Genomic DNA, 144,179 nt, shown 5'->3' with positions numbered 1-144,179 from the left:
TGGAATTCTTATTTCACAATGAAGAAAACACTAAGCTATTTATACTTACAAATTTATTTTTATCCTTTTTGTCTTCATCTCCTATTTCATTGGAAGTGATGACCATCCTGCTTATTAAGCATTAACTTCTCTATCTTTCCTCTGGATCGCTTTGCTTTGGCCTCCTCATGAACTTTCCTCTAAAAATTATTCCCTGAATCCCACAGCTTCATCATCTCCCTACACATAGAAACACCTTAAATTGTTTTCTAGCCTGACTTCTAGAACAACATTCTCCTGATACCCCTTTTCCCTTCTCAGTTTCCTATGTAAACATGTCTTCTTCCACTCACCTTTTAAATGTTGACATGCTTTACTTTGGGATTTTTTTTCTCCGTACATTACTCTTGACTGAAATCATAGCCCAGGCATCACTATCTCCTTTGTACACTCAAGCCTGTATCTCCAGTCTGTTCTAAGGCCCACATACAGACCATCCACTAGACAGTGCTTGGATGTTCCACAAACTACTCAGAATCAGTATGCCCAGAATTGAATTCTTCCCTAGCTCAGTGAAAGACAACAGCTTGTACCTGGCTACCCAAGTCCAGGAGGCATTTTTGATTCTTCCCTCTCCCTTATCCCCACTACTGCATCCTGTCGGCCATTGGCTATTGACTTGAGTGGCGTCCAGTCTTTGTACCTACAGAACCTGACTCAGTGTCAGTGCTTGGGTCTCAGCCCTCATTGCTTCCTGCCTGGCTCTCCTTCATGGCACTCTCACTGGCTACCCACCCTTTCTTCTTGCCCTACTTTGAATCCACTGGCCACATAGTACCAGAGTGATCTTTGTGAAATGTCTGATTAAAACCCCTTAATGTGTGGGATTACGTGGAGGACAGAATTGGTTGTAGTTATTCCAGCTGACAGAGGAACTAGCTGGAGGTGGGTGGGGTGAGCCTTTCCCACCAGGTCGGGGTCATATCTGCCAAGAGTAGGGAGCTTACAGCTAAGCCTTTAGGGCCTTGCCAGTCTCAAAGACGTGAAGGCAGCATTTAGAATTTCAGGCCCCACTAAATTTCAGTCTCAAAGAAGTGAAGGCAGTATTTAGAATTTCAGGCCCCACTAAATTTGTCCCAGAGAAAAATCTTCCTTGACCACCCTTAATTAGAGTTTAGTCCCCTGCCTCTCTGCCCCTAGAATAAATCTGAACATTTGCCACCCTGCCTAGGGTATTAAATTCTTTGTAAAAGAAGATGGGTACACACACACATACACACACACACCACGCAAACATAGAAACAAAAAAAGCACAACTAACACTATTGCAATTTACTGTTTATTTGCCTGCTTTCCTGACTGGAGTGGTCTGTATTTCTTGAGTGAAGGAACTCAGTCTTTCATTTCCTAAACCCATCTCTATGCCTCACTGATGGAAGGAACTTAGCAAACATTTATTGAATAAGTTAATGAATATTTATTATGTACTGATTTGTAGAATGTACCTTAACTTCTGCATGAAAATGTATTTAGAATACATTTTAAAAATTTTTTTTAAAGATTTTATTTACTTATTTATTTATTTATTTATTTTATTTGACAGAGATCACAAGTAGGCAAAGAGGCAGGCAGAGAGAGTGGGGGAAGCAGGTTCCCCGCCAAGCAGGGAGCCCGATGCGGGGCTCGATCCCAGGACACTGGGATCATGACCTGAGCCGAAGGCAGAGGCTTTAACCCACTGACACACCCAGGTGCCCCTAGAATACATTTTTAAAGTAAAAATTCCAAACACTGGTTTTACCAAGGAATGGGGGATTTGCAACCTAGCTCTGTGCCTGTTTTTGCTAGAGGCCCCACAGAGGCTGCCCGGGGGATGGGGGTGTGCAGAAGAAAAGCATCAGCCACAGGACCACGAAAGAGCCATAGTCTAGGTAGCTCTGGGTCCCCCAGAAATACTTGGGGAAGAGTTTTCAGGGAGCTGGATACTTTAGGCCAGACATTGGACTCACTGAAATAGTAGAATTTGTGTTATCACTATTACTGTGACCTCATTTGCTTTACTCCTGGCCCCCCGAATGGTGAGGACTGGGGAAATTTAAATTAACATGCCTTTCTAACATCATCAAGAGAGTGAAGAAATCAGCTTCGGAGCAGAGGTGGTTTAAAGTCCTTTTTTAAAAATATGGATCCTACCTGCTCTTTGACTGCATTCAGCCCTTCTACTCATTTGACCACTCGTTGCTCTTCAGTCCGTTAGCCTGAACCAGCCTGAACCAGCCCTCACGTTGCACCAGGCCGTCCCTAGAATATGGTCAACTAGTGGGAACCACCATCGTTGTACAGAACCACTCAGCGAAACCTAACCCCACATCACACCTGGAATCAACCTCCAGTTCCCGACCTTACGGGATCATTTCTCTTCATCTGCCCAAGCTCTAGCCAGCCAAATACAGCATGTACTGCCGAGCCTTCTCCTCTCATTTGCCCTTCAAACCCCAGAACTTTCTGTGTGTACCCCTTCGTGCCATTTATGCCCCATTTATTACCCTTTCTCCAAATACACTCAGAAATTAAGCATTTGATTAATTACAAGACAATCTTTATATATCCCCACGTGAGGTATTTGGAAGAAGAGCAAGGTTCTTTACCCTCTGGAAGGTAGGTAGCATGTGGGAGCAGCTGTGAATCAGGTTTCACTCAAACCACTAATGAAAGCAAATGGCTATAAACCACATGTGGGAAGAAATGGGAAATGGCTGAAGCTTAGAATGGTAAGCAGTTGCTAATCAGGAAGAGTGAATATTTTCATCTTGTGATTGAACTTCTTTGCTTAAGTAGAATTTAAGCTTCTTGAGGTGAGGGATTAAAACCCAACACAGTGCTGTAGAGGACAGGCATTCACATATTTGAGGAGTGAAGGATTATAATGGTGGGTTAGGTTTTCCTGCCTGTAAACTTTGCTATATCAAGTTCTATTTATAGCGCCATTTATATTTAGATGAATATATATTTTTAAACTTTTTCATTTTTTCCATAGAAACAATTTTTTTTTCTTTACATAACTATTTTTGATATGCCCTATCTAGAATAAGAGAAAACAAGGACTCAGAAAGCAGAGTATCCCTTTCATTACAATTTCTTTTTATTTTACATAACCTTTTAAAACTAGATTCAGATAACTGCCTGTCTCTACTATCAAAGGAGTAGAGTGCTGTACCTTACAACAGGCAAAAAAGGCTTTTAGAAAATAAAATATTTTAAATTGATCCATTATAATTTTTCAATTTTCTTGAGTACATTGGAAAGTAGGAAAAAAGACAGGAGGAGAGGAAAATGGTACTTCAAATAACCCGACCGTAATAGCCTTAGTTAGGTTTAGTATACTATTTATATATTTTCTCCAGACGGGTACAAAGGAGGTTCAAGTGCTCTGTGTGCATGCTTTTCCATACCATACACACACACACACACACACACACACCCATTATATTTAATTCATATTATTTATAATATATAACATTTATATATTATCTATGTAATATATAAATAATTCACATTATTTATATTTATATATATATTATGTATATATATATGTAATTATTTAACTCTCAGTAATCCTGGATAGTGTTTATATATATACATATATATATATATATACACACACATATTACTTATATTTTTTCTCCAGACAGGTGTACAAAGGAGGTCAAGTGCTCTGTGTGCCTGCTTTTCCATACCTTGAAATATATGTATGTGTGTGTGTATTTAACTCCCAATAATCCTGACTAGTGTTTATCTAAACTCTTTGAAGCATATAAAGTCCCAGTTATGCAATATAACCCGGGGCAACAGCAAACAAGGTGGAAGCCCATTTTCCAGAAATAATACTTGTTTATTAAGCATTATTAAAAAATAATGCTGTATCCCAAGTATTATAAACACACACACACAATGTATAGTATGTATATATATTTAATTTGAAGTTTAAACTGTATTGCAGAAAAACCACAGAGATATGTAAATATATTGATACATTAACTGTAAATTGCAGATTTAGCATTTGGATCAGGTATGAAAAAATTGGCTTTATATATTGTCAGAGCTCAGCTCTGGGTACCTGCCATCTTGCTTCAAAGATAATCTCACTTTGGATGGTTAAGAGGAAAAAACATGGAATTTTAAAGAAAATAAAAGTAAAACTGATCAATTAAAACAATTTGTTTTCTTTATTATTTTATTTGAATGGAGCAAGCATCTGAACTTCTAAACCTTAATTAATTTTAGCTTGAAAGCCTTTAATAGCCTAATTCTTAAACTTATATTCTAAATATAGAAAGTACATAACACAGGTAAGTATTAATTTTTAAATGTCAATTCAACTTAGTAGGCAAAAAGCAATTGATGTGCTTCAGTAATAACTTCCACTTGTTTTTAACTTGTTTTATTAAAGCTTGCAATTCTATTTAATTGGCATGTAATTTAATTGCCACATAAGTTATTTAATTATATGCTATAAATGGAAAATGTTGTTTATAGGCAATCACATCTCTTTTGTTAGAATCTAGAATACTAGATCTCCCTCAATCTTGTGTTTATATTATTCCTTCATGCTAATTATTTGCATTGCATGATTGAGTTATATCACATATTAAATTGATTTTGCTATTGTTTATAATGGGATGTGTATGTGTGTGTTTGTATTTTTTATTCTATTTCAGTAATTCAGAGAGCCAAAATTTAACCTACTTTATTAATGAAAACAAAGGCCCAGAAGTTTCCTTCTTTATGGAAAGTACAATGTTCCCCTATCCATCCCACTCAGCACACCCTACCCTCCACTCTTGCCCAGATCTAACACATTACTTTGAAGGTTTACCTTAGGTGTTACTTCTCTTTGGAAGGCTGTTCTGACCCCACTAATAGGTTAGATGGTTTTTCTCTGAGTTCCTTTAGCAGAATAACTAATAGAGTTAGACAGACCTAGACCTGGTCTAGTGTGACAACCTTGGGCTTTCATAAGCTTCCAGTTTCATGGTTCTAAATCAGAGATAATAGTTACCTTACTAGTTGCTCTAAAAAATATAATAGATGCATCTTCCTATGCCTTTGCATAATGTTGGCACATAAAAAGCCTGCAAGAAACTTAGCTCTCTTCCATTAAGTACTTGGTAAATATTTGTTGAATGAATGGGTGGATTACAGTTACCTGGTTTTTTCCCCCAGCTTTATTGAAATATAACTGACAATAATTATCAGTTAACTTATCTGACTCCCACGGTTCTGTTTATCCGGGGATCCAAGGTTGGTCTTTTTTCTCATGAAAGGTAGAGAACAGCACCTGCCACATAGTACATGGTTGGTAAATTGATTGAAAGCCTCCAGCTTGCCCATCTGACTAAAAACCCAATAAATACTTTCAATAAACATTATTCATTTAACATATTTGTTAAGCACCTACTCTGAACCAGGCACCGTTCCTCTCCCTGGCTATCCATCAGTGACAGCCTGTGGTTTCATAGCATTTGGATGTTAGTGGAGGGAGGCAGTGATAAACAGGTTAAGTACATGGACTGTTGAGTGATGATAAGAGCTATACAGACAACTAATGCAGAGTAAAGGGCAAGAGAATGTCGAGAGCAGGTGCTATTTTATGTAGTGTGGTCACGGAAACCTTCGTAGAAAGGAGGGACCTAAAGGAAATGAGGGAGTTAGTGGTGCAGATAGATATCTGGACACAGAGCTTTCCGGGCAGAGGGAGTAGTAGATGCAAAAGCCTTGAGGAAGGAACATCCTTGGTGTGTTTCCGAAAGACCGAGGTGCTCTGATGGGGTGGGATGAGGGAGTGCGAGGGTAACAGAGGTTAACACCAGAAGGTAACAGGGAGCCTTGCAGATCAGTGGAAATGTTTAGATTAAATCCGAGTTAGATGGGGAAAAAAGTATCCATTAGCATTTGGATACAGAAGGAAAAATGCTCTGCTACCCAAAGCAGAGAGTGGTTTATACAGGGAGTAAGTGCATACCCTTGTCTGACAGTGGATACCACGTATTCCTTAGATTTATTCTGACAGCAGGGGAAATCCTGGCCTCTTCTGCATTATATTTAATTTCAATTTATAATTATAGCCATTCATCTAAAAATTTCAAACCTTCCTTTGAAAGCACATTATGGTGATCCAGATTTCCCAAGGCCCTGGGTGTGTTTTTTATGGGAGTATTTAAGCACTGTTGATACAAATTGGTGTCTCTGGGCCCTTGTTTCCAAATTGCATTCATTAAATGTTTTCAGGTGCGATCAATATTTTTTGAAAGTCTCCAAATTTAGTTTGTAAAATTGCATGCTTGGATGGTGGAGCAATTATCCTCTCATATGTTGAGAAATATTTTTAACTCTTTCCTAAGACCACATACGAAGAGAAAGAAGACATCTACATTGAAAGACGGGGCTGTCTCTCTTTGTTCAAGGAAAAGAAATATTCTTTTTATTTTGAGCCGTATAAGCATAAAATATAATCCTTCTTTTTTTTCAGAGTCCACATTTAAATGTGCTCTCATATTGGCCGATGATACCCTTTCATAAAACACTTTGTAAGACACCCACCCACATTCCCTGCCCAGTTCAGGTTCTCTTCCATTTTTACAGCTTCCTACTTGACCAAACTTCAACGAGTCTTCCTCCCTCCCTCCACTCTGGATCCAGGCTGATTTTTCTTGTGGAAAACTCTGATCTTATCACCGTCATGCTTACATCTTCCAGTGGGTCCCTGCAGCCTGGATCATGGAACCCACACTTCTAAGCTTCCAAAGCCTTTGTGGGTTGGGGCCCTGTGTGGTCTCCAGCCACAGCTCTCTCCATGCTCTGTCTTCTCTAGGTGCCTGAAATAACTTCTGGTCAGTAATCACACACTCTCAGCCTCAGAGCCTTGCACACATGCTGTTCCCTTCCTTTCCCGTGTGCGACACTTTCCCCGCTGCATCATGCCCACTTCCTACCTTGTTGCCCACAAAAACTGCTCATCCTTCAAGACTTCAGCATCCCCGCCTCTGGGAGGCTGTCCTTGATCCACGAGGGTGGGTTGGCTCCGTGGACCCCCCCCCCCGCCCCGCGAAGCCTCTTAGATGAGTACCCAGCCAAATCTAGGTGCTCACATCCTTGATTGTAATCTCCATAGATGGGTGTGAAGATAAAGAGATTTCTTTCCCAGGAGGCGGTTAGATTGTTAAATGGAAGAATCAGACCTTCCCCTGTCAGTAGCTCCGGGACCTGTGGCAGAGCCTGGGGCAACACCAGGTACTCTCTCAAAGGATGGGTTTGTTGGAATAAAAGCTATCTGGAGGACCCTTGTCTGAATTCGTTTTTTGCTGCTGTTGACGAAATGCAGTTTGTTCCTTGCCAGAAGGTGTCACACTAACTCTACGTTTTCAGCACTGTTTTTGGCTTTCCAGCTTTGCTCTAACATATTAATTGGGTTGTTATGGGAAGGATATGATAATTTAGGCACTGTTTACAGAATAAAACTGATTTAACCTTCAGTTTTTCTGTGAACCTTTTTTTTTTTTTTCCCAAACCCGGTGTTCCAACTGAAATTGCCAAAGTAAAGAGGAAGACTTCAAATTTAAAAAATGATTAGAGTGAAATAAAAATTCAAGATAGGGCATCAAGTGAAGAACACAGGGAAAATGCGAAGCACAAAATCAACACCTCGGAATGGTAATGGCCCAGTAATAGCTACAGCTACACAACTGTTTCTTTCCGTCCCAAGCAAAACGCGAAGTGTGTTTGGTATTTGAGCAGAAGTGCTGAAAGGAAAAACAAGGCCCAGAATGAAATGTGCCTTGTTTGTAGGGTTTCTTTAACTTGGAAGAGCTCAAGATCCTGAGTAACGAACTCTTAATCATGGATCCATGAACATTATGCGTGCAACAATTTTACATATGGAACCGGAGGAGACAGAGAATCAAACAGGAAAGGAAACGTGAGGAGATGATAAATGCTCCTGGAAGGTATGAAGACATAAGTGAAGGGAGACTTTTTTTTAAGAAAAATAAGAAAGTGTCCCAGTCCACATCACTGAATACTTGTAGCTCAGAGCAATAAAGGAGGCAGAGAGTCCTTGGAATCAGAAGATCCGGGTTATGGACTCGAAAATGTACTAGCTGTGTGACCTAGGGCCACATAGATCTGACCTCTCAGGCCATCTGTGTTTCCAAACGTAAAATAAAGCTTATCTCCAGTGTTGGGAGCATCCAATAAGATAACCCACATGAACATGATTCATGTTCTTTAAAATGCTACATTAAGGGGCGCCTGGGTGGCTCAGTGGGTTAAAGCCTCTGCCTTCGGCTCAGGTCGTGGTCCTGGGGTCCTGGGATCGAGCCCCACATCGGGCTCTCTGCCTAGCGGGGAGTCAGCTTCCCCCTCTCTCTCTCTCTGCCTGCCTCTCTGTCTACTTGTAATCTATGTCAAATAAATAAATAAAATCTTTAAAAAAAATAAAATAAAATGCTACATTAACATAAAGCAGTCTTACAGGAGAAAAGTGAAGGTACCGTGTATTGAGCGTGTTTCCCTGTGACAGGTGAGTGCTGGGCACTTCACATACACACGCCTTCCATTTCTTCCAGCAGGGCGAGACTCTCTCCCAGTCAATGACCTGCAGCCACAGCCCCCTCCTGCCTGGTCCCCTTTCTTTCTTGGCCCTGTCACCGTGGTCCAATAAATACACGGTGATCATGGATATTGTTACCTGTCCTGAATCATTGAAGGATCTTCACTGGGGGTGCGCTTTTTTAGAACTAGTGACTTGTGGTGGTGCTGAGTTAGAATTAGTGCTTCTAAGAAATCTCTGCCTGTGTTTGCCAACAAATGCCTGGTGGGAAGCTTTCTTTTGAAATAAAAAGACATAAAAGAATTTGCCGAAAGATCAAGAAAACATGCCTTTTAGACCTTACGAGTGACTAAATGAGACTGTTTTTCCTGCAAAGATTTCTTCTATTACAGGGTAAAACCAAATTTGGAAGATAACACTTTGATACAGCAGGAATAACCTTGCCCTAGACATGCTCTCAATAAATGTTTACCAAATAAATTAAGATTAGTCCCTATACCTGACAATATTAGCAATCTATAGTTCTAAGGTTATTTGTTTCAATACATGAACAGAATTGTAACCTGTTTAGTATTTTGTGATTTTCATTCCAGAAATAATTGGATTTGGACAGGCAAAATAGGTTTTCTTGCATGTACATATTTTTGGATGCATTGGAGTCAAGAGGATTATTATTCTAATGAACATCATGTGGCCTGGGTAAAGAAGAAGTAGCAAAAATAAAATAAAACAGTGAAAGAGTAAGGAAATTCCAAGATCTTACTCAGCTTAAGGTGTAGAAAGTGAACCCTATAGCAGTATGTGTCCTCAATTTGATCCTTTCATTTGTCCTTAGCCTTTATATAGGTTATATTTGAGGTGTTTGCTGCTAAAAGAAACTGAATAATGCAAGAAATTAAACTTTCATCCTAAAAAATTTGTAGGAGTTTGGATCAGTATCACACAAACAGTGTTGGACTATTAGCAATCTATGCAATGGCTTATAACTCCCATAGATTTTCCTGTGCACTTCTGCAAAATTTCATTATTTCCGTGACTGTTGAACTGAAACTATTGCCAGTTACTAAAAAGGTAGGGCAAATATTATGTCAATTGCTGATTAGTAGCTCTACTCCTTGACAAGTTTACCAGTGTTGCTATTTGATGTTTTCTGCAGAGTGGAATTAATGTTCTTCCAGGAGGCAATGATAATGAACTAAATTTCACATGCACAGAGGAGACTGGACAGCAGGGCTGTCTTGCACTTTGGTCTTTATCTGTAATCAGATGCTTTATCTCCAAGAATCCTGTCTGTCAAGTTCCCCCAAATAAAGTGGATTTATTAACACAGGTTGTTACTTCTCGTTCTGATAATGAGCTGCACTACTGGTGGTTGCTCAAAGAACCACAGAAAAGCGGAGCAGAGGACCTGTCATTAGATACCGGACTACATAGGCAGTGGGAATCGGATATGGCTTTTAACTCCATGCCATTGATGGTAATTTTTGGTTGCTTGCCTGATTTGCCTGGGGCAACTAAAAACATCACCTTCACTTTATTCAGGCTAATTGTCAGCCTGTACAGTGGGGCCAAATTTGAGAAATGATTGACAGCAGGGTATATGTCCTCAGGTAGAGAGATGACCTTCCAGTTCATAGTCATTACCACTCAGTCACTCAGGGCTGGCCTGCCCTCAAAGACATTAGTGGAGGCTGGCCATCTGATGAGACTAGAAAGCTCTGGGAGGAGCAGCAGCCCTTCCCCAAGCAGGTGTTCACTATTCTCATTGCATCATTGACCATTCCTGTGCGGGAAAAGCTGCATGGCTTAGGGCCTATCGGTGACGTTGTCTGACACCCATTTGTGTGCGGGGAGGAGGTTGGTTCGGGCTGGAGGCCATCTGGCCTGATTTGGCCAGCCGTTTCATCATGCCCTTCTCCCCGTTGATGGATTTCTCTGCATAGCACAGTGTGTCAAGCATTAGCTAATAAGTAGAAAACAGTGTGTAAACTCTGATGTTGCTTCTCACATTTCTCCTCTAAGAGAATCATGAAGGCTGCCTGTCTATGACTTGTCTGTAATTTTAGGAAACACACATGATGATAAATTATGTTGCTATATATTACATCCTATATTACATCCTATATATCACAACCTATAGATTATAATCCATCACCTTTGCAATACAACCACATCTCAAACTCTGTTCTTTGTCCATGTGTTCTTTTTAAGCACATTTCCCACACAGTAAAACAATCATTCTGTGCCTGTCACTTTCTTTGGGGCTTCTTGTGCTCCGTTGTTTAACCAAATTCGTATCAGAACTAAAATCTCTATGAACAAGCTGTCAACAAGAGTTTCCCCCCAGTTTGAGGGGAAAAAATCAGAGGCATGAAAGCATTCATGAGGGTCTTCTTGTGGTCTTCCCATCTCTGTCTTTGATGAACTTCTAAGATCTCTGCTCCTCTCTACGAATGCCTCTCTTTCTTTAAAAATGATTTTCCTCTTTGGCTTTGAGAAGTTTTGTTTACCCTTTGGGAAAGATCTTCTCCCTTCTACAGGGGCTGGAGTTGCCTGAGGATCCAGTGGCCTTCCAAGTTCTGTGACGATGCCCAGAAAGGGATACCCAGGAACTCCGGCAGGACAGGGGGACAGCCTCTTCTCCTTCAGACCCTGCTGAACAACCTCATGTGGGGGCAGAAACCTTCATCCAGTCTCCCTTAGACGTTCCCACCAGCATAGTTGTCTCTACTTTCTTTATCTTCAGTTGCCCAGTAGATAGCTGCTGGCTCACGTGGGGACATAAATGCATGCACGGGTTTCCCACTGCCTTTCTGTGAAGGATCAGCCTTCCTGCAGCCAGAAGCTGGAAGCCAGTGGGCAGATTTCTAACCACAGATCATTTTGATATGGCAATTCTAGAAAGCATTTCTAGAAGACAACGAGAAGCTGAGCCTGCGAGCTGATGCCTTGTGAGACTGGACTATTGGACTATTAGACTCGCCATGCAGTCTCATCTGCATGGGCCTGAAACTCCCTAGCATCTTACATTTTTCTTTCTCCTTTTAAGTTTTTGACTCCTGGTTTAAAACCATAAGGTTGAATGAAGCATTCTAGATTGAACATCTCTCTCACAGTGGAGTTGGCAAAACTCATTAATGCACAGAGCAATGTTAGGTTTTTAATTTCTATTCTCACTCCCTTTTTATTTATTTTGATTTTTTTAAGATTTTATTTATTTATTTGAGAGAGAGAGAGAGAGAGCACGAGAAGGAGGAGAGGCAGAGGGAGAAGCAGACTCCCCGCTAAGCAGGTAGCCTGATGTGGGGCTCCATCCCAGAACCCTGGGATCATCACCTGAGCTGAAGGCAGATGCTTAACCTACTGAGCCCCCCAGGTACCCTTCAAACTCCTTTTAAAATTGGGTCATGAAGGAATAAAAAATAAAACAGATTCTTTACTATACCATATACTCTGTGGGGCTATTTGCTTAGCTACATAAGACCTGATAAGAGCTTTGAAATTTTCACATGTAAAGGTTGGATCAAGCACCTTATAAAAGGCCTTAGCCTCCTTTAGAGGGAAGGTAAAGAGGTTTCTTTCTTCCAGGGCTGGTGGAGGTTCATAGCAAATTGTCACAGTCTCTATCCTAGAAGAAGCCTTGTAATCCATTTAGCTCAATATAACTCTTGTGAAGATCTCTGAAACATGTGATTCCCCTTTTGATCATTTCTCGGGATAAGGAACTACCATCAAACATTACCCATTCTATTTTTGGACACCTTCTCTATAATATGGGTGTAAAGTATGCCCTTACTCATAGGGTTGTTGCCATAGAGTCTCTAATTGTTGCTTGTTTCTAGAAAGTTCTTTTATTGAGCCAAAAATCATCTTACAATTTCTCCTAATTATCTACCATGAAACTTCTCAGTCTCTTCTCTCTTCTGCCTCAAACCCTTTAAACATTTGATGGCACTGGTACTCTCCATATTTGTATTATGCTTAATTTAGTTATTTCAATGGTTTCTTCTATAAAATGTCTTCCAGTGTATTCCCTGTTTTAAGAAACTTATACTTGAAAATGGCAATTTTATTTTATTTTTTTTTACCTTCTGCAAATATGTTATCTCTCTTTTTTTTTAATGTTTCAAGTTTTTATTTAAATTCTAGTTAGTTAACATCTAGTGTCATACTATTAATTTCAGGAGTAGAATTTAGTGATTCATCACTTACATGCACCATACAACACCTGATGCTCATCACAAGTGCCCTCCCTACTACCCCATCACCCATTTAGCCCAACCCCCATGCCCATCTCCCCTCCAGCGATCCTCAGTTTGTTCTCTCTGGTTAAAAGTCTCTCTTATGGTTTGCCTCCCTTTCTTGTTCTTTTCTTTCCCCTGTGTTCATCTGTTTTGTTTCTTAAATTGCACATATGAGTGAAATCATGCGGTATGTGTTTCTGTGACTGACTTATTTCACTCAGCGTAATACTCTCTACCTCCATCCACGTTGTTGCAAATGGCAAGATTTTATTCTTCCTGATGGTCAAGTAAAATTCCATTGTGTATATATATATGTGTGTGTATATATATATACAGTTGACTGTAATGTCCGGGAGTAAATGAAACAGACTTTTTCTATCTTAGTTTCAGCAGAGGTTCCATAGGCAGAGACTAAAACAGTAGGTGTCAGTAGGGCTCCCAAGCTCCACAACTACAGGGGGCACCATTCACATCATGGTCTACATGAGCAGTATGGCCTGCAGTCTTGCATGACCCTGTGCGACTCTGCATGACAATCCTTCACGCTTCCCAGAGAGAAGTGCTGGACACGCACATATGTGTTAGCCCGTCACTTACTACCAGGGTGTGAGAAGGAAAATTCATTGCAAGAAGGAAGAAGCCAGTGCTGAGGATTTCATTGGTAAGTGTGTTGATTTCTCCCTGTTCCCACACCCACCTGTCATGGGTAAGAGGGAATGCTTTCCCCTTACCTTAAACCAGATGAGAAAGGCTTCTAGAGCACACCTTAGAGAGCTTTGACCTCGCTTCTGAATTTGGAAAAATTCAGTGAACAATATCTACCTTGAGTTATGACTCATGGAAACTCAGTGTTCCAGATGTGATCCTATCAAAGCAAAATATAGAAGAACTTGCACATCAGAGAATGTAAACCAGTATCACATTGATCTTTTTAGTTTGGAGATCACATTGATCTCGAAATTGCCTTATATTGAATTTCCAAGCAACCACCCAGGTATTTTTTCATCCAGACTGTAATTCAGTTAGATATCTTGATATTTTAGATATGCAAATGATTTTTTTGAGGTTAAATCAGAGCCAGCTTGCTACAGAGGCAGATCATTCAATGTGGATTTAGAATGCCTTGGTTTATATTTTTGTCTTCTGGGTTGGTGAACCCATTAATCTCTTTGAGCCTTGATTTTCTCATCTGTGCCATGAGAATACCGGTACCTCCTCACCTTCCCCACCCTCAGAATTATGAGAATTTAGTGAAGTAATGTGAATGTGTTGTTAGCGCTTCGGAAGGACTCCATAAATGGTTCCCTTCTGCTTTCCTGATGACACCCTCAATTTGTATCATTCCCAGACACCCTGCAGGGGACAGTATAACACAGGGGCTGAGAGCCATTGCTAAGGAGGCGTCACCACTTAACCAGCAGGTAACTCTAGGCAAATTACTTATATCCTTTGCTTAAGAAATTTTCTCTGTAAAAAGGGGGAAATAATAGTACTTGAGTATAAGATGAGACATGACTTTTAAATTATTTTAGCACAGAGCCTGGCACATGGCATGTATCCAGTAACTTTTAAAATTGTCATTACTGCTGTAACTCTAAGGGCTTCTTATTTTCTTTGATGTGTCCTCCAGAAATCTGAACAAAATTCTCTTTGAACCACCGTTGACCACTGTGCTTGCTCTGTGGACAACTGAGTGCCTTTAATTTAGACTGAAAATGACTGGTTCATGTCCAGGAGGGGGAAGTAGAGGGAGGAATGCCCACAGAATGGTTTTTGCTGGTGTCTCATTAATTTTGACCCACATTTTTTACTAAAATCTCTTGCCAACCCTCAGAGATGCATCCTCCCCAAAATTGAAGGGGTGCTGTGTCCCCCAAAGTGACAAGATTGCTTTGATTCAGTTACTTTTATTTCATTCATTAGCTCTTCCTTTTATTGAATTCATGAAAAAGTCATCTGTGTTTCTGCTGTGCTGCTTCCCAGAACCTCTCTGGACTATAGCAGATAACCTGGGTTATTAGGAGCTAAGTTGTAAAGAGGGAGAAGAAGGTTAATTTAGGCTTGTCCTGGCCAAAATTCGAGATTTGAGATATAGCGGTATTAACAGCATTTATATAACAAAGAGTTCCTTGTACACTTTTTTTTTAACTTTGTACTGGTCGAAATATTTATTGAAACAGAGTCACAAATCTATATGAAATGCAGTTTATTAATGTCATAGATAAAAAAATATTTTATTTGAAATTATTTTCCCAGATTATCCAAAGCTTTGAGTTTATGGCTTAACACCATAACATTTTTTAGATCTTTCTTTTTTTTTTTCTCATTGATTCATAAGCATCAATAGTGTCCTTATAAATTATCATAAGTGGACCAAAGCATACTGTAGATTGTACCCATGTACAAATGTATCAGAATGAAATGACCCATTATAAATTCTGATATAAAGGAAAAAAAGGAAAACTTACTTTTAATTAGCTTTGGTCATTCTGCCTGCTGTAAGTATATTATTTCTTCTAGACCTGTGGAAATCCTGAGAATAGCTTGCAAACCCATATTATTACCTTAATAGACCTTTAGGAGTAAGGAATCCCAGATAGGAATTGCCAGGTATGGCTTTAGCTAGGATCATTCAAACCAAATCATTTAGTAGGAAAGATGTTATGTGTATTGAAGAAAATGATGATTTATACTCTAAATGATTTATTACTTATTTGTTTCTTTAAGACGTTTATCTTAATTACTAATATACTAATAAGTTTTCACTTATGAGAAGTGAAATAACTACTTTTAGGGGAGGAAGCAAGAGCTCTGCATCAGAAAGATGTGGTTCCACTTACAAGTTGGTTGATGTTCATTGAGCTAGTAAACCTCTTTGAGGTTTGGTTTCACCATGTATAAAAAGATCAATAACACCTAACTTAAAAGATTGGTTTGAGGATGAGAGAGGACGTATGTGTAGAGAAGATAGTGACTGGCTTGGTGTAGGTAGTTCTTAAAGTGTAGTTTATTATGAAGGCGAACAAGTTACCATATTCTCAGTGCTTACTGAATACCAGGCCTCCCTCATTTTCTGATAAGAAAACAGGGATAAGCACCTATCAGTAGCTTTCCCAAAGTCACATAACTATTACATAGCTTATTAATCGCTATAGGCAAGCTCTGGTGTGATAGCCAACAACCCGCAGATCTCGGTGGCTTTAAATAGCAAAGGTTTGTTGCTCTTCTGTGTCCCTGTCCATCTGGGGTTTTGGGGGACTGGAGGGGCTCTCCTCCATGCTCTTTTCAGTTGGGAGGACAGGCTGAGGAAATGGTCTCCATCTGGAAGGTTGCTGGTTGCTGGGCCCAGGGGAAGAAAAAGAGAGAATCCAGCACAAGCTCTTAAAATATTCTACCCAGGAGGAACACATTATTTTCCACTCACATTTCATGAGCTAGATCAGGTCTTATGGTCCTGCCTAACTTCAAGATGATGGAGACATGCCAGCCTGTCCTGTATCCTGAAGTGGACAAGAACCAGACATTGGTGAATAGGAACACCTTCCGCAGGGACAGAATTCAATTCAAACCCAGATTCCCTACTTCAATATGAACAAAATAGGGGAGCTGGAACCTCTTACCTCTTCTTAAACCTGTTCTTTATAACATGGCCATACTGGTGCATCTAAAGAAAATGCTCACAATTTATAATGTCACCTAGGTGTGACGACTCAAGTCCGAGAGCAAGGACATGATGCCCATCAAAATGAAGGGGATTTATGGGTTTCCTACTTTTTGTGATTATGGATAACTGGAACTGTTATCCATTTAAGTACCATTTAAGACTTGGCCTCTTTCTTTGTCATTTATTTGCCTTTTAAGTCAGTAAAGCTGCATTTTCTCCTCGTCTTTCTGTCCCTGCTGGCTAATGCTTCTCTACATCATGGCGGACCTGGTGTTAACAACTTGGCCTCCCTTCCCCTCACCCTTTGGCTTACTGCTGAGGAAATAGCCTCAGTTGCTGTGTGTGACTACAAGGCACAAAAAAGGGACAAGGCCATGACCTTTTGTGCTTCTGTTTCCAGTGCAGTGGAACTTGGTCTCCAAAGAGCATTCACCCCTGCTCCCCCCATCTGAGCCCGACTGACCATTTAGCTCAGTATGGTATGTAACTCTGTGTAGACAGCCCTGCACACGTGCAGACAGTCATCCCTGCAATCACAATCTCTCCTCCTCAACCAAAATGTGGAATCTGAAGTGGCCTTTATTGAATGAGAGAAAAATATATTTATGTATTTATTTTTTTTAAAGGACACTTGAAAGAAGGGAGGAATCCCATAGTTCTAATCTTGAGTCAGCTATGGGGGCTGTGTTACTAAACTGTACATATCCCAAAGAATCGCCAAGTTTTTCCTTCCAAATGCATTTATACAGCTCAGGAGCTGTATTTTCACTGCATTAGGTTTTCCCGCAGTTGACTCGTGAACACTCTTTGTTTCCAGCTCCCACTGCAGTATGGTTTTCCTGTTTGCCTGTTCTTTGATGCTTCACCATACTTCCCTTTCCTTCGTAACAATAGGAAAAGTCTCATTAATTCAGAATTTGTGATCTCTCCAACAATGAGGGAACCTTTTTTTTTTTTTTTTTACTTCTGTGCTCTTAAGGAGAAATGTTGGCTTGAGCAATCATTGGTGAAGGCATACTCAACCATCTTTAAGGGAGCTTCTTTACATGAAACGAATATATTAATTACCAAAAAAATATCTTTATCTAGTCAATATTTCTTCAGGATCCCATCAGGTAGCACTTTCTTAATCTGGGTTACTGTATGAATTTGTAAGTAACAAAGATGTGTTTTTATTTTAAAAGAGTTACCATAATTAGATCATTTGTTCTATGAGTTTGACTATTACCTGCTGCCCATGGAAAGAATCCCAGTCTTCTGCTCAAAGCCATGAATGTACTTCTTACCTGAGTTTAAGAAGTGCAGTTTTGTTTATATGACCCAGTGCAAGGAGTCTAGCTGTAGAAAAGAGGAAAAGATCATTCATCAGTAGTTTGTGATGCCAGCATTCTGGAAGACCTCTGGAAGAAGCTCTCCTACTTCTGCAGAAAAGCCAAGTCCATTGTCATTTAAACCAAATGAAGCTGTAAAGTTTTTTAGAGATGGGTGCTCTTAAGGGCTTGAGAATGTGGAATGTTCCATTTGCTCTGTCGGAAAACAGATGTGCAGTAATAAATGAAATTCCTGCTCTTCAATTTCTTTTCTCCAGTCACATTACCGAGCTACTGTTCTTAGACAAAGTTGGGAGGAGAACAGTTGGTACAACTGAGAACAATTTTCCTTTGGGATCAGTGACCTTACCGTTATTACCCTCCCCATGTGTGGTCATGCTTCCTTGCCTCTGGGACGTGGGAAGGAATCGAGCAAAGTGTTTAAGAGTGCGGGTTCTGGAGTCACAGAGAATGGGATTTAAATCTCAGCTGGGACACTTGCCAGCTGGTATGTAACTTCTCTGAGCCCCGGCTTTCTCATCTGGAAAACAGGGATTAAAATAACACCTGCCTTATAGTTGTGAGGATTCAAGGAGTGCAGCACTGAGCATAGAGCCTGATAATGGTAAAGTCAATGGATATTCAATGATCTTAGAACAAGTGGAGCTGAAGTCGAGTTCTGTGTCCTCCAAGTATGCTCTCTGTTCTCTTGGCAAACAGTGATGGCAGCCATCTGTAGCTGCTTAAAACACCGGATCCAGTAAGCAAACCTTGTCTTCCATTGCATCAGGCCACTGTGATGGCTCTTCATGCCTGTGGTTTCAAGTGCATTTTTGGCTAATGGTGGACATAGATACGGAGAGCTCCTTAACATCTAACACATTCATTCATGCATGGATTAGGCTAAAGCCAGGGAAATCATTACTTATGACTCCTATTATGTCATCTTCTTCATGTATTTTTCTCCAACTGGAGTGCCCAGGAAAATATGGCTTACACTTCTTATATCACTTATTCAACAAATGTGCATTAAATATTCTGAAATTCATGGCAATTTGGCACTAAGGAAGAGAGCAGGAACTTAGTTTGGGGGTGGAGGAGAATAAGACACACATGCAGACAATACTGTGTATAAGAATATGTGGCATGATCCCTACAGACAATATACATCAGAAGGGGAGGTGACCCCCACAGCTGTGGCTTGACACACTTGAACCCTCTTCAAACCTTATTTCCTTGACAGAGCCATTAACTTCCTACCTTTTCTCCTTTTTATCCTCTTCCTTTATTCTATTCCAAATCACAGCCTCCATTAACTTTTGGGCTACAGAAAGGAGAAAGGGTCTGTAGATACTGAGTCAACGGTTGGCTTGAGAAGCGTAAGTGGGGAGGTGTTAGCTTGGGGAAGACATGCCTCTTCTCCCCAGGCTCCATCCACCTGGCAAACTCCTACACAGCTTTTAAGGCTTATGGTAAGAACTGTCTCCTCCCTGAGTTTTTCTTTTACTTCCCTAGAGAAACTTTTTTGGGGTAGGGATGGAGAATGTATTTATCACTAATATAATTACTTGAAAACAATAAAAATAATGAATATGCTTTATTTTTCTTGCATATTTCTTCATGATTATGCCTCCCCAATAGCCTTTATGTTTCTCTGTTTTCCTTCTCTTCTCCCCTATCAAGGCCAATCTTTTCCCTTTCCTGGTATAGAATACCTGGGAGAGGGTGGTGAGGAAGGATTGGGGTGTCAAGACTAGAGAGAATAAGAATGTGATTTGTGAGAAGTGATATTCACCATCACAAAGAGTGGGAACATGGCTGGAAGTGGTGGGGGACGAAGATAGGACAGGAGCATTAGTCAGAAGACCCTGTTACCGCACCTGCTGCATATTTCCATCATAGGACTTAGCACTTGTCATTCTTTGCCCACACGTCTGTCAAGCCGATAGCCTTCAAGCTTGAGGGCAGACAGGTGTTCTGGCCATCTTTGAGACCTTGGGTGTAGTAAATACCACTGGTTTCCCATGGCCACTTCATAAGTTCATTGACTGCAATTCAACTGATCTGTCTGCAGACTCAGTCCAGCTCACAAATAGGGTTGGAAGGATCTGGAGACATCTTGCCTGTCTGGGTTACTCAGAACTCTGAAATAGGGATATTCCTTTAAGTCTGTCACTCTATTTGTCGTACATGCCCTCTCAGCCTTTCCTATCCCTAACGCCATGCTTCACTAAGTGTCTCACTGGAATTAAACTATTTAGGGAAGCTTATTAGGGAAGGCTGGAAAACAATTCAGGTTTGAAGTTAAAGCCTTATACACAGGTGCTTTTCATTCTCCAGCTTCTCTGTGCTGTAGCTTTGCGTGCCCTAAGCTAATGTTGGAGGATGTGAGGTATCAGGGTGCTCTCTTATAAACCTAACCATCTGCACAATTTTGACCTGATGAAATGCTTACCTTACTTACTGTGGTTTTCTATGGGTAGATAAAAGAGAGGCATAGGATCATCAGGCATGTTTGTTACGTCTGGAAGGAAGTCTGGATGACTTCACCTTTATTTGTGGGAGAAAAATAAACCCATGGGAAGATGTATTCCTCCCAACCATTTGCCTATTCCTTCATTTGCTTATTGAGCACCTACTCTGTGAGAGGCACTGTGATAGGTGCTCGAGATGAAATGGTGAAAGATGTCCTATCTGTTCTCAGAGTCCGTAAAGGTCAATTACCTTTCTGATGGCAGTAACAACGTAAACTTTTGCTGTAATGGGCCAGAGAGTAAATATTTTCCTTGTTGTGGGCCATGAGTTCATGTTGTAATGACTCAGTTCTGCCTCTGGAGCACCAAAGAGGTCGTCGTAGATGATTCATGAACAAATGAATGTGGCCGTGCTCCAGTAAGACTTTATTTAAGGTTATGGAAATGTGAATTTCATGTAATCGTCATGTATCATAGAACACTATTATTCTTTTGATTTTTTCAAACCATTTACAAATAAAACAACTCTTCTCACCTTGTGGACTGTACAGAAACAGGTAGGGGCTGGGTTTAGCCCTTGAGTCATAGATTTCCCACCTCTGACCAAGGAGATGATCACTGGTAGTTTAGATCTGTGATTTCTTTTTTTTTTTTTTAATTATTTTTTTTTTTTTAAAGATTTTATTTATTCATTTGACAGAGAGAGAGATCACAATCAGGCAGGGAGGCAGGCAGAGAGAGAGGAGGAAGCAGGCCCTCCACGGAGCAGAGAGCCCGATGCGGGGCTCCATCCAGGACCCTGGGATCATGACCTGAGCCGAAGGCAGAGGCTTTAACCCACTGAGCCACCCAGGCGCCCCAGATCTGTGATTTCTAAGTCAAGCTCCTCTTCAACCAAAGTGGAGTTCTGCTTGTCTCCTGTCCCCAAACCCCAGCTCCAGAGGTCTTTCAACAAAACAAAAATCTTTTTATAAATGTATGGTACAACTGGGGACATCTGGGGACTTGTTTTCCTGCGAGAAAATGAAAATGACTCCAGTGACTATTTGGTCTCTGAAACAGTTTAGATTTTTTTTTTTTTCCCTTTTTTTCCCCTTTCCCTATCTCCATACTAGAAATTAACATAAAAATTCTTTCTGGCTAAATTCCCAATACATTTTCACAGTGAGCGTTTTCTGAAGTGAAAATTAGTAGCTTCCTTGCAGTTTTCATCAGGGATGTGAAATTGTGCAGCTCACATGGGTGGAGAACTCAAACCCCATTTATGAATTAATACATGCTGCTGAGAGTACCTTGCTATCTGCCGAGTGCCAGGGATTCTTTTCTACAAAATCCTGAGCATCTACATAGTGTATTTTAATTTCCTTTCTCATTCCTCCAGTGAGCGAATACCATTTTCTATTTGCACAAATGAATTAATATGTAACAACTAGTACCTGTATAAGATTATCTTATTTACACCATCCTTAGGGGTTGAGAGCACTTGGGCAAATTATAATGTCTTTCTCTAGTACCCCCTCCCTCCTGGCCAATTTTTATCCAGGTGAAATGTAGCAACAGGGAGCATGAAGGACACCATCCAACGGGAGCCACAGGCAGTGGGAGTAGACATCTGTGGGGGCAGATCTGGCTCAAGTCCCAGTTGTGGCTGCACAGTGATTAGGGACCTATAGAAATTCCTTGTTGAAGCATAAGATGACTTTCACATCTCCTATCTTTTTTCTTGGACAACCTCTGCCTTTCTCTTTCTCTAACCTTGGTTCCCCAAAACAGCCTTGAGTCCTCAGTCTCAGGATCTTGGCTGTTGAACTAGAACTCTATGTTCCCCCTGCTGGGATGGCTCTGATCTTTCAGGTCTGAAAGTTCTGATAGTGGAGGAAATTTGACTCCTGTGGCAACTCACAGGAATCATGGGAGAAGGAATGTTGTCATTGTTAAACAAAACAAAACAAAACAAAACAAAACCCACTTATGGGCTTTGGAATCAGACAGATTTGGATTTGAATCCTGTTTTTTTCCACTTAGGAGCTAAAGTAGAGTTCAAGCAAAATAATTAGCTCCTCTGTGTCTTAGTTTGGATAGCTGTGAAGTAGAGGAGAAAACCTTCCTCACAGAGTAGAGAGGAAGATTAAATGAGATAATGAACAGTTAGTAAGTTCCCACTAAATGCTGAGGAATGCACTGAGTAAGCGGTCTATAAAAATACTACCACTCTGACAAGATATTAAAGAAATCTGTTCCCTTCATTTATGCACCAAATGTTTGTTGAATTGCTGTTTGCTTCTGAGAAGACCGAGAAATAAAATCCATGTACCACACAAAACAGAGGAGCTCACATTCAAGTAGAAAAGGCAACCATCTGCCAGTAAGTGTAGTCATGCAGAGTGTGGGTGTAAAACAGAGGTATGTAGAGTGGGGCCCCCGATGTGGGAGACCTCAGTACACCGGGGGACATCCAAGAAGGAGGTGGGCAAGCTAAAGTTGAAAGATGCATAGAAGTTTGTCAAGTGGTCAAAGGAAGAACTATGTTCCATTCACAGATAGTGCGAGATCTGGTTTTGCTAGTTTAGGATAGTAGAGGGGGAGAAAATGGTCACAGTGGGGCTGAGGAGAGATGCAGGGGTCCAGGGATGAGGGACTTTGAATATCATGTGAAGGAAACTGACTCTGACATACCCAGTGGTTCTTTATGTGTGGGAGAGCAGAATGCTGTTAGTGAACTGATGTCCAGTCCCCCTGTAAGTGTGTTTGAGCTAGAGTAGAGATCCATGGAGGGCTCAGTCACCACAGATGTGTCCAACCTGTCCCTTACACACGAGGAACCTCAGGCCAGAGATCAAGTCCTCAAAAAACAACCTGACAAAGCAAAATAGGACTCGGGCTAGTGTCATCTAAGTTCAGTGCTTTAGGCTTCCTCCACACCAAGGACCTGTCATGTAAATCTAGGCTTTTTCACAGAAGGCCTGCCTTCTCTGTGTTGGATTCGAATACCGGCTCCATTCCAGCATCCTTCCCTGAGAAACTGCACCATCCCACCTTCTGGACTTCAGAACTATGGGCACTGCCTGCTGGGAGTGGGGACCTCAGTGGGAGCAAGGATGGCGATTTTTCCAAAGAGGAAATGAAGTTATTGCCATGCTTTCGAGATCTGAATCAAAATCAAAACCCAAAACAGATTGAGAAAGACCTCTTTCTTTCCTTTGAACTTGGAATCCAGGGACTGTTTTACAACTAGAAACCCATGCATCACAGTGGCAGCTCTGGACTTTGATTACCTAACCCAGACCTTGCTTCCTCAGGGCCTAGCAGGAAGCACACCAGCCTAAATAGGTGTGCGTGAGTGTGGGTGCGTGAGTGTGTGTGTGTGTGTGTGTGTGTGTGTTTCAGATTACAGGTGCCTGGGAAACGCGCGCCCAGGGCAACTGAGCAGGGGCCTGAGTTTCCTCCCACATTAGGACCCAGAAAAAGGGGCTGGAAGCTGAGCTTCACTTCCAGCTTCCCCAGGCTCGGTTCCAGCAGCGCTTGGGGCTCTCCAGAACCTCCGCGCTCGCCTTCCCTCCTCCCTTAGCAACCGCGAGGCTGTGGATACCGCCAGCGGGTGGGGGCCCGGGAGGCTACCGGGCAGCTCTGGGGCGGCGGCGGCCCAGCTCAGGTGCTCGGAGCTCGGGCGGCCGCAGTGCGGAGTCACCCGGCGAGCGCAAGTGTCGCTGCGCCAGCGAGCACGGGGCCCCGCGCACCCAACCTCCGCACCTGCCGCGGGGTCCAAAAGGGATCCTGCAAAAATGAGCCATTCTCACCCGGCTGGGTAAGTGACAACTGGAGCTTTTCCACCCCGCGGCAGGTGGCGGCTTCAGCCAGCGGCCCCTCCTCCTCCCTCCTGCAGCGGAGAAAGGGGCTAGAGGGGAAGCGAGAGGGAGGGCTGGGGAAGAAGAAACAAATAATAGGAATTCTGGGTTGCACTGAAGATGGCAGAAATCCCAGGCTTCCCATCTCCTCCCTCCCTTTCCTCGCTTCTTTCACCGACGTTCGCCTCTTTGAAATTTTCACCCTGGAAGGATTAAAAAATGGATGTGAAAAACGCATACATTAAGCAGGGACGTTATCTGGGATCAAAAAGATCCTGTGGTGTGGGACATGTGCGTTTGAATGCAAAAGTAGAGGTCACCAAAATATGCATTCGTTTGGAGATTTGGGACTGAGAGAGAAATTTTCACTGTGGCCTCTTGCAGAGAAATGAGGTGTGAGTTGATTTAATGTCGAGGGAGGTTTTACTGTGAAGGGGGCCCCTTATTTCAGTGTCATGGGGGAATCTTTGAAAGTATTTTGACCAGGGAAGGTGGTGTGATACTGGAGAGGAAGGAGAGAAGGAAGGAATTGTGCCCTCCTATGTTTACACATGATCTCCTGTTGCTTTGGGCAGGGTGACTCCTCTGAAGATGTATTTGGCAATTATTCAATCTATTCTAGAAAGTTAACACAGTCATTACTGGATGTTGTTTAAAAAAAAAAAAGTCTCTGTCCTTTTGTTGGAAGGGAGAATATCCAATTTCCTCCCGAATTAAACAATGTAATGCATATTAGATGGTTTTTTATTATGATACATCTAGTAAGCAGATAATATCCTAGTTGATCTTGCAACTAATTTGAAAATGTTTTCCTTTTTAATTGGATTTATTGCACATTTTCAAGAGCAGCAAATTAGTAGAGGACAACATATTTAAGATCATTTGGGGTTTGTGATGTCTAAAATGCCACATTAGTCGTTGTGTTTAGGATTGATAGTCAAACTTAAAGATTTTTATTTTTTAATGAATTCTCTGAGTGTAATGACATAAACAAAATGTTTGAAAAACTGGAGGTATACAAGGTGCCATGTTGGAAGTCAGTTTCAGAACTCTTTTGGAAAGCAGTGTAGCTACGACTAAACAAGCTTCTTCTCATTTTATCTCAAATTGAATTTAGTTTAGGTTCTTTCCACTTTGAGGCTGAACTCCTATGCAATTTTAGTTAGCCGTGGGTCATGTGGGATGTAAATGGCACTATTTTTCTGCAGCTGCTGTTTGCAGTATGTCCACATATGGGAAAATGAATGTGTCAGTCATGGTTGTCTTCCTATGTTTTTCAAGTTTTTGGCTAAGTTAGAATCTTATTAGACCATTTAATCATCCATTTTAAAATGTGGAAAAACCTGTAGCTGCTTATTAAATTGTGCATGATTAAGATTTCAGAAACTGAAGTGAAATTTTTCTGAAGCTCCATTAGTTCCAAGCACATTGGAAAAAAGGAAAATTTATCATCTAGGGAAAGAGTATGCTTCATGGTACTCTTCAAGAAAGATACTAAGATGGCAACACTAATTTTGCACTAAAATTATAAACTCCTGGAGAGTAGGCACCATGTCTTATTAATCTTTGTGCCCCCTTCACCTAGGACAATGTTCTGCATAAAGTAAAGCTCGGTTAATGTTTGTTGAATGAATGGTGTGTTCTGACACTGCCTTCAGCCTAGAGGTGGATGTATTCACAAAGGAAAAGCGTATTAGAGCTGAACATTTATACCATAAGCTGAACAAGTGTTTACCATGTGCCATGCTATAGAATAATGTTTTACATGAAATACCTCATTTAATTTCCCCACCCATTTCATGAGGCAGATTCTAGTCACCCTCATTCTCACAGGGAAGGGAACTGAGGTCTGAAAATTTTGAAAGGTCTCACAGGTAGGCAGGTGTCAGGGCTGGAAAGCAAAACCAGGCCATCCAGTTTCATTGCCTGTGCACTGAACAATTACACAACATTGCATCTCATGGCCAGTAGCTGAGATGTGTTGGAGCCCTAGATGCATAGAAATTCCTATCCAGATCAGACCAACATCTGACAAGTGATTCCTGTACATAACTATCTGGCATTTTGATATATAATTAGAAAATTATTTTGTAATAGTGGGTATATGTGTATTTTTTTGTTTTTAGTTCATCAAAAGTAAATGAAAACAATAAACATAAGAATAACAAAATCTAAATGCCTTAAAATTCATCCACGAACAAAATTATTCAAATTGCTGAAGTTTTTTGTCAATATAAGTAGTGATTCTTTTTCTTGACTATGCCACCATTTGGAAATAATAAAAGTTTCAGTAGCAAATAAAAGGTTTCATTAAAGCTGAGAAAGCTTTTCCATCATTGCTGAAGCAGTTTGTACTTATTACATTTTAAGAATAAATGGTAATGAAGTGCAGTGGTACAATAAAACAGAAATTTCAAATCCCTAAAATTCCACCAATCAGTAAGTGACGCCCTGATGATTTCTCTTGGTGCTTCCTTTGAGTGCCACTGCTTACTTAATTACAGCTTGAAACACTTGATGTAAAAATTGTAAAGGGCCTGTGCTGACTTGGTTCAGAAAGAGTTTGGAGTAAACAAAAGTGGTCTTAAAAACTTCTGCCAAAGATTATAATAGAGACTTTGAATCTGAGCTGCATTGTAATTTGGGGGAAGTCAACTATAAAACACCGCTCCTGGCACTGCCATCTCTAATGCAGTTGTTTCAGAGTGGAAAATTTCAGCTCATAGTCCCTCTAGTTCGCTAAATCTCACCCTGGGTTGCTATTGGTGTGTGTGTGCGTGTGTTTGTGGGTTGCGCACTAGTCCTGGAGGTGGAATGGGGATTTTATACCCCTCAGTCATGCATGAGGATAAAATGATACGGCAATTCTAACTCCTTCAAAGGATCGTCACTGAATCCACGTGAAGTTGATTCCCTGTGTGAAAGATAAGCTTGGCTCTAAGTAGAGATAGTCACACTTGTCTGTAAATTTGCTTTGAGGAATTGGAAGAATGGGGAGCATTATGGTTTATGACAAGATAAAAATGCAGAAGATGTATGCTTGGAAAGATTGCTCCAAGGTTTGGACACACTATTTTTTTTTATTTAGACTTATTAATGTATATCTTTTTAATGTAAACAAGTGTTTCTGTCCTGATGGAGTACAGATCTGCTTCCACTTATGACGGGGTTATGATCCAATAAACCCCTTGTAATATAAGTCCAAAACGCACTTAATTCACCAAACCTGCTGAATATCATAGCTTAGCCTTGCCTACCTTCAATGTACTCAGAGCACTTACATTAGCCTATATATTGGGGCAAAATCATCTCACACGAAGCCTATTGTATAATAAAGTGGTAAAAAGCTCATGCAATCTATTGAATGCTCTACTGAAGGTGAAAAACAGAATGGCTATCCGGGTACATACGGAATGGTTTAAGGGTATCAGTTGTGTATCCTTGTGACTGTATGGCTGACTGGGAGCTGCCACTGCCCAGCACCACCAGAGTGCATCATACCACATATCACAGGCCTAGGAAAAGATCAGAATTCAGAATGGTTTCTCCTGGGTGCTTATTGCTTTTGTACAGTTGTACTCAAAAAATTATAAGCCAAACCATTGTAAGTTGGGAACCATTGTATACGGAAGTATGGTATAGAAAGAATTAACACATCCCTAGTACTCGCTGGTAACTCACTCCTTCTTCATCAAAGACAGGGTGAAAACTGTTGGGAATGAAATTGTCAATTTTTAGGTAGTGGATATATATATCCAAAAGTGACAAAAAATCATAAGCCCACCATGTCATTTGCAATTGGAATGCCCATTGTAGTTTGTCTCTGCCTTTTTTTTGTTTGGTTAGTTCAACAGGGTACTTTTAAAAATTGTGATATAATTAACATATAACATAGTTTCAGGTGTATGATATAATAATTCAATATTTGTATGTCCCACAAAATGACCAACACAAATACTTATATGATTTCACTTCTATGTGAAGTCTAAAATAGCAACAACAAATGAACTAATAGATACAGAGACGGGGGAGGGGTGGAGGGAGGGTGGTGGTGATATGAGTGACGGGAGTCAAAAGGTACAATCTTCCAGTCGATAAATCATTACAGCTAATAATACTCTTTTTTTTTTTAATTTGAAAGTTGCTAAAAGAGTAGATCTTAAACATTCTTATACACACACACAATTTGTACCTATGTGTGGTGATGAATGCTGACTAGATTTAAAATTGTGGCGTCTCTGCCTTCTTACCAAAGTGTACTGCTTTGTATGGCTGTAGCAACTTTCTAGTCTCTTCGTTGCTCACCACTCACTCCTACTACCAAAATTATCTCTGTCACACAGGAAATCAGACTTGAAGTCATTAAATATTTGAATTCAAATTGGGTGGTTTCTACTCACCCTCTTGTTACATATTAACCATTTAACTTCAGAAATAAATTGTTTCTGATTAAAAGAGGTGAATTGAGTGTGTTCATTTGTGTTCATTTGTCTTGACTTCTCTGATCATCTGTTAGAGTCTGCTCTTTTTGTTATAGATGGGATGTCTTCTCTTACCCCTTTGCTTAACAAACCTGTGCACATACATAGGTGGAATTGGAAAGGGATTTGTTTGTACATCACTCAGTTCTTTGAATTCCTTCAGAGTTATAGGCCAAAAATCACATAGTGATCTATCGCCAAAAAGTGTTTTCAGGGATCTTTCAATGAGATCCTTCAATTGTGTTGAAAGCAAAGGGTTGGACTTTACTTGCGATCGTATGTGTTGCCCAGTCATGAAGACACTTGTGTTAACATCTGTGCAATTTAGGTTGCCCCTTTTATTTTCCAGGTATCCTCCTAAATTCAGTGCACCATGATAAAACACCGGGTGGTGAGAGGTGTGCCCTTCTTTTGTAAAAATAGGAAGATGATTATAAAAGGGAAGGGGGCTATGGATCATTATGATGTGGAAGAGCATTTTCAGTCAGATCAGTTTTAGGCTAGCACCGAAGAAACTAGAGGGTCTAGAAATTAATTCCTCTAAAACTACCCTTGCCCGGGTTCAATTAGGAAAGTCTTTAGGTATCCAAGGAATGTGCATATCCCAGTATGTACACCCCTTGTATAGAGAACAGGGTACTGTCAGATGCAATCTTCTGTAGCATCCCACATCCTTTCTCGCAATCTCTGCTGAAGAAAGGTATCTCTGCGAAAAGTGGAGACTTCCCCAACTTACTTTGATCATTAGTAACTACAAGAATTTTTCAGGGAGATGAGAAAATAAAACTTCTGTGACCCAATTTTCAAACCTAAAATCAGCCTCGAATAATCTGGGCCTGGGTGTTTATATATTTTCAAGAGATATATCATTGTTTATATATTTTTATATAATTTTTTATATAATTTTTTATAATTTTATATAAAATTTTATATAAATAAAAAAATTTTATATAAAAACATTTTATTTAATGTTTATATATTTTCAAGAGATATATCATTCCAGAGAATCATTTTCAATGAAAATTTCAGATTCTGGAAGATAGTACTGAAATAATCTTTTTAACTTTAATTAATAATTTTGGCACAAACTGAGAGAAGTAGTATGCAGACTGAATTATTGGCTCTTTCCTGCCAATGACTTACTCAGTTCCCCCCACAAATAGTTGAAAATAGTGTAGGCTTTGGAGTGATTCTATAAATGTCCATGGGTTTAAAGTAAACTATTAAATTAAGTGGTGGTAAAATTTGTAAAAGTGGAAAAAATATCTAGGATTCAAAATTCATAAAGATCTGCAAGCATCTTTGTCACCTTTTCCTAAACTTGAAGTCCCAAATGATATATTATAAATATGATTTATATTTTTTGAAAGGATGAGGGAAGAGGACCATCACTTGAGTCACAGTCAAAGTAAAACCCTTGGCACCTCAAACACAAATAAATATAGTGAACTGACAGACTTTTATGCTTTCAGATAAACTATTTAAGGTAAATGTATTTAATATAGTTACCTTATTAAATTAATTATTGGTTTGAATGATCAATTGCTGGTCCTGGTTGCACTGAATAAGACTTGGGCAATGCCCTCTAAGGTGACTTATTTGAGTGTATAGACACTGCATTTTGATTTTTCTTTAGTTCCTGGCTTCGGCCTACCTCCATGGTTCTGAAACTTATGCATACAAAGAATTACTGAGTGGTGCAGCATACACAAAACCATGAGTATCATACTTTATGGATTAAGCTCATGATTTTTAAGAATATTTTTGACAATATAATACATTTGCATCTTGTGCTAATTACAACCCAAACGTTAGGTAGGATTCCACTATACCTCTGGTTTCTAACCACTCAGAAGCCATTTTTTTAAATTTTATTTTTTATAAACATATATTTTTATCCCCAGGGGTACAGGTCTGTGAATCACCAGGTTTACACACTTCACAGCACTCACCATAGCACATACCCTCCCCAATGTCCATAACCCCACCCCCCCAACCCCCCTCCCCCCATCAACCCTCAGTTTGTTTTGTGCGATTGAGAGTCACTTATGGTTTGTCTCCCTCCCAATCCCATCTTGTTTCATTTACTCTTCTCCTACCCCCTTAACCCCCCATGTTGCATCTCCTCTCCCTCATATCAGCGAGATCATATGATAGTTGTCTTTCTCCGATTGACTTATTTCGCTAAGCATGATACCCTCTAGTTCCATCCACGTCGTCACAAATGGCAAGATTTCATTTCTTTTGATGGCTGCATAGTATTCCATTGTGTATATATACCACATCTTCTTTATCCATTCGTCTGTTGATGGACATCTAGGTTCTTTCCATAGTTTGGCTATTGTAGACATTGCTGCTATAAACATTCGGGTGCACGTGCCCCTTCAGATCACTACGTTTGTATCTTTAGGGTAAATACCCAGCAGTGCAATTGCTGGGTCATAGTGACCCTTACTCTTCTTGTCTACCAGTTTCTTTCGTATGGTTAACTCTTTTTTTGGTCTATGGGCAGATGACTGAGAGGTGTAATTTCTTTTTCTGCCCAGGGCTCTGGGGGATCTCTTTGGAGAGCTTCATTATCCTGTCCACATCCATCCAAACTACCTACATGGAGGTGGTGGGATAGAGAAGGTATCTGTCCCCCTTTTGGATGGATCATCAATGACGCTTTTCTGTTTGCCGTCACAGATAATTTGAAATCAAAGTGTGGGTTTCTTTGTACTCAAGAAGTACATTCCTTGTTTCTATCTAAATCCATGTTACATCGTTCAGTTGGTCATCTTTTTCACTGTGCTTGTGTTTTGGGCTGAATTGTAACCACACCCAAATTCATATTTGCTGTGCTAACTCCCAGTGCCTCAGATGTGACTGTATTATAAGATATGATCCTTAAGATGTAATTATGGTTAAATGAGGTCAATGGGGTCATTCATCTAATATGACTGGTGTCATTATAAGAAGGGGATGTTAGGACATAGACATACACACAAAAAGAAGACCACGTGAAGATAGAGAGGAAAAATGGCCATCTGCAAGCTCAAGGGACAGGCCTGGAACAGATTTTCCCTTATTGCTTTCAGAAGAGACCAACCCTGTTGAGACCTTGATCTTAGACATCTAGTCTCCAGAACTGTGCACAATAAACTGTTGTTTAAGCCCCAGTCTGTGATACTTCATTATGCAGCCCTCCAGCACTAATACAACCTGTTTGTCACTGCTGCAAACAGTGGTTCTGCAAAAGCTAAAGATGGCCTTTATGAGAAATGTAGTCATTGGAAATAAATGATTTAACAAAATGAGGCTCATGAAGAGTGGAGATTGGAAGCCAAAAGTTGAAAAGGGAGATAACACTCAAAGCAAACAGAAAATATGATTAAAGCGCTAGTGAGGAGAAGTAATTAAGATAATAAGTCAATGATCTCTACTGGTTAAGTATTGAACTTTTCTTTTTAGTCTGATTCGTAATCAAATTACTCCCCACCTCTCAGCATCTTACACTAGTTGGGCTGGAAAATTGTACATTTTAAGCTGGTGATCCATTTTTCTGTGACTGTTATTATTTTCTTATAATAATAATAAACATTTATAAATTAATGAAAATTCTTAGGGCAAAATATTGAAACAAGGGAAAAACAGCAGGGAACTAAACAGACAATATAAATTGCACATAGTAGTTATGAAACAGCATTAAAAACTAAGGATTTTAAATTGAATTGAATCATAGTGTTTTATGGTAGCAGTTAATCTGACATTCTCTATATGCCATGGATTGTAATATTTTATATTTGTGAATATTATGTGGCTCTCATATTAAGAAGTTGTCTTTCTTCATAGCTTGCTCCAAGATGTTTACAATAATATTGTTTCTGTTGTTTAGATTCAAATAAAAATAATCTGCTGTAAATTAGAATAATAGACTTGGAGGAGATCTCAATGAGTCTCCGGGTACTAGGGATACAAGTTGTTTTTATTTTCTTCCTTATACTTACCTGTATTTTGAAAAATTTTTACTTTGAGCAAAAAAGAAAAGAAAAAAGAAAAACTGCTTGACATCCTCCCATTGATAATCATAGTAGGGTTTTTTTGTCATTTTATTTTTTCTCCATTTTCCTATGTCTATCCTACTTTGAAAGCTATACGGACAAAGCTATATTGTTTGAAAGGCTGTTTCTAAGCCAGTACTATTTTTAAAGTTACACCAACAAGTAAGGAAGGGAATTCCCTCGTAGCATTCCAGTTGTCTTTATGTTTCCCTTGTAACTACAAATGTCTTGAGGGTGGAGACCATACCTCTCTACATATTTTGGTCCTCCATGTACTTCAGGACTATACCCTGTGCTTGGCTCAGTAATTGCTGACATAAGCAATCCCCTTGAAATCAGTAGCTTGGAATCTCTCAAACTACCAGCAAATGGCTCTTTCACCATAATTTGTAGGGATTTATATGAGGTTATCACTGTTAAATTTTTCTTTCCTACGAATTTTGCTTTCCTCTCAGTCAAACTTGACACTTAGAGCTTTGTCCAGGCAGGAATCTTCCAGAAGAGGAAATGGGCTTAGGGAGTGAATGAGGCTTAGCTGAGGCTGCATTCTGTGTAGAGCGGTATTGAAGTTCCAGTCCTCGGTGAAGAGATTAGCCCACAGAAGAAGAAAAGGGAAAGTCTGAAGTTTCAGGACGAAATGCAAGAGCGTGGGGAAGGCACCAGATCCCAAAGTCCTATTTCAGGCCGCAGAGGAGGTCAAGAAGCAAGTTGGGAGACAAGGTCCAAGGAAAGGTAGAAACGGTTTGGGGAGTGTGGACGGAAGGTTAGAGCATTTCAAAGGAAGCCACAAACAAGGACTTGAAGTCTCAGAAAGATTGGAACTGTCTGAAAGTCATCTGTTTTTTTGTGTCCTTCTAAGTGAAAAAGAATGATATTCCACAGAGAAAATCAATGTTTCATTAAAAAAAAATATGAGATGAACATGCTACAGTAGGAAGAAGAATATTGTTGGGGTCAGATAGACATAGGTTTGAATCTCAGTTGTGCCTTATGGGGACTTAGGAAAGTTAATTTCCCTGTGCCTCACTTTCCTTTTTCAAAAATTGGGCTAATAAATACCTTCCTTGCAGGAATATTGGCACATATTAGAGACTCAGTGAGTGACAGCTATTGTGTGTCTATTTTGATCTTCATGCAAAGCATATGTTGCTTAAGTCTTTTTTGTTTGTTTTTTTTCTTGTTTAATTTTTCCAGCTTTATGGAGATGTAATTGACAATATTATATAAGTTTAAGGTGCACAGTGTGAAGGTTTCATATATGTATGTTTTATGAAATGTTAGTTAACACATCGTTAAATCTTTAGCATCTAATTCTTAAAGTACATCAACTCAATGGTAACTTCCAAAATCCACCGAGCATTTAGTATAGATAAGCAATTTCCTAGGTTTTTAGTATTGACTCATTTAACGCTCTCAATGATTTTCAAAAACAGCACTCTTATTATTTCCATTTTCAGAGGAAAATAGAAGGCACGGGGAAGTTAAGTACCTTGCCCCTCTTTGCTAGTCTACTCAGTAGCTGATATGGTTAGATAGTTAAGATTCAAACTGAGGAAATTGGACTTGAGAGGTGAAACTCTCAGCTACCATACTCTGCCTCCTCAAGGATACTGGTGGTAGAATAATTTAGTCATGCTGTGTCCCTGCTTAAAACCCTCCATGGCTACTAGAAAACTGGCCAGTCCCAGGCCCATCTTACAGGCCACTCCTTTGACTTTTAAACAACTGTTCGTTTTATTAAGCCAAACTGCCCTCCCTGTACTTTCGCTCATCATTTGGGATGTTCCTGCCTTCTTAGCATCTTTCACAGGTCAACCGTTCACTTATCTGTCCACCATATGCTTTCTCTTCTTTAGGCTGAGCTCCTCAGGACTGTTGACAGGACCTTGTAGAACACAGTTCAGCTTAGTGGTTCAAGCAGAACAGTCCCTGATTAGAATGGTGGATCTGCCTTTAACTAGTTATGAGCTGCTCGGCTAAGCACTCTATTATTTTAGTTTACTCTTCCGTGAAGAGGGTGGATAATAGTACTTTGCAGGGTTGTTTTGAGAATTAAAGTACATCGCTCATGTTAGTAGAGTGTTTACTGTGTGCACTACAAAAATGTTAGTGATCTATAAATACTAGTGATGAAAATTATTGGTTCCTAGAACTTTCCCTCCTGTCACCTTTTCTCCAAACAGCATCCTTATCTCCCTTGGTTTGCACGCTATTTTTCCATTAATGCATATTTCTTTAAGTGTCCACAATTTATTTTTTTCTCTCCAAAGAATTGAAATTCTTAAGCCTCCAGAGAAGAGCTTAGAGGCTCAAACCTCTTCTTTTGGGAACTGTCCACCTTAGGGAGTTCCAGGCCTACTGACTTCCCATGAACTAGTTTCTTATTGCCTCATCTGTGAACACTGCAAAACTATCTCGCCAGTAGTCAGCACAGTTGGAGACTAGTTTTGTTTTTACTAGTCACTTCAAACCATCATATTAAGGCTATAAATAAAATAATATTATGGTTCTCATCTGTCTGCTTCATTGGAATAAGCTGAGAGAAATTGTAAATCAATATTTAGCATAATTGCTGAGATCTGGCAGGTTTGGATACAAATAAAAAGAATGAAGAATGTAATATAAAATCATTTACATAATATTAGTTCAATCACTCTCTATAAAGTGGCAGGCAGCTGAGACTCATGGTCTAATTTTTGTTGGCAAAGAATTTTCTTAAAAAGGTTGGGAAAATAATTGACCCTTATGTCAATTAGTCTTCTGGATTGGTCTTTCTTCAAGTTTCCTCAAAAGGTTTTTCTTTTTTTCCTGCCTCCCTAGGAAATTTTCTTTTAATGCAATTTTGTAGCATATGCAAAGGCATTTATTTGACAAAAACAAAACAACAAAACTAACATTGTCAGCATGATCATCCACACTGAGGGTTCTGAATTAAAAAAAAAAAAAAAAGCCAAAATATGTAAAGCATGCTTTTGAACCTCTTTTGGCATAAACTACTTTCAGTTATTATCCTGAAGCAGAAGACAGGTTACGATCCTTACACATGGATTTTTTTTTAAAGGTTGTATGTCAAGGAATTGGACCAATGTATTTTGTTTCCATGAACGGATTTATAATCTCATTCATTCAGCAAGTATTGAAGTGTTTACTGTAGATATGGCATCACCGTACAACTTGTGAGAGGGATGGATACATGGAGGGGTCTTATATGAGTCTAAAGGGAGTGATCAAACATGATGAAAGAAATTCTGGTGCGAGGTGGCAACACAAGGGCCCAAGGAAAGGGACAGCTACAATTCTATGGGAATTCCTGTGACATCCTGGCATCTTCTTTTTGAGTCTTTGGACGTGAGTTTACTGATGAGCTATGCCTCTTTTTATAACCTCAGTGTCCTGAATGTAAAATAGGAGAGTTGACTAGAACTCATGTGGTCATTTCTATAATCCCGTGGCTCCAGGTAAATACATTTCCAGACCAGTAAACTTAGATCATCCACTTCAGGAAGCAGTCACAGCATTTGACTTCATGGTGATAATTGCAAAAAGAAAATTGAATTCGCCAGGGTCATGCATCTTGTAAGGGGTAGAATTAAGAATTTGACCTCAAGCTTTCTAGCCCCAAGTCTCATCCTTTTTTTTTTTTTTAATCTCATAAAATTTATTTTGGGCTGAAGTATTTGATATAGATTTATTTGCCTTTAATAGCTACAGGAAAATCATTGCACCTATTAAGAGTTAAGGTGTCTGGTCTTAAATTTTCTCACTCTTAAATGACAGAGATGCAGTTTTCAGTGATGTGAAGCTACACAGTTTATTATTTTCTTTATTTGTCTGGTTATTTGTGCTGCTTTCAGTTATTTTGTTTGGAGAAGTTGTTCCCGTTTAGATTTTATTAACTTCTTTGCTAAGAATCTTGCTGAGATTGCAAAATCTTAGTTTTAGTTGGTTGGCTTGAGTGTGATGCGTTTCCTCATAGAGCTGCAATTCTGTAGATTCTTATAAATCTCTTTGATGGACAGTGAGAAAGTCAAACGGGTCAAGAGGTAGAGCTCTATTGCTTGTGAATTGTAGCAAAATGGCAATCAAACCACAATATCCTATGATTTGTTTAATTTGCTTTCCCAGTACAAAGACTTGATAAGTGAGTTGCAGAAACATTTTATCTGGTTGTCATTGCTAGAAGCCTGCCTTGGCAGAGGAGTTTTGATGTAGGCCCTCCTAGAACACTATCAAACTCTACAAATTGCAGATTTAGTGACCTCTGAAATGCAAAGCAGCTCTCGATTAGGCTCTTGTCTTTAGCAATAAAACTATGCTCATTCACCTAAGTCTTATTTGATTTTGTTGAGCATAAAATGATGTAATCAGTTCTTCCAGATTTGTAGGTGAGTTGAACCTTTCCGTTTGTGGCAATGTAAAGAAATATCTTGCATAAAATTTCTTGATTGAAATGCTGCTGAAAATGTCAATGTGTTTGCTAGAGTCCTCATGTTCTTTTTGTTGGGGATAGGAAATGGTTGAAGGAGTATATGAGCCCCTTTGGTCAAATATTGCATATAGAAGATGAATTTCTGGATAAAACTGTGTAAAGCATACTTCTGTATGTTGACTCATGTAATCAATCATTTTATTTAATAGCTCCTGTGATATATCTTGCTACTTATTTTTGAAATTAGTTAGTGGTGTGCTGGTAAACTGGCTTTTCAGAAAGAAAAAAGCCCAGATTTATAGTGTTTGTTAATTTCTGTGGTGTAAATACTCCCACGATAGCCAATTTCATGCTAACAATGGCTTGCAAAACTCCTGAAAATCTTAATGGTTATCTCATTAGAGCCAGTATGAGTCGGCCCAATACTCCACAGTTATTACTTTTAAAATATAGTTTCGTATGCTTTCTAATTGTTTTATGTGGAAAATCCTTCTCTCTAACCTCATTTTGAGGCTTTTAATGGTAGGGATCCTGCCATATTCTTTCCTCTTCCTCAGATTTAGTTATATATGTGCAGTAATTAAGCATACATAGTGACCTATTACATCAATATTAAGAAGATTCTTTCACATTTTAACATTACTAAAATCATTTGTGCTTACATCAATGGCATGCTAAAACGTAATTGGCAAAATTTTCTTCTTTCTTAGTGTTTCATATAATCATTATTTGAATTTCATGAAATATGTTAAGTGCTGATTAATTGATGTTTGACACAAGTGCAATTACATCCTATGGGCTAAACTGTCTTTTCACATATTACATTCACCTAAAGAAGTTATATCTCTATTGTTATCCTTATGAGAAAAATCTATTGTTTGAATATATTGACTCCTTAGTGTCCCTCCTGTTCTTTTGTCTTAGTGCTCATATTTGACACATCAAAATTTAGGCTCCAATTTATTTTGTACATCCTGGTATGGTGCCAAGAACTGTCTTCCTCCATCTGGGAAGTGTCCCTTTTGAAAGTGAGGATCACTGGCATGACTGGATGTGGTCATTGGACAGTGTATATATTATTGCCATAACATTCAGCATCTAGTGTTTCTGCTGCCTGGCATCTGGCATATAGGAAAAGCCCTGTGATAGGCAGAATAACGAATGCCCCTCAAAGAAGTCCATCCCTGTCTTAGTCTTCAGAACATGTGAAATTTACATGGCAAAGGGAAATTAAGTTTGCACATGGAATAAGGTTGCTAATCAGCTGACCCTAAAATAAAATGGGGGGAGCCTCTAGAATGTGGAAAATATCCTTCTTTAGAGATTCCAGAAGGAATGTAGTCCTGATGACACCTTGACTCTAGTCTAGTGAGACCCATTTTGAACTTTGGACCTCCAGAAGTATAAGGCAATAAATTCGTGTTAAGCTACTAAGTTGTGGTACTTTGGTACAGTAGCAGTAATAAACTAGTACAAGCTTCATTAATTCAGATAGGCAAAAATCACAATTTGATCTAAATAAAACTGGTTGTGTTGAAATTATTCTTTATATTCTCTCTGAACAAGTTTGCTAGGGAAATTTGTATCATAAAGCAGATTGCAGAAATATATATTAGAGAATAAGATAATTTAAAGATTTCAGAATATTGTTTTTATGCTAATGATATGGCTAATTACAAATGAAGTTATGTATTGATTTCATTTGTAAGTATTTTCATTTAAAATTTTTCTATTTCTGTACCAGGGAATTTATAGAATTACATTTTTCTGTGATGATTTCATGATTCTTATTTTTCTGTCATCATACTTAACATCCTGGTCCCCACCTTAGCAAGCCCTGGTGAGTGGTGTTCCACTGTGACTTGGCAAATATTATAAGGAACAAGTTTTAGGTTATGTGATCTTTAGCAAGTGACTTAAACTAAGGTTTGTTTTCCTAATCCACAAAAGACAAAAAAGACAATTATGCTTTCTGTTCTGGACCACATGCTTGTGTCCTCCTCCGATTCATATGCTAAAACCATAATCCCCAGTGCAATGGTATTTGGAGCTGGGGCTTTTGGGAGGTAGGTCATGAGGATGGAGCCCTCATGATGGGATTAGTGCCCCTGTAAGAAGAGGCGAGAAAGAGCTTGCCTTTCTGTCTGCTCCGTGCCACGTGAGAATATAAAGACCAGATGGCTGTTCACCATCCAGGAAGAGGGCCTCACCAGGAGCCTGACCTTGCTGGTGCATTGACCTCAGACTTCCAGCCCTCAGAACTGGCAAATAAATATCTGTTGGTTAAGTCACCCAGTTCATTTTGTGACAGAGTCTGAACAGACTCAGAAAATGGTTCCAAGAAGTGGAATGCTGCTATAACAAATACCTAAAAATGTGGAAGCAGGTTTGGAATTGGTAATGGAGTAGTGACTGGAAAAGTTTTGAGGAGCAAAAGGTTTTTTCCAGCTTTATTGAGCCATAATTGACATATAATATTGTGTAAGTCTAAGGTGTACAATGTGATGATTTGATAGATGTTGATATTGCAAAATGTTTACCACAGTAAGTTTCTTTAACACATTCATCATCTTGCATAATTACTTTTTAAAATATATAATTTCTAAGCAACTTCCAAGTATGTGATACAACATCGTTAACTGTATTCACCATGGTGTACATTAGATCCCCAGAACTTATGCATCTTGTAACTGGAAATTTGTACCCTCTCACCAATATCTCTTCATTCCTCTCACGTGCAATCCCTGGCAACCATCATTCAGTATTTCTGTTAGTTCATTTAAAAAATATCCACATACAAGTGAGATTGCACAGTATTTTTCTTTCTCTGACTTACCTAATTTAGTATAATGTCCTAAAATATATCCATGTTATTGCAAATGGCAGGATTTCCTTTCTTTAATGTGGAATAATAGTCCAGTGTGTGTGTGTGTGTGTGTGTGTGTGTGTGTGTATTCATTATATTTTCCTTATCCTTTTATACATCGATGGACACTTAGATTGTTTCCATGAGTTGGCTATTATGAATAATGCTGCAGTGAACTTGGGGGTGCAGATATCTTTTCAAGATCATGATTTCATTTCTTTTGGAAGTATTTCCAGAAATGGGATTGCTGGATCTTATGGGAATTCTATTTTTAATTTTTTGAGAAACCTCTATACAATTTTCCATAGTGTACCAATTTACACTCCCACCAATAATGTGCAAAGAAAGGGTCCCTCATCTCTCCCTTCTCACCAACACTTAAAATCTCTTATCTTTTGGAGAATAGCCATCTTAACAGATGTGAAGTGATTATCTCATTGTGGTTTTGATATCCATTTCCTTGATGATAAACTGAATATCACTTCACATACTTGTTGGCCATTTGTATTTTCCTTCTTTTTTTTTTTTTTTGGAAAAAATGTCTTTTCAGGTCTTCTCCTCATTTTTAACTGGATTATTGTTATAGTTATTATGCTTACTTTTGAGTTGTATGAGGTCCTTATATATTTTGGATATTAACTCTGTATCAGACATATGGTTTGCAAGTATTTTCTTGTGAAGGAATTTTCCTGTAATTCTGGTGAGAGCTCAAAAAATAAAAGGGAGCTGGAGAAAAAGCTTCCTTCATCTTAGAGAACACATAGATAATTGTGTACAGAATGTTAGTAGAAATATGGATGGTAAAGGCCATTCCAATGAGGTCTGAGTTGGAAATGAGAAACATGCTATTGGAAACTGGAGGAAAAGCGATCCTAGTTATAAAGTGGCGAAGAACTTGGCCGCAATCTTGTTCATGTTCTAGTGTCTTGTGGAAGGTAGAACAACCAAGGTATAGTAAGTCACTTGCTCCCAGCTACGGAGCCAGTAATGGTGAAGCCAGGATTGAACTGGAGCTGGAGTCTTGACCACTACGTCTGTCTTGACCACTACGTCTGTGGGGAGAGGCAGTGCTGGGAGAGGGCTTAGGTTCCAGATCACTGAGGCCAGAAGAAATTCTTCTATCACTGTGGTATGTGAAGAAGTGTTACTTTAGTCAGGCTTTTCTATGACTGGCTCACATTAAATGATAATCTTGTTTTAGAGATTTTCCATTTCAGGAAGATGGGAGAGCTGTACTAGCTTTCATTCCAACGGGCCTAAAAGAAATCACGTGAGACTGTGTATGTGGAAGGGCTTTGTAATCTGCTAATGGGATGGGAATATTATACTTCTTGCCCAATTTAGGGCACAGAATCTGACATGGAGACACTTAAATATGCATTGTCCATTTGTGAATGAATTGACCTACGACACAGGAGGAAATAAAGTATGCCCACGTGCTCTCACACACATACACACACACACACACACACACACACTGTATGTATACATATACTTCCCCCTTGTATACTAGATTGGGAACGCTGTGGGTACAGTGTCTGTGCCATCTCTGAATCACTGGTATCTTGTGGAATGCCCTGAAAATAGTCAGTGTTCAATAAATGCTTGTGATTAATAATATTATAGTGCTTGTCTTTTCAGATGGGGTTTTTATGGGATAGATTCTCTTTGGGGGCAGATGGAGGGATTGATAGGAACCACTGACTTTATTACTTCAGAGCTCCACTTATATATTCTACACAGTGGGAGGCAGGGGTTTCAGGGTTAAGTGTTGAAGGACTGCAGCTGGGAAGGCAGCACTCCCAGTGACTCAGCAGCCTGCTCCTCTAATCCCTACACCGCAGGAATGTGGGGTGTTTATCAGAGTGGAGGAAACAGGACCCGTCATAGAGACAGGGTTGCTCTGTTTCCTGGGGGACCATCTTCCCTGGTGCACTGAGCCAGATAGTGGGTTGCTCTACACCAGGTGATGAGAGGATGGGTAAGTAGGCTTGTCCATCAGATGAAGAAGCCAATGAGTTAGGCCTGTCTTGGTATTTAGCTGTGGGACTTGGCGTGAACAGCATGGCCTTTGAATGATATAGTCACAGTGGCCTGGTAATTGCTGTGATCAGCGCAGTTGTTGATCTTATGGACCACAGCAGGGAGGATCATGGGACAGGGTAGCACGACCAGAAGTCCAGCTTTGACCAGAGATGCAGAGAGTGACTTACAAAGGAAGTGGAGTGCTGCAGGTGCAACACAATCACCTCGGGTGAGGTGACCTCATCTGGCCCAGGGCTCTGCTGAGGGCAAGAGAGAAAAGAAAAGGGTGTGTGTGTTGGGGGAACAGTATCAGTGACTGGAGAGGACAAAGGCAGAAACATCAGAAAAGCTCTACTAATCGAACTTTGTGGCCGGGTCAGTAAAGCTCTTATAATTGAGCAAGTGCAAAGGGAAGCCACAAACCCATACCAAGCACACAGGAAGAGAAGCAGAGCCGAGAGGATTAGACAGACCATGGTTGTGGCTGAGACACAGGATTACTACCATCTCCCTGTGGAGGCTTCATGGTCTGAACAAGGGTGACATTTGCATGGATACAAAAGAAATGTTTGCTTTGACTGCTAATGTAGTCCCATCAGTCTCCTGGGACAGACTACCACAGACTGGGTGGCTTAAACAACAGAAACTTATTTCTCACAGTTCTAGAGGCTGGGACGTCCAAGATCTATGTGCCCGCAGATTCAGTGTCTTGTGAGAGCTGCTTCCTGGTTCAAACCCGGTTGTTTTCTTGCTGTCTCCTCATATGGTGAAAGTGTCAAGGGCGCTCTCTGGGGTCTTTTTTATAAGGGCACCAATCTCATTCATGAGGGCTCCACGCTCTGATCCTATTACTTTGGAAGCCCACCACCTCCTAATACCATCACACGGGGGTTTAGGATTTTAACATACGAATTTTAGAAGGAAGCAAACATTCAGTCCTTAACAACTGTTTTTCTAACTCTGTATATAATTCACTTTAGTACAATTTCTTGTTATCAAACAGTTTGTTATTCTAAAGTTTCAGTTTAAAAAAAAAATTAGGCACTGCTGAAAAAGAAATCAGTGACCCCAGATGGACCCAGCTAGTTATTTTTCAAATTTTCTGCCAAGGCCAGATATATGATAGTCATGGAAAGAGTTGTTTTACAAATAGCATCCCAACCAGGGACTTTCAATCTTTAAAGGTGAGAAAGCTGATGTGTTCAAAGGTTTCAACTCCACTGGACCTTTCGGTAAGACTGGAGGAATGTCATGGACACATACTCATTTAGTATGAGCCTGAGGGGGCAGAATTAGGATGAGATGTCGCCAAAGCTGGCTAAGCATTATTCTTAGGACCTAAATATTGAAAAAGTTACAAATTCTGAATTGAAAAAGGGGGATTCTTTTCAGCCAGTAGGGAAGTTAAAGTTCATGTTATCCTAACTTTTTGACCCTATTTCATTTAATCAGGGTTTTAGCACTCACAGCTATTCCAAAACTATTGATTTTTTTTTAAACTAGAGCCTGAAAAACAGACAAAAGACTATATATGATATCTGTCTAATAATTTATCTTAAGAATCTGTGAACTGTGGAATCATGATTGTTAGGACCGAGAGACACCTGCTCACCTTTCTGATAAGAGTTGCTGAAAAGATATTCTGAGATTCAGAAAGGGTAAGGGATACAGTGTTGACCTTTTGGAGACAGGAAACCTTTGATGAACTATAGGACACCAAGACAGTTCATTTAAAAGATGGTTTCAAAGCATTATCTGGGGCTGGTTTCGTATGTGCATTACAGAAGCCCTCAGGTTGTCTTTTTACATAAACCCCGTGAAATAATGGCTTCTCATGTGGCATCTTGGCTTCTGGGCTTTGTAACTGCTTTCAGTGTCTTTTGTGGACAAAATTAAACTTTCCTTACCATTTGACAGCATATAACTTTCCTAAGATGGGCGTTAAGGAGAAAAGAGGCAGGAAAAGGTCACCAATACCATTTCTATGTAATTAAGGCAGCTAAATAAAATTGTCACTAATGACATTTACTTGACTGTATCATATGCGTCCCTGCTGTGGCCTCCAAATAAGTTAAGGATTAAGTGCTCGCCACATGTACAGATTGTGAATCTTTGCTGCAGGTAATAGGGTATACATTTTTTTAAAGACAGCCTTATTTTAGGGATATGTCTAGGCTTGTGAATTCTCCCTCTTTGCCTCTTTCTCTCTACCTGTCTCTCTCTGTCTTCATCTCTCTCTCTATATATACATGTATGTACCTACACTCACATTTATGTATATGGATGAACACACGTGCCTACCTGGATACACACATGTAAATGTAGGTACGTTTGCTTTTGTAAGGTAATGATAATCAGTGGAGGGTAAGTTAAAACTTAGAAAAAATAACTTTAGGGGAGCCTGGATGGCTCAGTTGGTTAAGTGTCAGCCTTTGGCTCAGGTCACACGCCCAGTGTCCTGGGAGCGAGCCCCGCATCAGGCTCTGCTTAGTGGGAAGCCTGCTTCTCCCTCTCTCACTCTCTGTGCTTGTGTTCCCTCTCTCTCTCTCTCTGTCAATAAATAAATAAAGTCTTTAAAAAAAATAACATCAAACTTTGATTGTAGACTCAGAGTGACCACCTTCCAAGATATAAGATGTAATCAAGGAACAAATTTGTTTTCCTTTAGCTCTTAAAATAAAAGATCCTAAAAATCAAAAGTAATCTATGAATTTTGGGGGGGAGGGGAGGGAGTTCTGGATGTGGAATTCTTGAAATTGTGTGAGATATATAGACATAGCTGTAGATATAGATATGGAAGTTAAGACTTCCAGGCTGCTGAACTTAAACTTAGAAGTTTATACCAGTAGGAACGAGACCCAAACAAAATTGTGTTTTCCCCTATTGAACACATCATTATTTGGGTACACAATATATACTTCCAAAGGGATACTAAGAATAACACAAGATCCTGCCCTTCCAATCTTATGTGATATGTAGTATACCTCAAGGTTTTAGGGAGGGAGGGGTGGAAGGTAACACAGAACATCCAGTTTGCACTGGGGAATATTTGCTGGGAGAAGGCATGATTGTGAATCTCTGATCCTATCCACTAGCTAACAGGTCAGAGAGAGAGAAGCCTTGGCAGTAATGTCGGCATTGTGTCCTGAAGATATGGAAGAATATGTTGAGGAAGTACATTTAAGTTTGCTGCTGGAATTTAGGGTAGGGGCTGAAGAGTCCTTGGAAGAACTCTAGATTTCCCATCAGGCTTCCTCTGAGAAGACTTTCCTGACAACTGGAGTTGGTAGTCTCCTTTTCTGTGTCCCCATGAGTTTTGCATATTTCTATTGTTGGATTTTTCACACCCAATATAATTGTTCATGTCTGATTTCCATACTTGTCTGTAAAATAAACAATGTCAGGACTGTCTCTCAGTTCTTATCATAAAACCTGGAAAACTGTAAGTCCTCAATACCTGTTTATTGAACACATACATGAATGACTAGCTGTCTGGAGGAGTGAATGATTATGCACAGTTTGGGGATGAGAAAGTCAAGAATCGCTTGGCTATCAGGCAACACTTCAAAAACCGTAATGGTTTCATTTTTCTCTTCCAGATTGCTGGCAGCATATAATAGTCTTACCGATAAACACCTGACTGGATATTTCAACAACACAAGGATAAGGCGGCATCTCTTAAGATCAGGCCTGGTAAGATTTGGCTTACTTCCTACCTGCCCTCTTGTTTCATTAAATCCAGTAGTTCTCTCTCCCTTTTCTGGTTTCTTCTTTGAGCTAATTAGGGACAACATTCCCCTCACTCCTTCATTTTAGAAAAATTACTTCTTTCCAGAGCTCTGATTTATCTTTTTGAAGCTGTGTTTCAAAAGATAGGAAGAGCGGTCACAATGACCGCTAAGGCTACTTATAAATTATTGAGGAAAAACCCTAGGAGCTTCCAATAGCATATTTTACTTGTTTGTTTATTCATTCATTTATTCAACACATATTTATTGAACACATCGTATGAGCCAGGAACTATTAGGGATTAAGCATAGAGAATACTTTACTGTCTTCAGGAAAAGAAAATGTTATTTTTAATAATCACAGAATATCGTGTGGAAGACATGAACAGTTCAAAATTTCCCCTTGAATTTTAAAAACCTGTTTCCTTTCCTGGATGGTTTATTGGTAACTTTGGTGTCCTTCCTTAGCTCCAAAACTATCATTTCCACAAGATTTCCATTTCTCTAAATGTTCTTAATGTGAAAACCTTTAAAAAATACTATAATTGTCCATTGAAAGAAGTGGGTGTGGTTGTAGAAAGTGTGAGTAAGGATTTTAGCTGTTTACCTTCTTAAAACACAGTGAATTTCCTTAACCCTTGTTGCCATGGTGTTGAAAGGATATGCATTGTGTTTCTAATTGTTGTTATGTGCTTGGCACTCTGGCTGGGTAGGTCTCCAGAGAGCTTGCTTTTTGTCTCCCGGGGCTTTGTTATCTGACAGACCTGGCTGAAACCTGGCTCTGCCATTTACAAGTCAGAGACTCTGGAACAATTCAGGCAGCTCGCTTTCTTCACTCCAGCTTCCTCAGTTGTTAAATGAAGACAATGCTACCCAGCCCTCAGGATTGCTGTGGCAATAAGAGATGTGTCATAAGCAACTATTGTGGTCACTATTAACATTACTTCTTTGGATAACAATCTGCGAGCTTTATGTATAAATGGGAAGGACTTGGTATGTACTCATCAACACGTTAACGAGCATTTTTTGAACATTGGTTATGCACATGACAACTCACATAAGGAAGATTTCTCTAGTACGGTGGTTCGGATACAGTTCCTGACTCAGCAGTGTTCAGCATCATTTGGGAACCTGTTAGAAAATGCAAATTTTAGAGCCCCACCCCAGACCTATTGAGTCAGAAGCTGTGGGCTGAGGCCCACCAATCTGTTTTTCAACTTGTTTTCTGATTCTGATGCAGGCTTAAGTTTAAGAACTTCTGCCCTTGTAACGCCTTCCAATCTAGTTGGGGAAATCAGATCTCTCAGAGAGGAGAGGACGAGGACACCTGTTAAATGGGGGGCCACAGTACAACATGTTCTCAACATTTTTTCTCTGTTGGAAACAAATAGCATGATATCCCAGGGACAGACAACACATTTCAAAGACTATCTGAGTTATTTGTGATTGGAAACACTTTTTAGAACCATACCCCTTTCTTCCATTGGGGGGAAAAAAAGCTATATAAAAAAAGATCATCAGGATCCAGTCACTTGTAACACAGCTCTCCTTGGTCCCTGAGCTCCAATACATTGAACCAACAGTGTTATAAAGCTAGTTATCAAAATTAAGAAGTATGTGCCTTGGATTAGACCTGAAGGAGCAGAGCATAATTAAGTGGAAAGGGAGAAGATGAACAATCCAGAAAGGATAGCACCTTCTGTTTACAGAAGATACAGAAACATAATACCAAATAGGCCCTTAGGAAGGAGTAAGAGAAAAGAAAAACAAGTAAATAAAAAGCAGAAACTACGGCTTCTGGCATTTTCAATGATGCCAGTTGAAATCAGTCTGGAATATTTTATATCTGCAGCCCTGCATAATCTGAAAAAAATCTGAATCATGACAAATTAAATTACATTCTGGGTTGGAGAGTGGAAGGAGAAAAAGCAGTGTGAAAATAATGAAACCAATTATTTTTAAAACAAACTGATGAGCACCTCTGTAGCTTACATGTTTTGCCCTTCAGAGTCATTTCCTGTAAGATCATCAGTCCTGTGATCACTGCTCCTATTCATTGTTTCAAGGTGGCACCACACCTCCTCTTCCTAAATGTGTTAAAAAAAAAAAAAAGAAAGAAAGAAATGAAAGGAACACCTGGGTTCCATCAAGAAGACATTGTAACTCTAATGAAAACCTTGTTTTAAACGTCAAGTGCACCACCTGTGTGTGTTTTCTCAATGATGGGTATATGAGACTGATTTTTTTCTTTATGAAATATTCATTAAAAGTGAACATTTATCAACTATAGTGGTACTCTCTTATGCTTAGAAGACACTGCCGGGCGCCTGGGTGGCTCAGTGGGTTAAGCCGCTGCCTTCGGCTCGGGTCGTGATCTCAGGGTCCTGGGATCGAGTCCCGCGTTGGGCTCTCTGCTCAGCAGGGAGCCTGCTTCCCTCTCTCTCTCTCTCTCTGCCTGCCTCTCTGTCTACTTGTGATCTCTCTCTGTCAAATCAATAAATAAAATCTTTAAAAAAAAAGTGTTACAGCTCTTTTAGAATTTGTCTAGCAGGTTTTCCGGTCTTTACCGGAAGGCCCATAAAAAAAAAAAAAAAAAAAAAAATCTTTAAAAAAAAAAAAAAAAAAAAAGAAGACACTGCCACTCTCTCTGTCGCTCTCTCGCTCCCTTTTTGGTAACGAACAGTACATTTTCTGCTTTGTATTTCCATGTCTGTTTTATTTATTCATGTCAGATTACAAGAAGTGGAAGGATACTTTCTGAAAAAGAATACAAACTAAATATCATGAAGAAGGATCACCAAAAATATATCCGGGAGTGCCTAGCTCAGGCTATTTTCCATAAAGTTCTTGATATGGAGGTAAAGTAATTACATTTTCTTTATAATAGATACTTTCTAATATGACAATTAATAACACTCCTGTACCCAGAAGCAGAGGAATTCCTCCTGTATTTCATGGAAAAGGAATGGAACAAGGTTCCCTGAGAAATGCTCTTCTACTCTCTAGGTAGCAAGGTGCCAAGAGACTAAGTTTTTCTCCGTTTCAGTTAGGGAAAAATATGGACATCAGTATATATTTTGTGATATTTAATTTAACAAATGTAGATTTTTAATCCATAATGGCTACTCAAAAACATACCGGCCCTCACCATCTGTACCTCAATTTCCATTTGCTAAAAAAAAAAAAAAAAAGTGACATCTGTTTAAATATCAGTAATTCCACTGCCATGAATTATTTCAGATTTGTTATTCTTTTAAGGCTCTGAAGCTGAGCCGTATGCTAAATTTCAGGGAAGAAGCATTGAAACATCTGCTGTCCCTCCTACTTTAGGCCACATTGGTCAGCGTAGATTCATAAACTAAGCATCAACAACTTTTTTTTTTCAAGTCTGACATGGCATTTTTAGTAGGATATCTAACTAACTTGATAAATTATTTTAGCCTTGCTCCATGGAACTTATAGTTTCAAGCATCAACACCATTTTAATCTCCATGAAAAAGCACGCCACTTCTTGGCTTGGCCATGCAGCAGTAAATCAGAAAACTTGACTGGTGAAAGCCTTGACCTGTGAGTGCAGTAAACATTTATGAACAACTGTAGAATCACCAGTAAACCAATACTAAGTGTAGTGCCACTTAAAATATTTATTATTATGCTACCATTATATTGAGCAAGTGTTGCATTCAGATAAGATATGATCTGTTAATTTAGGAATTCATTTTATGTTTTATATCATGTGCATGAATTATGTGGGATCATTGTTTATGGTCCCCAAATTCACTTGCTTATAAGAGTATTAGTTGGAATTCTGCAACTAGTGTTAAAAGAATAGTACAGTAAATTAATCTATACCTAGTTTCAAATTTAACCAATAGATACCAAGTTCGGTATTAGCTTTGATCTTTGAAGTTTAGTTTTCCAAATTTTCATGTAATTGACACATCATAACTGTTAAATATGTTATTATATCAGAGTCTTCATACATTCTTAAAGTTTGGAATAGATACTTTAGAAAAGTGTTAATATGTAATATATAATTTTATAAAATGTAATATATAATTGTGATATATAATATATTAATATAATTAACAAATGGAATATGTGTCTCTAAATTGTCACATGTGTCTCACATTTAGTTTATGACGATGCTGTTTACTAATGCTGTTATATATTAATATTCATGTATTCATGCATACAAGAAACGTCAGCCATTAACTGTAGGCTTACCATGTGCCAGTATGAAGTTATGTGATGTAGCCGTGAGATGTAAAAACAAAAAAAATCCAAAGCCAAAAAAAAGCAAAAAACAAAATAAAAAACTATTGTGAAAAGTGATCACATGCTAGGAGAGAGGAAAAACCAACCGGGCTCCAGGAAGATGGGGATGATGACTTGCCTCTGTGAGAGTCAGAGGAGGCTGAACAGAGGTCCTGCTATTTGAACTGGACCTGGAAGGCTAAATGAGGCACCACAGGAAAGCCTGAGAAAGGCATTGGAGAGACTGAGGACCGCAGGCCTGAGGTAAGAGAAGAGAGGACACCGTGGCTGGGCAAGAAAGCTCACTGAGGCCAGACCACACAGTGGGCTGGTTGAAAGAGCAGCAGGAAGTGACACTCTTCAGTAGGCCAGGGCTGGTTTCTGGAGGGCCTTGAGTCCCCAGCGAGGTTTGGAGTGTAGGTGATGAGGCGATGAGATGTTTGTTCAGCAGGGGCATGACGTAAATGAGCAGAGCCGTGTTAGAAAGATGATGTTGCTAAAAATGTGGGAGATGGATTAATGAGCTGGAAAAGATTGGAGGTGGGAGGTCAATTAGGAAGCTGTTGCCGAAGGGTGAGGGCTAACAGCAGTCGTGGAGACGCTGCGGAGAGGCAGCTCTCCCAGATGAGAGGAGATGTGAACCGGAAGAAAGATGGACACTGACTGAACGGGGAGTGCTGGGGAGAAGGAGCCAGAGCACCGCTGGGGGGCGCTAGCGCGGCAGGTGGCGCGCGCGCTCGATGGAGCTCAGGGACTGCCGCGCGGGTGGAGGGGAGGCTGGGAGCTCAGGGACTGCAGCAGGGCTAGGAGGGAGCTTTGGCCTGGTGGAAAACCAGACCCCACAGAGAGCCGGCAGGCTCTCACAAGCTGCCGGAAGGGTGAAACCCAGAAGTGCTGGGGAAAAGAAGGAATTTGGTGTGACCGAGAAACAAAGACGTTGGTGGCCTTGGTGAAGACGGGTGAGGTTGAGAGAGAGGACTGCAGATTTGGGAATAAATGGACAACGGAAAATGGCTGGTAGTGAGTGTAATGAGGTGTGGTGATCAGAGGGTGAGAGAAGAAGGGTGAGGGAGAGAGGAAAGGGAAGTATCCGAAGAGGGCTGATGATACTCGCTAGGGAAAGATCGAGCCTGCATGGTCCCACGGGCTGCACTGCACGAGGGGATCAAGGACACAGAAAAAACACTTTTCAAATGCCCTCAAATGTGTCTGAATGGTTTCAAATAGTATTGTAAGCAGCTTACTTTTACATGAGGTTTATTTTTAAATTATATAATGAACATATTGCAGAAAGTTAGGAAAACTCAAGAATGGACACAAAGGAAAATAACTTCAGAGAATCCTTCCTCTCAGAGAGAACTGCTGTTGACATACATTTCCTTTTAGTCTCTGTTCACAGTTATGCATTAATAAAAACATGCTAAAAACGTGGGGCCAGAGTCTTATGAAAAGTGAATAAATAAGAGCAAAGAAACAGGAAGTTAGCGTCCAGCAGACTGAGCCCCAGATGACAGTTTCACCACTGACCAGATGTGTGACCTGGGAGCAAGCTCCTGGTCCTCTGCCTCCGTTTCTGCACTCATGCAATGAGACCGCTTAGCAATTAGCGCTGTTCAAGAAGAGATGACGCCCACAGGATGCCCCTTCCTGGCACCGGGGCAGCCACACAGTTTGAACTTGATCAATTAAATTGTATTTCTGTGCAATTCCATATTTTACATTTTTCCCTCATGACATGTATTTTCCATTTTTTCTTTACAAAATCTTTATGAATCTTATTTTAATGATTATGTTCTATCCCGTTATATGGATGTGCACCAGCGTTAACCATCCTCTTTAAGATTTATACTGCATCTGAATTTTTACTTTGAAGAAAAAATTCCCTTCCGGTAGCATCTTTGTGTATAACACAGATATGTTTTCTTTTAATTCCGATTTCCTCCTAGGTTTGGAAGTGAAATATGTCGGTTAAAGGGTAGGGACACTTTTCACTGCTTTATATTAGGAATCGGCTTTCCAAAGAGTTGTACCAATTTATATTCCCACTTGCACACTTACACAGGTGATTCTTCTCCATCTCAGTGACAAGGTGGGGGAGGAAGTAAGTGGGGAATACAGTCAGCTGGTGAGATTATTTTCCTCTAAAAAAAAAAAAAACAATTTTGCTGTGATTGACATGATTCTCTCCTCTCTTCTTTCCCTTGTGCTTAGCGTTATCATCAGCTTGAAATAAAAAGGAAACTGGAGACCTTAGCTAGGAAGGAGCGAATTCAGAGATTTAAGGTAAGGAGCAACATAATTCTTTTACTTCATAATATTATTTTATGATTTTAAAAGTCAGTGGCACCATTATTGATGCTTTTTGAGGCACTTTACTTTTGAGTACTCTTGGCTGAAGTCAGGTGATAGTTTCACCAAGACTCTATCTTGGCCCCCAAAAGAGGGGAAAAGCTCATGGCAAAATAGGGGCTTCTTCTGCAACTTTGTAAAGTACAAAGCTTTCAAAGCAATCACGGAAACACCCTTTTCAAGTTTGAAATTTTGTTTTTGTCTTTTCTTGATTGATATGTGACAGAGACCCAAGGATTTTTGTTTTGTGTCTGAAAAAACTGAAAATAGATGGTGATGTTGCCAATGTGAAGGAAAATGGCATTCTCAGAATTATACAGTGGCACATTTTCATGCACAGGTGACCCTTGAATACAGTAGGAAAGATCTACCTTGACAAACAAAAGCCTAAGATTTAGACGTTCTGTACAGGCATTTAAAAATTTCCTTATTTATTTTTATTTTTATTTTTATATTTGATATCCCTTCTTTGCAGTCAACTTATGAAGCATATACATTTGAATCAGGGGTTGAGAGGTTCAATTAAGCATGTCTGAAAGATTTCATTTGAGGTTGGCAGTTTTATTCAATTTCCTGAGCCATTTGAATGGTCAGGTAATTCTTCATTTTCTGTGTTGTGTCACAAATGTGGGGCCCAAGATACATTTCACAAACTAAGGAATATTTGTAAACCTTCTGGAGAATACGTTGCCACATATAAGGTGATAATTTTTCCCTCTTGCCTAATAGACGCAAATCTGCCTATTCCATCATGATTAAAAGAAAATCTTGTTACAAAAGTATTGTTAAATAACAGCAGATAGGTCATTTTTTCAAGATCAGAAAAGGTGGGGATGCCTGGGTGGCTCAGTGGGTTAAGTCTCTGCTCTCAGCTCAGGTCATGATCTCAGGGTCCTGGGATTGAGTCCCACATCGGGCTCTCTGCTCGACAGTGAGCCTGCTTCCCCTCTCTCTCTGCCTGCCTCTCTGCCTACTTGTGATCTCTGTCAAATAAACAAATAAAAATCTTAAAAAAAAAAAAAAGATCAGAAAAGTTGGTGTGTAGAGATTTGTGGTTAATTCAACTTTGCCAATATTATCCTATGTAAAAGGCTGAGCTATAAATTCTCTAACTTACTGCTGGAATGTTGATGGAGAAAAATGGTCTCTGGAAATAGTGACAAACGCTGCTGGAAGCTGTGTGGGATTCACTTTCACCCCGGTTGGTGGATGCGCTAACTAAGCATGTGAACATGTTACAACCCTGGCAGAAATTCCTGAGAGACACTCCAGTTCCTCCCTATATGATTTTTATTCATAACAATTTTCACTTTGTAGCTGCATTTGGTGAAAGACCTGTGGTTTAAGTTCCTCATATAATATGCAACCCTTTTGCTTGGGGCATGATTTCATTATTTTTTTAAGGTAGAAAAGTAATAGTTTCTGGTAGTCTTTACTGACCAAAGCTATGAGGAACACCGTGCTTCTTGTAGTGATCTGTTTAAAGTGGATTCCTAAATATTGTTGCTAAAATCCACTGTATCCATAGCTGTTTCTTTGGGTATAGCTGTTTCTTCCAATATAGCAGACTGAAATTCCTGCCTCTCATTATCACACCCAATGTACCACTACAGCTATGGAAACTTTTTCTGTCATGATACACCTCAGGAGGAACACTTTTGAAAGTAATGAGAAAGGACTTCTTTAGTAATACAGTATCTCTTAACCGTCAGGCAATAACCTAACCTTCATTGCTAATTATGCATCAATTTGTTCAATCACTTTCTTATTCTAGGGAGAAGCCACAAGATGGTCTATAGAAAATAACATGCCAGTCCTGTCTCCCCACCCCCCAGCTGGCCCGAAAACTAACCGTGGCCATGGTGTCCTGGTTGATGAAGGACATTCCAGTCCAGGAACACTGGTGAGTCATATTAAATACTCTATCATGTACCATTTTAACTAAATAATATATAATTTCTAATTACTCTCAGAAGGAATTCTCTCTGAGTGCTTTTCTGTATAATTCTGTGAATCCTACTGAATGCCAATGTGGTCTTCTATCTGTTCAACTGTCTTTATTGAATGCCTCACTTTTAATCAGTATCACCCTTGTCAAATCCATTTTGCTTGTTAGTGCTAGAGTAGTTTCTTTAAAGTGCAGATTACTTGTTACTTACATACCCACATGCCTTCACTGGCTCTGTGACATTTTTTAGAAAAACCCAGACTTTTTCACCTGACATTTAAGACCCTAAGCCATACGACCTCAATTTAGTCAACCCAATATTTCCCCTCATGATTACCCTTTAGCACTCTACAATGCAGCAAGATTGAACCACTAGTCATTCCACATATGTCCTGTGTTTTCTGACCTCTGGACTTTGTCCTTGCTGTTCCCTCCACTCTCACCTTACCTGACAAACTTATTTTATGCACACAAACTCAATCATACCGTATAGCCTGTTGGGCCAGATACTTATATTTGTGTTTCTTTTATCAAAAGCATGGGGAAATACTCTAACGTAAACATAGTTAAATGTGCGGAGATTCTATTTAAAGAAATTGCCCAAACCAACGTTTCATCCCAGTTTGATTCATTTATAATATAGAGATGGGATTAATTTGAAGGAAGGTGAGGTAGCTTGAAACAATATATAGGTACAGAAAAAGATTTGCAGAATATTTGCTGGAGGTTGATGGTTTAAGTTGTAAATGAATTGCTTGATCACATCTTTATTCTTGCTTTGTGTGGCCTAATATATTTCCTTGTTAACATGAACTTTTTTTGGATTGCACAATATTTAGGGAGAAATTGCAAAGTTTTCACAGATTGTTGAAGTAGGCTCATCTCGTATAGTGTTAAGCTTTGACATTTCTCAAAGGTAAATATGTTTTGACATTTCCCGATGAACAGCTCAAGTTATGAAAAGCAACCATTTTCCCTTTGTTGTTACCATATTTCCAAGCTTCATTTAAATGTAGATGTAGACGTACACAAATAATGATTTTTTTTTGGATGGCAAATTCACTAGGCTCTCAAAAGCTTAAACTGGTTGAAACAAAAGAAACAATCAAGTGCTGTTTTCTATCTTCCCACCTGTTTCAGAGAGGAAAAAACCCTTGAAAGGCTTTCTTTTCAATTTTCCAGCTGAACACCCTCAATAAGTAGTTTATGATACATCCAGGAGATCTTAATGTGGCAGGAGTGAGAAAGTAATTTTAAAATTACAGGAAACACTGACACCAGCACTTCAGAAGCCTTTCTGTCTGGTAAAGCACGATTCTTCACTTGGTCACCCCCTAGGGTGCTTCTGCACCGTAAGGGATACCTATTGTGATCTTGGAACTGTGGTTCCCATTTTACAGAAATTCAAATCTTCATTTTCTTTCTCTCAGCCTGGATACATATCCTTTAAATTTGACTCCTGACCAGCAAGTGCCTTGGAGATGGAGATAATAATCCTCTTGGGATATTGCTGTTGATTTTTCTTTTAACTTTCTTGAAAAAAGAAGGAAAACATCCAGTGAATAGTTATTTCACTTGGTCACTAATTGAACCTAAACCTTCAGAGTAGCAGATAGGCTTTTAGCTGCACCATGCCCATTAAAACTGTGGAAAGCCATTCAACTCATTCTGCACAAGCTTGGAAAATTCACCCCCAGAGATCGTCTAGTAAGAATTAGAAATGCTCAGCTAAGCTGGGTAATCACCAGGTAGTCAATTTCAATTCACATTCTGGTACAGTTTTGAAAATGTTAAGCTACAGTGCCATATTTATTCCAAGAAAATATATTGCAAACAGTTTAAAATATAGCAAATTTAAGGTGGCTTCTGATGTGAACTACAATACTTTGTAGCTCACAGCTGTTAGTTGAATGATGCAAATTTGTTTTTAGATATAAATGTAATCAGTTAAACATTTGACTGCCATATTCATCTAATTGAATGATATTTGTATGCAAATGTGGGAAATAAAATTTAGAGCACAGAAGCCAATAGATCATGTTCTAGTTTATAGTAAACTGCTTTCTTAAATTCCTATAGTAGATTTTCAGCATGCTTGTGTTCAGTTGAATTACTTGACAAGAGATAGTCTTAGGCATTATTTGTTTCACAGAGTTCAAAAGAATTCTTTTGGGTGATCTGATTCTCTTGTTCAAAAACCTCTAGTTGGATTTATCTTTGTGGGTTTTAAGACATTTTGCCTTTTGGCTCATGTACTCTCCTGTCTTGTTTCTTTAAATCAAATGTTGCCCCAGTCAATCCACTTGGCTTTCTGTATTGGTCACAAAATAGGTTTGTATGCAGAGACCCAAAATAACAATGACTTAAACATAAGGATGCCCTCCCCACCCTAACATGCTTAGGTGAATCTCAGCTGGTGTGCTCATCTCTACTCTATGAAGTCATCAAAAGCTCAGACTCCTAATTTGTCATTAATCTGCCAAACTTAGTGTGTTGCCTTCATTTACATAAGCCAAGATGGCAGATTGTTGTGTCAATAGTTCAGCCACAGGGAAGTGGGTAAAGGGAAAGTGATGGCACACTTCTTGTAAAGGCATGATCTGGAGGTTTCCTATATCTCTTCTGCTCACATCTTATTGACCGAAACTGAGGCATCTATCTGTACAGAGTTGCAAGAGATGCTAGGAAATGTAGTCTTTATTTATGATAGCCATGTTCCCTGATAAAAAATTCTGTTACTAGTGAGGAAAGAAAAACAGATCTTGGGGAATATTATTTCTGCTATCCTTCCCATGTCTGTCTCACAACTGGCTTTCTACCTACCTGGATACTCAAATTTATCATTTTTCTTCTCTGCTCACCCATTTTCTTCCCTTGCTTATACATTTGGATAAGATGCTTTTGTGAAAACTTGAATTTTTCCTAGCCTCGTTGGTTTATTCCAAATAACATTTAATTCTAAGTTCTGTTAGGTTTTAGATATTCTGTTATTGTTGTTAGTGTCTCTTTGGCAGTATTTGTGTAGTTTATTTGGCACTAATTGTCATATGTTGCCAATAGATGTTAAAAATTACTTCTCAATTTTCTCATACTGCATATAGTTGGAATCCAATGAATGTTGACTTAACATTTGGCGACATATGACATGCTTGTCAAGATGGCACTCAGATCAATTTTTGGTGGTAGGAGCTGCCCTCTCATCATTTTTTTATGGATTACACAATGCATTTCCAGAGTTGAATATTTGTTGTTCACTGCTCTTGACTCAGTGCATTAAGCATTGTTCATGAGTCATTTATACACCATCCTTCTAACCCAAATATATATGGATTATTCTTAACAGGTTTCCAACTTTTTTGTTGTAATAGAACAACAGGGCCCAGAGACTTGTTTTTTGTTTTTTGTTTTTTTCTTTTCGAAACATTGCTGATCTTTATACTAAACTTACAGTGTTCTGTCAGTGCCACAAACAGCATTTCTAATGCTCCATACTGGTCCTTTTGGTATTCTCTGCAGTACATTCTTGATTGGAAAATGCATCAGTCAGGGTCTCAGCAGGAAACAGATGGCTCACACAAATAGGGTAATTAGGAAGAGTTTAATAAAGAAACTACTTACAAAGATGTCAGCAGGGTTAAGGAAAACCCACTGGGGATGTTAAATATGTTGGGGTCAACACCCTGGGAAGCAGAGCACCTAGGCCAGAGAGGGAGAGGGAAGGACTGGGTCCCAGCACCAGCAGGCAGTCCTTATAAGCTAGGAGAGGATGGCCTGACAGGAGTTCTGGATCGGTAGAGAGATGCAGCTGGCCCATCACAGCCTTGGTGGGAATGGTTCAGGAGAGTTAAGACCTCAACCACTTGCCTCTTGTCTTCTGATCTCCTGCCAGTGCCTTCACTGGCCAAGTCCAACCAACATCCAGAGAGTAGTAGGTGTAGCCCATGAAGAAATGACTCCCAGATGGCAGAGCAGGGCAGAGAAGGCAGAGAAGAAGAGCAAATGGAAACTATCCAGCCTGGAAAACATCTCCATTTTCAGTGTTTTCCAATTGCCAGTTACTGGTTCTCATTTTTACTTTCCTGGCATTTCAAGGAAGAAGTTAAAAAAGTGATAATGCATTATAGTTAAGCATCACCTCTCTTCTTTTTGAATCATATTGTCTGTTTTTACTTCACCATTTTGAAGATGTAAAGAACTTACAGTAGTTTATGTTGAAAACATTTAAACGGAAATGAGTCCATTCCAATCATACTCCTTTAGATCTCAAAAATAGGAACATTATTCAAGGTAGCATTTGATTGAGCAAAACCATTTAATGCACTGAATAAATTAGGTATTGTCAGCAAGTTTACAAAACAAATTAAATATGGGAACCTAACAGAGAACATTTCCTTTGTCTAGAATACTCCATAATTGTGGCATTTAGTTATGTAGAGGACTTCCACGCCATATGTTTTAACAAATACTTTGGGTCATAAGGCTATGTATAATGGAAGGACATAATTAAAGTTTAATCTGTTGAGTAAAAAGGCACCATTAATTACTCTAGGCAATTTGTTGGGTTATTAATTGGTTCTGGAAACATGTCAAGATACTAATTTAAATGGAATTTTTTCCCCTAATTGTCTAGACAGCCCCTCGACCATACACTGCCCCAGGAAATATGCAGCCTCCAATTCGATTAAAGCCTCTTCCCAGTAATCCTGTGGTGGGAACTGTTCCAAAGATAACTTCGGGATCCAGATCCAAAACCTCATTGCTGGAAAATGAAGCTCCATTTCCCATTGGGGTAAATGTTACTTCTTCAAGAAATATCTTTTTATTCTTCATGGGAATATTAGATTATCACAAGTTTTAAGATGCAAGATTCAATTACTCAGTGAAATTTATATTATGCACTTATTAAGCATTTACTAGGTACTTCTGTTTAATTATATTTTACTCTAACTGGAAAGCCTATAATTTGTGTTATTAAGGAAAATGAGTAAGGAATAGATTTATAATAATTTAAGGTTGTCTCTCATTAATTTGAACAGTTGTATGAAAAACAAAGAGAAACTTCTTATATGACTTATATCAGAACAGTGTTATATCAGTGTTGACTGATTCTAAATTTTACATGCATGGAACCTAGAAAATGAAACTTTCCAAGAATAGGTTTGCATTTGCATGCTGACTTACTTTACCTTCAGTGTATGAAATTGCTTCAAGTTTGACTCTGGAGAAGGTTGGATATAGAAGAAAAAGTATGTCCTTCTTTAAAAAATGGTGAATTAATCACACATAGGAGCTTAACTTTGCTTCCTTTTCAAGGTTATGTCTCTGGTAACTTTAACTTATTTTAAGAGAGCACCAGAGGGAAACATGGTAAACATAAAATACAAGTTACTCAAACAGGGACGAATAATTAAGACATTCAGTAATGAGGGAGGGTATCGTTTGTATTTCTAACATGAAGAAGAAACACTTGCCAGCTTAAGAAGGAACCTGTGTCATGAGAACAATTGTCACTGTGTTCAAATGGGTGAATTTAGTTCCATTTCTTGTTAGGAAACCTAAGACATACGAGATTAAGATTTTTTTTTTTAATTAAGATATTTTTATCTAGAACTGCCAGATAACCTGGATACTAAGAAATTAATCCAGACAAATAAATGATCATGTTTCATTATAAAAGTATAATATAACTCTACAAATAATAACTAATATTTTATCCATTTAATATGCTTTTCAGGTTATGAAGCACTTTTTACAAACCTTATTTTAGTTAATTAAACAGTATTTTCTAGAAAGAAGGAAAAATTAAATCAAGAGTGGTAGTGCTTTGTTTAAGGAGTAGTTCTTAAGTCTAGGCAGAAGCTTTTGGGGTATAAGTCAGTTAGGCTGACACTCTAGGATCTGGGGTCCACATTGAAAGCCTGGAGATTTCCTGTTTCAGCAAGTGTCCAGGGACAGATATGTCCTGAGACATTGCCTCTAGTTAATAAGAGTAACACAGAACAAGCTCATCTGTCTTCCTATAGTAAAGCAAAATCCGCAGCCAAATCATAATCAAGGGCCTTTAATTCACCAGATATCAAATAATCAAAGCTGTAGAAGCAGTCCATTATCCTGCTATAGACAGACCTCCGTGAGACCCAGATCACAATGAGAGGGTTGCCTAGTGAGCATGGAATCAGAATGAGGGTATATAGGGGAATGGAATCAGGTTAAAATGGGTTGATGTACCTATCTCATCTTAGGAATGGGCTTGCCAAAGGTACCAGAAAACTCAAAGGTCTTTGGCTAACTCCCTGTGTCTTTCAGGGATAACTTTGCCATTAGAACTAGAAATATTTAAAATCCAATGGGTGGGATTTTCTCTCCCCTAGATAGTGCTTGGATGGGTACATTCCACATTTGTCAAGGTGATTTTATTATTTTTTCTAAGCTCCTATACTTTGATAGATTCTTTTTCCTATTAGATATGTAAATACTACTAATCAAGTAATATTCAAGTTCTGCCAGCTAGGGAGAGATTTTTTTTTTTTTTTCTCTTCAGCTGATTTTCCAGTTCTGCTCCAAGCCATTGGATGGATTTATTAGTTAAATCTGCATAGGGCCTTTTATTTTCCTGTTTGCAGGTTTTGGGTATGAGTAATTGAGGGACAGGCACTTAATGGTGACTTTCTTAGGCTGACAAGATTGAGTTTAATTCCATGTTAATTTAAACTAGCTAAACATACACTTTTCATTCAGTAAATATTTATTGGGCACTTACTATGGACTAGGTCCTGCTCTAGGCATTAGTGATATATCAATTATCAAGGCCTACAGAAGTCCTTAGCTTACTGGCGCTTATACTGCAATGCTGTCAGAAGACATGTTATTTTTCCATGGTGTTGATGATGAAGATGATTTAATGTAAATCAGACAAGAAATTTCTAAAGAAGTAGTAGTCTTTATGAGTGCTGAGTATGTAGTGAGTACCTACCAAATTCTTATTGTTTTCTTAAAACATAGAAGTTATGAATGTGGGAATTGTTGGAAGGGACAACAGACATAAGCAAGTTTCTAAGTATCAGGAGTGAAGGTCTTCAATTTAGGCAAAAGCAATCTGGTCAAAAACAGAGTGGGTTAAGATGCAATTGAGTGAAAATCGTGACTTAGTTCATAATGATTATCCTTACAATAAGAGTTTCTCATACACTATTGCTAAGTATAGAAATTAGTATAACTATTTGTTAAGGCAGTGTGCAAATATGTACCAATATTTTAAATGCTCAAGCATTTTTACATATAGGAATTTATTTTAGGAATATATAGATATGTGAAGAAGAATAGATTCAAGAATGCTCAGTATTATAGTATTTGTAATAGTGAATAATTGAAGATACCTAACAATTTAATAGGATGTTGTTTAAAAACATTATAGTTTATTAAAGTATGTTAAACAAAAAATATGAGGTAAACTTATTTTTACTAGCATGGAAAGATGTCCAAGACGCTGTGGGCTAAAAAAGCAAGGTAAGGAATGGCATGGTAATTTTTAAAAAAATTTATTACGCCATTTCCAAATAAGGCATACAACTGACCGATAACTACTTAGAAATAATAATTAAAAAAAAATCTCCAAGTCCCCAAAGTTCTGGATTCATTGATTTTATTCTTATTATTTTCACTTAATTTATATTTGTTGTTACAATATCAATGCACACCATCACAGAAAAATTGGAAAGTGTAAGAAGAGAAAAATGAGAACATAAATAGCTCCTGCAATATCACCTATTTTAACAATTCTAAATTCATTGTTGAATATCTATTTAAATCCCTCTCTGTTCACATAAATGTTGTTTTCGATCAAAATATAGCCTATATGTGCCCTTATTTATCTTGCTTTTACTTATTAGCAGTGAGAAATATTTGAAGAATGATTCCCATTTCTTAAAATAACTTTTCATTCTATTTAATAATCTCAAAGAATAAATTGGCTGAAAAGAAACGTACCAAATAAATCGGTATAAAATGGGTAAAAGTGATTAAAGATGACTTCAAGTTTGGAAAGCTACCTCAGAGGCACAAAAATGACCAATTTATGAAAATACCAAGATTCAAATATATTTGAAAAATGTGATATGATGATTGATTACACCTTTGGTGCTTTTTAAGTTTTGATTAATACAGAGATACATTTTTTTCAAATAATACAAAGATATGTAAGATGAAAAATGGTATCTCCCAATAATCCAAATCCCCAAAGGCAACCCTTAGTTCAAAGTCTTCCAGTCATCCCTGATTTTATCAAAATCCACATACAAATTCATTTAAAAGAATTGTGTGGTCACATCACATAGACCTTTTTATGTCAGGATGAATAGATTCATAGTATTCTTTTTTGAAGCCTGGTGAGAATCTATTACAAAGACAAAAAAAAAATTTAGTTAAATATTCTCCTTTCGATCGTTCAACTGAATTTGGGGTGTGTGTGTGTGTGTATGTATGTGTGTATCCTTTTACACATTTACATCAACATATTGTACAGTTATCTTGGTAGGGTTTATTCCTACAAGTTGAATATGTAGGAAAAAATAAGCTGAATAGAGTCTTTGGGTCAGAGTCCTCATTTGTTTCCTTGCCATTATATTATCAAGGAATATTATAACCCCTGGATGGGTGAAATCAATGTAAGAAAAGAACTAACACCCCATTGTTAAGTGAACTATCCAACCCTGCCTCAAAGTACAATTCTTCCACCTCCTTGATTTTAAATTGTTAAAGATTTAATGGATTTAATGGATTATTGAGGAAAAATCCCAAAGTACTATAACAATGTCATCACTGTGTATCTGACATAAAAATATACTTCAATAAGGTTAGGAAGTCATGAAAATTTAACTTGCTGTGGATACTACAAAATGGCATTTTTCAATTAAAAAAATGAAGTGTTTTGAGTTTGCCTATTATTATCAGTTGTATTTACATGCAATGTAAATCATACAGTCTTGTCTTTAATTTTGGGTTGCATTGGTCACTACTACTGTTTCACTGGTTGTTATGTCATGAAATGTGATTACAGGGCAAGAAGGCAGTGATGAAGTTCAAGAACTCCATGGACAATTCACAGGGAGTGAATCGCTATCAACTTCCAAACATTAACAATTACATGATGCCTATTCCTCCTCCACCTCCTCCCCCCAGTGGAAGAATCACGAGGGAAAATAGACTTGAATCATGGAGAAGGAGAAGATTCCGTCCAACCACTGCTCCAAATGGCTTAGATCCTCTCTTTACCAGGGTGAATATGTAATCAAGTTTTCTTTTATTAATTGAGCATAGATTACCTTGCGCTATTAAATTTCTAGATGTGCCATACAAATGAATCTAGTGAAATCAAATGCAAAATGCCTTTATATAAATATAATAATTTTATAAGTGTAATTCTAAGCCTGGATGAATCTGAAATCAAATATTTGAGTAGCTCAGTTCAGTAATTAATTTAGCACTATTAATAAAAATTCTACTAAACTTGTGGTCAAATTTAGTTTACACTGTGCCCATTTCTAAATTATTTATTTCCTTCAGTTTGCCCATTCAATCACAGGTTCTGAGAAGCATTTTGACATTTAACTTGTGAAAATTCAGGAACTTAAATATACCCCAAAACATAATATGCCATATAAAATATCTTATTAAAGTTCCTTTTAATGATTTTTGGGAAATTACTGTATAATATTTAGAAAATACTTTCTTTCAATGTTCTTTGAAAATATTGTAGCTTGTTGTACTCATTTTCTCAAAATGCCAAAGAAAATAGTCCTATGGCCAGTTAGACTTTATATAGATAGGGGCTAGTATGAAAGCAGAAGATCCCTTAGCTTTTATTGTGTAAAATAATAGTAATTTATAATTTATATATTTAATATATATAATTTATATACATATAATTTATATATATTTATAAAATATATAATTGATAGTATTTATAAAAATAATAGTAATAGTAATTAGGTGTAACTGTTAGGAAGTCTGAGTTTCACTGAGAATCAGGGAGTGTGGTATGGTTCCTGTAAACCTGCCTCACTCCTACCTGCCTTACTTCCTCCTTGTCCATATCTCTGCCCCAGCAGCTCTCCTCATCAGAGTCTGAATTTGGTTCCTTGACGGTTTTAAGAGCCTCTTCTGGAGAAGTCAGAGAGGGCAAGTCATGAGTGTTTCCTAGGAAAATGGGGCTCACCAGGGTCAGGGCATCTAGTCAGGTCTTGGTGTGGACCAGTGTGGCCATGGGACACCTGGCAGAGATATGATCAGGGGAATGGGTTTTCATAGCTGGTCACAGAGAGAACAGTGACTTCTCCAGCCTGTGGTCAGGGTGAGTGCCGCAGACAGGCACGAGAGCCAGCTTCCTCTGAGCACTCTGCCCCGAAGTTAGCAACACAGCATGGTGTCAGCTGGCATCCTGGCTTCGAAAGACCTTAACGTGTCTGTCTTTCTGAGTCACAAGGTTTTAGCCTGATTTGGCCTTTTGTTTTGTTTCCAAACTTCTATTCTGTTTGGGGAATGAGAGAACAGCTACACTAATGCTCTAATATTCTTATCTTTTTCTCTCCTATTTTCTATTTCTTAGTCCTTTTGTTCTACTTGCTGGAGATTTCTTCAGTTTTATCTTCCATACATTCTACTGAGTTTTTTCTTCTGGTGCCTTTTTTAAATTCTAAGAACTTCTTTTGTGTTCACCCAATGTTACTTTTCAAAAACATCTGGCTCTGTAGGATTTTGGTTCTTTGGTATTTGTGGAGACTTCTTTGTGGGCTAATATATGTTCAGTGTTTGTAAAGAAAATGAGCCTCTCAGTGTTGGGAGTAGAGTTCTACAAATGCCCAAAAGATAAGAAATGTTAATTATGTCATTCCTGTTTTCACATGCTTAGCATTCTTATTTATCTGCTTTCTCAGTTTCTGAGTTCTAGAGATAATTCATTCTCTGTAATCATAGATCTGTCTGTTTCTCCTTGTAATTATGTCAAATTCTGCTTTGTAAATGTTGAGACTACCTGGCTGTATGCTCTTAGCTTTAGGATTCCTCTATCTTACTATGAGGTGATTCTTTATGATTCTTTATGATTAAAAAAGGGATCCTCTTTATCACATTCCTTTTGGCCTTAAAATCTCCCTTGTCTCACAGTACTAATTTTCTTTAGATTAGCATTTAATATACAGTATTTAATAACATATATTATATATATATATATTCTTTTACTTTCAGCCTTTTAATGTCTTTGAATTTAAGCTTCAGCCTTTAAATGTATTTAGGTAGCATGTAATTTACACTTTAAATTCACTCATTTTATGGCTACCATCCTCAAAACATCCTCCAAATACTCTTAAAAGGAGGGGGGGGAGGAGGGAAAAGACAAAGAGATATGGCTTGCTGGTGATCCACCCCCTGTTCCCCTAGGAATGTGCAGAACATAATCTCTGCCTTCTGTGTTGTGTGTCTCTAGGGGATGGTCCATGGAACCAAATGACAAGGTGTGGTACATCCCACAGCCCAACAAGTCGCCAGTGTGCCCCGTTGCTTTGTTTCCTCTTGTTCCAGGACTGGCAGAACTTTTATACTTCTTTACAGAATCCATGTGACTTCTTAGATTTTGCTCTGAGGTTTTCCTCCACATATCCAGATTTTGTCCTCACACAGTATTGTTGGTTACCTGTTCTATACAGCAGCCTGTTAAAATGGGGATGGTCCTATAAATAGTATTTATTAATATAAAAATATAGGCTTTCAAATAAGAAACTACTTAACCATTATGGTTATCAATTTAAAAACAAAACAAAACAAAACAAAACAAAGTTGGTTTCTATTTTTTATGTGTTTTGTGTAATCGAGCTTCTCCAGGCATGAACGAGGCTGAGTTTCTTCTATATCTAGTCAAGACCCCGCCCCACCCCTCAAGAGCCCTGTGGAATTGCTGGTGCCTGATTGGTAGGGTTTCCTGCCCCTCAAATTTGACATGGTGAAGCCCGCTATTCCATTCAGGTACCTTGTATCTCATAAAGCAAGACCTTTTCCTCAATAAAAATCTCAAAATCTAGGCTCAAAACCTAGGCTTCCTTCTGTCTGCATGCCACATCAGTTAATTGCTAAATCTTCCAGATAGAGTATCCAATAAAAATATAATGCAAGTCACATATGCAACTTTAATTTTCTACTAACTACACTAAAAAATGTAAAAAGAAACCTGTGAAAGTAATTTTATTAACATACTTCGTTTCATCAAGTATAGTCAACATATATTGTCATTTCAACATGTAATCAGTGTAGTTTTAATGAGTATCAAACAATTTTTTTTTCATCCTACGTCTTTGAAATTCAGTAAACATTTATATTTATGTCACATCTCATTCAAATGAGCCTCCTTTCCAATACCTCCCAGCCAACAGGGTAAGCGGCTGCTGTCTCAGACTGCACAGCTCTAGCACGGGGACAGGGGCTCATGTGTCTGACAGTCCTTTTCCTTTCTCAGTGCTATATCCCCAGGTCAGGGGCTTGTTACCTCATTCTTTATAGGGCTGTTGCAGTCATCTATGGGCTTAACGTTCTGCCTTTAAACCGACAAATATCTCAATTTAGCTTTTATTGATTATGACAAGCACTGTGCTAGGTGCTGAGGTTACCAAGATGAGTAAAGCCAAATCCTTAGTCTCAGAAAGATTGCAGTTTAGCCAGGAGTCAGAAATATCTACAACTAACCATGACACATTGTGGTGAGTACACTCATGGTGGTATAAATAAAGCACAATGAAAACGCAGAGAAAGGAAATGCTAGCTTTGAGGAGATTGAAGAGTGCTTTGGAGAGAAGATGGCATTTGAAATGGGCTTTGAAAGATGAGTAGGAAGTTAGCAGATGGAATCGGGGAGCAGAGGGTCAAAGGAAGAAAGGGTAAACAAGAGCAAGCAAAGTCTATTGGCAGATTCTACGTAACGAAGTTAAATGAAGCTTGAGAGAAGAGCTCCCAACATGCTCCCCGCTGCTTAAGACCTTCACCGGCTCCTTTCCTAAAGAAAGCAGGTATATTCTGCCTGGTTCTTTTAAAATGTAGGTTTTATTATTATTCAGGTATGTTGAGACCTATAGATCAAGAGATGATTACCACTGAAAAAACAGTTTGTCACTTACATGTATATTGTAAGTGAGAGAGGGACATGCCATGTATATTGGTCAGGGTTCTATCCAGAATGTTTGACCACATGTGGGCATTGTGGCCCAGCTATGTTGAAAGATAAAATTATCCATCACACATGTCACACGGGGCCACTCAAGGCACCAGAGTTGGTCAGGAGACTGAAGAAGTGGGAGGGAAACGGTCAAGAGCTTTTGTTGTGGTTTCTGAGAGAAGGAACAGGAAAGACAAGGTAAGCAGGTTCAGGATTGAATAGTATGATAATTTTGGCAGGTGTTGGAGTGTGGAGGCTCTCCCTGAGTTGTCTGCTGCTTGATCCAGGGTGCTTAGGGCAAGGGAACATTGGCCCAGAGTTTAAAAGCCAGATAGCAGAGGTAGGGGCAGTGTGGATAAGCTCCCGACGGGTTAGTTTGTCCATGAAAGGCACTCTCCCAGGCAAGTCATTTACCATCTCTAGGAATTAGTTAGTCTGGGAGGTGTAGTCTCCCTCGCGGTCATTAAGGCCCCAGATGTCAAAACTTCACAGTACAAAGACATGCTTAGATATGGGCATTCAAGGGCTTTCAGATTTTGAGTCCTTTCCAGCTTTCCACTCCCATCTAAGGCAAACTCAACTACTCCCTGGACCCTCAGCTGGTTGGTCCACCGCTCCCACACCTCTGATCTGTGCGTTTTTCTATTTCTACTTTCGGCAGGCTATTCACTAACTTTTAAATCGTCTATATATTTTTTTCCTATTCAATTACCTTTGTTGGCTTTTAATACAATAAAATGTTTATATGCCATGTTGACAGCAATGGTTCTACCTTCTATTTAGTGAACTTTCACCGTGTGCTGGGAGTTTTGCTCCACGTGTTACATATATTTCCTCATTTAATACACACGATAAACTCCAGAAAGAGATAAAATAATGTCTCCATATTAAAGATGAGGAAACTGAGGCAAGTAAGGTTAACTAAAAATAGGCTGGCCAAGGCCACATAACTAGTTAGTGACAGACTAAATACACACGCTCAATAGACTGACACTTAGAGCCTGCATTTGTAATCCTCAAATCCAAATTATATGGAATTTATCTATAAATTTGTTTCTCTCAAATCCCTGGAGATATTAATCACAATCAGTCAGGTGTTTCCTCAATGCCAGATGCTCTCTCTCTGTGAATTGCCTGTGGGCACCTGAGCTAGAAGGATGTGTTCAAACTCACTTTTCCCAGCCTCTGTCAGAGGCTTTATGTTCTGCAGTGATTTCTGTACGTTGTAATAGGATCCCTTCTCTTCCTCTCTTCAAAAGGATTTTCTTACTTATGCCCCTTACTCTGTTCTTCTTAGTATCAATACTCATGTACTTTTATTATTTGTTACTTCTACTCCCAGATTATGAAGCTTGTTGAGGACAGACATTTGATTTTACTTATATTTAATCAAGTGTTTATTAGTACTGTGTTCACAGATATTATTGTATTATCCATACAAAAATTAAACTCTTAATTATACTGTTTATGTAAATATTATGGAAATAAATTATGCCTTCCAGACATAGATCCTTTTTCTTCAACAACCAATAGAGCCTAACAAATGTTAGTTTTGCTAGAGAGATGGCACATTTCTTTTGTTTGATTTTATTTTAAAATATTTTTTAAAAATTTCCATTTTAGTCAATGTATTATCTTGGTATTTTTTTACTTGATTTTCCTCACCAGTAGACTGATACTTGAGAATGAAAAAGGAAAGCATCAGCATGATTTTAATATAAGGTAATTCAATATATCTCATATAGGTTTGATTTATTTCAGGCACTTTCCTTTCAATAATGTTTTTGCTTAAAATTAACATTGCAGTTCAGTAACTACATTACTAGAAAGGACTTGAAAAATGGTTTAAATGTCAATTCAGCAGTCAAAATATCTTAGCAGCTGGCATTGCAGAATTAAACAATCGAAGGGAGAAAGAACCAAAGATGCTTCTGGAGGTCTGCAGCCCTTGGAGTTTAAGGGCAGACCTCATAAGCTTTTCAGACCTTAACAAAAGCAAAATGCAGCTGGATAATTTCTACCTCTTAGCTGACTTACTGAATATATTCTACTGCGGGAGATGAGGAAGGGAAGGTTCCTGGGTCCACTCATCATCCTCAAAACCTGGAGCTCCAATACCTCCAGGAGGATGGAGGCATTTGGGGACATGCCAGGAATAAGCATGAGACACGGGTTACAGGGTGGTCAGAAAAATGGGAAAGAGGAGAGTGAAAAGAGGAAGCATAGGAAAAGCCAAGGAAGGAGGAGGAGTGAACAAGGAAAAACCAGCATGAAAAAGAAGAGAAAGAGAGGAACCAAGTGACTAGAATAAGCAGTTTCTATTACAACCAGCTGCTTCCTGAAGCCTCAGGATGCGAACCCTGGAGCGCTCTTCCTCTGGTTTATTTCGGAATTTGCTCCCCCCGCGGCCTGAATCAGAGTCAGCATGGGGACTGCCCGCTGTTCCTTATACAGGCTTTGAATCAATCTTTGTCAGAGGTGTTGTTTAACAGGACACTGTGAATCAGTTTTCATGTTGTGGTACCTATAGAGTTCCTACCAATACGGAAAGCTTCTGATGTAGGGCGGGGTCAACTTACTGCAGCTTCTGTCTCAGCAAAGGACAGACTGTGGAATCCCTAATTGTTCCACATCTGTGTCCAGTCAGATCAATTTTACTAGGCCCTTGCTAGGTGTCAGCACTGGCGAGACACCGGGGCATAAAGATCAGTGAGACACCGCTCTCATCTACCGAGAGAGAGAGGAATACAAGGAATACAACCGTTTCAAGGCCATGTGACTCAGAGGGTTCCATGGGTCGGGAGATTAAAAACACCTGGGGAGTGCTTGGGGCACTCCAATTAGTGCAGGTGCTGGACCTCTAAATGTATCAGAAGAAATTGCAAAGAGTTGACAGATAGGAGGTGTTGAAAATATAAGACATTTTTTGTTAATTAAGGAAGGTTGAACCTTATCCCATGGATATTGGGGATTGTTGGAAGACCTTAAACAGGAGAGTCACATGATCTATTTAGTGATAATAGTTCACTCTGGGGAGATACGAGGCTAGAAGTAGGGAGACGAGCTAGTAGAGCGACTATCCATCCCGGCTTTCCTGAAACAGTTCAAATTTGTGGGTTTTTGTTTTTTTCTCCTAGCATAATTATTAATAATGTCTTTTTCACTACGTCTCCCGGTTTGGATGATAAATTCCATGGCCGCCCTACTAACTAGAGATTTAGTGCAGAGGTCTAGGTAAGACTCCGTGGCGCCCGGAGTTCATCAGGGCTTGGCTAAGTGGATGAAGAGGAATTACGGCCCAGCGCTATCAGTAAGAATAAGCCCTTTGACACCCTTTTAGTCTCTTTAATCCACCTCTCCTCCCCAACTCAGGCCTTAGCACAGATAAAAAAAAAAAAAAAAAAAATCCCAGTGACAATTTAGTATATTAATCGAATGGTAGGTGTTGCAAATACGTAATCGCTGGCCGGTTAACCACCCAATGAGCTTGCTATTTATTTGTCAGCTCAGATTGTGCTTGCCTGAGATATCTGAAAAGAAATGAGAAGGAAAGTCATAAGCAAGTGGTGCAGAAAGGAAGGAAGATAAGCCTTAGTCGTGCGTGGGCATGAGCCCCTGCTCCGGTTCCTGAAATGGAATTTTCATGGGAGGTTTTGATATTTGCTTGAGGATGGCAGAAAGGGCCGTGAAAGCTTGCTAAAGTTTCATCAGTCTGGGTCCTTTATAACCTTGGAATCTGGTAAGTATAGAGGCAATTTAGTCTACTGAAAGAAACAATTGTTCATTTCCTAGTGCATGTATTTAATCATGAGCTGTCACTCAGGCCTCCTGTTAGAATCCAGAAAAGGTTACATAGTGGCAATAATTGGGGAATATTTTTAAAAAGAAGGAAGTAACTAGACCCAAGAGAAAAGAGATGTTGCTGTCAGGTACACGCTTTAGAAGAAAAAAAAATGATTAAGAGTAAATGAAAAGGTGAAGGGCTGTCATTTCCTTTATTTTACTTTTAAACATTTCAGCTTCTCCTTTCTCATTTTGTACATCTGAGGCAGGCCTTTCCTCCACCCTCATCTCACTCTTACCTTGCATTTAGATAGAGCTTATCTCCCAGAAGTTCACAGGGCTACCTCCGCATCCATGCCACTTTGGAAAGTATTGCTTAACAAAAAGGAGGTGCTCTTATTTAATCCGTCCTATCATTAAATGTTCTAGTGGGAGCCGGATTTGCCGTAGGCCGGTGATGGTGGACTGGGCCCCAGAAATGCGTGTTACGGCTGCATAGCCGCCCAGGCAAGAGCAAACTCGGCATGGCTTTGCAACTTGGAGCCAGGCCTGCCATCATCCCTTTGCTTTCAACTGTGACTCAGGGAGATGTCTCTGCAAAGAATTATCCAGTTTGCTGATTTACCTTTATAGCTACTGATGTCCTTGAATTATTTTTGTTGATTACCTCTCTATTTGGGAGCTCTGTTTGCCATAGGCAAGACAGTTTACTTAAATTTTTAAAGGTTGGACTTCCTTCCCCAGTTACACTTTATAGTCTGTCATTTGCAGAATTTCATTTAATCAGATTTACTTCCTCTGGTTTTTTGCTTCAGAGAAATGGAATTGAATGAGAAAAAAAAAAATCCTCTGAAGTGGAAGGGGATGGGTTTGAAGATGGAAATATTTTAGTAGTTCCTTCAGAAATTTTTGTTGCAGCTTTGTTATTTGGAAAAAAATGCATGTTTCCGAGGCATCCATAATTCAGTGAAATCAAATGCAAATAATGGCTTTGAATTCACTGAAAGTTGGTCTCTTCACATTTTTCATTTAGTTGAAAATTGATTTTTAGAAAAGTGAAGTAGATTAAATGTATTGCCCGGCCTCTGTATAATTGTCAAGCTGACAGTATTCTTACTAGGCTCTCTTGAAAGTCTCTCAACCAGCATCCTTTTCTTCCTTTTCCTGCTTCTTTCCTCATCTTCCTCTTGGAGGTTAAACACTTTGCTCATGCACTATTGTGAAAATACTGCAGAATATAAATGAGGAGACCAGGCAGAAGACATTTCTTTTCATTTCTGGCGTATCAATTTATTGTTTATTTTATAAATAAATATGTGGACACCATAGAACGGGGTTTTGTTGTTGCTGTTGTTGTTGGGTTTACTGCTCGATATGAGAAATAATATTAATAATGCTGATTTTTCACTGAATGAATGTTTCCTGTAAAGATGAATAGTCCCAGGCATATAACACAGGTCTCTAATCCTCACAGTGACCCCAGAAGGAATCGAACATGTGTCATCCCTGTCTCACATAGAGGAAGTTTGGGGAAGGATACATTGTTATTGCTGAAGTGTAAAGATAAAGCACTCAATTGCAAAAACAGTTGCTAAATCACAAAATCAATTCAAATTAGAACAAATATGTCACCAATATTTAATTAATTTGATTTGAATTTTTATCTGAGAAAAAGCTGAAAGAACCAAGAGCAGTTTCCTCTTAGTGTCACTGATATTTTTGTTGTATGTAAAGTGCACACGCACACACACACACACACACACACACACACGTAGAATAAAAAGTGACAAACTTTGTCCAGATCTCTGGCATTTATACTAAAAATACAAAGCCAAAATGCATATAAATTGTTAGATTTCTTTGGTAACTGGCTTGACTTGTTGTACTTGACTTGCTGGGAAAATTGACATTTTATCAATGTTTTATTGCTAGAGAAGAGCCTTTTCTACTCCTCCTATTATTACCGTATCATTTCTCTCTGATTAGAAAGTAATTAATAAGCGCTCTTCTTTTGTTGATTCTAGGATTCAAGAAAGATTCATAAAACGCCACCACATAGTAATGCAGCTATTACAATGATCTATTTGGGGAAAACTGTGCACCTGTCTCATGATCACCCAGACTTCCGGGATGAAATAAAAGTTTATCAACAGCATTGTGGTGGGGAAAACCTTTGTGTCTACAAAGGCAAACTACTAGAAAAAGGTACACATAAAATATGAATTTTTTAAGTTGCTTTAAGTTGATGCTATAGATAAGCTATTGTTGATCTCCTACCAAAATGACTTCAATCACTCTATGAAATTATGCATATCCAGGGACTTATAAACCAGCTGCCTCAAAGTAAATCTAGATTTACTGCTCCATGATTGAAACCGAAGCAGCAATTACTCTTGCAGATTGTGGAAGAAGGAATTTGGAGTGATTTAACCTGGTAACAGATTAATTTTGGGATAGAGATATATGATCATTAAAATGTTGCACGAATAAACTGTCCCCCAAATTACAAGTTAACTATTTGGCCTGCCATAGTGAATTATATCATACATTATTCTAAGGGAAAAATACCAGATTGGCAATTTGTTCTTTAGAAAAATGTTGAGATAAAATCGCAAATCCAATATACTTCAGGGTGAATCACACCTAAATAACTTGGTGCAGAATTTGGCTAGATGGATTTTAGTACATTTCTGCCTTCGTTTGATCATAAATCCATGTTTCTTAGCAGAAGATAATTTTTATATGCAATATAGGGCTTCACTTATTGTAGTGAAGTGGTTTTCATCAGTATTTAGTTGTGTGGAATAGCAGTAGAAAGGACAAGTTGTTGCAGGATTATATTTGTTATTTCCTTGCTTAAGAAACTCTGTTTAGAATGTAATTGCATTTTTACTAAGTAAAAGCAATATTGATATTTGGGCAATCTTGATACAAGTTTAGGGAGTCTTAGGAGTTGGGGGCAAGAATGCAAATTGTTACTTTTGACTTTTCTGATCTCTTTCATCACTCAGAAATAGTGACTATTAATTCTAAAAATTTCAAGTACTTAAAAAGAAATTGGACAGATTTAGGGATTAAATATTTAAAATTTTCCAATATAAGAAAGAGTAAACATTTGAATGTTAGTTTTAACTTTATGAAGATTTATAAAACTTATTTATAAAAAATACTGCTCAATAATGCCAGACACTATTTTTCCCCATTTTGTGTACCTGGCTGAAATGTAATTTACCCCGCCATTTTGTCATAGCATTTGAGAGTTCATTTCTGCTGTATCGTAGATGAGGAAAATGAGAGAAGTCCAGGGGTACGATGGCTTCCTAAGTTCATATGCAAAGCTTGGGGTCTGGTCAAGAGCAGGTCCTAGACGGCTGAGTAGGTACAGGACCCTTGCTCAGTTAGCTATTCTTAGTGGCAAAAGGTTTCTTACATTTACCTAATATGAGAGTTATGAAACCCCTAATGATAGTGCCATAGACACACTTAATTTTTGAAAGTGTAACTTTCAGGAATTAATTTAGAAGAATTGCTGAAATTAGCTATAGTCTACAATCGGAATGAACATAATGAAACTTTTCCTGGGCCTGGGATCATGCTTTCTTCAAGACAATGCATATATGTCTATCTGCCTGCTGGAGAACATGGTCCATACAAATGAAACAAGAACAAGGCTTAGCTAGCTGAACGGTTTTCAAGGAGACCCCATATAATCTGAGGTAAAGTGCAAAACCAAAGAAAGAGCAAGGCAGAGTGTTCCTTGGCTGTGTTGTTTTGCATACCTGTTGGTCCTAGGACTGCTGTTGTGTCACTGGACAGACTTCAGTTAACAGGACAGAATGGGGAGTTAAATAATTGAATCCTCTTCACATAATAATTTTGTCTCAGCTTGCCCTTTCATTGCCAGGAAAGTAATTGTTGAAAATTGAAAAGTTGGGTGGCTCAGAGTTGACTTGCGGTTCAGCAATCTTAGCAATTTAGCTGGTCTGAAAAGAATCTGCCGTTTACAAATCAAAGCTGTGCACGATTCAGTGAAATGTGAATAGGTTTTTAGAAGATTTCTGTTTAAAAAAAAAAAAGGCGTTTAACGTTCTGCTTGGAGCAGTAAACTAATTAAAAGTATGGCATTTGTTAATTTGTCTGCTTTTGGATGAGAAATAACAATAAAATTAATTATTTAGGAATGTGGCAAGTGCATCTTTTATTCCCTTAGTAATTCACTGATGTCCTACAGTCTGATTGTAGACATCAAGCCACATATTGATGGTTTATTATGTACACCTAGGAAGTCACTGAGTATTTCTGCTTCTTGTAGAGAGTATAGTTCTCCGTGGGCATTTTTACTTACTATGTTCATTCTTTCAAACGAGGCAAACCTTAACCTCCTGGGTTCATGCAGATACAAAGAGCAACGTGCATCTTCTTTTCCCTGACCTTTGTAAAATCCCTTCCTTCTCTGCCCCATTTTCCTGTATTTTCATAACCTGATCCTTTGTGCGGATTTGCGCATTCCTCATTACTCCCTCACAAACCAACTGCTTCACTCTTCCCCACCCACCGTGTGTTATCTTGTCTTTTAGAGCGCTATTTCTTTGTCTGCAGTAGGACAAAGGATTTTAAATTCAAGATAGGATTTTAAATTCAAATTTTATCCATCTCTTAAGATTCTCATTGAGGCTATGAAGCTTTCTCAGCTGACTTCTGCTGTGGTTCATCGCTCTCTCAATGGCTGTGGCACTCAGTCTCCCCTGAAACCCCAAGCATTTCATTACCCTGTGACTTACAGTAACTGTTTTTTACTGATCTTTTGCTTGTTAAATATATTGAGTTTTTAGTTTTTAAAAATAGCTTTAGTATTTTGTATTTAGTAGTATAGTTTTTATTTTTTATTTTTTTATTATTTTTTTAATTTTTTTAGAATTTATTTATTTATTTGACAGAGAGAGAGGGATCACAAATAGGCAGAGAGGCAGGCAGAGAAAGAGGGGGAAGCAGGCTCCCCACTGGCTAGATCCCAGGACTCTGGGATCATGACCTGAGCCCAAGGCAGAGGCTTTAACCCACTGAGCCACCCAGGTCACCCTAGTTTTTAGTTTTTAAAAAATGACTTATTGACCTATAACTTATATTCCACAATTCACCCATTGTGAGTGTACAATGCACTGATCTTTAAGCATCTTAGAGGGTTATGCAGCCACTAGCACAAACCAGTTTTAGAATCTCTCTCACTTCAGAAAGTTCCCTTGTGCCCCCTGGAAGAAGAACCCTTTTTTTTTTTTTTTTTTTGTAGCCAGCCTCAGGCAGCCACTGCTCTGCTTCCAGTCTCTACAGATAGGTCTTTTCTGGACATTTCGCATAAATGAAATCATACAATAGGCAGCATTCGTGTCTTGCTTCCTTCCTGTAGCCTGATGTTTCAGAGAACCAGCTAGTCCCAGCATTCAGCAATGGTTGCTCTCGTCCTACAGCACGGAATGTATTCCACTCGCTCCATGCACGTTTGGGCTGTTTCTAATTTGGTACCATTGTAAGTCATGCTGTGATAAATACACAGATACAAGGTTTTGTGTAGACATCTGGTCATTTCTCTTGAGTGGATTCGATAGCTTTTTTCTCCCCCTGAATATGGGCCACACTTTCCTGCTTCTTACATACATGTCTTTTGATTTTGTTGTTGTTGTTGAAAACTGGACGTTTTCGATCATGTATTGCAGCAGCTGTGGAGTCTAGATTCTGACGTTTCCCTCTGGTAGGTTATTAGGTTATTGTTCTCCCTCTTTTTGTTCTTGTCTGTTTAGTAACTTCTCTGAAATCCTTGAAATCCATGCCCTCCCCGCTCCTTGGTAGACAGCCAGTGTATTATCTCTGCTCAGGTTTTATCTCTTTTTATTTTTTAGGCAGGCCTCCTTGGGTCGTCTCTGTGTTTTCATAGGTTATCGATCATCCAGTGATTTGTCAGAGGTCGTGTTCAAAGACTTTGACCCAGTACCAAGTCAGAAGACTTTGAATGAAGGACATCCACCACCACTGAGTACCTTGGATCTGTGTGTGGGGGTATTCGTTTCCTGGGGCTAATGTAATAAATCCCCAGAACAGGTGGCTTGAAACAACAGCAATTTAATTCTCTCAAGGCTCTGGAGGCCAGGCATCTAAAATCAGGTATCGTTAGCAGGGCCATCCTCCACCTAATAGCTCTAGGGGAGAATCTTCCCTTGCCTCATCCAACTCTGGGGATTCCCAGCAACCCCTGGCATTCCCTGGCTTGCAGCCCATTGTTCCCACCTCTGTGTCCTTTGTCCTCACGTGTCAATCTTTCCTGTGTGTCTCTGTGTGTCCTGTCCTCTTCTTGTAAGGTCATCCTCACTGAATTTGTTTGACAAAACAAATCCAGGATGATTTCATCTTGATCTTTCACTAGTTGTATCTGCAAAGACCCTATTTCCGGATAAGGTCACATTCTGAGGTTCTGGGTGGTCATGGATTTTTAGAGAGCAATATTTAACCCAATGCAACAGGTTCAGGAGTTCATCCAAAGTTCAGGCAGTTTTCAAGTCTGCTTTAACTTTTATTTTCCACCAGGCTTTCTTGTGTTTTCTCTGTTTGTGGGTGCAAGCTCCTGGTAGGCGAGCAATGTGTGAATAAGTTGGGCCTACTCCAATCCATGCCACTTCCCATTAGCTGGGGATGTGTGGAGAGCCTATCTGTGTGTCTGTAATTGCCTTATGGCCTGTATCTCCCTGTTAAGTTTCTGGCTAGTCCACTGGCCTGCTGCTTGCCCTAATTACAAGGACAGTCTCAGCTAGCAGGATCTCTGACCTTCCACATTAGCTTGCCTCCAAGACTGTTCCTTGTTACTGGTAGTGCCCCTGGCCAAGGCTTTTTTGTTTTCTGCTCCACATGAAGTCAGCTCCCACTGAACAGGGAAGCTGCTGGTTATTTATGGCCTGCCCTTCCCTTTTAGAACTCCGCTGGTGAAATGCTGGCGGGGGGAGGGGGATGGGAGTAGCCCCAGGCAAGAATGTCTCAGATTCCCTCTGTTCTTATGAAAAGTTCAGTAATTTTTGATGAAAACTGCTATTCAGTTTGTTTTAAGTTTTTGGTCCATTTTTAGAGACAAAATTTTAGGGGAGAGGATGTGGGGACCTCACTCCAGAAATCTGTCATATTATTTTTGTCTCTCCTACTAAATTATAACTTCTTGAGTCAGGACACCATATTTGATCTTTTTTTCAGTATTTTAGTTCCTCTTTAGTGCCTGAAACACTGCAAGCGACTGTCAGTCAACAATGAATAATCGCATTTTATAAATAATGTAGAATGTCTTCTAACACTGTACAGTGTATAATCCGTAGGGCTGCTCAGTGAAGCAGGTAGAAGGGATTGCTCCCTCCACCCAACTCCTCCACCCACTCCCATGGCCATCCTCATTTTATAGATGAGAATTCTGAAATGCAACTGTTCAATGACTTACCAAGGGACACTCAACTTACAAGTGAAGAACTAGGACACGGACTCAAATCTTCTGACTTCTGGTCTATATATGCTTTCCATTAATCCATGCAAACATCATTAAGTCAGGGTTGGAAAGTGTCACTTAATTTTAAAATGTAAAATTAAAAAAGAAATAACAAGGGAAGAAAAGCAGAGGGTGTCAATTCTTGTTCAATAAGTTTGAAAAAAAAGAGAAAGAAACGGAATAATCGGGGAGGCACTCTCTAGCCACATGACTACATGATGGAAGCGAGAAGTCCACTTCCTGGGCCCGTTCTCAGTTTCCTTAGCTGCACACCCTTCCTGGGCTGGGACCTCAGGTACTTTGCAGGTGTGATGCTGCAGCAGAGTAGATCATAGGACGTAAATGTCCCTTTCAAGTTTCTGGAAACAAAGCAGTCAAACTTGCTTTGTAGTCAATACTTAGGAGCCCATATATCATTAAGACAAGTGGATTTTTGTAGGTGTTGTATCTTAGTTTCCCCAGATGCTAACTTTTCAAAATTCTCTTCCCTTGCGTATTTAATTGTATATCATAACACTAACATATAAATGATGGAATTAGCTTTCCGGTAATTCTATTCTTTAGTACAAGTTGCAACTGATTTAGACAGTTTTGGGGGGCAGAGTGTGGTATGCACATAACATTTGTAGATGACTATGAAACAGGTTAAATAATAATTCATTAATTAGTTCTTGGGGGGGTTTCTATGCCATTGTCCTGCGACCTGGGGGAACAAAGATGAGTCAGACTAGTTCCAACTCTCATGGATTTCACAAACATGCAGGACAGTAGACATCTACATCTGGGTTCTCACAGTGGGGTCCCTGGACCAGAAGATCAAGCATCACTTGGCAACTTAATAGAAATGCAAATTCTTGGGCTCTAGTGAATCAGAAACTCTCGGGGGAAGCCCAGCAGACTGTGTTACAATAAGCCTCTCAGGGTATTCTGATGCACACTAAAGTTTGAGAAGCCCTGGTACAGCCATATTTTTCAACAATTATAATAACAGCAACAAGAAAGGTATACAGAGCAGAGAGATGAAGTGATCAATTCCATCACTAGTGCAAGTGGAAAAGTCCAGGGAGAACTGTTTTGTAGGAAGTGACATTAGAAGTGTCAGGAAAAGGAGGTTTCTGAGTCGCTCTGTAGCATAGGGTTTTCTTAGACCTGGAATTTGGGATCTCTAGGGTGAGATCTTTCCAAAGTGCATTATAAAGATGTGGGATGATACAAGTTATTAACTACAATCTACCTACCAATAAGTTAAGAACCACAAGCAGTGGTTCTTAACTTATTGGTAGGACTTTTGGGTGGGTGGGGGAACGAGGAGACCCAAATCCAGGCAGAACTGAGAATGGATTTGAGATGGAATAATTCTACCTCATCCATATATGTATTAGGCTGGTTCAAGTCATAGTTAAAGACACACATTTATTTAAATGCATTACTGAGCTCACAGTAGCCTTTTGCCATATACATTATCAGTAGCTAAATAGCAAGATGGAATCTAGAGAGATATTTGGACTCCAACACTGACTCTCCTCTTTCCGTATGATCTTGGATAAATTACTGAGTTCCCTTGAACTTCAATTTCTACATATAGAAAGTAGTGATAATAATATTCTCACGTCATGTGTTTGTTGAGAAATAATACACCCAAAATAATCAGACATAATGTCTGGCCATAATAAGAACTCATATAATGTTATTATTTTATTAAAAATCAGAGTTTTATAATGCCTTGGGGTATTTATTGTAAATAAAAGTAACAGCATGTGTTTTTATGACTTAAAATTGTTCTCAAATTAAAAAGGTGATCTAGAGCATAATATTGTACTTATCTAATAGAAAAATGTCATTTTGAACATATTAGTCCGATGTTAGTTGCTTTCACTGATGTATTTACTTTTTTAATTCCAGAGACCTTTCAGTTTATTTCCAAAAGGCACCATGGTTTCCCCTTCAGTCTCACCTTTTTCCTGAATGGGATGCAGGTGAACAGGTTAAGCTCCTGCTGTGAATATAAGCATCGAAAAGGTTCCAGACTTGGAGGCAAACGAGGCTACTTTGGGTTTGTGTGCGTGGAGAGATCATCTCCTTGCTACAAGTATGGAAACAAATGTCCTTTGGTAGAGGGCAAGTTATGCTATGTTTTTTCTTTTTATGCTTCTACTGATGCATTTCTCAGCACAGTTTGTTAACAAAGATATCAGTGTAGATGAGCCTAAAATATCTAAGTTAAAGGTTGCTTATTATAACAGGGTGTGTTGTGTTTGAAATTATTAGATATAAGTTAGATTTCCAGATATATTCTGTAAAGGGAATAAAAGCTGTTGGTGTTCCAAATTCTGTTTCTCTCGCTTTCCCTTTCCTCACACTGTTTAAGTTCTGTTTCTGAAGTGAAGGAGAGAGGGTATTTTATTCTCATTCTTCTTACAAACTGGTTTGGGAGTCCAAAGCACGTGCCAAGCGTCTGTCTTACGTGGTTGGGTATGACAGGTCATGTTTGCATTGTGGTGTGGCCCAGTTCTCGTTCTCATGCCCCTAGTTTTAATCTCAGGCATAACGAAATGCATGATAAAGGGTCAATTTTGACTGTTGCTTGTCACCTTTCATATTGGACATTCTGTTTGAAATGAGGACACCTGCTTGTAGGGGTGCTTTCTTTCTTTCCCTTTCTTTCTTTCTTTCTTTTTTTTTTTTTTTTTTTCTAAAAGTACTCATGGAGAATTGATATATGCCAAGCCAGAAAAGAGGAGTGAAACAACCAAAGTTCCTGCCCAGGAGGAGCCCATTCTACTGGGGGAAAGGCAAATAACAAGTAAAGGAGTGTGGGTGTGTTGAGATCAACTGCAAGTTCTCTACTGATTGTTTCTGTATTTTCTGTCAAACAAGAATTTGTCAGCCGAGGTTAAGGCTTAAGGAAGAAGGCACTGGAGGTTTTAGGGAGTAGAAAACACGTGAGTCATCCAGCCAGTGGGACAGTGAATAGTAGGAGTGCCCAGGTGTTCCAAGGACCCACCTGAGGCTGTTTTCCTGTTCCAACTCAAATATGCTTTCTCCATATTGGTGGGCAAGTCATTTAACAAATTTGTGTTTGACTCCCAGGAAAGCTAATGAGCTATATACAATCATCCGTGCACAAACACATTGTACTCTTTGAGAGTTGCTGTATAAATCCAAGCTGTAAATGTTTGGTTATAAACACTTTCTATGAAGGTTTTATCATCAGTACTAAAATCTGATTGATGACATCTACTTTCCTATTTAACACTTATTAGTCTAGGTACAATTTTTTATTTGATTTCATTTTATTCCCTCTGGCTTCTTTGACCTTTTCAAATAATAAAAACAAAATGGTTGTGATATTAAAGAATAAGGATTGTTAAGTCTGTTATCTTTTAAAAAATACTTTATTTACATAATACAAATATAAATATTTATAAAATATAATATAATTCACTTATAATATTACGTAACCTCTTTGGGGCAGTGACATCCACCATAATACTTCTAATTATTTTAAGGGGTGTACATGAATGCCTCTAATCTGTTAAAAAAGAAATTAATTTTGATTCATTTAAAAAATACTGGCTCCGGAACTTTGGTTATGAGGAGGGAATTCTCTAAAACAACAATAGGGAGTTCTAGTTCTCAAAATGATTAGGCATTGCCTGTTTAAGGTCTTCAGAACACAAGGCAGGCTCAGCAGTGGTCATGTCCAAGTGGGGAGGTTCCACGCTTGTACCCATCCCTCAGTCATGGAAACTGAAGAGACGAGGTAGTTGTTTTCAGCTGCTAGAGTGAGGCACAGGAAGAAGAATCGCCTAGCCAAGTGGAATGCAGGCTGCACTGAGCTTCCGTAATCAGAATCAACACCTCCAATTACACTCGGAAGTCGAATAGGTAGTTAGCGACGGGGAAAGCACAGATGTCACGCACTTTGTTCGTCCAATTCCCCTGAGCAGATGGGCAATAAAAAGTCTGTGCATGCAGGAGGGAGGCATCAAAGCCTCCATGTAGTCACAACATAAACTAAAAGTAACAGCAGATCCGATGCTCCAAATCGATGGATTTGGTGTTGCCATTGATAAGGGAAGAACAGCTTGAACCGAAGGCAATGATAGTCATCATATTCTGTGAAGATTCATGACACCTTTATTTTATTCCACGGAAAGCAGTGTGCTAAGTACATCATCATTACAGGCAAGAAACATTTATCATGCTTAATATGGGGGAGGTAAGTGTATTCTTATTATCTCATTTTTTACAGCCTGATAGTTACTTTGAGTGCAAATCCTTTTGGCTTTATTTTATGGGGAGATATTGAAAAGATAAGTGATATAACTAAGTTCTCATAAGCTGGGAGAATTGATTCCTATGCTGCTTCTAGACTGGGGATGGCTGAAATTCAGTGACATCTTTAGCTCAAGAAATTACCATTGGATCTGATTCACGCGGAGGCGGTTTTCATATTTTACATATTATTTCTGTTCTTCCTGGATGGACACATCTTGACTACATTCGGATTTGTTTTTACCTGTGCACTCTATTGATTCCGTTTTCCAATAAGTCCTATAGGGAAGGAGACCCACATAGCTCTAGAGGAGGAGGCTGGGGGAGGTTGACAATCACCAGGCAGCTTTCTCAGGTCCCAGATCACCTCTAGGCCTTGGTGCAAACTTCTCCAGATTGTGCTTGTTTCTGGTGGAGTGTGAACACTTTCCCTGGTGGGAAGTCCTGCAGTGTAAAATCTGTCTGTGGGTCTGTCCTTCTGGAAGGGCTTCACCTATAATCTAACAATATCTTTGTACCTCAATGTGAGGGGATGGAATCTAGCAATCCTGAGCCAGGGTCCAGCTCCATCCCTAACCTGCTGAGTGAGTTTGGGCAAGTCATGGAGGCCTGCCAGCCTCAGTTTCCTCATTTGTCAATTGTGATGATAGTTCTTAATGTATCATCCTGGGTAGGGTAATGAATCCTGTAAGATAATGGATATACATTCCCAGCAAAGAGCTGGGCACAGAGGGAATGCTCAATAACCTTACTATTATCATAATCATATTTTCATTAACATCTATAGTGTTATCATAATCGGAATTTTTATTTCAATATTAAGTTGAGAGATAGGGAAAAAAGCTACTGAAGGATTTATTCATGTTATTTTGTTAAAACTGATCTTTAAAATATTTTTTAAAGTCTTAATGCATTCAGATCATCTGCTTGTTTCACCAGATTTCACTTGGAATGACTTCATGACCTTTACAAATTGTTGCCATCTCCAAAGAATAAAAGCTTATTGCCAGGAAAAGTCACCAAAAGATTGTTGTACAGGCTTCAAAAGGCCATTCTAAAAACAATGATGACAGCTCTATTAAAATAAGCATGCAAGCTCTACGAGGTGTTTATTTAAAGGACACAACAACATTTGAGTGTATATGTTTCTTAAGGAATCAATCATATTTATTTAGAGTCAACCTTGTATATAAGTCTTTTGTTGTTGTGTTGTTGGAATAACAAATTATCTAAGACTGAATGGCACCTTTCTTCTGATTATTTTTATCTCAGCTTCCCTGTTTATATACCTGAATGTTCTTTTATCACATAATTCTCACTTAAGAACTTGAATGATACATTTATTGGACTCTGTAATAAGGCTAAAAATATGCTTTAAAGGCACAAGTTTTAGTTTGAGACAACTGTTCTTAATTGTTAAGTTGTTTTCTTTTTTATTACTGTGGGTAAAGTTGTTAATAATTGTGTGCATTTACAAAAATTTGGTATGAATGAGAAAATAGCTTATTCTAATGAACTATGTGTATTATAATAAAATATATCTTATAATATTCTTATTGGAATAAGAAAGAAGTGATTTAAAAAGCTTAGAGGTTCCATTGTGTTATAAATAAAAGTTAATAAGTACCTTATGTGTATCTATTTTTTTCATAGGTGCATTATTGCAATGGGCCTTGACAAAAATCCAACTTCACCAAAACCTAGGAAAGAGAAGAGTATTGAGAAAAGAGAAGAACTGAAGAAGGGTGAGGGGAAACTGAGGAAGGGTAGAGGGCACATAATATCAAGAAGGAGTGAGATGGAGAGGAACAAAACCACTTCAGTCATTTTTTCAGCTCAAGAAGAAAAAACAGGGATTGTGGAAGTGAGGACAGCTGTGGAAGAAATGGAACTTAAAAGAAAACCGGGACAAGATGTTTGGGAGGATGCCCAGGAAAATATATTTAAATATGGTAATGGATTCTACAGAGTTCTTTTGTTGTTGTTATTGTTGTTTTGCTTCAGTCTTTTAAAACGCCCTTGTGGAAATGTGCAACAAAACCCACTATTACAGTCTTCAGGCAGCTCCATTACATGGAGGAATCCCTGACCACCTTCCTTCTCTGCTTTGCATGGAGTCCTGTATCACCCACCTCAGAGGAGGGCAGGCCTCATTCTGGAGAGGGGAAGGTGTTTGCAGGGGCAGGAGGGGAATTTCTGTCTGCATGAGCCAGAAGCTCTATTCACTTCTGCAGAGAGAGACTTGGTTGACCAAAGAGAATTTTACTTCTTTTTAGTATTTGAATGAACTTGCTTTGGTGAAATTGATGCTTGGGATTAGGTAGGCACAATATGCTTATATAGTAATAGGAGTATTCCATAAGTAAAAACAGTTGACGTAAGCTCGGGGTCCTAGAGCAGATCTGTCTGCCTTCCTTGTTATTCTCTCTTGTTCTCTTCTTCTTCCTCCCCTCCCTCCCTCTCTTCTCCCCTCCCTCCCTTCCTGCATTCCTCCTTCTCTCTCTCTCTCTCTTTCTCTCTCTCTCTCTCTCTCTCTCTTACACACACACACACACACACACACACACACACACTCATATGTAGAGAGGTGATAATAACAATAATGAAAGTGCCAGGCACAGCACTGGGCCAGAGTTTTCCACACGCCTTTTTTCTTTTCTTTGTCTTGTTTTGTTAGAGAGAGAGGGTGCGTGGGGTGTTGTGGGCAGGAGAGGGCAGAGGGAGAGAGAGAGAATCCCAAGCAGGCTCCACGCCCAGTACAGAGCCCCACACTGGGCTCAGTCCCACAACCCTGAGATCACGAATTGAATCGAAATCAAGAGTCTGATGCTTAACTCACTGAGCCACCTAGGCTCCCCAACACACACTATTTAATTTTATCCTTACCTTTCATTGTGGTAGATATTATTACTCCCTCCATTTTGTTGGCTAGGAAACTGAAGCTCAGACAGAGAAACAGAAAGCAGCAGAACTACGATTTACACTGTAGGAGAGGAAAGCTTTTTCTTGGACCCATATAGGTTCTTTGGCTGGGTCCTTGTGAATGAGACTGACAAGAGATTGAAACAGGAAAAATGGACAGAACTGTCTAAGGATGTGCTTCAGACATACACCCAGGAGCACTCAGTGCTGAGTAACTCAAGGGGGTGGTTAGAACTTGGACTTATGTAATAGCATCTTAGCAAAAGAACAATAGGCTTTTAGAAGTGACAAGACAAAGGAAAAGCACTGAGCTTCTGGGGCAGCAAATTATGGGAAGGCAAATATATGGCAAAATTAATGCTAGATAAAGGCTGTTTTCAGTGAGGTTTTTGATGGCTGATTCCTCGGGGGCTTTTTTCTGGACTGATAAGGGTGTAGAGTTGTCTTCTTTGATTAACTTCTGTCCTTCCAGGGTAAAAGGGAGAAGGGAGACACCTTCACAAGTTTATGTCCTGCTTTTAGGCAAATAGGCAGAGGGCAGAGAACTCTTCTTTAACCTGCTATTTCTCAGTTGCCTTCAGCTCAATATAACCCAGATGCCAAAGTGGCATATTCTGGGCCCACATACTCTGCCACACTCCAATACCCAGGCTCGTCTAATTCCCACACCCAGACTTCCCACACTGTACAACCTCCTATTCTGCACAAGCTGTCCTCAATGTTACCTGGTTATGGTAACCAGAATCAGAAAGGGAGAGCCACCGGTGTGTCCCGCTTACAGCAAGGAGACAGCGCTGGGATTAGAGGAGCATTAGCCATGGGCTGGGATGACCTATGGAAGAACCGTCATCGGAAAGGGGCAGATCCTAGGTTCCTCCTTCTCATCTCATCTTGCTGGTGCCCAAGGGTTTCAGAAACTCAAGAGAAGACTTACAAAGCTATTATAGCACTAGACTTTGTTTATTACTGAAAGAATGTGATCATCTTAAAAAAGATTTCCCTTGTAACACTTTGACCCAGTTTATCTCTCTCTGTGATCCCTTCTAGTCTTTATTATCTTAGACTGAGGATTTAAAACTATCTATGGCAATAGCAGTAGCACAGAGATGAACAAATAAGACATGTTTTTATGTGTTTTAACTTTCGAGATGTGTAGGTTTATTAAAGCCATGCTCAGGAGAGGATTAATATTCTTCTTCTTCTTCTTTTTTTTTTTTTTCCTTAAACCAACATGGCCAGTGTTAAGAGTATGAACTTTATGCCTATGCTATAGTTTTCCCCAAGATCTTTCTTCTGGGTTGGCTAGTTAATGGATTTAAAAAAGAAAAGGAGGAGGAGTGGGAGGGGGAGGAGGAGAAACAGAGGCAGCCGGGCTACAGCTCTCTACAGAGCATCCACTGATGGGAAAGGACAGCCAGAAACTTGAGTGGAGGTCAGCGAGAAAGGGTTGCAGCTGGATTGATGTTGACCTCAAGTCAACTCCCTTCCTCATTAGTGGGGATGGTAAACAACAAGCTAATTAAATTCCTTGGAAGAAGGAAGACGAGATGGGAGAAACAGAAGAAATTATGAAAAGGGATCCAGAAAGCATGCCGCCAGTTCACTCGTATTGAGAAGATACCACAAAGGATGTGGCTCTGAGCTCTCGTGCTGATCGCGTGCTCGTGGTGAATGGAGGGGTGATACGTGTGATGACCGCTGTGGGCAGAGCAAACAAGGGCAGCCTGGAATTTCGTACATTGAAAGAAAGCACAGAAGCTCCTGCAAAAGAGGATGTGTGGACTGTTCTTCTGGTTCACTACATGTTACTTCAATTTTATGCTCTGCTTCAATAATATAAGTGTAATTGTGTCCTAATTGTGGACACTTGTACTTCTCCAGTTTTAATCAGGGGCCTCCATTAGAGTGTATTTTTCTTGGTCTATGACCAACTCCTTCCACCCCCATATTACTACTAATCCCTAATAATTATTAGACAATGTACTGCCCATGACACTGTGTTAAGCATGTTCCAGGGATGATGATTACATTTTTAAAAAGATTTTATTTATTTGAGAGAGAGGGAGAGCACACAAGCTGGGGGGAGAAGGAGAAGCAGGCTTTCCACCGAGCAGGGAGCCTGACGTGAGGCTCGACCCCAGGACCCCGAGATCATGACCTGAGCCAAAGGCAGATGCTTCTCTGATGAAGCCACCTGTGCACCCCTGTTACAGGGCTTCTTGCTTTAATAGTCACCACTGCTTTGTGAGGCAGGCACTACCATGTCATGAATGAAGAAACGGAACCTTGAAGATGTTGAGCAGATTGTGTAAGGTCACACAGTTAGCAAGTGTTTTCACGTGGACTTGGGCACATGTCGTCGGCCTGCCTCTAAAACCCTCATACGTCACCACTATGTGACACTGTTGATGGAATTATAGCAGGTCACTCATGTTCTTTTTGGCCTCTGCTTATCCTGTGACCAGCAGCAAATATCTGTAAAGTGACAGATGCATGTGTTTCTCTGTAGTGCCTGGGTGTGCGCGTGCACACGTGTGTTCTGTGGCTAACCTAAACTCCTCCTCTTGTGAAGTCTTCCATGATCTCCAAATGATTTTCTGCCCTTTTTTTTATTCCATTCCATCCATTTGACACTATTTCACATAATTAGTCAGGAGTCCTGTATGAAAACCCATAGCAAGAACCCTCAGTGTACAGAGGACCATGTATAAAAATGACTATGAGTCCCATATCTCTTCTGTACTTGCATCTCGTTTCCTCCACAAAAATTGGGGATTCCTTGGTGGCAGGGGTTGTGTTATTGTAGTGTCTCTTATCTTGCAATTTTACCTTTTCTACATTAAAGAGTCTCATGAAAGGTTAATTGATTGACAGTGACTGGGTCAAGTGAGAACTATCCTATCATTTGGCCTGAAATAGTTGGAGAAAAATATTGGTTTTTATTAGTATTTCCTGTTTGATTCATATGATATAAACCACACTTTTTCATCATCTTATTTATAATTTTGTTTTGCTGATAATATTTCACATTTCACATTCCCCATATTGAATCTCTTTCATGAAAATCTTCTTGTGACGAATTCTCTTTGTTTGCCTTTCTTCGTTACACTTTCTGATTTCACTTTCCCCTTACATCTCCCTCATACAATCCCTGCATTAGCAGAGCTTTCTTCACATGCACAGGGCATGCATTTCTAAATTAAGTTTCTTTCATTGGGGCAGGGTGGATAGCTCTAAGTAATTACCTGAGAGGTCCCCACCACTGGCAAGGAAGCCAGAATATCTATTAACTAAAACACACAAAATAGGGAAAGCTTTATTTTCCCTGTAAATTTTATTTTAGAGATAATTGTTTATTTGCTTAATTGGTTCTGCATGAAATCCTTTCGCTCTCTATCCTTGGCATGTTGTCATTTCAAGATTCTTAGTTTTGGGTGGAGGAAAAGGGGGAACAATTAAATATGAAAGGTGAAAAATTATAACCACAAGGGACAGCTGGAGTTTATCTGATGTGACAATTTCCTTTTTCTGGTATGGATTTGTTGCACTTCTGTTGGGAATGAAGCAAATTAGGGGCTGTGACAGGAATGTTCTATTTTATGAGAATTTTTTATTCTTGGAATGTAATTATTTCCTTGACTGTAGGGATGAATAATGCATATGATTTGGGTTCTGGTCTAGGTATAGAATCCCTCATAATCCCCTTTTTTGATGTCCATTTGGTTCTCAAAGAATGTGCTATTCACAGTATTACTTCTCAGGGCCTTTGGACTTGATTAATTGAATTTTTTCCACTTCACTATTCATTAACTTGATATCCAAATATTTTGACCATTCTTCATATGAAATGTGACCTCACTGGGTCTCCAAATTAGCTTTCATTATTATAATCCTGTTCTCTTCATTTTTAATTTATTTCTAATTTATTGTTTTCTATCAAGTTCTTCTCTTGTCCATTTTGGTTATTGTAGATGATGATGTCCATTTGTAAATGAACTTTCATTAGGTTTCAGACTCGTCATTTGGAGCTTTACTGCCTTTGTGCTCTTGTATATGTAACTGATTTCAATCTTTGATCACTTGCTGTTGGTTTTCCATGTTCAGTAATTGTGTGAAAAAGAAGCAAAGAAAGGCCCAGAGAAGAGAGGGTAGTGGAGTCAAAGTTCTCATTAAAGTAAAGTGGGTTAAGTATCACAGATTCTATTTTCCTTCTTACAGTGGTGATTTTTCTCCCCCTCAGAATACGAAGAAGATTTTGAAGTAGACGAGGAGAAACAAGATGAGAAAGCTAATGAAGAAGGACAGGCTGATGACCAAATGACTGGGATGTCAAAGTCACCCTCAGATGATGAAAAAGACCATTTAGACCCTGAAAAGGAGAGTGAAACCTCGTCGCAAAAGGCAGCAGATGCTGACGACAATGTAAAAGATGAAGGTGATGGGTGCTCTGACAGTGAGTTGGAGGAGGATAAACAAGGCAAGTTGTTGCCCAGGTCATGGGACATGAGCTGTTCACCATGCGCACTCACTACTTTCCTTCACATTTAATGGGATGATCCTCTTTTAAGCGAACATTTAGAGCCTGGATCCCTAACCAGAGGATGGTGATCAGTCTTCCATAAATACCTAATTTATGGGGTCACTCCTTAATCCCTTCTTTCCTTAGTTTGCTGAGATTTTTCACCAGGGCTCAGTAAAGCTTGTAGTGACATGCCTTCTGTTTACTTAGAAAGTTACTCCTTTTTTTTTTTTCCAAATCCCAAAGTATTCCCTCTTACATACATATTTAGACACACACACACCCATGTGCATGCATGTGTGTGCACACCATTTTATACCCTTGGAAAAATGAGAAGTATCTTCCATTCAGTTAAAGGGAAAGTTTGAGATTCCTGCCCAAGTTCACTTTATTGTCTTCACTTACTTTGTACACAGGGTGCTGGCATCTAAGTTTCATGGAGGAATTATCTCTCTTGGCAAAGGCAGCTCTCTCCCAGTCTGCAAGCCAAAAGTGACTTTGAATGTTCATGGAGAAAATATAGAAAGGTTTTCAGGTAGAGAAAGTTGCCCTTATCATCTGAGGCATATTTCAAGCATTTTAAGACTTTTTAAAAGAACTTAGTTTCCCGAAATAATATTCAGTCAAAGAAGGAACCAATTCCTGCTGTCCCATAAAAGGGTTTGACCAAGGTTATGTGATTCTTAGTTAATCTGAGATCTCTCCTGGTACACTGAGGGTATTTACTAGTTATACAGATATGTATGTCTTTGTAGTTTGCTTTGGGCTGGAGAATGAGGTCACATTATGAGGACTTTTTTTTTTTTTTTAAAGATTTAATTATTTATTTGATGGGGAGGGGGGCACACAAGTAGGGGTAGAGGTGGGCAGAGGGAGAGGGAGAAACAGACTCTCCTCAGAGCAGGAATGCGGAGCTCCATCCCAGAACCCTGGGATCATGACCTGAGCCAAAGGTAGATGCCCAACTGACTGAGCCACCCAGGCACCCCATGACAACTTTTTAAATTACTGTCCATTTCCCCCATTCTTTCCTCCTCTCAACATTTTTTACAGTACAAAATTCAAAATTTTGAATTAGAGTAGTATATTGGGATAATATAAAATAAGAGTAAATTCAGTAACCAAGTAATCATAAGAGAACATATTTTAGTTACGCTCTCTTCAAGAAATAATTTAAGCAAACCTATTCTAAAATTTCATGCACACACATTAAGGCAATAAAATACAGAGACTGTTTAGAGTAAAAGAGAAGATAATTTTACTAGGATCTGTAGGTAGGACAATCACTAAGCTTGAACTAAAAATTTTATCCTGAGTTTCATGACAGTCAAAGCAAAGAGTGAAGCACCATGAAAATTTAGAATGATGTTCGCTATTAGTAAACTCAAAAACAAAATTTGCTGTCACTTTTATTATAGTTGAAATACCCACTCAAGATTAATGGCCAGACATTGAAACATTTTTTATAAAGTCTAAACGAGGCCCTTTCTCTAATTTCTCTTAATACTTATATTTTATATTTCCAGGCATGCTTAATATATAAGGTTTTTTCTCAATTTGAATGTGAATATTGGATTTAAGTTTATATTCCTATATGGCATAGAGAAAGTGAAGGAATTCTATGGAAAATCACATGAATCAAATTTTGAATAAATTATATGAGTGACTTGAACCTGGAAAAGAACTAAACATGTGTTTGCTTGTAAATATAACTGGTTCAAAACACAGGGACTCAGTTTTTCATTTCTTCAGTAATGGTGGGGAACTAACTAGTGTTGATTTCATGAAGATTCAGCACATTCTTTCAATATTTGGTCATCTGGGATTATTTTTGTGATACATAATCATCTTATTTTCTTAGGGTCAGATGGATTTTTTCTAAAACAATAAATTTTTATGTTCAAACAGAAAGGGATGTAGGCAGTACTTGGATCTTCCTTGGAGGGAAAGCTTAATCACTTAGACCTGTGGTCATTGAATAACTGACAGAATAGGTAAGCTTTAACACTGAATACTGCTTGCATATAAATAATTGGAATCCTATGTTTGGAAAGGGATCCAGAAGGTATTGTTTATTAAGACTCTGTACTAAGTACTGTGTTAAGTATTTTATATGAATTATCTGATTGACCTCAAACAGTCTTGAAAAGCAGGTACTTTTTATCTCCATTTTACAAATACATAAACTTGGATATGGTGGGATTCCAAGGAACTCACACAACCAGAAAAAGCAGTGGAACCAAGACATAAAAACATTACCCAACATCAGAGCCTGGATTTTGGAGAAACAATATAATATTGTTCCAAATGAGAAAATATCTCTTTATCTAAAAGTAAAGCAAATCCCCCCCCCAAAAAAGGATTCTCCTTCCTCAAGACTACATTTTTGAGGCACTTGAGCTCTTCATCTTCTTCTCTAGAGTCTTTTTGTTGTTGTTGTTGTTGTTGTTTTATTTTTGAAGAAAGGACATAAAAATGGACATTTTCTACTTTTACTCCAATTGACCTTTCTCCTCCCTGGATGGATTTCCCTGTCTACTCCCAGGCATTGAGCTCAGTTCCAGCGGAGGCCCCTCCTCCTCCGTGACACTCTCCTACCTTGCCAGCTTTCACTGAGCTCCTTAGTTTATAACACTATCATTCAGTAATTCATTATTCTCTTATTCATTATCTCTTATTGTTTCATATATTAAATTTTACCCGTCAAATTAATTACACAAGTTAATAACACAAAATTGTTACACTCTGAAAGCCAGGACTGTATATTGTCTTTGTTACTCTTCACAGAGGTGATTTCCTCAAAGACATTTTGTAAATATTATGCAGTTACTTGACTGTTTTAACACAAGAACACTAAGATGCTTTTATTCGCCACAAATAAAAGCACCTTAGAATTTTATTGGAAAAGATTGTATATAGTTAGCTGCATTATTGGGTAGAGAATATATAATATTTTTGAAGAGGTACATAGTGAAATCTACTAGAACATATAAAATCTAGCCTGCAAATGGGAAATTTAAGAGCCAGAAATTAAATTTGCCAACTATTTTATTTTGTTGCTTCAATAATGATATTATTAAGAGCTCTTTTGCATTTTTGGTATTTACATTAAAACTTTGCCATTATTTTGAAATAAAATCTCATTGCTTATTACTCTTTCTTTCCTCTACCTCCCAGCTCTTTTATTTCCCATCCCTTGATTTTGATAACCTGGCCTCGTGTTATTCAGAAACATTCCTTTTAGCATGCAGAGTATCTGAATTAGAGATTTCATCCAGCAAACAAAGTAGCATGTATTAAAAATGATAATGACACAGTGGGTTCCTTGGAACACTCTATTAAAAAGCCAGACAGCATTTCATCTTCAGAAGAGTAAGAGGCATATTGTGACCACTGAGTCTGAGACACCAGTTCATCCTTTTTACTGACATGATTAAGAATCTTGCTGTTAGTATTTGGACGTGTTTCATTTGAACCTGCCTGCACCTGTTCCCAGAGGGCAAACAATTGCCCAGGCTGTCACTCTGGTGACAAGTCGGCCCCATTTAAAGTGCCGGCTCACAATGGCATGGGCACGCCTTGATGAATGCTCTGTGCTGAGCAGCCCATGAGTGATGAGCGCTAGGGAAGAGAGCCACGAAGAGAGCACTCTGGTTTAGGCATGACGTGTAACACTTTCCATCGTTTAAAAAGAACGACAGCTTCTTTTTCTCTGCATTTGTGTTGGCAACCCCAGGCACTAAGTCACTAGTTGAAAATATATTGTCATCGATGAATGTTATAAGGTTGAGGGGAAAAGTGTCATGTCGTTGAGAATATACTTTTATGCTTTCATGGACAGTTTGGATGATAATGCTTCTGAGTAAGAGGTAAAGAATCAATAGCTTTTTTTTTTTTTAAGATTTTATTTATTTATTTGACAGAGATCACAAGTAGGCAGAGAGGCAGGCAGAGAGAGGGGGGAAGCAGGCTCCCCACTGGGCAGAGAGCCCAATGCGGGGCTCAATCCCAGGACCCTGAGATCATGACCTGGGGCCCAAGGCAGAGGCTTTAACCCACTGAGCCACCCAGGAGCCCCAAGAATCAATAGCTTCTTATGAGAAAGATTTCAGAGAGAGAGAGTGAGAGAGAAAGAGAGAGAATCTCTTCCCAGAATTGCAAAGAATCGAATATAAGAATTAAAGCAAATGGTTTTTGAAGTAAGAAAGATAATAGTTCACTTGTTCTATTTTCCCTACAGTCAGCATATATTTATATTGAAGAAACTTATAGACTTTTAAAATTCCAGAATCACAAAAATATTCTATTTACTTATTGACTTCAGGAATCTCGCTCTTCATTTCCTGGCCTGACTAATGATGAGAAGCATATGAGGGGAGGCTTCTCCTTCCATGTTGAAATTATAGGTGCTATGAAAACACATTCAGTGGATGTCAGTGTCACTTGACTTTTCCTTGAACAGAGAGGCCTAGGGGAAGCCTGTAGATGGCCTTCTGGTCAGCATCTATATGTCTGATTTGGGGTTTTTTTTTGCATGATTGTCAAAATTTAATTTTTCTGAAAAGTCAGAATTCCTCAATCTATATTCACATTTTGATTACTGAAGTAGGAAGTCGTGACTTTTAAATTCAGAATCATTTTTGTCCACATAAAACATTTTCCTCTGAGGTTCTTCTCTACAGTTTTGAATCTGCCTTGTATACAACAAAGGTATTATTGGGCTACCCAATAAAATCTTAATCTTAGTGGATAAATGTAAAAGGACTTAGGCAGCACAGTGTGACACAGGATTTGATTATATTCTCAGGATTTTAAGTATTCATTTTAATGTTTTAAAAAGTGCAGATAAAGGTAGTTATGGAGGAAATTTAAGCTTTTTCAATTTTTTCATCTCCTCCTACTAGAACTGCATTTACCTGTAGATATTTATTCTTACAAAGTAATGTGTACATTTGTCTCATTGATGAATTGAGTCATGAATTATCAGTGTGAGGACATATGCTCTCCCCTAAGACAAATAACTAGTTACCATTTATAGTTAGAATTTAATGATTTCTACTTTTATTTTCATTAAACATACATTCAATCTACAATATTTATGAGTATGGAGCACTTGTCTAATTAGGCATTATTGTACATGAAAATATTGACTAAACCACAGTATCTAATATAAAATAAAAACAGATTTTTATGAGCTCCTGTGTATAATCAAGATAGGACTATTTATATGAGTAATAGTAGGACGTGTAAATTTGTGTGTCACAGCCAATTTGAAGACCATAGGAGCAACATGTACGCAGATTTTGTTGTGAACCCTCAGACCAAAGAATGGGAGAGAGATGCAGTCTATATTAGTTTGGAGGGGTATAAGATCCATTGGGTTGTGGTGAAAGCTAGTTGTTTTTGACTGAATTTACGTATTTGTACTGAGTTTGTGCACTTAAAGTGTCCATGGGGCCTCAAGCTAGTGAACCCAAAACAAAGGAGTTAAAATCAGGGCACTAATGAAGAAAACGGTGAATTTAAAATATAGTAAAACCATGCTCTATGCTAGGAGGTGAGAAATGATTCAAAACAAAGATCAGGGCTTACAGTTTGTTCAAAACAGATAATAAAGCTGCTGAGAACAGTGAGGAGTATAACAGCAGCTCCTGAGAGAGCTGTCCATGGTCACTGTGAGGAGAATGAACAAACACCTGAGGGAACACGCACAGTTGATCTATTGTGCTCGTGCAAAAGGAGGCAGTGTCTGGATAGAGTGTGTAATCCCTGTGGAAGCAGGGTCCTGGCCTGCTTTTTTCTCTACTGTGTCCTTAAAACCTAGCACGTTGCTTGACACATAAGAGAACTATTTTCCATTTGTCATCCTGGGGTGGCAAAGTTAGTTAAGAGAAGCAATAGTAGGTCTGTGACAGTGGGTGCTCTCTGTTTGAAGGCCTTTTGGCAAGTAGAGTAATCTTGGTTTTACTATAGTGAGTCAATACAAAAAATATGTTTTACAAAACTTGCTACTTTATAGCTAATGGGCATTGGGTATTATTTAACTTCTCTGGGCCTTACATTCTTTTAAAATTAATGTAACTTAATTTATTTATTTGAGAGAGAGAGAACGAGTGTGAGTGGAGGGGAGAGGGGCAGATGGAGAGAAAGGCAGAGAATCTCAGGTTGACTCTGCGATGGGCCAGGGGACTTAAGCGGGACTCGATCTCATCACCCTGAGATGATGACCTGAGACGAAACCAAGAGTTGAATGCTTAACCAACTGAGCCACCCAGGTGCTCCCCTTACTTTCTAGATCTAGAAAAAGAAGATAGCTATTCCATGGGATTAAATGAGATATTTGTAGAGTGCTTACCTCCATGTTTGGTATGCAGTAAGTGCATACATAATCATGATTATGTTTTTATTTATTTACTTTTCCTCAGCAAATGGTTACTGCAATTACTTTTCTTCATATAATGCACAGGGTGAAATCAAGAAAGAAATGCATTAGACTATACTTAACGTGTGTGACTCCATAGAGGGGTAAGGCTGGAATTCATTAAAAAATCATTATTTGGTTTTGTGTCATGTAATTTCTGCAGTGACTTACAGAGAGAATTAGCCCCATTTTACAGTCAAGAAAACAGAGGCTTAGGGAGGTATGTGGAAGTCAAAGTCAAAGCTAGTCAGCAGCCAAGTCATGATTGAAGTACCTAGTTTCATCTTACAGAGGAACATATTATTTTCTCTCAGTCTCATGTTGTATGAAATAGTAGTGATGCAAAAAAAGGAACAGTTATCAGTGACACGAAGAGAGAAGACAGTCAAGGGTTTGGAGCCTGATTGAATGCAGGGTGGAAAGTCAGAAATGCCTCACAGGGCATGGACTCAAGGTGCTGCACCAACCAGTGCACATCATTTCTTTACCATAAAGATCAAGAACAGATACTTTTAGCTTCAGTTCCTAAAGGGAGCCATGCAGAGACAAACAGAATTGGGTGGGAGCCAGCTTTGCTTACTAACATACCTTCAAGATAATTTTTCCCTCCTACTGACACAAAATATTAAGTATGTGCCCTCAGAGTTCTTTCATGTAAAAGGTTCTTTTAGACAAAAATTTCTATATAAAAACTTGCTTCATTTCTAAGACAATAAATAAAATTAGTGATGAAAATCCCATTCCATGGCCCTGAAACATTTTGAGTTTTTATTTGTAGGCAAAGTCTTGCCCCAGTGTCTGCATGAAAATGAGAGAAAGAAATGAGAGGGAAACTAAATTGCACAGCAAGGTTAGAGAGAAATTGGAAAACTGAAATGAGTTTATATGAGAGGTCAGGTACCCTTGCCTCTTGAAGGCCGTTCATTCTCCTGATCTTTCTTCTCCAAGGGACTGACTCAAAATGAACCAGAGTGTATTTCAGCCTTTTGAAATAAAGTAACACAATTAATAGGAGCTATGAAAGAAAGGTAGGGGAACGCTCATTTTTCTTATTATGTGAACAACTCTCAGAGACAAAAGTGAGTCATGATATCTATTAAAGATGATAGATTTGAATATTTGGGAGAGTACAGAGCAAGCATAATATTGCCTTCTAGCTAATTGTGCAATTAATGAGAGCTATTGATTGAACAACTAGCAAATATGAGTTGTTTTTCTTTTTTAAAAAAATGTGAGATGCTTAAGAGAGGGTGAGATCATAGTCCCTTAAGTTTCTGAAGTACAAGTACAAATGAGATAGAGAACAACCGTCCTTGATCTGCTGTGTTCCCTACTGAGAGGCAGATTTTATAAAATGGAGATAAAGAATGAGTGGTTAAGGTATGCGTTCCTTTGAGAAACAGTGGTCATCTGGTGCCTGTCAAAACGGTTGGGAGATAAGAATAAATGGAATCATACTGAAGGGGTTCTGTTGCTTAAAGGCTTTTTAGAGTTTGTTTCTTTACTGCCGTGTAGCATCTCTCAAATCTTTGTGGAAACTCTGATAAGTGTCTGTGACTATACTTAAAATTCTAAGCCCTGTCATGGAGAGTCATTTGGGCTGGAGGGTGTGAAGGGAAAGGATAAGAGGAAAGACAGGTATTTCTTCCCTTAAAGTCTGTATCAGCTGCTACAGCCATCTGTGTAGCTGCCAAACAGAAATAAAAGGAACAGAAAAGAGTAAGGAGCACACAGAGCAGAAAAAAACAAGAAAGCTAGGCAGCATTTAAGTGTAGGCTATTTCATTTGAAAATATAGTCTATAAAAAACTACTGTAAACACAGATCTGTTGGTGAAAAACTCAGAAGCAAGTTTGTATTTCTCTGGCCCCAGCTTACGCTGTGACTTTCAGGCTGCGCGTCTTCCTTCCAGAGATTCAGTGTGTATGTGGCTTTCTTGGAGATTTTTGAAAGGGCTTGTGGGTAGTAAGTACGAAACCATTTCCAGTTTTAGTCAATCTAGTCTGTGTATCGGTAGCACCCTGTCAGCACACGGCCTCCATCTTCTAGAAGCCCTCTGACTTGTCCCATCATGGAGATGGGACTCCATGTCCCATCTCCCAGCTCTGGCAACCCTCTTCCTCCTTCGGAGGATAGCCCTGGGCTGCAGAGCTGCTTCACTTGCCCAGACAAAGAGTCTGGAAAAGCCAAGGAGTTTACCTTCCCTTGGGGACGGGGGGGGGGGGCGGGGGGCGGTGGGAGGTGATAGCCACCTCTGACTGGAACAGAGTATGAAAGCCCGACTCCTTCCTCAAGAGAGGAACAATTCTAATATAATCTAGACCTCAGAGGTCCCTGTGGGATCAGGCTGAGGTTGAGATGTTGCTTGAAATAGCTCCCTTGATTGACCTCTTGCCTTCCCTGCCCTGCTTCACCTACATCTGTAAGAGTTTCTCCTGGATCATATCTTTAATATATCACATGAACCCTGACCTCAGCATCTGCTTTGGGGAAACCTGGAATAAGAAAACATGTCCTCCTACACACACACATACACACACACACACACATGCACACACAAGCATCCCCTCAGAATATCTTTAAAGTGTCTTGGTATTATCCGGATGCATTGATCTTTCTAGTCCACCTTGCTAGCTGGATATGGTTGGTATTACAGTAGATAAAAATTTAAGTTTTTTGCACAGAGAATACTGTGGCTGATCAACATGATAATGAATAAGCACTCTTACTGAACAAGTAAGAGTATTCCGTTTCTTCTACAATGAAATAGATACAAAGACTTTCCAATAAAATGGCTTTCAAAAATACATACATACATACATACATATATACATACATTTGGTTTTCAGCTAAATGTGATTTCCTATTGAAAACATCTAGAGGGCTGCCTAGATGGTTCAGTCAGTTAAGCAACTGCCTCTGACTCAGGTCACGATCTCAGAGTCCTGGGATGAAGCCCCACGTTGAGCACCCTGCTCAGTGGGGAGTCTGCTTCTCCCTCTCCCTCTGTTCCTCCCTCTGGCTCATGCTCGCTCACTCTCATTCTCTCTCAAATAAATAAATAAATAAATAATCTTTATAAGAAAGAAAAACTTCTGGAGACTCACAGATTACATAGGTTTTTCTTTATCTTGACAGCTATGTGCAATATATGTGAAAACGGTACTAAATCTATGAACCTATATTTTAAAAATTTAGGATAATTATTATTAACCTAATTCCCACAATTAAACCAGTTGTTTTATGGAAAAACAATGATGTCATCATTTTAATTTTTTAGGTATAAAGACTGCTTCATCCTCCTCCTCCAGAAGTCACCCATGTTCTAGTTGCAGTGATGAGTCTGCCCTGGGAGATAGAGGAGCCCACACTGGAAACAGTCCGAACAGAAGGGCCAGGAGTTCATCTTCCCAGGAGCTGAGTGAAAGTGATGAGCCAGGAAAATCCCAGCTTCCAATGGAGGATTATTTAGAAGTTGAAATCGAAGACCAAGAAATCATAACAGCGGATGTAGAGACCAAACCTCTGCCCATAGAGGAACACTTGGAGAATGTTCTTGAAGAAGAAACGGAGAAAGGAACACAAGTGATTGCCGAGGGCTTATCTGAGAAGTCCAGGGAACGTCTTTCCACAGAAGAAAAAGAAAAGGATAAGAGTGAGCTTTGGGAAGGAAGCACTGCTAAGGTGGAGGACAAAAAGGCAGGTCCCCGTAGGGTGGAAAAAGATGGTAAGTATGGCCATTGAGTTGACCTGCCATTGTTCCATGCATGGAAACTATTTGGTTTCTGCCAAAGCTTGGGAAATACAGTTGTGATAATGCCAGAGGCATTCAATTTTTTTCTTATTCCTCTCTTCATCACATAATCATACATGTAGTTTCAGCTTGCTGTGTCCCTTCTATTGCATTTTAAAAGTTGATAAATCTTATATAGCTTGTTTCCTATTTTCTGTAAATTCCTTCTTGTGTTAATTCTATCTCAAGAATCAAATAAAACACATTATATGTCTGAAGGCAAGGGTATGTGTGGCTTTTTAGAGGTTACTTAATACTAGAAATACTATTTCTTCTTAGCTATATATATATATGCACTTCTACACACACACACACACACACACACACACATCTAACATTGGTAGGTGCTCACGATGTGCCAGTTCTAAACACTTACTTATATTAACTCATCTACTCCCTACAACTGCCCAGTATCCCCTGAGTTAGGTTCTCTTATCATCATGTCTTTTTTTCACAGGTGACAAAATTGTGGCTCAGAGAGGTCAAGTAAATTATGAAGATTATATAGCCCCGAAGAAGCATTCCTAGGATTTAAATTCAAGCAGAGTGGCTCTGGTTTTTAAAGATTTTTCTATTGTATCTGTGCAGTAGGAATTTAAACTTAGATAAAAATATGACAGTTTCATAGAAAACTCCAAACTTTGAGTTTTTCTCTGAAACTGAGTGACTTCCTGACACAGTGGTCCCTGGGTGAGTATGCAGGACAGTTCCATTTGACATGGGAAGAGTGAAGAGTGTCCCACGATAATCAGGTCTCAGGACTTTCAAGATATGGAAGATCTGATGCCTTCCTCAATTTTAGGGTACAGTTAAAGGACCAAGTTGTGTCCTATGGACAGCTGGATCATACCTGCCAGATGTTTGGTTCTGTCACTCCTCTCCTTCCCTGTTCTCTTAATCTGTCTCCCCTGCCAACATGGTGGGCATTCTTCTCAATTCCAAGCTAAAATCTGTTTTCACATTTTAATATTACTAAAATCATCTGTTTTAAAGCTTATGAATACTTTTAATGTCTCTAACTTTTTTTTTTTTTTTAGGACCTTAAAAGCTGTTATTAAACCACTGGGGCCTACATCTAGGAGTTGAGGATGTTGAATAGTTATCTTTCAATTATCAGTATTATTCACCTTCTATTACGTACAGGGCACCATGGTCAATAAGAAATATGTAAGAGAGGGTGCCTCCCATCACATGTTAAGGGGAAGGCGTGGCACACCAATAATTGGACAAAGGTCAGTAATCATTCATAAAGCCAGAGAAGGTACAAATGCTATGGCGTTTCAAAAGAAAGGGCAAGTCCCATTTGGTTAAGTACACCTTGAATGTTTTTGTGAAGGATTTTTTTGAGGAAGCCTTTAAAGGTTAGATACGATTTTTAAGATTGAATGGAGGAAGATAAAAGCATTCCAGATAGTGGGGTGTAGCAAATTCAAATAACTCTAGAATATACAGCCTGACAAACTTCGATCCACAGGCCCCATCTGGCCTACTGCATTTTTTCCTCCTCCTGCAGTGTTAAGAATGTTTTAAAAATGTTCTGTTTTTAAAGTCTTTCGGTGGTTTGAAAAAAATCAAAAGGATAATATGTGGTGACACAAAAAAATTAAATTCAAATTTCAGTGTCAGAAAATAAAGTTTTATTGGAACAGAGCTATGCTCACTGGTTTACATATTAATAATGGCTGCTCTTGCATTGCAAGGACAGAATTAAGTAGTTGCAGCAGAAACCTCCTAATAGCTCACAAGGCCCTAAGAATGCATTCTCTGGCCCTTTATAAAAGAAGTTTGCCAACTTCTCCCCTGGGATTAAAGACCTCTGAGATTTTTCAAAGAGGTTTTTCCATACAGGAGTTAAGATCCTCGTTAAAATATATTTGAAAATTTCTTACAAAATAATTCAAGTCTTTGATCATGGATTTCATTGTTCAGTTCTAGAACATATAATGTACCATTGAGGAAATTTGTACAACTTGGCAAGCTGCTGCCCACAAAAGGTAGAGATGTTGAAGTTCAGTAGGAACAGTGACATTGTTATTTCTTTAACTTCCACTTCAGAAAACTAGATTGTGTACCTGGCCTTGTGTACCTAGACATCTTTTCGTAAAGCAAGATGCATGTAGTGTAGGTTGTATTTAGGTGATGGATGGAATAGCAGAAACATTGGACTAGGATCATGCCACTTGGAAGAAAGTGAGGTGGGTTTTTTCTGAATGTGTGAAATGAAAAGTGTGTAGGTTTATCATTTTTCTTACATATTATGGGAAGTCTGTGTTCTTGACTAGATAACATCTATAATTCTAAAGCATTTTGTTATCTTTTTATTAAGGTAGGTTTGACACTAGGTGGAAAGGTTTGTGACTTTTTATCTTTCTTAAGCTTTAATAAATGTAGCAGGTCTCTTTGTCAGTGTTTATTTTTCATTAACTGCTTATGACATAACATGAAATAACAGTCAGAATATAGAGAAGAGTAGATTTTAAAAAAATTACCCATAGGTTTAGCGCACACCCAAAAATCACCTTCAATATGTGGTCAGTTTTTTGATTTCTAAACTTAGGGCTTACAAAGTCATGTTGTCATAATTTTTATAACATGTTGTATCCTGCTTTTTATCCTTATTGTTATACCATAAGCATGTTTTGTTATTATGTAATCTTCAATATCTGTGTGTCATCCCATTCTGTGGTTTTCATATAAGGTAACCATTCCCCTATTATTGATATTTATATTTTTCCCTATTTTCCCTATTATTAATAGTACTCTAATATCTTATGACCTAAGGTAACTTAAAATCTATAATTATTTTCTTAGGTTAGGTTCCTAAGAGTATCATTTCTAGGTCACTTATTAAGGCTTTTGATAAAAATTTTTTCTTACAAAGGATTGGTTGAAAAGTTTAAACAATATAGAACAGAGAGAATGAAAAGAAAGCTGGTCCTCCTTGTCCCACCTCTACTCTTTCCCATGCAACAGAGTCATATCTGCAGGAAATATTTTTTTAGACCTGATTCCAGAAAAATTTCTCTCTATACATATATGAAAACATATTCATATATTACATATATACATACATTCTTTTTATAGATAGATAGAAACATGATACATTTTGTTTTACCACTTGCTTTTTTTTTCACTTAATACTGTGTCTTCAATACCTTTTCATATTAGCACATATAACTATACTTTATTCTTATTCGCTATAATAGTATTCTACTTATTGCTTTAGTACTTTATAACTTTGCAAATTTTCTTAAAAATATGTTGCCTTCTGTGCAAGAACCGATAGATTTGTTCTATGGCCCATCTTCCACAAAAGAACAAAATTTCTGGGTTATGGAGGCCTAGAGGCAGAGGGGAAAAAGTACAGTGGAAAATGAAACATTAATAGATTTTTAAAAAATGGAAAATATTCGGAATGATGTAGAAGGATTAATGCTATCAAAAACCAAGGAGGCGTAGATTATAACTCTTGAGTGCTGATGTTTTTAAGTATATTTAAGGAAATGATACAGTAAATGTGTAAATATTTAAAATAATAGATAAAGAGAGGTCAGAAATAGTCTCAAATTCCCTTATATGAATAAATATTTCTAAGAAAATTTCAGATAAAATAAACTAGGTCTTGACTTGCTTGATGCCAAGCAAAGAGGTTATGACTAGTTCCTCTTTCTTAATGGAGTTTTCTGTTAGATGGATCAGGGTGAGAGGGATGGAACCAAAGTTAATGCTTGAGAAGAAGGTCATGTAGGTGACCATGCTGCATTCAATCAGAAGGCATGGTAAAGAGTGAAATGTGTATTATTTTATTTAGATCTCTGATTAGAACCTTAGGTCAAAATGGGGGCCGAGATAATGTATAGAAGATTCTCTCTCATATTTGTTTGGTGTTGAATTATGAACTGTGATTATGTTAGGAACAGGTCTGTGGGCTACAAAATTACAATCAGTTAATGATGTTTTATAGTGTCCCAACGAATACAACTTTATCTGAATTGTTTTCACTTAAGATCATAGCCGTGGATAAAGTAGTTAAGTTCTATATTCAGTACCTTTGTACCTTTCAGATTGATAACATAAGGTGATATTTTTCTTTCTATTTTATATGTCTCACTTAATTGGGCTTTGTCCAGTCCACCAACAAATCAGGTGAATTGATATAAAAGATGTGTGGCATCTAGTGAAGTGGGTAAAGTAAAAGATTGTAATTGCCAGCTACAATGGGACAATGTCCTTGGGAGGCAATTCAGGATGATAGGGCATAGTGTTATTTTAATGTGTTTATTTTTCTCTGTTATCTTCATTTTAAGCTGTCTTAATGCACTGTGACATGATCTTTGCTTTGTGTTCTACTAGTGGAACAATTTAGGTAGATTAATTTGGGAAGTAATATAATTTATACATTACAAATATAAATAAAATGTAAGAGTAGAATATTATAAAGTATACTGTAAAATGTATATGGCAGCAGGCATTTTATGCTTTTATATGTGAATGAGAGGATGTCAGCATGCTTGGCCAGCTTTCTAAACCTAAGTAATGTAAAACCATATGCGGTCTGATCGTCATGCAAGCAAGTTAGATGGTCCTGAGGAGAGAATAAGGCCATCATGTGTTGTGAGTTGAGGTCTAAAGTACTGGGGTATTCTGGACTAAGTGTAGAAGAAAAACCAATCAGGGTAAGAGGACAGAGTAATGGTTTGAGGAAGGGGTGGATTTTAGGGACGGCCTTTCTGATGAGGGGACATTTGAGCAGAGACCATCAGGAAGTGCAGGGCAGAGGCACCCTGCCAGCTGGAGAAAGCCCACAGGAAGCAGAGGGAAGAGCAAACTCGAGGACGCTGAACCTTAAATAGGGAGCATCCTTGCTGAGTGAAGCTTCCGGAAGGGAGGCTGGTGTGACAGGTGCAAACAAACAGATGAACTAGAAAATGGCGGAAGATGAGGCAGAGGGAGAAACTTGTATGCCATCTCGGGAGGATTGCATTCTAAGATAGAACGGTTTGAACATGCAAATGACGTGATCTGAAAGTTGCAGAAAGAGGATTCTCTACTATTCTGTACTGCATGGAGGATAGATGTTAGCTCTCTGCAGCTGTTCTCTCTGAACAGCTGTGGGCTTGAGTTTGTAATTAGTCCTGGGTTTGTGTGGGCCATGTTGCCATGCCAGAGGTAAGAGCAGGCACATCTTCACTGCGTAGGTAGAGGGTGTTAGTCACGAAGTCTGTCATGGTGGCTTGCTGGGAAGGTAATTGATTGGCTACACAAAGAATGATCAAATCACATGCAGGGTATTCAAGGTCACTGGGGAACTTGGGATAAACTTGGATAGATCTTACTCTTCCTTTATAGCTTCTTACATTCTTAAAATTCAGATGAAAAGTTTCCTCTTTAAAACTTTCTTCTGTTAGTGAGTTGCTCGGTGTTATTAGTATGTTTTCAGATGGGATCCAGTTTGTTTTGTTTCAAAACAAGTGGAGAAGCGGGAATGATTATAGAAAGCTTGCCTATTAATATTGAAAATGATATCCTTGCCACCAATTTTCAATTACAAAATTATAGAAAGAGTTGGTGGAAATTGTGACATTGTTGGCAATGTGCAGGGTCATACAGACTTTTCCATCATTACAGGTGAAATCGTTTGTTGATACCTCCTTTTTTTGAAGAACATATAAAAACATATATCAAAAGCTTCTAAAAATAGGCTCTTTGAGCCAGCAATTCCAATTCCAGGAATTTGCCCTAAGGGAATAGTCAGAAAAAAATACAAAAATGATTGTAAGTGGTATTTAAAATAGCTTTATAATCACATATACACCCACACACAAATGGAAATAACTCAATATTCAACATCAGGCAACTGGTTAACCACATTTTAGTAAAAACCTATTAGAACTTTTATGTAGTTACTGAGGAATCTTTTTTTATTTAATGATATGCGGAAATAGTCACAATATATTGCTATATTAAAAAAATGCTATCTATACTAAGAGGAGAGTAAAAAAGATAATCGAGATCCACTCAAATGTTAACTAGTAGTTCTGAGTGGTGAAACTAGGATAACTTCTGTTTCTTTTTTATACCTTATAATCTTATGAAGCTTTAAATAAGGATATGTACTATTTCCCTATTTTGGGAAAGTACTGTATATATTATTTTAAAATATGTTTGTTTTCATAATAAAAAAGCTAATATCAGATAATAATATTTTGGTATTTAAAAAACATCTTAAAATATTCTATACTATTTGAGTGGAAAAGCGTTTTTCTAAGAATTCTCAGAGCATGCCTCTTCCACTTTGCTTTGAAGGCTGTGAGAACAGACAGTTTCCTTTGCTTTTAATGGTCATCTTTACAGAGAGGGAAGGCGAGGAGCCTCAGGGGGTCAAGGGCTAAGTAGTTAAGAACACAAAGTGATGTATTACAGTGCTGGCGCTGGGCTCAGCGGGCACAGTCCTCATTTCCTCGAGGTGGAAACCCTCAAGGTTAGACCCTGGCCAAGTTCTTGCTTTTAAGTTTCAGTTTCAGAACATCTGAGGAAAAAAAAAATGACCAAGGGAGGACTTTTCTAGTCTCACACCTCATAAGTCCTTGATGCTCAGGCCAGGGTCCCATTCTTGCTGAATCTGAAGCAGGCAACACCTAACTGTATATCTACTTCCAAAAGCCTTCTCATCTACTTCCAAAGCCTAACCCTCCAGGGGCAAGCCAGGAGACGTGGCCAGGTGGTGAGGACAGTCCTGAGACAGAGGGACTATATGCTTCACTGTCCATTCTGAGTGAGTTGTAATTTCCAAATTATGCTAGTATCGTTTGGCTTCTTAGAATAGTCTTTGGTTCAATAGCTGCTAATTGTTTATTTTAATTAATTATTATTATTATTATGATGATGATGATAAGCCATTTTTCATTAAAAATTTATTAAGGTATAATTGATGTATATTATTTTAGGTGTATAACATAAGGATTTGATATTCATATGATAAACCATACTTATTTATAGTCTATGGCTACCGGGGAAAAAAATCCAGGTACCTCGTAGGCTCTGATGAAACAAAACTTCAAATCATTGTTGTGAAATCAGTCTTGCTCCCATCCCCCTGTCCTACCATCTTTGGGATTACTATTGCTCAATTAGCCAAGCAGATTTATACACAAGGACCTAAAACATTGCATGTTTAAACTCATTGGTTAACACTGTTTATATTATTACAGTGGGCAAGATGATATTTAATTATATGTACAATGTTCACAAGTTCCTAAAATAAAGGTTTGTTTGATAATAAACCCTACTATAATCAAATTGTCATCAGTTGATGTCATCTCTAAACTTTATTATTATAAAAATCTTTTTTATTTGGTTATCAGATGAATGAGGAAAGTTGTTGTTAAACAATTATTTAAAATAGAATTTGAATTATTTGATATACCTCTTTTCATTTCCATGTTTATTCTCTTAATATTCATAAAGTTAAGTCATTCCATTTTTGTCCCCAAAAGCCACATGAGGCAGACATTTTACTATTTGCTTCTAAACACAGATGAATCAATAAGTAACTAATTACCCTTTAGCAATTCACCTTAAAGTGTGCAAGAGACCTCATTTTAGTTCTGTTTTTCTCAAAGTACAGTTTTTGGATCAATTGAACCAGAATATGTGAGAGGAAAGAGAGAAAAAAAGAAAGAAGGGAAGGAAGGAAGGAAGGAGGGTAGGCAGGAAGGAAAGCAGGCAGGCAGGCAGCCAGGAAAGCAGGGAGGGAGGGAGAAAGGGAGGGAGGAAGGAAAGGGTATTTTGGAGACATGTTCTTATCTGGGGGGTGGGGGGCAGGTCTTGGTCTAGTGTTATTCGAGTGAGCTTTAATTCACCAGAAGGTGGCACAATGGTAGGTGTTTGGGATTTAGGCACATGGATCATTGGATGATAGGTAAGGGATGTAGACAGGGACATGTCAGAAATTAAAGACAAATTTAATTGATATTATAGTGTTGCCTAGAATCATACCAGATTGGTTGGTAATACTTATAATCAACATGCTCATCATCATCATAGCTATTATTTATTAAGTGCTTAGGCACCTCCTTATAAGTAAAGATAAGCATGTACTACATATATTTCTTTATTTAATCCTTCCAATAACCACTGAGTAGGTATCTTTTTTTTGACAGATGGGTAAACTGAGGCTTAGGCTTAGGTCAAAGAACTTCCTGAAGATGACATGGTTGGTATGGAGTATGGGACTTGAACTTAGGTCATTGTGTTTCTGAAGTTCCATGGCTGGTTATCAGCTGCAGAGAACAGGAATTTCTACAACAGCTTTTACTGTCGAATATATAGGAACCATACACTAGCTTTTCTTGCTGTGTCCACCTGGAGTGAGTATGGGGGTAAAATCACTAAAATCTACGAATGTATGAAATGCTCATAGTATAGTCAGCTCTGATAGTCTTAGCAATTTCAAAAAGCCATGATGACTGGTGTTATAAAAGCCATGACATATGTTTCTAGAAAGGAAAATGCAACTAAACCTTGTTTTCCATCATTTCATTGCATGTGCATTTGGCTGATCTGTCACTGCTTCTGGCTGTTGTCTCTTTTCAGTATTTCTTTGCATGGATTTCTTTACTTCATGATCTGCCATTGTGTTTTCCTTTTTGAAATCATGGCTTGGAAACGATTTAATCTTCATAGATTTAAAAAAAGAAAAGGTCACATTTTAATGTGAATACTTTAAAATTAACCCTGCTTGCTGAAAGGATGTGAAAGAGTTCAGCAATGTTCCCATGACCTGTTTTTGTGCCTTTTGATATTTCCTATGATCTCCAATCAGTTGGACAGACTGTCGCTGAGGCTGTGGAAACTGGCAGCCACCAGCACTATGACACCGAGTCTGGTGTTAGCAGCACAGACGAGGAGAAGCACTCGAGGAAGCTGGAGAATGACACAGGTGCAGGTGAGGGCACATCATTACCTAGGAAAGACCTTTAGAAAGCCTCTGCGAACGACAGCCCCATTTTCATCTTTCACCCCCCCCCACCCTTGTTTCCTCCTCCTTCCACCTTTATTTTCTTTCCACTAATGAATTTGATAGCAGGAGGTGGCTGAGAGGCCTTAAGGGGAGCTTTAAAGCTGACATCAGATATGAATGTTCTTGTTCTTTTTTGAATACACTAGTGCCTAGATTGGAGGGAAAAAAGGACTTTAAAGTATAAAAGAAATATTGGTAGGGATTTTCAGATCAGTCTTATTTTCGTAGTCAGGCTTCCTGTTAGGTGACTAGGTAGGAGGATTTGCCCAACTGGCGCACTGGAGACAAAGAGGGCCAAGGTACATTTCACAGTGGTTTATTTGAACTCCTTATTTTTTTAAATTAGGGGAAATCAGCATATGACCTGGCTCTGGGTGATGAGTATTCCAGCTGCAAGATTGCCAATCAGAGTGATTCAACAGACCATGACTCATATCCATTGGGTCAAACACCCTGTGTCCTTGAAATCAGGTTTCCCCGTATTTAGTAGAGGACTTTTAAAAACTGCACTGATTTGAATATATGTATGTGTATATGGGGGGGTAGCGTTATTCATTTTATTTATCATATGGTCACAGTAGCTCTAATTTTTAAAGACAGTCCTTAAGCACTATGAGGTGTTTGAGATTTTACTCTATTTTCAAGCAAACAAGTTTGCCAGCCACAGTTTCCTGGTGTGAACAGAAGACACAAGACTCTTGGGTCAGAGAAAAAGGACTTTATTACTCACAACAAATAGTAGCCAGAATATTTGTTCTCGCATTGGTTCCCTAAGCTCCAGTTACCCTTGGGGAATGTGGAGAGGGCCAGGTGGCACTTGAACATGAAGTAGATGAGTTACAGGAGGAGGACCCTAACTGCTTAGGGAATCCAACTCTTGTATGATGAGCATTCCACTAGAGGAGTTCTGGTATACCTCACAAACATTCTGCAATGCAGGCACAGTAGTTGTTATTGATCAAATCTGATTCAAACAAGAAAATATAATTTATCATAAGCAGGAAAGGAAGTATGGAAGGAAGACTTGATAGGGCTTTCTGTGTGCCAGAAACCCTGCAAAGCATTTTATGGTTAACTATTACAAGGATTCTGTGAGTCAAGCATTTCTGCTCCCATTTTTTGGATAGAAGAATGAAGGCTTAGAGAAGTGTTTGTTGAACTTGTTTCCCAAGTGGATATGGATAGTAAGTGGCAGAGCTGGCATTCTTATCCAGTTCTGTCTGACCCCTAAGTACACATTCATTTCATGAAATCAAATTATCTCCATTTGTGAATATCGCTTGCTGTCTTATATTCTTTTTTTTTTCCAAAAGCCCATGAGGTTACTGTCAAAAACCATGTCATGTTTCATACTCATACTTCTTAGAAAGATTTCAGTTACTCTTTCTCCCTTACTTCAGGAATGTCATGTCTGACTTCCCTATTGTGTGCATGTTCCTATTATAGCTCAGCTGGATGCCATTAGTCCTTTCTCTCCTAGAATTTAGGCATAGTATATTATTATATGGTGGCTAGGCAGTTTTATTCCCGTTTTCCTTAATGTTCTTTAATCCATAAATTTAAAGACCAGCTTACAAAACAGAGGACTTTATATAAATGTTTTTCATAACTGACTTTTTAATATACTTTCATGTGAGAATTTGAATAGCAACAGATATACTATTAAAGAGACTTGACACACATTGTTTTAATTTAATTTTGTTTTAAATCCAATAATCGTAATGAGATACAATGGATGGCTGAAGTGAAATATGAAAAATGAAATAAAATTCTTTCAAGTGAGTTAGCTACATGTTCTCTGAAGGAACATTTAGCTCCATATTTCCCTCTAACAACTCGTAGCTACAATATATTAAGTAACTGCTGTGATGTGCTGAGGACCACCTATTAAAGTCAACACTATCCTATTGGTAGACCTGAAATTTCTGTTACTTCTTTGAAAGAAGTCTCCAAAAGTTACCTTCCAAATATACTTTTTGAGGGAAATGTAGTATCAGCTATTACCACCTTACTTCAAAATGGTTTATTGTTGCTAGCTGGCAAAAGGCCAAGAGAATGCAACAAAGAGCAGTTGTGTTTTGTGTTAGGAGGGGACATGGAATGATCAGATAGTCCTGGATGGAGTATCAGAACAGGGACGAAGAGATAATAAGATCAGGGCTTTAGGTTTCTGGTAGATCCTTGGTAATCCGGTGGGGTGTGGGGGTTAGATGGCTGGCCAAAAAGACAAGCAATAAAAAATACAAGGAAGACACATTTGCTTACTTTATAATTTAGAGGTTGGCACACGGGTATGATAACTTCTAGCAGCTGGTCTAGTGTCTTCTATAAGTGAGAAAGATTAGAGTGATAGCAAAATTATTAAGATGACCATTTTAGAATTTCCTATCTCCCTAAGTATTATTCTGCAGTCAGAAAATGTAAATGCTTTGGGTATTTGGCATGACATCCTTTTATTAATTTTGCATGGGTCATTTCAATAGAAACGCATGTATTTTTTAAATAACAAGAAACGCATTTGCAGCCTTTAAGAAACATATTGAACTTAGATTTATTGAAGTATGATGGCTAGTACAGCCAGATTTGCCAGGGAATTATAGATGAGAACTTATGAAATACTTCAAGAAGGTTATTTATGTTGAAATTTGTCCCAGACTACAAAGTCCTGTCTTGTTCTGTGATCCTGTTTTGCCAAAGGCAAAACAGTTTCTGAACATAGGCAGGGAGGTATCCTGACCTATAATACAAATTGGTGTCTTTAGTAAAAAGCCTTACCTTGAGCTAGAAAGTTATTTGATGACTAAATCTAGATATAGTAGCTTTAAAATGTGAGAGTAATATAGGGGATAATAATCAGCTCACACTGTATTGTGATTGTGTTGCCGAATGCCCAAATGAATACAAGAAACACAAGCCAAGGACACACATATTATGATGCTCTAGGGCAAAGTGATTTCTAAGAAGATGAAATACTGGTTTTTTATTCCATAATTTTTCTGCAAGTCCTAGTATTTAAAATAAAAGTAGGCGGTGTGTGTTTTATATGAGAGATTGAGAGAGAGAGAGAAGGGGGGGAGACCACTCTAAGATATGGAGATCTTATTTGTTTTCAACATTTCTGATGTTCAGTTTTCCTTAAATATCAGTGTGTCCTTTAAACCGATAGCACTTATTTTCATCATGAAGAGCCATTATTAAATCATGGTGCACGTTACAGTCGATGGCATCATAGGATCGAGGAAATGGTTAATATGTAAGATCAATAGCTTCTTGATATTATCTATATCTCATATATGGTTATATAGAATATCTCCTCCCTGGGCATTCTGGTTAAAGTAACCATGTTTTCTAACCTTATTTCATAGCACCACATAGGAATTTCATGTTGGAGGAAATGGCAACACTCAGTTCAGACACAGAATCCAACCAAGGTGTATCAGACGTGTATACACTGGAGAAGAAAGAGGCAGCGAAGGAAGGTGAACTTCCCCAGCACGGGCATGCTGACACAATGGAAGAGAAAGGGGAGGCAGCAATGTGGGGAAAAGCAAGGGTTGACCAGGTTCCCTTGGGGGAGGGAAAGCCAACAGCAGAGCAGCCGGCATTAATAGAACAATTTACAGAGGAAAGAGAGCTCCCTCAGGGCAGAGTGAGTGGGGCTGAGGCAGAAGCTGAAGGGGAAGAGAACTTAAGCCCCAGAGGGATAGAAGCCACCAGAGACTCTGGAGGTGTGAATGAAGATGAGGCTCTTGAAGAGACAGCCTTGTTGCCAACAGTGCTGGAGACCGAGAAGGCAGCTGCTGAGGGGGAGTGGGGCTCCCAGAAATCAGTGCTTGCAAGTGAAGCAGCTCTGGACTCAGAGTGTATGCTGGAGGCCACAGCCCTGAGGGAGGCAGAGGAGAGAGAGGCTGAGAGAGCGGAGGCAATGAATGCAGCAGGGTCTGGAAAGCCTGAGGTGGTGACTAGGGAAGAGCAAGCATCTGCAGACCTAGAGGACCTGGGAGCTGTGGGAGATGCTGCCTCTGAGAGAGAAGGTGGTTCGGCAGAGGCAATGCTTGGGGGAGAAGAACAGGCCGAAGAGAGGAAGGCAGCCATGGGACCAGGGACACCCTTGAGCTCCTCAGCTTCAGAGAAGGCTGAGGCAGCCTGGATGGGGCTTTCGGAGAACAGCCTGGAAGATGTGGAAAGGGAGGAGGTTGGGATGGAGGCAGAATCTAATAAAGAAGATGACAGGAAAGAAATGCTACCCAGGGAATTAGGTGTAGCAGAAGAAAGGAAGAAAGCTGAGAGGCCAGAATCCCCTCTGGAGGAAACTGAATCTGAGAGGGAAGAGGTGACAGGGGCAAATGCAGGGCAGGGTGAGCAAAAGTTTAAAGGGGAACGGCAGGAAACCTCGAAGGAAGTGAGACCCGAGGAAGAGAGACAAGTCTCCCAGAATGAAATGGAGTGTGATGCAGAGGGTGAAGCCCCCATCGCGGGGTTGGAGTTGACTGAAGACGTAGGGCTGCAAGGAGGAGATTCACTAAGAGAGATGGGGGTGACCATGTTTGAGGGGGCACCTGGATATGAGGGGTCACTGGAAAACACAAGTGCTCTGAGCAAAGAGGAAGGAGGGGAAAGACTGAGAGAACCCCAGGACCCAGAGCACAAAGGCAGAGCAGAGCTGCTCCCCAGGGAGAACGGGGCTCCCTCGGGGCAGGACCAAGGGCCGGGCCCTGAGGGGAAGGGTGTGTTAGAATCTCCTGAAACTGAACAAGCAGGAAAGGGGCAAGCACCAGAGGCAGAGATCACAGCCACAGGTGAGGCTCAGGAGCACGCAGCCGAAGATCAAGATAGCCTCTCGCGACTGGAAGCGGGGGATGAAGAAGGGTCTTTGCAAAGGCAGCAAGGAGCAGGGGTCACAGCGATGACCCAAGAAGATGTTTCTGAGGAAGATTCCATGATGGCACAAAAGCTGAGTGAAGAAGCTATGGATGAGGAGGCAGATAAAGAGTGCGTTCCGGTGACAGGAGTGAGGAGGCACGGGGACACAGAGGGGGATGGGAGCTGGCAAGTTGGAGCCGTGGTGGCTGAGGAAGTTCTCCACCAAGAAGACGACGCTGCAGGAACGGCTGCAGAGCAGAGGGAGGTGTTGGCAGATTTGAAGACAGCTGAGGGGAAAACAGAGGCAAATAAAGCCTCCTCCCTGTCAGATGTTGCTGGCAAGGAAACTTGGCACGAAGTGGAGGGGTTACTAGGGAAACAGACAGCTGCTGAGAAGGTGGTGGCAGAGGAAAGAGCTCCGAGCAGGGAGGAGGTGCCGGGGACTTGGGTAACAGAGACTGAGGTGGGGGCTCCACAAGAACCTTCAGACCGGGGAGGGAAGACCCCACAGCTAGGGGAGGATCCAGAGGGCCGGGGAGTCGAAACCATGCAGCGGGCAGAGTCCCTGGGAGAGGAGGCTGGCCAGGGGAGCTGTGAAGACGGGCATGAGTTGGGTGCAGCTCAAGAATTCAGCTCAGGAGTGTCCCGAGGGAGAGAGTCAGAGCCTAGGAGAGAGAGTCTACAGGGCCTGCAAACGCTCCCTGTAAAACCTGATTACACGGAAAGCCAAGAGAGCCAAGAGCTTACAGTGCAGAGAGAAAAAGAGAACGTGCAAACGCAGATGCCTCCTTGAACAACATGAAGGCCTAAGAGACTTTGGGGCAGAAGGTGAGTTTGAGCTCACTCTGTTTGCAGAATTTAACAGATTCCCCACCTGAGATTCCCTCCCCTTGGGTCAGGCTCAAACCTTCATCTGTCCCTGCATACACCTGTACCCAGCAGTGCCAATTCTCAAGGCTCTGCTGCTTAGCCCCCAGCCCCTGAGGACAGGAGCTGGAGAAGACCGATGTGACGGGGCCAACATGCACAGGCACCCACTTTACCCCTTTTGTACCCCCGAGTCATGTTCTCTGCTCTGCAAGCACAGTTTTCTGAGGAGGTGAAACCCATGTCTCCTTTCCAGGGTCCTGGAGATGAATTAAAGAGAATGGGCCACAGGGACACACCACAGACAAGAAGAATCAAACTCTATTCCCAAATTGATTTCCCTTTGAGTGTTTAAAAGGATGGCTGTGATTACTTGCCTTTAAATGGGTTGTATGCCTTCATTTCTGCAGTTTTTGTGAAGTTTAATATACATATAGTATAAATTATAAAATATGAAAAATATATACACATTATAAAAATATATGTAAAATATTGCAGATTGTAACTAAAGGCTAAAATTATTTTTAGCATTTCCTGTATTCCGGCTATTTCCCTGATGCCGTCTTATTCTCAGTGCCCAGTTTCTACTATCCTGAGTGATTTTACACATCGTTCTGTCCTTTTTATTATTTTTCAGGATGTTTGAAAGATGTCTTCTGGAAGACTTAAGACTGGAGAGAGATTCACCCAAGCATCTCATTTCGACTTTGGATTTTTACCTCTTTTTTTTTTTTTTTTTTTTAAATCATTTTGCTTGTCGAAGCCGGTTCCCAGTCCAGCAGTGTTGGTCAGTAGCACAGAAAACACCTTAAAATTAACTGGATCCTTCTGTAGGACCCTCCTTAGGGGCCGCAGTTTCTAATGGAAGACTGTGAGGCTGTTATGTATTCAACATAACTAACGTGTCTCTATTCAAATCCAATTGATAGCTTTCAAATGTTTGACTTTTACCAAAGATCACCTGAAAGGCTCAGTCCTCACATCTGGGGTTTGTTTAAACTCCTTTTTATTTATAATCAAATATTAGTTCCGGTTTCATACATTAGAGTTTTATTTAAAGTCTGTGGCTTGGGGCTTTAATGACTTGGTTTGTGAAAATGAGCTCTAAAGGTCCTTCGTGTACACTCAGTACTAAAAATTGCTCCAGCCCTGTAAATCCTTCCAGAAAGGGATTCTATGGCATGTTGATTTACTACACTTATTTATTCATCTTATTTATGCTAGAAGAGTAAAGTGGCAATCTTATTTCAAAATGCCCTTTGTTGGTTTTTTTTGTTTGTGTTTCTGTGGTTTTGCTTTCTGAGGTAGACTTAACTGCTGGTAGCATTTTGTCCCTGGGGGCCTTATTTATAGGTCCATTCAAATGTAAATTGGAGTAGTAAATAATTAAGCTGACTGAAATGAGTAACAATAATTATAGCAGGTAAACATGGCACATCAGTACACACACCAACATTCTAGACTCTGGTTTCTTTGGTTGATGTCATTTGATGGAAAAGAAACTTAGATTAAATTAGTGTGCTGCTCACCTGCCCGAGTTCTGTTATTTCAAACCTGTGAACTAACCTTGCAGGGCATTGTAAATCAACAGTCAGAATCACTTTCTAAATTACCCCTTGATATTACTAGAAATAGTTGTGCATCCGTGTGCCTACTGGGGATTATGATTTCCTTGAAGGTGCCTTTGTTCCTATACCAGTACCCTAAGATGTTTGGCCATGTTTTCTCCCATGAGGAGATGAACAAAATCTCCTAAAGCAGAGATTCTCCAGCTGGACTACACATTAGACTTGTGCGGAGCACTTTCATGAATGATTCAACCCCTGGCCCCCTCCCCTGGAGATGTGGGTTTAATTACTTTTAGATGGGTATAGGCATCAGGTGTTTTGATTTTTGGGTTTTGTTTTTTGTTTTTGTTTTTTGTTTTTGTTTTTGTTTTTAATTCAGTTGATTCTACTCTACTACTATTCTATTCTACTACTACTATTATGTAGCTAAAATTGAGGACTGGTGCCTTAAATCATACAATCTATGCAGACTGCCCTACACTCTATGTCCCTAGGGAGCAGGCATGTTGTCTTTTTAGGTATGTTTCATTTTAATAAAGGAGCCCTTGATCAAAGATATAAAGGACCTGTGGTTCTCAAAAATGTGGTCCCTTGATGAGGATATCAGCATCACCTGGAACTGTTCCAAAAATACTAATTCCTGCCCTCCTCTCACACCTATTAAATTTGAAACGCTTGGCTGGGTCCTTGCAGTGGGTGTTTAATAAGCCCTCCAGGTAATTCTCATGGACTCTAAAGTCTGGAACTGCTGTTGTGGACTCTGGGTTGTACTGAGGATTAATCTCAGGAGGAAAATGGACTGCAGAAGCATTGTGAACTTTCTCTGCCTCTTTCGTTTTCTGTGCCTCTGTTTTTCTCCTTTTCTCTAGGAAAGGGTATTCACTATAAAAGTGATGGATTCAACTTGAAGCTTATTTTTATTATGACCATAATGATGTGTTTATGACATCTTCCTGCCCCACCCCCCACCAAGGATGAGTGCCTCTCACAGCGCACCACAGATTGCCATGGTCTGTCTTAGGATTAATGAGTGGGTTTCATCTACAGTATATCCGATTTCATTTATTACTGAGCTACGTTACTGAGGAACTCTCCAGTGTTTGTTTCCTAATCTCAACCTCAATGCTACAGAGCACTTTGAATACATAGCACCTTATAAGAAAGATTGTAAACTTGTTAATTCTACTGAAGAATGACTTTTGTACAATGTGCTAAATGGAAATTGCATTGAATTATTTTTATATTTAACACATTCGGTCAAAACATTCTGTAACATAATCCTACAATCTGCATGTGGGTTTAAGTGTGAAATTCAGTGTTTTGATATTTCGATTAAATGAATTTCTTTCTCTGCAAATACTATGTTGATAAAACTATTTGTATGTTCAGCTGAACTGATTTTCCCCTCTAGTTTCATTATTAAAAGCATAAAAAAACTATACATTTACAAATAAGACATGTGAATGATTCTTTAAAAATAAGACTAGACTTTGAGATATCTTCTTTGTCCTTTCCTTATGAATTTAAACTCTATAAAGCAGAGAAAAATTGTTTCATTGGGTTGTTTATATTGACTGTCTGAAAACATGTTTGCATTCATACATGTCTTTCCCATACGTGGGGTAATGTCAGAGAGGAAAGTTATGACCATTTCCTAAACAAGTAAATAAAAGCTCAATAAAGTTAAGTGGTTTGTCTAAAATCATGTTCAGTCTCAGGTCTTCAGACCCCAAACTCTGATGTTCTTCATCTCACACATTATCTTCTAGGAAGAGGTATCGTAAATACATAGCAAGATACTATATGTGCACTTCTAAATGTTTTCATTTACTGGTAGGAGGAAGGAAAAGACTTGCAAAGAAAGGAAGGGAGGGTGAGTTTAAGAGTGACTTCAAGAGATTCCAGCTATATATTCCCTGTTCTCTTGTACCTCTTATACCTGGCCACAGGTGTAAGGAAGGAAACTTCTTTTAAAAGATGCATTTAGGGGTGCCTGGGTGGCTCAGTTGGTTAAGCATCTGCCTTCGGCTCAGGTCATGATACTGGGGTACTGGGATCAAGCCCCACATTTGGCTCTTCTCAGCGGGGAGCCTGCATCTCCCTTTCCCTCTGCTGTTCCCCCTGCTTGTGCTCTTGCTTTCTCTCTCTGTCAAATAAATAAATAAAATCTTTAAAAAAAAAAAAAAGGTGCATTGGGGTGGTTGAGAAAGGGAAATAACAAATCTCATTAATATATACTGTATCAGAAAGGAGTTATATTTACAGCCAATCAAAGAATAAGGTAAATTATTTAAATAATTCAAGGGAAAGCTAGACAACTAAAGTAAAGGTAGGCAGAATTAGGCTATTTGAAATTTATTTATTTATTTATTTTAAAGATGTTATTTAGTTGAGAGAGAGAGAGAAAGAAAATAAGCAGGGAGAGGGAGAGAAGTACTCTCCACCCAGCAAGGAGACTCATGAGGGGCTTGATCCCAGGACCCTGGGATCATGACCTGAGCCAAAGGTAGATATTTAACCAACTGAGCTGCCCAAGTGCCCCTGTAAAAATCTTTTTAAGTTGAGCCTTTTCTGTGGTTTTATAAATTCTTGTGTTATAAATTTAAAGTTGAGTTCTATCATACTTCTAAATCAGTAATTTTGCCATAATTACTGACCTTGGAAAATGATTGCTTGGGAAAAGAAAAGAAAGTCTTAAAGAGTCATCTAATATGTGAAATATTCTACCAGCTTCAAGGACAGCCCAGGAAAGGCCACTTCTGACCTTGGGCAATATTTCCTTCTAGTCCTCTATACGTACCTGATTCTGTCATTTAAAAAAAATCTCCCTGTCAACATGGTCAGCAGCAAGAGGTACAAGGGAACAGGGAATAAATATAGCTAGAATTCCTTCAAAGTCACTCTCAAGCCCACCCTTCTTTTTTAGTTCTTTGTTTTTTCCTTCCTCCTGATACCATGCCCTATGATAGGAAAACTATGACAGGTAATATAAATTCTGTCAGATAAAATGCTGGGTATTGAGAATACACATTCCTTTTGAAATTCCTTCCAGAAGTCTTATATTGTTTTATAATCTGTGCAACCCTTACAATACTTTGTGATGATGTGATACCCCCATTTTTCATAGGGAAAATAGAGTACACAGAAGATTCCTGGGACAGAGTCTTGTGCCAAAGTCTATTTAAGAACAAGCTCTCTACCTCCTTTGTCAGATCCTTCCTGGTCTTTATTAAATATCTACTTATAACTAAGGTTATGTTAAGGAAAAAAGTGTAGGAGAAATCTCGTACTTGTTCAGGAGCTTGGTACTAAGGTGACATAGCGATCTTCAAGCTGGTGTAGGTGTCTCCCTGAGGGGAAATGAAGCTTTTCAAGGGATTCACTAGCAAAGCTACTTTGCAGGTGTTCAACCATCATATGCACTTATGTCATGAAATGGACCTGAAACTAGTTGCACTCAAGGTCCTCCCTTTTGCCAGTCTCTCTTTCTCTCTTAATAATAAGTGTCAACTCTTCATTTACCGACTTACTGTGTTTCCTCCGAGCTGTCACACATGATGAACAATGTGAAATATGATGTAGGTATGGAGCACAGGAATGACCTCGATGACTGGTTAACAAATCCTCCTGCAAGTCAAGTGGTTTTCAATTCTTTGTTTTCAAGAAAACTAAAGGAGGACTTAATTGAGTTGTCAGCTGATAAGGTAGTAAAATAATTTTTGGTATTTTATCAGTGTGTGCCTTTTGGTAAATCACTCACAAGGAGGTCAGAGATGACACTGCAGTACAGTACACCAAACCACTTCTATTCCCATCGATTTACTTATGTGACACGCATAAATACTACCTTTGTACATCATTACAAATAAAACAAGATGGAATAGAATTGATGTTCAACACTCTCATTTACCAGTAAATAATATTTCTTCATACATATACAAACTAATTAAAAATAGAAGTCACCCTCTTAGATGCATTTCTGCGCTTGCTTTTTATGGATAACGGTTATCAAAACTTATAATACATGTATGTTGTTTTGGTCAAATGTATATTACTCATTGTTGTAATAATAGCTTAGTCCAGAAGAAATTTTATATATAGAAACTTATGTTCATAAGAAAACTTTAAATCAACAAAAAAACCAGACTCAACTGTGGAGAACAAACTGATGGTTACCAGAAGGGAGGTGGGATAGGGGAATGGGAGAAATAGCTGACAGGATTAAGAGTAGACTTATGATGAGCACTGGGTAATGTATAGAGTTGTTGAATCACTCTATTATATACCTGAAATTAATATAACATTGTGTGTTTATTACACTGAAAATTTAAAAAAAATGTTTAAATTAAATTTTATTTTTTATTAAAATTTTTAGAGATTGTATTTATTCATTTGACAGAGAGAGGGAGAGAGAGAAAGCAAGCACAAGCATGGGGAGAGGCAAAGGGAGAGGGAGAAGCAGGCTCCCCACTGAGCAGGGAGCCCGATGTTAGACTTGATCTCAGGACCCTGGGGGCATGACCTGAGCAGATGCTTAACCAGCTGAGACATCCAAGTGCCCCAAATTTTACTTTATATAACAATTTAGTTACAGAGAAGTATGAAAAGGCAATTAAAAAAAAACCTTTCAAACATACAAATACACTATAGTCAGATAAAAATCTGGGGCAAAGTGGAATGGAAATTAAAAAAATAACGTGAGATTTCCTAATGCTAAAGAAGAACTCAGTCATGTACTTTTGAAAATGGCTATCTTAGGTCAAGTTCCTTAAGAAACCTAGAACAGAGGTCTATATACAGAAAGTTTACTGGGATGTGTGGTCTTGGGAATAATACTATGGGAGAGTGAGGGAAACTGAATAGGTAGGGAGAGAAGATGGGCCTTGATGCCATTACCCCTAAGTCTGTAGCCCATCACTTGGGGAGCTTGGGAGCAGCTCCTAGGGCAGAGGGGCAGGTCTCTGACTTCCTACAGTGGGCCAGTCCCTGATGTTGGTTGTTTCCCCAGGAGAGAGCCTACCCAACCTTTGACTAGGTTGCTCTCTTCAGTCAAAAGCACCTCCCCTAAAGAGACTCAGACAAGAGCCTGCAGCAGACCCCACCCCAGGTGGCTGGGGAATCAATGCGTTGACTCCGAAGGGGGTAATGTGTTGGCACCCCACAGGACCCAGTACATGGATAAAGCTAATATGAAGTTGTGATAGCATTTTGATTTCTTTGGACACAGTTAGGAAAGAGATGGAACTGTTTTATCTTAAAACATCCCATTTTATAGCATGCTACAAATTACATCTGTAACTACTATTTAAACTTTCATGAAAATTTGTAGATGTCAATGAAAAAAATGTGTATGGGGGTTCTGACAGCTTTTTAATGCTCACTCGGTGTTATGTGAGCAAAAATATTTGAAAAGCACTGGTGTAATGGACCAAGTGAATAGCCTGTGGCTGCTGTTTCTCAAGCTGCAAGGCACGGCAGCTGTCATAAATGAGTTGCTAGAATTTTGATTAATGTATGAAGTTTGTTTTGGCTACATACTACTAAAGTGGTCACCTGTCGGAAAAATAAATGAGTGGGTCATGCAGCTTGGGGTTGCTACAAGGAAAAAATAAGAGTCCTAGCATAGCATCTGGCTGTTTCCAGGGAAGGAAGTGAGCCCTTGGAGTGTGTCCAAGAACACAGGCAGTCAACAGTGGTACTCAAAGAGCAACTCTGTGCTAGAGGGCAGGGGTCAGCAAAGTCTTTCTATAAAGGAGCAGATACCACACATTTTAGGTTTTATGGGACATAGAGTCACAACTAGTCAATCCTGCCACTTTAGGGCAAAAGCAGCCAAAGACAATATTTAAATGAATGGGTTGTGTTCCAATAAAACTTAATTTACAGAGAAAGGTGAAGTACCAGCTTTGGCCTGGGGTCTGTATTTTGTAACCTGTGCCAAAAAGCAATCAGGTAAGTAGTTCTGAAAACTATGTTGACTAATCCTCACTTCCCATATGCCACAGAAATGTTAGTTTTCAAAAATACTCCTTAATCTTAAAAGTTTGGAAAGGACTGGTGTGAGGAACAAATTGCCCTTTAATTCCTTTGGTGGAATGAATGATTACAATCTTTCTCTCTCTCTCTCTTTTTTCATAATTTTATTTATTCGAGAGACAGAGTGAAAGAGAGAGAGAGCACAAGCAGGTGGAGGGGGAGAGGAAGAAGACTCCCCACTGAGCAGGGAGCCACGTGGGACTTGATCCCAGGTCCGTGTGATCACGATTCGAGCCAAAGGCAGACGCTTAATCAATGAGCCACCAAGGTGCCCTCTTTCTCTCTTTTTAAGACTATTATTAAATCTTAGCCAGTCTTTCAGGCCATCCTTCGCCTCCTTCACTGTCTTCTCTGGTACATCTGTTAGGGTGCAAACATGAGATGCTGTGAAGAAGGAAAAAGCTGGAGAGTTCTGACAGTCACACTTCATGTAACACGGGCTGACTTGTTCTGCCATAGAATGTCAGCTCCAGGAGAGACGAAACGTGTTCTGTTCTGGCACGCGTTCAATTCACTGTGCCAAGAACATGGTCTGGCACACGGCACATGCTCAATAAATACCTCGTCGATGAATGACTACATGAATGAAAACAGGTCAAAATAATGTTGTTATAGGGGGTCCTGAAAACTTTTAAGCCGCATTCAGTTGATGTTGATAAGATACAGGAAGCATCTGAATTTGTTGACTGAAGAGAAAATGACATTTCCATAAAACTTTGGAGGTAATAGGGACACTGGAGATTTAAGACTCTACCATTTCCTTTGTAGATACCAGGTTGAGAAAGCGGTGGCCCAGGAGGTATGAGGAACGGGGTCCACGTGGGTTAGGGGAGGAGATAGGATTAGAACTCCTGCTTTTGGTCTACAGCCTATTTCGCTTGACAGTGCTGCTGCTTGTCAGATTTTCTTTTTAGAAAAGCAAAAATCCTAATTTCTAATCAAATTCATTCTCTCACACTTGGTGGGTTGTTTTTGTTTGTTTCGCTCTTAGGATCGCTAACTTAGTTCTTGCTTTTGCAGACACTGAAATGCAAGTTTTCAGATGCAGTGCAGGTGAAACATTTTGGTTGTTTGGATTATAGATGTCTCTAAGGTTTGCCATTACCTTTTTGTAACCCCTACTGACAATGCAAGTGTTTATAGTTAGAGACAGCAGAAATCCCACATACTAGTTTTCTTAATGCACACACACCACCCCCCCAACACACACACAGGTCGTGAATTAAAGAAAGTCTCTGAGAATGAACACTCTCCCCACTGAACTAGTCATAATGTTAGTGGCTGCCTACTTAGCACAGAATTCCACAGTAGAATTCAGCAAATTACCATCTTTCTAAGCATATACAAATTGGCTTAACAAACTCAAATCTGAATCTCTGGTTTTCCATTTTAGCTGCACATAAGAATTCTCCTGAGGAAATTCTTTAAATCGCTGAGGGTGAGAGTCGCATCAGGACTTTAAAAAAATCTCCACAGGTGATTAATACATGTAGTCAAGGTTTTTCACTAGAGACTTCAAGTCTGAATAACTCCTGATTTGAAAAAGTAGTCAATATGATTTCAGAAACCTAATTTAACAGGTTTAATATAGCTTTGCACATTTTGCTTTTATACTATTTTACTCATTTTATTCTTTTGCTCATTAAGCCTCATAACGCTGTGAGGAAGGTACTATTAGCCCCATTTTATAGATGTTGAGACTGAGACACAAAAAAGTGAAGTGACATATTCAAGTCACAGAGCTAGGAAGTGCCCGGTTAGGATTGAACCCAGAAAGAAATGGTTCTATCTGCAGTAGGAATTCTCAACATTTATCTTGCATTAGAATCTCCTGAAAGGCTGATTAAATTAGAATTTGCTAGAGTTTCCCATTCAGTTTGCAGGGCACCTGAGAGTTTGCATTTCTAACAAGTCCCCATACGATGTTGATGTTGCTGGCCTGGGGACCAGACTGTTGAGAATGTGCAGTTCAAACTGTGTTCTAGAAAGCCTGCCAGGCAGGGGATAACAGATGTGCACAGAAGTGTGAGGACCCCTGTTCGCAAAGGTCCTTAGCTTGGGCTGCACATTAGGATCTACTGGGAAGCTTTAAAAAGTCCGGATGCCAGGCTGCACCCCCTGACCATTAGCATTACCAAGGAGTGGACCCAAGACCAGTCCTTTCTAAAGCTTCCCGTGCAGCTAGGGTAGAGAATCACTGCTTCAGAGTCTTAACTGCAACATCATAACCTGCCCTCCACGTGGAGATGAGGGCTTCCAAAACACAGTATTGCCACAGTTACAAGAATAATGCTGGTCGTGGTGAGCCACCCAGGTGATGTACGGAAGTATGGAGTCTCTCTATTGTACACTGGAAACTAATAAAATATTCTTGGTTAACTAACTGGATTTAAAATAAAAATTAAAAAAAAAAAACAAGAATGATTCTGGGATCATTTCTCTGTCATCTTGGAGGAAATATTAGAGTTCTACTCTCTGACGCTCCAAGATGCTTATAAATGTCCTCACCTTCATCACGGAGGCCCCTTCCAGAGGAGAATGTTTCTCATTCAATCATTAGATGCTGTTGTTTTCAGGTCGTAACCTCCCTTTGCAAACTGTAAGACCTGTGAACCTGAGTCTGGGAGCATTTGTGGCTGGGTTAGCTTCTGGTCAGCCATTGCATGTTAAGTGGCATCTTGAAACCGAGAGAGGGGAACTCATGGCCATTTCTAGCCTATGCATCTCCTGAGATTCCGTGTGAGATGGTTGTGCACCCCGAGACACCCAAGCCAACGGATCCCCAGTACTCTAATCAGTATGATAAAGAGCTCCACACTTGTCCAGTCCACACCTGAAGGAACAAGTACTTCAGCTGATCCTAACGGATTGGGCAAGGGCCAGATCACCCTGCCTCCCAAAACTTATTATGTCCCGGGAAATCAAGGTACAGTATAAACAAGAATGGCTTGAAGAAAACCAATGAAGAGAAAAAGAAATCAGGGAAGGGTAGCCTGAGGGAAAGAGATAGAAAGAGACAGAGGGAGTCTGGATTATACCTTGATGGTATGTAATAATTTGCACTCACGGGCCATTATCACACAGACCTTGCATTGTTCTCATGAAGTAGAACCTAGTAGCAAACAGAAGAAAACAGGGCAGGTCTTTTAATTCCTATTTTATGGAGGAGCCAAAAGCTCTGAAATTTTTCAACTTTTCTGTTCCTAAGTGTGGCGTTCTGTGTTGTCTCTTCAGAGCTGCCTGCCAGTTCTTTTATTTATCTGTCTAATCTCCTGCTTAATGCATCACCGAGTTTGTGCTTTCTACAATTTTGTCCTTAATGTTGTATTTAGTCTTTAATCCAAATCTACCTGTTCATTTTTGATGATCGCATGTTGTTGGCTAAGTTTTTCCTAATTCATGTCATTTTGTTTTAAAAATTTAAGTATTTTATGTGTAGTTATTTTCTATTCTGAAATAGAGTCTTCTAATAGCGAACATCCCTGGCAGTCTGGATCTACAGATTGTTATTTCTGCTGACTTTCATTCATACTGGTCTGTTTCTCATTTGTTGGTGAATATTGAGTTAATCTTAATTTGTGAATAATTCTCTCGGGATCCAGTTTAATGTGCCAGTCTTCAATAAATTTTCCTCTCGTGTGGACTCCAGGCTTAATCTCCGATTTCAGTTCTAATATTCCATCGCCCTCAGGGCAAATTTGCTCCTCCCTGTGCTTACCCAGATCACTGATGGTTTTAGCTCACTTTTTAATTTTTTTTTTAAAGATTTTATTTACAGAGCAGGAGAGAGCAGGAGAGAGCAGCAGAGAGGGAGAAACGGGTTCCCCACTGAGCAGGGAGCCCAATGTAGGGCTCGATCCCAGGACCCTGGGATCATCATCTGAGCGGAAGGCAGGTGCTTAATGGGCTGAGCCACCCAGGTGCCCCTAGTCTACTTTTTAAAAAAGAGTTTCCTTAGTCCTTGCAAGTTCAGCAGTAAAATAAAAAAATAACTTTTTTTTTTTAAGATTTTATTTATTTATTTGACACAGAGAGAGACATAGTGAGAGAAGGAACACAAACAAGGGCAGTGGGAAAGGGAGAAGCAGGGATCCAGTGTGGGGACCCTGGGATCATGACCTGAGCTGAAGGCAGATGCTTAATGACTGGGCCACCCAGGAGCCCCTAAGTTTTTTTTATTTTTTTATTTTTTTAAGATTTTATTTGTTCCTTTGACAAAGAGAGAGGAGAAAGTAGCAGGCAGAAGGGGAGGGAGAAGCAGGCTCTCTGCTGAGCAGGGTGCCCGATGTGGGGCTCAATTCCAGGATCCCAGGATCATGACCTAAGCTGAAGGCAGACACTTTAACCAACTGAGCCACCCAAGTGCCCCCAAAATGAAGTTTTATGCAGGATCGACTTGTATTGTAGCAGGAAAACTGTAGGCATTGAGTCTTCAAAGTAATTACATCATTTAATTATAAAGTAAGAGTAAAGGTGCCTAATAAACACCAATATTTTTTCAAATATTCGTAGGCACCAGTTCCCCCAAATAAGGTTTGGATTGACTATGAAGTCACCAGCAGTTGAGACTAAACTTTGCAACAGCTAAAGCTTCTTAAATGATGGTTTAACACAACTGTCTTAAAATGGTTAGGAAGAGATTTTAAAATTGCAGTGCATTTGTTATTGGTATTTAACAGTGTAGTGCTCTGTTTAGTGGCATTTCAAATAGTAATGATCTTGTTGGTGGTATTTCTTCCCATATTTCAACTCCAAGGAAGAGTTCAGATGTGAGTCATGGAAACACTTAGGTTGTATGAAACTTTAGAAAAGCAAGGATTTACATATTCTGTCTTCTGAACACCTCATTTGTCAATTGTTGTCACTCTCTTCTAGTTTGTCCACTGAGGCTGGTGGAATAAGGGTTCCAGCCTCTCTTTATTTAAAAGTGAGTACCAGGCCCCTAAAAAGACCGGGGAAGGCCAATGTCAATTTCTGGGTTTTGAATCAGTCCTACAGTTCAGTATAAGTTGTTCCACTGGAGGAAGCTAGGTGAAGATTACACAGGACCTCCCTGTACTCAATTTTTGCAAATTCCCTTGAACTGACCATTATCTAAAATAAAAAGTTAAAAATATAGCAGACTGGAAACTCGAGTAAGGCCTAGAGGCAAGGGGGTGTGAAGGAAGAGGTTGTGCCTGGCTCCCATCAGGCCTTAACAGAGTGGGAAAAGAGGACTCTTTGTGGCCATTCATGGTTTATCCTAGTTCTCCAAACGTATCGTGAGCTGGAGCCCTAACTCGGGATAGCAAACATCATTCACTGGCTATGAGATCCCTGAGTGACCTTGCAGGGTGACAAGCCCCTGCATGAGGGTGTAGAAAACCAGTCCTCTCCTGGGAGACCCAAGTAATGGCTCCCTTCAGATGTTATGTTGATAGTTATTAATGCTATGTTTACAAATAAACACTACAAATTAGCACCACGGGAAAAACGAACTCCGTGGAGTCTACCAAAAAAGAGGAAACATGCCTTTTATGGCAGATTGTTTAAAGTTATAAGGAGGTAAGGGAGGACCTGTTTTTAACCAGGCTAAAAACATAAACAACATTTGTGAACATTCATAAACACTTCTGTTTGTTGTGGTTCTGATGGATTGCAGTGTGTGCTTATGGTATGAGGGAGGATCATTTTCGATACAGTAGTAAGACATTTGATAGGAAAATTGCAAATAAGGAGGTGTCTCTCTGTGATTCTTGAGCTGTATTAATATTTTAAATCAATTAACAGCTTAATGGATAGGGTGGGAAAAAGGAACAAACTGATTTAGCTTTAGCAAGCAGCTTGAGCATTCTCTACCACTATTTTACGTTTTGCAGAATTCCCATTTGTATTAATAACTTATTACTTCTATTAAACATGCATTTCCCCTAAAGCCTAATGTTTCTTCAGTAGAGACCAATTAACTAGGACAGTCTTTTCTTAGCTAGCCAATTATTTTAATTATTAGAATTTTTAAAAAATGTGCTTGCTTTGCATACATTTGACCGGTTGAATTTGCCCCCCAAATGCACTGACTTTGTATTCTAGAAAGTGGAAGGTTTTTGGTGAATATGTGGAAGCCAAAAAAACTTTTAGAGATCTGGGGCTCTGCAGAGCAGTTGACTAACAATCTTATGTCCATACGCTATCGCTTTTCGTCCTCTTCTCTACCTTTAATTTTGTGCCTTTCCAATCCAGCCCAACACTTGTTAATGAATTAATTCAGTTTCCTTGTTCTCTTCGAGAAGAACCCTGGCTTAAAGCATGGGCAGGCAATTACTGAAACCAGGGCGGACCTAGACTGTAGTAGGTGGGGCTCTGTGATGACAAAACCTGAGGGTTTGTTCCCTTATTCTTTTGGGACTGGTACTAAAGGGTACATGAAGATCATATTTAACCAGTGTTGAAGAGTTAAAAACCAAAGCAATACAAAGGCATTTCGTTCATTAGACCTCCCTGGGGGTGAGGCCGGCTTACACTATAAGAATGAGAAGTACCATAGAGACGGAGTTTGTCTGGGAGTTAGTGTCTGTTGGTAATGCCAGGAAGTCAGTCATTTTATGCAAATGATAGACCTTCCTGAAAGGCAGGTAAAAAGTTGCTTCCGACTTGCAGAGAGACACTGAACACAAGGGAGTAAAATAAAGACCAGAGATGATGAGATGGCTAAACAGAAACATACTAATAAAGTAGGAAAATGAGTAAGCAGATCTGTGGAATGAGAAAAAGAACAAGAATCGAAAAGGAAGAGGGAAAAAGATCAGCTTACAGTAATCTAGGGCAACAGGCCGTAAGGTCCTAGGACTACTTTTGCTGCCGGTGGGTACTTACAAAGGGCCTGATCACACAGCTCAGTACAACGTCCCACATGCAACAGACTGAACCAGAGTGAAAATGGTGCTAGGTTAATTACAAAAAGAGGCCATGAGCCTGACGTGGTTCTAATACTCAGCACCTTATGTAAGTAAACCAAAACCCAAGCCTATCCAGGGTCTCAAGGTTCAGAAATCAAAACCTAAGAACAACCAATCATAAACAGCCAACTAAGCTTTTCCAAATAAAGCAGCTGCTTAAAGCAGTAGCCAACCCAATAATTTCCTTGCTTTGCTTCAGTGTCTTTTCTATAAAAGTCTTGCTCGCATTTTCTGTCCGTGGAGGGCTCCTAACCATTTCTGGTTTGGTGCTGCCCTATTGGAATAGATTTTCCCTCAAAGAAACTCTTGACATTTTTAATATGCCTCACTTTATCTTTTAACAGTAGGGACAACAGGACACTCAAATGGCGCTGAAAGAAACAAGGCTAAAAGGGCGATCTTAGCCTGGCAATCTCCTGAACCCCTCGGTCACTGGTGAATTCAATCTTATACTAATTGAATTATTCTTCAACCACCTATTCCTTCTTTCTACAAACCACTCCTTACTAAGGAGGAACTAGTGGTCAAAATTCAAATCATTTGCATATTGTCTGTCATAGTTTGGTTTTACCGGAAAGCAGACCCTGGGCAAAAGCCCATAAGCTGCTTCCTTCTAGAGTAAATCAATCCCTGGAAGCAGAAATGGGGCAAGTAGCAGGAATGTGGAGGAAAGGAGGGAGAGCCTGCTCTACAGTATGGTATTGAGCTGGATACTGCTGGGTGCCAAGGGCCACTGATTGTCAGTCTCATCAAGTTGTCTTCTGAAGTACTAAGAAGGACTGTGCCTCAGGACAAGGGATTGTGGTGGAGAAAGGAGAAGAATGTATTTCCTGGCTCTGATCTCCCATTGGTCAAAGGTTTCCTCCACAGGAGCACAGTGTGGGTTAATAGCCAAGTTGAGTTGCAAAGGCCTGGAGAACAGAAGGCATCTCTCCCCAGGCAATGAGGGAGCTTCATAGCAGTGATCCGGGAGGTGTGGGGCAGTCAGGAGCCTCCTGGCCCCACAGGAGGTATGGGGTGGTCAGATTTCCCACAAGAACTTGGTTGTTACGATGGTGGGTGACTCACTGGTAAATGGCATAGATGAGGCCAAGAAGATCTGAAATGGCACTCGAGAGGTGTCTAAGACTTGGTCCTCGTAGACACTCGTAATTAAGTGTTTATGTTTAATTTAACTGCATTGCAAATCTGGTTATAATTTTATCCACATTGTGCGTTTTGTGTTATTCTTGCTTTCTTCTTTGTTACCTTTTTGACCTGAACTTAGGGCTGTCTTATAAACACTTCAATTTTCCCAGCCAAGATCCTTTCATTAGTATCCAGGAAATAAATGATTAGCCCTTGGTGCTTGCTTGATTCCTCTCTCAGTCATGTTATATCAAGCATGGCCAATTGTTATGGAACATTTATCATGTGCCTGGCATGGGGATATGTGCTCTCCATGTGCTGTTTTTCTTAATCTTCTCGGTGAGGTAAGAATCACTATATCCACTTTACACGTGGGGAATTGGAGGATCAGAGAGACGATCTAACTGGCCCACGAGAGGTCCCATTATGAGGGGTCAAAAAACAACAGAACAAAAAAACAGAACCCAAGTCTGATTCAAAAGCTCACACCCTGAACCACTCTGCCAGCGCCTCTCAAAGTGTGGTCCCAGGACCAACAGCAGCAGCAGCAACTCCTGGGAGTTTTGCCAGAAATGCACATTCTTGGGCCCCACTCCAAACCTTCTGAGTCTAAAACCCTCCAACTGAGGCCCAGAAATCTGTATTTTAATAAACCCTCTAGTAATCCCGACATGGGCTGTCACTCAAGAACTGCTTGATGCTATTCTGCTTCCTACCGTCTCCTACTTGGTGTAGGATAAACACACGTCAGCTAGTGTCCCATTCGTTTTTATTCTGATTACTTCAAATTATCCTCAATCTTGACATTGATTTTTTTTTCCCCTTAGACTAATTTGAGTTTCTGGAAAGGGAAAAAAAAAAAAAAAAGCCCCGAAAGAAGAACCCAATATTCTTCACTGTGGATTAATTTTTGAAGTGGTGTTAAGCAGACCATCAATTATTATAAGTAGAAAACTGAAGGGCAAACCTGCATTCAAATTATTTTTATTGCATTTCATAGTCTTGCTGGACTCTTACCATTTACTGATTAGTTGAGATAAAAGAAGAGATGGAGGTTAGTGAAATTAGTGAACTGCAAAAGATGGCGAAGATACTTTCCTTCTGCATATGAGCCCATTGCTTAAAAGACAGATATTTGAGATAATATTCTTTTTATCTCACTAATTAAACATAAAGCTTGACTGAGAGCGCTTTGGAGACGTGTCCTCATCAGCGGGTCTTGGCACCCATGGCAGTGTTTTAATTCAAGAAGCCTAATTTAATTAGCACCCTGCCACTGGGTCAGCTGTTGGGCTGCCTGGGATCTCTGGCCTGAGGAGAAATGTGCAACCCCTGCTCTTTTTATTTCTAGTTAGCCTCATAAAAGGTAGGATGTCCAAGGAGGGAGAGGAACTTTGCTTCTCCATCATGTTTTGCATACACTGCTAATTGAGCTGATAGTCTCCGACTACAGTCTGTTACTATGGCAGCTGAGTCTTCAGCTGATCCTGGGGAAGGGATTGCCGGTGTCCAATGGCTCCTCTTTGCCCTCGTGGCTCTTGAAAGATGGAAGGGAACTGATCAGAAGGAGCTCTTTGGTCTGCATGCTTGAGTAACTGCACGCACCACAAAACTAGGAAGGAAGGAGGCATTCAGATCCTACTGGTAATGGTTCCACTATCTCTCCTTGCTTTCCCTACCCAGTGTGCTAATGAGGAGAGGAAAATGTGAGACTCCTTGGCTTCCCTAATTGCTGTGCTTTGCCCTCCTTTTTTGTTCCTGCTTATCACGGTGAGAGTCTGGCTTCTGTCAACCATTTCTGGTTCATTCTGCCTAGAAAATAACAATGTGTATTTTTTGAGCCTTGAGATTATTCCAGCCCCTTATTTTCCATAATTAAAACAGAGAAAATGATGATGATTATATTTTTGATTTTACTTTGCAATAACGAGCCACAGCAATCAGGAAAGGTTTGTTTTTCTAGTCCCTGAAACTTCTCCTGGGCTAATTCCCAAATTTTTCTTGGGACTTCAGAACAGCAGATTTGTTGGCTCTTACCATGATTCTGGATTGTGAACACTGGCTATCTTTATTCCTTTTCCTCCACACAATAGAGGCAGTCCTGTGTGGTGAACAGATCATGGGTACTAGTGCCAGGCAAACCTAGTTTTGAAACCTGGTTCCATTCTATACTAGCTTGGATTCATTATCTACATGAGCAAGCAAGAAAAAAATTCTCCCTTTCCGGAGTTGTTTGGAGAACTAAGCGACAATAATTGCATTTTAAATCCTCTGAAACTGTTCCTGCCACATAATAGGTGCTCAATACGTGGGTTTTCTTGCTATTTCTACTTAACATCTGCCTTGCTGGGAGATGCTTCTTGGCTCTTGTATTTGATTTAAAAGATTCGATTTCTCTTCTGATCTGATTTCAGGTATAAAAAGACATCCCAAAATGAGCCAGTCCTAAGGTTGCTGGATCTTGGCTCACACTGCCTCAGAAGTGTAAGCTCAGAAGCTCACTGTTCACAAAAGCGGGGTTTTAGGGACAATGATGCCAATTTTCACATTAGAGAAAAAAATCTCCATTCTTCTTGTGCCCTCCTCTCCTCATATAGCTCTTTGGTTGCATGGTGATATAACAGTAACAATAAACAACAACAACATGTACAGTATCTGCTATTGTGGGCCAGGAACTATACAATGAACTTTATATTATTTGTAATTCTTATAGTACCTCTTCAAGAGAAATGTTATTATTACCATCTTACAGATAATAAACTGGAGCTCAGATAGGTTGACTTGCCTATGGTCACAAAATTACTGTAGAAAGTCTGAGTAACTCCAAAGCCAGTGGTTATTGTTTGAGGGAGACAAGGAAGGAAGGAAGGAGAAGGGAGGAAGGAAGAAGGAAAGGAAATTAAGACAAGGAACAAGAGAAGGAGAGGAAGGAATCAGGTCCTTCATTTCGGATGGATTCTCTAGCACTAGCCTTTTTTCCTACCACCAGCACCCATTTTTTCCCTCTGTCCCAGCAAAATGTCAGCTTTGGAAATAATTTAACCCAAATAATCACTCTGTTGGAATAACTCTCTCCTGGTGCTGCTATAATTTGGCTTACAATTATAGCTAATTGAACATCTTCGAAGCGAGCTCGGTGCTGCATGCACATAGAAAAAAATTAATGTGCTAAGCATGCGAAAACATGATCACAGAAGTTCATTTTTATCAGCAGAAAAAGAAAGCAATTAGTGAGACATTTTTCAGCGAGGAGAAAAGACACATAGACACACACACACAACCTCATGATCTCAAGACAATCTCCAAGGTGATCCTTGGGTCCCATTAAAGGTGCAATAATGAAGAGGGTTTGTGAGCTACTGGTTGGCATCTGTGAAAAGGTTCCCCTTCTCAGGAATCAAGAAGCATTAGTCTCATTATTTGCAGATCCTTGACAAGACAAGAGGCAGAGGGAAGCAGTAACCTAAAGAGATACATTGTAGAGAGAAGAGGTGGTTAATTAAAGGAAACAAAGAAAGGGAGCTTCACACATTTGTTCTAGAAAATCCCCTTCTAAAAGAGGTATTTCAGAAACAAACTGTCCTTTCTCTGGATAGGACCTCCATCCCATGGGAATCCGGGAGGACACCTGGTTTACCCCCAGCGCTGTCCTGATTATATATACGATCAGCATTACACCTACTGTCAATCTTTTAGTTAAAACTGGTTATTTACTTACTTACTTGTTTTTAATTTCTTTTAACTGTCTACAGTATTTCAACTCTGCTCATGAAAGGATTAAGGTCTGAAGAACTCCAGCTAGGTGCTGGTTCATTGCCTAAAGTAGCCAGAGTGGAGGACTAGAGAAAGAACCATAGAAACGAGTGGTCTTTAGGCAGCCCCTTACCAGAAAGCTTTATGCTTGGATGGCCACTTGAGGCTCCTTGTTCCTGCTTATCAGAAAGACCTTTGGCATCTTGCTAGGCAGGAAAGAGCACCCATGATTCCAGAATAATTTGGTGGGGAAATGAAGAGTCTGGAGGCTAAAAAAGAGTGACTCTAAGGGGAAGTATCATGGTTTTAACTTCTACTGGACTGGCACTTGGCTTTCCCCGAGCTGTTCAGAGGACTTTCAGCTTTGCAACCACAGGTCATCAGATAAGTCTCAGAAGGGTTTTAGAGGTGAGGTTGCTGTTCTGATAGAAACTGCCCTCAAGAGACATAATCTCTAATCAGTAGGAGGAGAGGGGAAGATGGAGGAGCTCACCACAGACATGAAAGGAGCCATCAACACTTTTCCCATTTAGTTCCATGTGTATATGAGCCCACGATACTCAGGAGAAGAAAGCAGATCTGCCTAAATATAGTCAAAACCAGGCTGTATATTCCTTCCATTATTGTTCAAGCCCCCAGTTGTCCTCTGATGGCTTGGAGCAGTGGTTCTCAACCTGGGGCAGTTTTGTGCCCCCCAGGGACATCTAGAAATGTCTGGTGGCTTTTTCAGGGAGCTGTTACTGGCATCTGGGAGTAGAGGCCAGGAAGCTGTTAAACATCTCACTATGCACTTGATCCTGATATCAAGAGTCATGGACTTTACGGACGGAGCCAGCCAGGTGCCCTCAGATGTCTAAATTTTTGCAGGCCACTGGTACCTCAGATATCCTTCCCATGCACTGTGCTAGACTCCGGTATGAACAACGGGTTTGTATTTGTAGGGTAGTGTCATACCTGTACCAAGATCATCTACGATCCCTTGGAAGGTATACCTTGGGCAACAAGATGCCCAAATAAAGCACAGAGCACTTGCTATGATACAGAAAGGAAGCTAAATAACTAAGTGCAATATTTTGCGAGCATCTTGATCTGAAGGTCATTACTGATATGTCTTAAAGAAGGTATACTCAGAAGATGTCTTGTTGGAATGAGATACACTTCTGAATCCATTTTGTGTGCCAACAATCTTTAATCACAGAACCGGACGCTAGCGGTAACATAATAACATAAGAAAATGAACAATATTCTAAAAAAATCAAACCCACAGTTCTCAAACTCAAGTCTAGACAATTCAGTCTAGGAAAACATAACAATTGTTAAGTGCCCACCACAGACTTAGGCCCCATCTCTAAGTAACAATATAAATTTGTTCTTTCAGTTACAAAATTCAAACCAATTCTTAAGATACATTCTGTCTTGCTTCTTTTGCATTTCACTGCTTAGCCACAAATCCAAAGCCCAACTTGTGGTAGAGAATTAAATAGGACCAGAATAAACAAGCCAATTTAAGGAAACCTTAGAGGGTAAAAATATTATAATTGGAAGCAAGCCTGCCACGCTTGGAACTGTTGCTGTCAGTTTGGGGGAAAACTCTCCTTAGGTATCCGCGGAATGCTGTCAGCCGCTGTCCTCAAAGCTGCCACTATTCGGGCAAGAATGAAAATGCATCGGGCTCATGAGATCAGACACGTAGCCTGCAACGGAATAGAAGTTCAGCTGTTACTTACTGGCTTGTGGCCCGTCTTGCCATTTTTTTCCTAACCAGCCTCACCCAGTGCACCTCACAGCTGCCAGGCAGCTTCTCCCGGCTCCTGGGCTCAGGGTCTGGGCAGGAGTTGGTGGCAAGCAGTTGTAAAACAAAGGCAAAATTTAAAACGCCAACAGAGAGTTGAGACCAGGGGAACCCAAATGAGGGCTGTATGATTGGGACCCAAGCTGGCCACATCTGGAGTCAAGAAGGGGGTCAGTTCAAGAAGGTGGTGTATTGCTATGGCTAGAAGCCTGGGCTTCTGTGTCAGGCAAATCTGACTTTAAACCCTGGCTCCATGACTTACTGGTTCTGTGGTTTTTGTCCACTTAATCTTTGTAGGCCTTGGTGTCTTTATTTGTAAATAGGACATTAATTCATAAGGTTGGTAGTATAGGCGAGACCATCCCTATAGTATGTGACACCGTGAGTGTTAGGCAAATGGCGGTGATAAAAAGAAGGTAGGGTAAGCTCAGGGCAGAAGGAAAGAGCCACTCTCTACAGCAGGTTGCCTTTGGTTAGGTTTGATTTTGTTTTTCCTTCCTGAGTGCCTGGTTTTTAAGTGGACCTCAAAGCTTAGGCCCAAATACCAGTGGTATTTGATGCTCATTGAAGTGCGGGCCCCTGCTGTGTCCAGAGAACGCAACCTGTGGCTCAGGACCAGGCTGCTGCCCGAGAGGACACAGGACTTGTGCTGGGAAGCTGTTCCTTTTCCACTGCAAGTAAGGAAGCCGCTCGTTCATTGCTTCTGTGAAAATGGGCACATTGGTCAACAGCTAATGTTGCTTCTGCTCCCCTTTGATAGCTGAGTTTTCAGAACTGACTCAGCCATCTACATTTTTGTCAAGGCATCTAGCAATATGCCGTTGGATAGGTTTATTTATTTTCATAGGAAGGCTCTCTGGCTAATCTGTTAGGCAGCACACATACTTTCCTGAACGGACATGTCGGGGGCTGCAGCTGACATGTCCCCTCCGGTGGGGGGGCTGGCCCCGGTCAGAGAGGAGGAGGAGGGTGTGTGTGTGTATGTGTGTGTGTGATGGGGGAGCTGAGAAGAGGGGAGGCAGAGTCAGGATACACATCACTGAACCCTAATTTTGGTGGACTTACATAAAATCTCCATCCTAAAGCAAAATATTTCCTCTTGTCCAGCCTGAAACTGCACCTTCATTCCAGGCACAGATAGATGTTTTGATAAACTCGTGATCCTTTTATCATCAGCTTTCTCCCGTACCACATGCGGTTTTCCCGGCGTGTGAGGCTATGCCACAGCCCTCCCCCTTCCAGGGGAAATCTCACTGGGGGTGCTTGCTCCTCAGTGTGGGGCGTCTCTTTCCGGAATGGGCAGCAGAGTCAGCGGGGCGTTGGTGCTGACTTTTTTACTGATGCATCATTGCCAGAGTTGGACGACAGGTACTTGGGGGGCTGTTCTGCTGAAGAGGGACCCGAGTGAAATTTGACCACAGGCTCTAGGAAAAGACTGAATCACAGCCGCACGTTTTGCTACTCGAGGGTGAAAAGCCTCAAGTACAGAAAGAATTGCCCTGTGTGCAATCTTCTCTTCATTCTCCAGTCCTGCTCCTTGGGGGCAGAGAGGAAGAAACAGTTCCTAAAGTAGCTGTTTTACCACAACTAGCGTATGCAATGAAAATGGAGGGCAATTAAAGGTTCTTTCTTTCTTTTCTTTTTTAAAGGATTTTATTTATTTATTTGACAGACAGAGATCACGAGTAGGCAGAGAGGCAGGCAGAGAGAAGGGGGGAAGCAGGCTCCCCCCTAAGCAGAGAGCCCGATGCGGGGCTCGATCCCAGGACCCTGGGATCATGACCTGAGCCGAAGGCAGAGGCTTTAACCCACTGAGCCACCCAGGCGCCCTAAAGGTTCTTTCTTGTACAGCGGGATGTTCCTAGGGGGAGACAGTAAATCTGTCTCCTTTGTCTGTTGAGGCTCTTGCTCCATCCAAATACCCTAATGTTTTCTTCCACCCCAGTACACACATGCAGGGGAAAACCCAGCTTCTGCATTTCTGCATCTCTTCTGTCTTCTCCTTCTTGAGGAATTCTGCTCAAAGTCTTACTCCTTTAAGAAACAGATCGTTAATGAAATGCTTCGTCTTGAAATGTTTCCTCCACCATGAAAGGGAAGACTTCTGGTCAAAGCACGCATTTCAAAGGGTGCCCTATATTTTGTGGTTGTGTGGTCACATCTGTGAAGGTTTGAAAAAACGATATTATCTCTATGAAAAATGTGATGATGTGACACTTAGAGCACATTTTCCACTGTTACTAGACTGGCCAATTATGTTGTAAAGCTGATGATAAAAAGCACTCAGCTACATTCTGGACACGTCCCAGGAGTCAGAGCACAAAGTTTCCTCTTTTTAATGTTCCCAACTAGTTTGTCTGCATCTATCCAGAACAATTTTTTTTTTCTTCATTTCTTAAAGGCTTTCTTATGCCTTAGGTAATAATACTCGGCAAACAAGGTGCATTGGTGAGGATCCCAAAGCTAAGGGCTCCCAGGTCTATGGCCATCTAAATCAGAGAACCGGGAACACATCATCCAATTGATTCTTCCCCAAACCCAGTTCTTGTAATAAATCTGATCTCTTTAACTGACGTACATTTTTTTCAGTCCTCCATATTGTCAAGGAAAGTTCCCATGAATAAATGAGCCCATTGTGCTAAAATTCCAATTAAATATAGAGCCTCTCAGGCTTAGAGGTTGGAGAAAGGACATTACAGGCCTCGCACATTAATATGGCAGCTGGTGATAAGGGCGATTACCATCCTCTGGCTTCCAAGGGTCTGCAGAGAGCTGCGTTAACTATTTCAAAGAGTTAATTCCTTCTAAAGTATTAATTCCTTCTAAAGTAATCCTGTGCAAAATGGATACCATCAATGATACCTTCACCTCCTCTCTAGATTTGGAGGACATGGCTGGGTTTACCTTTTACCCTTGGGTACTTTCTAAAGGGGAAGAGCTCCCAGCATATGATGTAACTGTGGAGACTCCTGTCTTGTTTTTCTCCTCCAGACATACCTGCCATGTGGGGCTTAGAGGCAGTGAGCTCAGTGGCAACTAGGTTTTGGAATATCACAAGACGCCAGCGACTGTTTTCATGAGGAGAGTTTTATCTTCTTCCACGTGGACCCACACTGATATACATATACAAATATGCACTTAATTCACACACATCGCTGAACTCAAAGATGAATGCAGAGTTATGTAAGACAAGATCAAAGTTTGTACTTTTACAATATAGTATCTGTAAAGCATCTGTCATTTCTCATTATTATATAAAACAAAATCTTTTCTTGTTATCAGATAAATACCACCTTCTCAGGGGCAGGTCCCTTAATCGATCTGAATAATCTATAGACTTACCATATTTGTCAACGGGGGAGAACTGGAGACCTCTCTTCATCTCCTCCAAAGACAGGCCTTGAGAGGAACACTGTCCAGCACTAGAAAATTCCGAGAGACATATGTTTTCACACTATGAAAACCATGGTGGTGGTTTGCTAATAACATTTTTATGAAACACAATTTATTCACTCAGCATAGATCCCAGAAAACTGACAAAATGATACAAAGGATTTTTGTTGTTGTTGTTGTTTTGTTTTTTTAAGATTTTATTTCTTTATTTGACAGAGAGAGAGATCACAAGTAGGCAGAGAGGCAGGCAGAGAGAGAGGGGGAAGCAGGCTCCCTGCTGAGCAGAGAGCCTGATGCGGGGCTTGATTCCAGGACCCTGAGATCATGACCTGAGCCTAAGGCAGAGGCTTAACTCAGTGAGCCACCCAGGTGCCTTTTCAAAGGTGTTTTGCTTTGTTTTTTTCTCCAAAGGTGTTTTTAATGCTACAAGTGACTAGTTGGGAGAGAGTTCAGAGTTATTTGGAGTAAGTCAGATCTGGGTGTGAGTCCTGCCTCTTCCAGGGAGGCTACAAAGGGCATGCCACCTATTCTCAGCCTCAGTGTATTTATCTGTAAAATGGGAAAAATACATAAATAATTCCAGTTTGTTTTGATGATTAAATTTAATACAAAGGAGTGTTGATTCTAAAACCTGAATTAATATCATTGTAAGCCTTACTCTAAAGGAACCAATCACCAGAACATTATTATCTTAGTAATAATCAATATCAAGAAACCAATGGCAAGAGATATTGTTATTATTATATTGCTGTTGTTACAATGGTAACTATAAGAGATAATGATGATAATATTTATTTCATGATTCCTTGTAGTAAGCATTTACCTCTCTCATCTCACTTGATTCTTATCACTATCAAATCATTTCTGTCATTTTACAGGTAAGAAAACTGAGGCTGGAGCCATTAAGTAACTTGTCACACAGGTTTGGTAATTGGCTCATCTAAAGGGTCGAACCCAAGGCTTTTAGATTCCAAAGCCTGCATGCTTATCTACTATTCAAATAGGAATTTCTTCCTGGTTCCTGGCCCTAATTAGTCCTTCTCTTCCTCTAACTTCTACTCTTTTATCATACTGGTTAATTGGGGTGCTTCCTTTTTAGCTCTTCAGACTCAAAACCTGAAGCCAAGGAAACCTTCACCCTCACAGTGAATCATATCTGTCAGTAAATTATATACCTGTGGTCTCTCTTATGTTCATGTCAGTTTATACAACCATAAGATGGGAATCATAACCAAACTTGGCTTATAAGGTTAATCATGAGAACTAAAGAAATAATAAGTTTAAAATACTTTGAAAAGTGCTATCATTTAAGAAACAATATATATTACCCACTTTTATTATTTATAAAGGTCCAACTTGAAGGCAACATTTCCTCAGTCTTCTTGGAAATCCCATCTAGGATTTCATACCCTCTAGTACTTATTTTTTTGCCACAGTGCTTATCAGAATCTGCCTTGGTGTAGCACCATCTGTATTTCTATGCTATTGAACCCCACTAAACAGAATATTCCTGGAGGTCAGAGGTCCTGTCTGACATTTTGGATCTCCCACAGTGCTTAGCTGGTACTTTGTAAATAATTAAAATAATTAAAGTGTGTAAAATAAAGTTATTACAAAATGTTCATTTGAAGAAGTTAGATTTTTCTAAACTCTAATATAAATGCACACTGTTTAATTTACTTTGCCTTAAAATGATGACATGTTTGGCCTCACTTTCTTAAGAGATAAACTGAAGTTCTTTTTTAGGGGAAAACAATGATTAAAAAGAAGAAAAAGTATTGACTTAAAGTGGGACATGGTATTAGCTGAATCAACATTAAGTGGCAAACCACGCTCAGCTCTGGGCAATCAAATGTCATATGAGATATTTTTCAAAATAAAATGGACCTGCTGATACCCCAAAATTTACCTACTAAAGCCTCTTTAGCAATCTAGCTCCTTTTAAGAAATGTACTGTCCATGGTAGTCTTGGCAACAGCAAGATAATGGGGAATAAATATTTTATCATCAAAAAGGCTATCTGGTTTCCTAGGAATAAAAACCCATCCCCAAGCTGTCTTATTTATTCAGTTGCTGAATGCAATTCATGCCAGGGGACTTAACCTTCCTGCCCAAGAAATACCACATGGGCTGGCTCTGGACACTATTCTAGGATGACAGACAGATGGAGGCCAGGCACGCCCAGGTCAAACAAAGCAGGAGAAACCAGACCCTGATCAATGGAACTAGTTGTCCTCAACCCATGTGCACCCAGACTTCAGCAGGAGTTTCACAGAAGCCCAGAGTTTTTAAGGGACACACCAGTAGGACCTGTGTTTGCTGAAGTTGTGGTCAGTGAAAATCGACGTGTCCAGTGATGTTGCTGCCCCAGGAAAGTAAGCGTGAACTAATGGCAGGTAAGAAAAACACTCAGTTTTGCAGTGTTTCAATACTACTAGTCAACAAGGTAGACTTCTTCATGCTAAAAGGATGCTGTATGTCATATATAGGCATATATATGAATGACATAGAATATTATATGGGTAATTTCATGCATTTGTTTAATGGGAAGGTAGTGATGTTTTCTCCTTTAAAGAGAATAACAGAATCTTTATGTTAGTTTTGCACACAACCCCATTATATCGACATTTCTTATTTAAGTATTAAAAAAGGTTTCAGTCATTTTAGGCTAAATAGTTCAAATTAGCTCTGTGATGTATATGTAAAGATAAACACAATCATCAGCCATTGTCTCTTACAAAGGCACGCCAGGGGATGAATAATTTATCTAAAATGAAGAGCAGAACTAAAATTCAAAAAATATTTCCTGCTTTTCAATCCAAGCTTTGTGTGTATAGACTACCTAGTAGATGGTATACTAAATAGGCCAGTTCATACTCAACCCCAAAATATGTAATCTGCATTTTTGTGTGTGCATGCCAGTCAGACCATTGTTTGTCGGCACAAGCTAGCATGTTTATAGTCAGTGACGTGGTCTGAGAATGGACTTACACACCATGAGCAAAGACAAGAACATTCTAAACTAGGAGGCTATGTTGGCTGAAAGGAATGCAGAGATAATGACGTTCATGACCAACACATTAAGCAAAAAGTATTATCCAAACCCAAGTCAATCAATATGTATATAAGATTACAGAAGAGCTATGAAAAGTGAGGAAAGTGCTAGATGATAGAATATATCCAAATATAGCTTCAATTCTTCAGAGCAGGAGGAAGGCAAAGTCTTTAAACTAAACTAGTGGATTAATGTACATTCTAGGCAAAAATCCAGAAAAGAATATTAAAACAGAGTTTTTCTGTACACTTAAAAAAAAAAACACTGATTACTAGAAGCTACCATGGGCTCAGTAAGAAGAAAAAAAAAAAGACACCATGCTTTATCTCTTTTTGTTGAGGATAAATTTAAAGGGGAACCCATACGCAAGAACATACATCTGGATTCCCACAGATACTGGACAGAGTTTCTCCTGATTGCTTGGCGGTAAGAAGGGGAGATCAGTGCCAAATGACAGGTGGTTAGATTGAATTGTCACTGGTTGAATAAGTGAAGAACTGACACAGACTTCAGATAGGTGACATTCTCCATCTTCAGGGTAAAGGCTGAGGCTAAGACACTGGGAATAGTTAAAAGACAACATCACATTTCCTAAAGTTAGAACTGCTCCCAAACAGATTGAGTTTTTCTAGAAGGGGACACTGTCCCATCTCTGGAAGTTTTTGAGATATGGCTGAAGTATGTCATGGTTGTGGGGGCTACAGAGGGATCCAAATGATGTGACATTCCAGGTCCCTCCATTTCTTACGTTCCATGATTCTTTGGAAGGTAGTCATGAACCATGCAGACTTTGTGAAACTGGTTTTCATATGTTGGAAAGGCAGATGAGATTGCATTTCTCACTTAGGCAGAAGATTTTTATCTTCCTTATCTGAAGTGTCTGCCATTTGGCCAGGACCGAACGGCCGATTTCCACACATGTGCCACGGCATACCTAGCTACTCATTACTGCTCCTACTCGAGGTGATGTTTGCAGCGTTTTGTCTATAGACATTTCATTTCAAATAGTCACTGAACCCTGATATTTGCCGGAAGGAACCAGCTTTTTTCGTGGTCTATTTCAAAGGAAGAACCACACTGCCATCTAAGATGAA

At 39.4% G+C, this 144,179-nt stretch overlaps 2 protein-coding genes and 1 non-coding gene across 5 annotated transcripts in view; 2 read left to right on the top strand and 1 right to left on the bottom strand.

Moving 5' to 3' along the window:
* The first annotated feature begins 22,909 nt into the window (after positions 1-22,909).
* ERICH3 (glutamate rich 3) lies at positions 22,910-116,161 on the top strand. The gene is made up of 16 exons (XM_032870292.1): positions 22,910-23,021; positions 23,784-24,084; positions 45,568-45,661; positions 48,429-48,554; positions 52,165-52,236; positions 54,077-54,205; positions 58,881-59,039; positions 63,306-63,524; positions 73,253-73,433; positions 80,644-80,830; positions 84,673-84,971; positions 90,182-90,418; positions 100,161-100,607; positions 109,498-109,620; positions 113,061-115,386; positions 116,063-116,161. Exons 1-15 carry the CDS (start codon positions 22,910-22,912, stop codon positions 115,349-115,351), a joined length of 4,977 nt encoding a protein of 1,658 aa, XP_032726183.1. The 3' UTR covers positions 115,352-115,386; positions 116,063-116,161.
* LOC116875127 lies at positions 48,214-48,275 on the top strand. The gene has a single exon (XR_004384147.1). It is a non-coding gene; the product is annotated as a U7 small nuclear RNA (small nuclear RNA).
* A 19,836-nt stretch (positions 116,162-135,997) lies between the features above and the next one.
* The window catches only part of LOC116875021 (serine/threonine-protein kinase TNNI3K), a 307,722-nt gene continuing 299,540 nt past the window's right edge, over positions 135,998-144,179 (bottom strand). For all 3 annotated transcript variants that reach the window (XM_032870114.1, XM_032870115.1, XM_032870117.1), the window contains 2 exons: positions 139,980-140,059; positions 135,998-136,539 (listed from right to left, as the gene is read on the bottom strand). In XM_032870114.1, coding sequence (XP_032726005.1) covers positions 136,463-136,539; positions 139,980-140,059 — 157 coding nt within the window. In that variant the 3' untranslated portion in view covers positions 135,998-136,462. The remainder of the gene's footprint in view (positions 136,540-139,979; positions 140,060-144,179) is intronic.

This window comes from Lontra canadensis, unplaced genomic scaffold, assembly GCF_010015895.1.
Source record: "Lontra canadensis isolate GAN:19392208 unplaced genomic scaffold, GSC_riverotter_1.0 scaffold40, whole genome shotgun sequence".
Lineage (NCBI taxonomy): Eukaryota > Metazoa > Chordata > Mammalia > Carnivora > Mustelidae > Lontra > Lontra canadensis.
Note: the sequence above shows the minus strand (reverse complement) of the source record. Positions and strands in the feature narration are given on the sequence as shown.

Excerpts from the sequence above, each read along its gene's own strand:
- ERICH3 (XM_032870292.1), top strand. The coding sequence starts at position 22,910 with ATGAGGGACTTTGAATATCATGTGAAGGAAACTGACTCTGACATACCC. Across the intron at positions 54,206-58,880 it reads ATTCCAGTCCAGGAACACTG|ACAGCCCCTCGACCATACAC; the intron begins GTGAGTCATATT and ends CTAATTGTCTAG. Across the intron at positions 63,525-73,252 it reads TAGATCCTCTCTTTACCAGG|GATTCAAGAAAGATTCATAA; the intron begins GTGAATATGTAA and ends TGTTGATTCTAG.